Here is a 144,179-nt window from a genome sequence, read left to right on the forward strand (position 1 = left end):
GCATGCCTGTGTTGTTATTTTTGCACATCCAGAGTCTGTGTATGCTGCTTTGTGAACAATGAAAGGAGGAGCTGCAGAAGCCTTAATGTATATTTTTTTGCCTTGCCCACACGTGTTAGCGTTTATATCGTCTTGGCATGTGATGGTGCGTGTAAAGGGAAAGAGGGCGGGTGCGGTGGGTTAACCCCGTCTGCTCCAGTAGTTTGTGGCAATGAGGGACTCGGTGATCATTTTGGTGTTCTTCAAAGCCAAGCGACTGGTCTGTCTGCTGGCTCCTAGCTGGTTGCAGGTTATAGTGTTGTAAACATGAGACGAAATTATTGGGTTGCGCTCAGCTCTACCACTGGAGTGAGTGTCCCTCTCATTTCATGTTGCCAAGCTGGCTGTTCCACTAAACTGACACAAATGTGGAATAAATCCAACTCCTATAAGGTACTGCCTGCATTCTGGCTAGAATAATGTGTTCCCTTCTTGAGACATTTGCTTCTAAAATTCTTTGCATGTTTAAAGAAATGCTTCAGGGTTTTTCATCTGAGCTTCGTCAAAAGGTTAGCAGCAGTGAATATGCTACCTAAAGTAGATTACTGTCATGGCGTCCTTCAAGTTATTTTTGTTCAAACTCAAGTTAAATCCTTAATGACCGAAATTTCCATTTTGACATTGCAGATGTGCCATTTAGTCTACTTACAGCACAGAAGGTGTTAATTCAAGTCATTAACCTTAAGCCAAACTTAGCACATAAAAACTACACATATTAATTATTTTCTAAATATTGTGCACACAAAGAGTTTTAAAATTTAATCATTTATTTTAGAAGCCTAGTAGGTTACAATATTTGTCTTACTAAAAATGTAATACTAATTAATATTGAATCTCTGAATTAACAGGATGTATTTTTATTAGAATCAGAGGTGTCTTTGGTCTGCTGCCCTAATTCAACTGTATTAGAATAAAATGTCAGATTTAAGCTGTGCTTATTTTGCAATAACCTGGCCTGAAGTCATTTAATGCACATTTCAGTTTTTGAGGCATTCTAGTGGTCCTTATCATGATGCTAACAATTACAATTAGAACCAGTCATTTTCTTTTGCGAAAGGGACAATATTAGTCATTACCTCAAATTGTTAACAACTACTGGCTTACTTTGATTCCTCATAACTTGAGAGACAATTGTTCATGGGAAAATCCCAGACCTACGGAACGAGTCAAGGTCAAGCATTAAGCCTTTGTTTTTGCAACTTAAGAGTGACTCATGAAGACCCACCTCTGGCATTGTCATTTAGTAGAAATCTAGGTTTATGTGCAGTTCATATTGAGGGGTTAATAAAGAGAAGACAATGACTATTTTAATAAAAATAATAATAAAAAAAAACACCAGTTAAATTTTCACAAAAATTTATTTTGTTAAAACGCTTGAAGCAAACACAATAATAGTTTAAAAGTGTGTAAAATACCAATCACGTTAACTATTCTGGCATCTTTGAGTTTTAAGACAGACGTCTGCTTTGGTCTTGCTCAGAGTAGTTGTTTGTGTCAGGGACCAACTAATCCGGGTTTATGCTAAATAAAGATCTCAGGACCATTTTCAACTGCGGGGAAGATATTAGCTGCTAAAATCCTTTAACCAAAACTCCACTATGCCAAAGTATCCAAAAAATATGTATCCAGGTGAGCAGGAAACAGAAAGTTAGCTTCAAGGTGATCTTTGAATTATATTCAGAAACTGTAATTTTTCCTATCACCCCAACTAAGGAATTTTCTCTTGCTCACTTTTCTGGCAGGGAGTCATAGAGTTTTGCAGGTGTATGCTGTGTGCCTATGCCTGAGAATGCAACAGGAATTTTATCTACATTTAGCTGAAATGCTGGTAGCTGTTGTTGGAGCAGGTGATCAAGTTCAGTTCCTGCACTGGTGCCTGCGTCAAAGAGAGATTTGATCTCTCCTTTGCAGATAGAGTCCTTTACACCTCACGGATAGATTCCATTTCCCTCGAGCGTTTTCTGCAGAAACCACTGAGATATGAATGAGTTGAGGACAGAGGGATGAGCTGCTTATTTACTGACCCACTGGACTCAGTGAGAACAGTTATATAATTGCAGCACCTGTGACATAATCACACCACCTTTGAGTGGGGGGGTAAGGGGGGACACTAGTGCTTAGCAGAGGTGGTTTTTGCGTGCATGATGTAACTCACTTTATGGGTAACTGGGTCACTGTGTTCGTTTGAGAGAAGCTTCCCTCCTGTCTCCCTCCACCAGCCCCTCCTTTTGCCCTCGCCCTCTGCAACTGACACGTTCTGCGAAAGGCAAACCATGCATGTGGCAAGCTGCCAGGGATGGGATAACCAATCAGTGGGGCCTGACATCACAGTCACCACGCTGCCCCGCTGTGGGAGGACTCTAACTGGATGGGAAGAAAGGCAAGCTCTGGTCACATTCTTTTTTCAGCAGAGATGCTGAGTAATCGCTGCAGTCTACAAAAATAGCCTGGACAGTGACATCCCAACGGCGCACGCAGTGTTGTCATTTTCATTCAAAGCATCTAAACATGCACCAGTAGGGGTTTTTTTTGTAGTGTAACAAGTGAGTCCATGAAAAATCTTTTCAAAATTTCTTCCACTTTTTTTCATTTTTATGTAAAAATGTAAGTAAAAAAAAAAAAAAAACAGGTTGCAAAAAAGTGGCCACTCAGAATACTTTTTTGGAGGAACATCTTTTAATTAAATTTTAACAGTCTTTGATGCTGGGAGTGGATTAGCATCCCACTAATTTATCAATATTTGCTCTCTCTGCCCTGTAGTAACTTTCCAAAACTATCAGATTGTTAAAACAGCTCTAATCCATAGCTGAGTTGAATTTAGATCTGGACTTTGCCTAAGCAAATCCAAAACTCCAATCTTCATTTTACTAATTCAGTCTTATGTGATAGTATGCGTGGACCCACAGTCATGCAAAAAGATTAAATTCCTCTTCATCGATGCCTTCAGGTGTCTGCGTGATCACTTATGCAACCAGGTTACTGCACTTTTTAAAAATTTTTTAACACTTGTCCCCTCACCAGATTTGTTTCTTTTTATAATGATTTTATGTGGCCCCATTTCACATCACAAAACCTTGGAGCCTGCAGCATATTAGTATGTGAGACCCAACACATAGCAAAGAGTTGTTTGGGACTATGCCTGTTTTTCTTGTTTAAAAACTGTAGTCTTTAAAGTCAAAAGCTTTTTGAAGTTTATTCAAAATGCTTTAGGGATTCTTCTAATTTACTGAAGTTAGATATCTGATGCTTCCACGATACGTTACTGTATCAGGCCAACCAGACTGGGTAGCTCAGCTTTTCAGCTGTTCAAATATTAATGTTGGTTGGATCTGTTTCTCTGGTTATTGACCCCTAAGCAGGTTGCAGAACTTGGCTCTACTTTTAGGGCAGTAACTCATTTTGCAGTGGCAGGAGGGCAGCCCAAACTCCCTTCTGCTGCTAATATGATACTAAATCAGTCCAACATGACACACCTCAGTCAGATGAGTGTCTAGTAATTTAAACTCCTTTTTAACCAGCCACTATATGTGTTCCTTCTGTAGTTTGAAGCTGGAAAATCAATGTGTTTTTACTAGTTCTCATAAAAAAACACACACATTATGTCCATATGCAAATTTATATGCATCGGTTAGTGAGTTTCATGAAGTGATGCATGAACCTGCAGGAACTGCAGTAGGCAGGGCCGGCTGTGTTTGTCTGGAGCTGAGGTAAGGCGTCAGAGGCAGGAACACAAGCCATACTGTCTAGACTTGCTCTGTCTGTCTGCATGTTTTGTAAGCATGCAAAAAAGGGGGGTGGAGGGCTAGGAGGATTCTAGATTCATAGTGAACCGAGTTCATGTTTTTGAGACTCTCTGGCATATGCTAGCATATGAATGTTTGACGGTGAACAGTGCTTGTTTCCATTGTGGCCCACAGGGGAAACCAAAGAACAAAGAAAGCCTTTGGAGGCCATTTTTTTTCTTTTTGTGCCATCTATAAACATTTATGCATCTCATTTTCTCATTCATGCCTCAAACCATTGGCATAGGTTTGTATAATGATTGATGATTCTTATTCAAAGGAGAAATCCTAAATGTTTAAAGATTAAGTCTTGTGTTCGCTGGATGTGTTACTTTATTATTCAGAAACTCAATGAATATGTACTCAACAGCATGATCTATCAGGCAAACTTTGTGAGTTGGTTTCATGCGTAAAGTTTACAGAGTAGAATGACATAAAAACATAATGTGTGAGGTAGCATACAGGGGTTTTTAGTAGATTTGCTTAAATCCTCACTTTAATTGCATGATGTAAGGGAGAATGTGTAAATTTCCATGTTCCAAAGCACAAATAGCTACATGTTTGAAAATGGGTTGGGTAGTCATTGTGAGTGTGATTAGCATCTGGAGCTGTATAATTAAACTGTGTCTGCTAGTTCAGTGTCACGCCAGTTTGTTGGTAATTTATCACTACTAAAGCAGTTACAGCTTATTAGTTTTGTCATGTTTTCAGATAACTCTTTGATTTTTAATATCCTTCTTACAGAGTTATTAGACTGTAGGAATAACATTGTTTATTTATTCACAGCGAATGAGTCATCACTCATTCGTGTGATGAGGTGTTTATCAGATTAAGATAACCAGTGTTATTATCAGGTTCCATATGGCTCACTCACATACACTCAAACTATTAGTGCTGCCAAGCAAACCTGGTATACCAAGGTAATCAAACATCAAATGAAAGCAGAGGCCTGTTGTGGCCCATTTACCGCTAATCACATACCGTTTACATTCCTGCACGCTATTGTCCAAAAAATATTTTACCTTTTTAGAAGTCAAATCATGTTTTGATTGTGTTCTTTAAATCTCCAAACTAGTCATTTGTATCTCACCACAGTATTAAAAACACTCCCTTCTAGTTTTATAATAGGGAGCATATTTACATATTTAAACATTTAGCACACAAACAAGATGGCTGCAGTCAATACTTTATATTAAATACTAAAGGGGATGATTTAATTTCCACACTAAAAACAGCATGAACATAAGTATATGTATAGTATAGAATAATCCATAAGTTGTATTACACATGAAGTGATGTTTGGGTTAACTTAACTGATTTTTAGGTTTACATTAGTTCCACAGTAAAACATATGACTTTTAAAAAAAACAAACAATCTGATATTGGCTACGCAGAATTAATCAGTTACCAGCATGAATGTATACCAAAATTTTAGAATTTTAATATTTTAAACCAACCAAATATTTCCATGATTTTACCATTCCTTGTTTTCCTCCTGTGAAAGAGATCTGGAAGTCTGATTGAGTCATTAAGTAGTTCAAAATGGCAGCCTCTAAAGAATCACAAGAATCCTACTGCTTTGTCCTGTAATTGAACAAAATGGATCACAATTTTTTATTCAGCGATCCATTGACACTACCAAACTTATGTTGCAACAGCACGAAACCAGTATTTTGGCAAAAGAAATGACCCAGACGTGGCTTTGTGCGCATGTGTCTGTACGTGTATGTGTGTGTACACTTAGCATGGGAACTTGAAATTTCTCAGTTTGGAAGCAAAAGCCACAGAGAAAGTTTCTATTGTACTTTCATGTTATTAGAAGTTACACGGGCTTCTTGAGTTTAAAAACAGTGTGGCCTCACACAAAACTTACGTAATGTATTTAATCTTCTTGTAACATTGGAATCAATGGAACCCATCCATCTTTGGAGGTTATCACCCCATTAAATGGACATTATCTTGTCTTATCTCTCCCTTGTGGCCATGAGGGGTCAACCTCTGTCTCTAAGGACCCTATATCAGACATTTTCACTAATCCTGATAGAATACATAAAAATCTGCAGAGATTACTGATGACCAACTTGTTCATCAGACACATCTCATTTGGCATGCAGCATTCTGCTGCCTTCTTCTCCTCATCTCTCTTGCCAAAAGAAATTTCAATCATAATGAGACAATTTAGCCAGACACTAGAGGGATCTAATTGTTACGCCACATTTCTCTTGTCTGTGTTCTGCAGGTGAACGGCCCTTTCCATGCACCTGGCCCGACTGCAGTAAGAAGTTTGCCCGTTCTGATGAGCTGGCCCGCCACTACCGCACCCACACGGGAGAGAAGAAGTTTGGCTGTCCACTTTGCGACAAGCGCTTCATGCGCAGCGACCACCTGATGAAGCATGCCAGGCGCCACTCAGATTTCCAGCCCGGCATGTTGAAGAAGCCCCACGGTGGCAACGCCACGCGCCCCAGTTCTCTCAGCGACTACAGCCGCTCGGATGCATCCAGTCCCACCATCAGCCCCACCCTCAGTCCAGCCAGCTCGCCTTAAACTGAAACCTGGTCGCACTTTTCAGGCCCACAGATGTGAGGCCTGCAATTTCATCATAACACTTCTGTTGCACAGTTGTCAGCAACCCGCTACCCCCTCCTTTGCTATTCCTGCGCTTGCTGTGGTGTACCATACTGTACATAAGTGCTTATTGTAGTGCAATTACTTGTGTGATCCTAAAAGAAGATAATGCCTTTCCCAGATGGCGATATCTCCATTCTGTACCACATGTCTGTATTTTTTAAGCTTCTGACTATGGCTAGTTGTTTATTGTATATTCACAGTTTAGAAGAAGGAAAACAAAACAGACACCATCATATGTCTTCTCAAAATGTTTTGATTTTAACAGATTTTTTTATTGAATGGGTTAGGAGAAGGGGTTCACACACACACACACCTCAGGATTGAAGACAGTTGCTTTTTTCTGTAATACCACAGTACTCAAGAGTACTCACATTGACTGCACAATATACTCATCACTTTATTCGAAAATTCAACAGGGAGTTGAATTTTGCGCCCTGCTCAGGGATGGCCTTGTTAGCTTGAAAGAATGAACATGGTGAAGAGAAACATACAGTACATACTATACTTCAGCCTTACACTCAACACAATTTGCACTCTATGCTTTGTTTGTTGGCTTTCACATTTGAAGAAACCAGACATAAAGTTATGAGGTCATTTTGCTAAGCTACAGTTTGTGTTCTGTCCTACGTCTAAAGTGGAGGTCAAATGTAACTCTTCTTTTCTGAGAAAACAATCATTGAACCTGCCGTGGAAAACAAATACATCAGTGCTAATACTTTTTGATATTACACTGGGTATAAGATGTGCACTGCATTTAAAAGTTCTAGCAGTGCAAAGTGTTTGAATCTACATTTTCAGGCGGATTGGGATTATATTGGGTTAATATTTTTTTATAAATGTACATAGATTTAAAAAAAAAAGAAAAAACAACTGAACCTTTACACACTGAGAACGAAGTTTAAAAGCAGCTGTTGATGCCTAAAAGTAACAGGGTTCATGGAAGTTTCAGTAAGTTCAATGAAATGCTTTTGAAGACCTTTTTGGTTTACATTAAAGACCTGCGTGATTTATGACGAATAACTTAAAAACACATATACTTAAAAGGTTGTAATTAGCTTAATTATTAGCTTAAGCAATGTAAACACAGCGTTGGCAACTTTAATCGGTATTTCCCAGCTCCTGGATGTGTGTTGAGTTCCTTTACATTAAGGCTGCTCAACCTTTCAATGTATTTTAGGAGTTAATGAGGTACATTAAACTCTTTTAAAGCCAACAAATAACTCAGTCTCATGATCTGTAGTGTAATCTGTCAAAACATCTTCTTAAGGGAGATTTTTTCAACTTCTTAATTAAATAAAAAGTTGAATCTAAAAGACTTCTGTATAGAAAATCAACATAATTAATACCCTACTTAACATTTAGGGCACAAAAGTCGAAAAATAAATAAACTTCCAAGAATTAAGTCTACTATGAATGAAACATAATCTTAGTCGACATTGAATGCAAGGATTATTTGACTAAATGGCATCTAAGAGAGTTCTAAGCAAAACCTATAACTTCAGTTAGGGTCACTTTTGTATGAGCAAAATGTTACACAAGTTAGGAAAACAGTTAGAAGACAATGATTAATAAAAACCAGCTAATACTTTTGAAGAGAAAAAGAGGAACTTAACTACAGATTAAAATTGTCAAAACCATAAAATCTATACAAATGAGCAGGAGAACGAATAGTCACTGGAGGTGAAAGGTCAAAATCAGGAGGTCTGTGGACTTTCCTGCAGTATATTGTAAGCTTCAGAGAAATTACTGATGACGGGTTTTAGCCAAACTAAAATCCTTGTTTTCACACCAAACCTCTTTGAATAAATGCTTTCCTATGACGAAGGAGCTAGTTGTGGATAACAACAAGAATTCTTAGATTTTGATTATCTAAACATTCAATTTTAAGGCCAAATAATGCTTTATGGGGTTTGTAGTTTTATCACTGCATGAAAACAATAACATTCCTTAGCCACAGCTACAAATCACCAACGTAACATTGCCAGTGCGTTTTTAAAAAAATATATATATATATACGTATATTACAACACAGAAAGGTTAATCAAAGAAGCAATGAATGAATGAATGAGGTAAGCCATAGCTAAATGTATTTTAGGATTGAATCTGAAAAAAAATCAGGGAAGATTTAAGACACATGAGGCCTAAACTTGAGATAGCTGAAAGTAGGACTTTTGAAAACCTTGCAAAATCCCTGATTACTCTCTGATCAGCACACATTTAACTTAAAATGGAGACAAAACAACTTCAGTAGCAGCAAGATATTTCCACCTCATCAAGCACATAGGAGAATGTACCAAAGAAGCGCTTCTTATTCAGTGCTGTAGGGAATATTGAAGGTAGAGTCACACACTCAGTCACTTCCTCCTGGCTCAAGTTCCTTGGAGGAAACAGCTGCACCCAAAAGAAGACATTCCCACCCTGCTGGAGGTAGTGCTAGCAAGTCGTTCACCCAGCAAGGCTTTTCTCATCTGGCTCTACCTGTTCTTTCAGCGAGCCTGCTGAATTACATTAGTATTGCCTAATTAGGAGGTCAGACGTTGGCTAGCGCAATTGTCTGATCTGAGCTGAGGGAACAAAGCAGATATCAGCAACAAACAGGCAAGAGAGGGCAGGTCCTGATAAAAGAGGAGAGGTTTTATCACAAGCCGAACAGCACAAAGGAGGAGACACACAGAAGCAGACACCCCCCATTTCCTCCTCCCTCCAACTGTAGAAACAGCCAGCAGAAAAAATAGCTGTAATTGGTAGCTTGATCTGAACTGCAGGATAAGAGGAAATGTGTACGAACAAGAGCTGTTTGTAGACAGCACTAGCAGCGTGGGTGGGAAGTGCCTGACTCCATCCAAAGCACAAACAGAATTCCTTCTCATACAAGCCGGAGAATCAGATTTCACAATGCAGAGGAAACCGTCACTCTGGGCTTGCACTGATAAACCTGAGCTTCCAAACAGCTGCTTTCAAACTTCCTGTCTCTTTACAAGTTGGGGGATTTGGTGACTTTCAAAGAGTTGCAAAAACATCGAAACCAACATCAACATATCAGCAAATTGCAGCGCTCACCAGACTAATGTCAACCCAGCATTTGAAGCTCAAATGTCACTATGAGAAAGCTGACAGACATGCCTCAGTAAGTCAAGCAAAAGTGGAATAAAGCACCACTATCAAAACTGCTGCACCCCTGCCGGTATATATGTTATTCCCGCACTTTTTAAGTGCTTCACTGCTGCAGTTGGATCCACATCCATGCAGTTGAGACTCCTTCAGACTTACTGCCATCAGAGCTAACTCGAGCGTTATCTTGCGTTCGACGCTGCATGCATGTTAACTTTGCCCTGAAAGCGAGGAGTATTTCCTTTTTTTCCTTTGAGTCAGTCTGGCAGGTGTAAGTTCATGAATGTCAGGCCTTGTCCTTTTTCCTCAACTGCAGCCATCTTCTTTTGAAGTCAAAATGAATCCCCCTCTCATTCTCCCTTATTTAGCTTGAAAAGCAATGAATTTATCTCAAAACATAATCCTTTGTATGATATTAAAATAGTTTGCAGGCTGCAAGATGACACTTTGAATGCCACTGATCTGCAGCTCTCAAAGACAGAGGGGAGAGTTCACCATTTTTTCTTGAAGCAACAACTGCTGTTGATCAGCTTACCTTCTGTATATTCCTGTTTTGGTTATAATTTTTCGACCTGGTTTAAAGCGTTCACTTGCAAAAGAAAAAGAAAAAAGGAGAAAAAAATTACGCATTAATCAGTTTTTAATCTATAATCTGCACATTTTCCTCAGGGTCAACATCTGCCAAGCAGATATGGGACAGTTTGTGGATTTTGTTGTAAAACCAGTCGCCGCACGCATCAGGCTGCCTGTGGCTGCCCATTGGTGGTCCTCAGTGCCCAGTGTTCACTGCTGGTCAGTGTGTGACCATGCTGGTAACACAGGACTACCTCAGTGCAGCCCTTTTTGCCTATTACATGTCTTGATAACATTGCACAGTCCTGCTATCGATCCACTCTGAAGCTGTTTTAACTTATACAACCATTTGAACAGAAAAAACCTGTACCTTCAGCCAGACTGCAAAAGTGACATGTAGGCATCCACAGACAGAGCGTCTCAAAAACCTTTACTCTCACTGTAACTAATGTACTTGAATAATTCCAACACGCAAGGCCATTGAACACAATTTTGTACATGTCCGATTTTACTGTTCTTTGCTTTTGCTGTCCGAGCCTTTGAGAGAAAAAGGCATGTAATCGCCTGAGTTGGGTTTTTTTTCTTATTAATTTCCGATTTTTTGTCAGTTCATTTCAGTAACTGTTTTAGAGTTCATCGCAGCTCGAGGTTTGAGCTTGTTTATGTATAAATTAAAATTTTGTGCGCTATTAACAGGGTTTTTTTCCCCCTGAGTACTCTGTTGATGTCAGGGATGCGGGTAAATCCTGTTATCTGCAATTCCAAAAAGTTCCTTTAATTCATGAAATGAAAAAAAAAAAACAAAAAAAAACTAAAGAAACTTTGGGGTGGATGGGGATTTTCGTTTTGTTTTTACCTCTGTGTAAGTCAGTTTCAGAATCAGTGATTGATTTCTTTTTATTGCTTTAGATTATTTGAAATGTTTTCCATATTATTAGAGACCACAGAATTGTGAGTTAGCAATGTAGTCATTATTTGTATTATTATTATTATTGTTATTATTATTATTATTATTATTATTGTTGTTGTGTGAGGTTATGTTTTTTTTTGCAGAATTATACCTCTTGAGATAATTGAATTTTCATTTACCTTCATATCTTTTCAGAGCATCCATCATGTAGCTTATGTTTGCTTAATGAGTAGCAAAAAAAAAATGTTGGTTTCATTTATTCCTACTTGAATGAAGAAGTAGACAAAGAGAGTTTGTTTTTATTCCTGTAAAAAACTAAAACAGAAACACTGGGCTGCATTTTACATAACCGTTCCATATTGCCAGATCCTGCATGTAACTCAAAGTACTAGGAAAAGAAACATCTTTCCTGGACAATATTTGTATATTTTTTATTACTTTATGCTAAGAAGCTGTTTGAGTATCAAAGTGATCCTAAGCATTTACATTCTTTTGACTTCAGATCTATATTTCTGCTGAAGATCACATAATTCTACATGCAAGGATTCTAAAATACTGACAATACATGTACAAATTCAAGCAGCAAGCTAACAATTTAAAGTTCACAATATATATTTAATTAAAGACATCAGTGTGTTACTGATCAAACATCGTCAGCAGAAGTACAAGCATGATCCACGCAATCGTGTGCCAAAACTACAGCTGTAACTTCTTAAAGAGGATACAAATGTCGAGCGTAAATAATCTAGCTTTTATCAGACGTTATAAAAAATAGTACTCTTGTATAGTTTTATATAGAGTTTGACCTGTCAAATGTTATGTACAGGATTTGATCAAGCAGTTCTGCTCTAAGTTAAATGTTTCTGTTCTTTATGCTTTATGTGAGCATTTTGCTTTGTGTAACTTTGTTGTTATTGTTATTAATTTTGCTCCTTTTTGTTGTTGTTTCTGTTCAATGCTGAAGCAGTGTGTATTGCTTACTGCAGCTGTTTTTAACATCTTAACAACTTTGATGATAGTCGCTTGTCCATTCCAAAGGATTTAAGATTGCATTTGCTCTGAAAGTGCTGCTTCCCTTGACCTGATATTTTTTTTCTTTTTTTGTGGGTTTCTGAATACAAGTGTGTCCTGACAGTCTACAAGGTACTTTTTCTAATGCCCCACATGCATTAGACTATGTTTAACCCAATTTGAATGAATATCTACAAAATGTAAAAGTTACAGAGCATGTCTTCCCACACGACAAAGACCTAAAGCTTTTGCTTTTCACAGTCGGGGTTTTCATTTTATTTGTATTTTTTTTAAGAGGCAGCCATATAGAGTTATAGAAGGGTTGTTGATCTTTGTTACCAAAGGCTCTGAAAGGAAAAGAATGAATGTTGGAGTAGTTTTGAATCCAGCTCTGTTTGTACCAATGGAGTTCAAATTCAATGTGTTGTACTAGTTGATAGATGGATGTCATGCTTGACATGGACCTTTTTCTACATCTCAAGTAGGCAACTTTTCTTTACAAAGTAATTTGGATGAACTAATGTCATTCAGTCACCCAAGCCAACGTACTCAGATTGAGTCTAAAATGAACAAGGCAAAAAACAACAACAACAACAAACAAACAAAAAAAAACAAACAAGCAGATCCAAACTGTTGGTACTTTTAGTTTGAACTTGTCTGCTTGAAGAGATGCTGTGCAGCATCTGTTCCTCACTGCAGAGAAAGTCTGTTGAATAATGTTTGTCCTTTAAGGATTAGCTCGTTTCAGGTTATGCAGCATACAGTGGTGTCAATGACCTCTTTGACAAACAGAGAGCCTCTCACCAGCCTTTTCGGTTCTGTTTCCTGTACCTGTTTGTCTTCAGTGTACCTCCTCCGTGTAATGTTGCTCTCTTGATACCTCTGTGTGTTTTTTCCTCTGCATCCTCACCATCAGTTGCCTGTTGTAGTGACTTCATGGTGCTGCTTCCCCCTCTTATAGCACCATTATAATCTGTTCTGTAAATAACTCTCAGCTCAGCTATGGCCAGTACATTCCTCTCAATGACCTCACTTAAAACCTTCAGGTGACTCTGTTATTCTATTTTTATTATGTTTTTTTTTCCTCAGCAAACCAAAATCACTACATTCAAGTATTACAGCTGTACAGTTCAATGAATTCAACACACATGTAATGTGCTGGTCTTAGCTGCTCTATTGTATCTTTTTATGGCATTATTTTTTACATGTTAGACAATATATTGTGACCATGTCCTATGCAAATATGAGAAATAACAGATTGTTGAATAATGTATGTTGTCATAACTTGTATGCATGAAATAGTGAGTTTACATTTGGAAATAAATTCATAAAAAAGCCACAATTATTATCTTTGTCATATTTCCAAAAGGTGAGTGAGTAACTAAGCATCATTTAAAGTTTAATTAAGCCTCATCAAACCTTGTAGCTTTTTTTGTGAACTGCTACTCAGACAAATCTTTGTAACAAAGAAGTAGATCTACAATATGCAAACACAAACACAGTTAAGGTGAAAAAACATCCTTATCCTTTTGTACTGCCCAGCTAATGTAAAAAAGAATCTATTTTTACCCAAATATTGAAATTTCCAACTTTAATGGTTGGGGAAAAAAAGGTCTCTAAAAGTCACAATACTGAGCAGGAAACTCGATACTTCAAAATCCAACATGTCTGCCTTTAAAACTTTGCAACAGATGATTTGCATCTCACAAAATCTTTTGTACATGGCATAACGCACCCTTCTTTAGTGACAGCTAAAACTAAGAACAGTTAGTTTTCTCAATGATCAATTCTTCTAGTTCTCAGACATGAAATCTGTATGATGTTACAGTGAGTCTGGTATCAGTACAAGCTACAATAAATTTTAAATTAAAGTTGTCAGTAAAAACTGGTAACTTTTTAACCCATCTGATGTAGACCATTAAAGAAATTAGGTCTTGTTTATCTTTCTCTATGCAATATACTTTACACAAGGTACCTAACGTAACGTAGCGCAGCTAAAACGCAGCTAAAAAGGGAAGCAGGTCACCTGTTTCCAGAGGTAATGTAAACAACAACCAGTTTGGCATTCTGTAAGCAACATCAGGAAGTCACTAAAACACTGCTCATATCCAGGTATAAAGACAACTCTTACTTAAAAGGTGATATCTTAAAATACATTTGAATTTATAAGGATTGAATGAGAGAAAAATGACACCAAAACTGAGGCAAGCATTGACTGGTAAATTCTCTACAATATTAAGTAAAATATCTTAAATACTTATTCTTACACCTTCTTTTAGCAGAATAAACACTGAAGCATGTGTCATAAGGAAGAAAAAAATACTTAGACTTACAACTCACTGTGGTCAGATAAACGTGTTTAGAGTTTTGCTCTGCTTCATCTTATCTGATAATAAATAATTTGCTTGTGATCTATCATCAGGATCCTACTAAATTTGATGGGATGCTTAGGAAATCATTCAGCCATTTTAATAAAGTGTGTTGGAGCAGACATGCATGTAAACCATGTACAGTTCTAATGCAGAAGTCATTTTTATGAAATATAGTGTCTGGCATATCACTGTGAGCAGCCTCTGAAAAAACTGCTATGCAGCCTTTTCTAAAGTTTTCTGAATCACTGACAACTATACTGCGAATGTCATTATCTTGTTGTGATGTACAATAATTATCCTAATTATCCTCGAGAACATTAGAGAACAAACAACATCATGAAGACCAAGAAACACAGCAGAGAGGTCTGGGAAAAAATGTTAATCTGTTATGCTATAAAACATTATTCCAAGCTATTGACGTCCTACAGTTCAATCCATCATCTAAACACAGAGAGTATGGCACAACTGCAACTTGAACTACCAAGTCAACAGGAAAACTATTAATCCTGCACTACATGAAACTAAGAAAGTCATTGTTGAAAGAAAGCCTCAAGAAATCCAGTGTAAAGTTTGCAACAATGTAGGTCTCATTTAGCCAGAAGAATACTTTTCGAGGCTACATAAGAGAGGTCTGACGAGAAGGTGCAGCGCTGTGTATGAAAGTTCTTATTTCTTTATGCATTTAATGCAAATGAAGATAAAAATCCAGATTTCACAGGTTAGACATTTGGATGTGAAAGTAAGTGGAATTAGTGGTTTGTCACGTACATACAAAGTGTCTGTAAGTGTTGCAAAGTGGAACCAAAATGAAGAATGACACAAGAGGTGTCAGCTTGCTGGTGGGAGACCACAAAGGAACTCTAGGTTACATATATCTTAATCAGTGTTACAGCACACAAGTAAATGCTTTCTTCTGCATGGGTCATAACAATGCAAATGATTTTCGTGCATCACACATTTCATAGATTTAATCCTCTAAAAATCTCAATAAGCAAACACTAGCAAAAGCTTTGTTAGACTGACCAAGTCAAGAGGGTGTCGTAAAGATTTTTTTGCACCTTTAGTAGTGTTTGAAGGACTATTTTTTGCCAGTCCCCCTCCTGCTACATGAAGTCTGGTCTTTCTTTATTACTGTAAATATGTTCTTGGGAACAGAAGCACAAGTCACTGAACAGTTGTAGAGCAGTACTCCCCAGTTACACTTCTCACAAGCCTGTATTATTCTTGCAACAGGAAGTTCACTTTGTTCCTGCATTTCCCACTATACGATGCATGCAAATATTTACAGTAACTGCTGGGGTATCATAAGAGGGTGGAGCAACAACTGCTGGGGACTCCTTCCTTCCTTGTTGCACTTCAGGTCAAACTGAAAGATAATCTGTGTATGGTTCGGTGGAAGTTGCTACAGTTTACAAACGTGCTTCAGCTTCCGTTTGTGCAGAACACACAGTAGAGTCAATCTGATACAAGCCAACAGATTACCTCAATTCATCTAGAAATACTTCTAAAGCAAAATCACCAAATGCGGCCCCTTCCCTTTTTTATGTGAGTTTGGCTTCTGACACCAGTAAAGGCAACAGATGTGGCTGAAAGTGAATCATATGTGGTTTTAGATTGAAAGAAATACAATGCCTGCAGGCAGTATATTTTTCCAATGAAGAGCCCAATGTTCTCCTCCTCATTCTGCACTCCTTTTGATTCCAGGCAGGTTGGGGCTGCAGACACAGACAAGCTGTCACCCCTGGCACCACCACAGCACAACGGCTGGCCATGACAGGCGCCATTTTCCAAAAGCCTATTTTTTTGACGGCATTTTAGGGATTTTGATATATAATGCTTACAGGAACGCACATACAGATTCCTTACTCTTTTCACATTTTGGCTTATTCCAACCAGAAACTTCAATTTTTTATGACAGATATGGACAACACAAAACATGGCTATATAGTTCAAGTAAAATAAACAATTCTTAAATTTCCTTTTAAAAACAAAACAAATCAATCCTCTTTTACCCCTAAATACAATCCAGTACCACAATTTATGTTCCCCCCTATATGCATTTTCATCTCAATATAAATGTAGATGCTCTGTAAAGGTCTCATAGTTTTATTATGGAACACAAGAGAACAAACGGCATCAGAATGACCAACACACACAGAAGATAAGTCAGGTATAGTGTACTGGAGAACTTCCTAAGGCAAGTTTGGTTTTTAAGCTTTGAATGTCTCCCAGAAATATATCATTCAAGGTATGAGTTAAAAAAAAGGGTATGGCGGAACATAAAAACCTACTAAGAGTTACCAGGATTATAAATCAAAGAAACAACCAGTACAGTACCCAAATCTCAGGGCGCATCAGAGATATACATTTTAGGTGAGAAATCTGTGTGTTTCACAAATATGTTTTTTATGGAAGAGTGGTAAGATATATATATATATATATATATAAAAGGGAATATATAAAAAAAAATATATATATATATATATAATATATAAAAAAATTCCCTTCTCACCCACCGCGGGTGGTTCTTATCCTTCTGAGCTCGGGTCCTCTACCAGAGGGAGCTTGAGGGTCCTGCGCAGTATCTTGGCTGTGCCGAGGACTGCACATTTCTGGACTGAGATGTCTGATGTTGTTCCTGGGATCTGTTGTAGCCATTGGTCCAGTTTGGGGGTGACTGCCCCGAGGGCCCTGATGACCACAGGCACCACTGTGGTCTTCACCTTCCAGGCCCTCTCCAGTTCCTCCCTGAGGCCCTGGTATTTCTCTAGTTTCTCGTGCTCCTTTTTCCTGATGTTGCAGTCGCTTGGTATTGCTACATCTACCACAACGGCTTTCCTCTGTTGTTTATCCACTACGACAATGTCTGGTTGCTGCGCCATTACCGTTTTGTCTGTCTGGATCTGGAAGTCCCACAGGATCTTAGCTCTGGCGTTCTCCGCCACCTTTGGGGGTGTTTCCCACTTTGATCTCGGGGTTTCCAGTCCATATTCTGCACAGATGTTTCTGTACACTATGCCTGCAACTTGGTTATGTCGTTCCATGTACGCTTTCCCTGCCAGTATCTTGCACCCTGCTGTTATGTGCTGGACTGTCTCAGGGGCCTCCTTGCAAAACCTACACCTTGGGTCTTGTCTGGTGTGGTATATCTGGGCCTCTATTGCTCTGGTGTTTAGGGCCTGTTCCTGGGCGGCCAGGATGAGGGCCTCTGTGCTGTCCTTGAGTCCAGCTTTTTCCAGCCATTGGTAGGATTTACTGATATCAGCCACTTGGGTTATTTGCTGGTGGTACATCCCATGTAGGGGCTTGTCCTCCCATGATGGTATCTCTGGCACCTCAACCTCCGTTCCCTGTTGTCTGAGACATTCACTATATATATATATATATATATATATATATATATATATATATATATATATATATATATATATATATATATATATATATATATATATAAAATTTTAACATTTTAATAGTTTTCCACAAAAATATAATGCATGACACAAAACTTATACTGCACTGTTGAAAATTCCATCCACACCATGAAATATGGTAGCGGCAGCATCATCCTGTGGGACAAAGAAGACGTTGGAGTTGATGGGAAGGTGGATGGAGCTTAAATGAGATTGCAAACAGGGGAAAGTATCTCTCATTAGAACAGCAAAGCTGGCAGAGACATACACCAAAACACTTGCAGCTGGAATGGCTGTTCTATTGACACAGAGGGAGAAATTGATAATTCAGGCCACACTTTTCAGATTCTCCAGTTTCTTCCACATTGCAGTTATTTGAAACTTTGTTTTGGGCAAAAAAGACAAAAAATATCCCTATAACACATGTAACTGTAATGCAAAAACAATGAAAAATAGAATGAGTGTTATGACTTTTCTGTGGAAAGGTAGATTAAGTACAGTAGATTATCTTTGTTTTGATGTTGGCAGAGACTTAGCATCTAGCAAAATTAAACTGATCACATCAAAAATGTTTTGGTCCTACATCTTTCTTTAAGCTCTGGTCAGACAACAGTGGAGTGTATTGGAGTCCTTTCACAAAACACCCAGCTGATAATTAATACTTACATAACAGAACTACACAAAAGATGCAGGGCGTTGCAAATATTCTGTCTAAATCTGATGGATTTTAATGTCACGAGAAGCCAGGCTTCTTCTTTTAACTGAGGTATACTGCTGCAGACACAGGGCAAAGTACAGACATTTATACGAGCAGTGGGAACTCATCTCTGCTAGTATCACCCTGCAGACAGGATGTGGGGGTGGAGGAGGCGGTTTCACTTTGATTGATTTATCTCTATAGACACAGTTTTTCTTTGGATTGTCAGCGCAGTTCCCACGTGAGATTTTGCACCCAGCAGAAAGTTAGGCTCAGAAACTTAAAATATTCCCTAAAATATTCTTCTTTTCTGAATAGAGGACAGTGAGTACAAAAAAGCACAACACAAATGAGAGAGCGTTTGGGTGGTACTAGTTGTCCTCAAATCATCTGTGGCGTGGGAGGCTCCGCTGGCTGGAAAGGGTCTATGCTCCACTGAGGTGTGTGGGCAACTCTGATTTGAGAATCGGTGGAATTACTCCACAAGATGGGGTGGGGGGTAAGGAGCTGGTCAGAAGCCGCAGGAGTGGTGGTCTTAATCACACTGGGGCCTCTGTGTTTGCACGATCTTCCAAGCCAACTCCCAAAACGTAGGATGGCGGGCCATGTGATGCCACCCACTCTCCAGTGTAGAGTACGGCCGAGCTGGTGCTAAGATCTCACAGTGCGGATGGGATGAGTGCACATATTGGAGGCTGGCACTGGCTGAGAATAAGGCTTAGCTATGGGAGGTGGGTGGGAAGGGGCTTGGCATACCACTCAGAGCAGTGGAGGCATCAAATGCAGAAACCCTGTTGAAAACAGACCTGTAAATGCAGTCAGGTAGAGCAGGCTCCAGTTTACTGAAAGAGAATTGTTAGGAGAAGTGTGCAGATGAAACTCAAATATAAATTTATATAATTAAAGGACGAGTTTATTGATTCCACACTTGAATTTAATTGGTATTAATGAGATGCCTGATTACCATAAGAATCCAAATTTATGAGCTATGTGCTCAGGTAAAGGCTTCAAAGGAATCCTAATCACAGGAGGGAGGAAAAAGATGCAACAAATACAGTATTTATACAGTCTTTTGGCCCTAGTTAGAAATAGACTGAGTCCATTTTACAATATCCATCCAACCATCCATTTTCTGTTCACCCTTGTCCCTAATGGGGTCGGGAGGGTTGCTGGTGCCCATCTCCAGCTACGTTCCGGGCGAGAGGCGGGGTACACCCTGGACAGGTCGCCAGTCTGTCGCAGGGCCCATTTTACAATATGTCTGCCTTAAATTAGGCTTCTGCCAAACAAGCAAAGCAAGCAGTTGTTCTTTTGAAATTTAAAAGGAAGGCTCCTCATGCAAATTCAAAAGACAGAAAATCTGAGAAGGAGAACAATGCGCTCAGTCTAATTCAGGGCTTAATATAGAAGCTGCCTAACAGAGACGCTGAGGAAACACTACTGAGAATGTGGAGGCCCTGAGGTAGCTTTGTGGGACGAGCAACGGACATACAGATACAAATACAGCTCATGAAGTCATCAAGATGTAAAGGAATAGTTTTCAAGTTTGGTTACTTTCAAAGGTGGTAAATGTTTAGCCTGCCCACATTTGTTAGTTATTTACATGAAAAATACATGATTTTTTTTTTCTGTTTGTTTTGTCTGTATAACCAGCAGCGGCACTGAGTTTTTTGCATTTTGTAATATGTGTGTTGTGACTTTGCATAATCTTAAAGTTCATTTGCCTGATCACATTCTAAACACAAGCACTATACTATGCATGCAAATATTTTGCTTTATCCAGATCCATTTTATGATATTACCCTTGTAAATATATTTTCTAATGGTAGTATTTCGTTCTCCAGATTATATCCTTCTGAATTCAAAGGTCTTTCACAGATCTCTGTGCGGTGTACGTTATCGAGTCTCTATACTTTTAATCTGACTGTTTATATCATATCCTCACCGATATGAAGTTCAAAGGGTCTTCTTCGTTTTAATGCAGATATAATTTGATTTGCCAGAAAAGAGGATCTTTTTACTTTATGTACTTAATTTGCACACATTTATATATAGTGCTGGAAAAACAACTTAAGTTGTAAATAATATTAGCAAAGTAAGACTGGCCAAGGTAATTTTACAGAAACCAATTATTTCTTGACATGGATCTCCCCCATATTCCCACTGTCTAACTCAAATCTAATGTGCTTTTCTTACATTTTACTGTGAGATGTGTTAACTTCCCATTTTTCAGGGGTGGTAAAACAGTTTAGAGGTACTTCAGAAATCAGTTTTATACATATAGAAATTAAGACCTCACCTGCCTCAAATCAGTCAGACAAAGGTTTTGGTTATTTCAAAAATGCCCTGAACCTAAACCACCCAACTCTCGAAATCCTCAAATGACTCTACAGTTGCTGGGTGTGTTTGTGGTGCACAGGAAAATGCACACTAAGAACAAATGTGTGGTTCTTTGGTATGCCGTGCAACTGATTGGTGTATTAGTCAACATTCATAAAGAATGCAGCCATTATTTATTGTGGAGGAAGATGATTCTGGAGTATTTGGCATAGGGTGAACAGTAGGTTTGAAACTTACTTTCAGTTTTTAATTAAGAAGGCACTGAACAAACATGAGAAGTTGGTTCTGCATTTGCAATTGCTCTTCAGCTTGCAGAAATAAGGAAAATGTTGCGGGTTTGAAACAACCTTAAAACATTTTCATAATGAGGATCCACACTGTAATCAAATTTATATTTCATTTGGGAGCCTTAATTTACTTTGCCTTCTCTGTTAACGTAGTTTTTTTTCCCACCTGCATGTTGGCATTTAACTCTTCAATGGGAAGGAAAGCAAATGCAGTCCGACATAAAATGTTCACTTTTGATGTTCTTTTGGATATAACTGTGAATTTATACACCAAATTCCTCCACAAAATATGTAACCCTAAAGCAGAGCACACCTTCAGCTCGGAGATCAAGCTGTTATATTTATAAGTTATATTTAATTTTCAGGTTTTATCTTCATGGATGAACATCTTTGGATTGAAGAAAAGGCCTTTCAGTGATTTTTTTAAGCCATATATGAGCGAATTCTCAAATTAATTACAACATTTCCATAGAAATGGTTATTGCAGAATTACCAACCCCCTCTTCTTTGGTTACGCTCAAATTATGTGTTTGGTGTTTTGCAAGTTACTCACAGATTTTAGGCGAATACACCCATCAGTCACAAGATTTTGACCATTTATGGTCATTTCGTGTGTTCACATCGCAGGATCAGTTCAAATTCTGATTGGTTAAAGCTGTTTTCAAAGCATTTCTTAGTCTCAACAATTTACGTTTTGTTTTCAACACTGCTGGATAAACATAGATGGCAAATGATTTACTGATTTACATCACGACTCATCTTTTTGAAAGAGCTACAGCATGAAACATGTCTCACAGAACTGTTCCTAAACGGCAACCCTTCTTGCATTAAAAGATTAAATGAAGCCGTAATTAACTTCAGCCCCACACTGCTGTGATGATAAATAAATCTCTCAGAATATCCCGTGAGTCAGTTTGTGGGGTGTTTAAAGCCATTTTGTCCCAACATGCTCACATGCAGAAAAACCTCACTTTTATTTAATGATCTGAGAAACTAACACACCTCTCACCAAAGTGTTTGCAGACCTTTTCTGCTTTTTCTTTTCTTTAGCACCAGTTTATCAGCATGATGTCGATTCTTCTGGCAACAAAGTATCTCTGGAGTAAGAAGGCACAGTTACAGCTCTCAGCCTGGAAGGCTGTCCTACTTGGCAGCTCACTGAAGATTCTCATCTCAGTAACCTGAAAGCAATTTTGGTAGGAGTCATCCCCCCCCCCAGACTCTGGCTCAGGTCATTTAAAAAGAAGGAAAAACAGATCTTTTTTCTTCCAAGCAAAACTCCTGTGCTAAAAAAAAGAAGATTGAGTATGTTCTTTCCAAACTGGAGCTATAAACTCTTATTGTGAATAAAATTAAATATATCTATCCACAATTTTAAGATACAAGTGTCCTTTGTTTTATGCTTTTCTAAAGTTTTAAAACTTGAATCATTTTAACAGTTTTTTTTTAAATTATAGCTATCCGTAAATGCGTAAAACAAAGGTTGATGGGTAGCTGCACCTCCTCATGGTGGCAAAGAGATACAGAAACTCAACAGATCAAAAGCAGAGATGTTAGCAAAGCCATAGTTAGCGGTAGCACTGTTTAAAAGTAAACAGCAATAAAAACAGCAAGGCTAAAAATGACTGACGTGTTCACTTCTTTACACAAGCTAGCATTACAGCTGTAGCACAGCTAGATGCTGCAAGAAGTGAGAAAAGCATTTTGTGGTTTAAAACTTCAACTGTCCAGCATATTAAAAGTTATTTTTGCAGGAGTTTTGCAAGAATTTTGCCCCCTCCTCCTAATATTTAGCCAAAAAATAACACTTTGTTCAGTTGATTTCAGTGCTGGCTTTGCTGAAGATGTTGGTTTAATGCAGATGTTTAAACCAACATTCATTCTCTTGCCATTCTTGTTTTTTGTTCTAGTAAAAGGCTGTTGCAGAGTACAAGTTTCCGAGGAATTTTTTGAGTACCAATCATCTGTATTAAGCAGCTTACATTAGGTGTTTGTGCCCTCCATGTTTTAATATATCTTTGTCCTGTGATGCAATTTAGCATGATTCTAGATATGATCTCTATATTTTTTCAAATCTAACAGCCCAGCGGTGGACTTTTTTGAAACCAGCTTGATTAATTGCCCAGTGTGCTCAAGGGTGTGCATTTTGAAAAAAATCAACCTTTACCAAAACTGCCAGTTTCTCTAGTAAGATTACTTACAACACTACTGATAACCCAAGAAATCTTCCAGATTTTGCCATGTTGCAACCTCAAATGTCAATTTATGCTTTAAACTGACAGGCCAGGTATGAAGAGCATCAACCATAGCATATGATGAATCTTGTTGCGCTATAGAAATTCACATTACAGGTGGGAGAATGTATTACATAACCGCTAAAAGTTAGACACAAGCTATGCAGGGCATGCAGCAGTGGTCAATGGAGAGCAGTACTTCAATTTTTAGTACTTCAATTTTTATCCTAAATCTACCATATATGGTAGAAAGCAAACATTGCATATCAGTTTGAACACACCATCCCCATGGTGAAACCCAGTGATGGGGACATCATCCCAAAACCTGATGGATTGAGAGTGGCAAGGCTCACCTCAAAAGATAACAACCCAGAGCAGATTTGGGTTGTTATCCTTCATGGCCTACTATCTGAGAAGTGAAAACTGATGTTAACAGATCAATTTCAGTCTGTTTGAAATTGAGCCATGTTCTAAAGAAGAACATGCAAAATGTCTAGAGGTGCAAAGCTGACAAAGACATAGTCCAAAACATTTGTAGCTATTATTCCATGATATAAAGCATTACATCAGAGGGTTTAATTTGCACTATCCTGTGTGATAGTCGCATAAAATCTTCATTAAAAACATCAAAGTTTGTGGTGGTAATGTGACAAAATGTGAAAACATTTTAGAAATATCAGTGCTTCTGCAAGACACTATGTGAGATTATAGCGGTCTACCTGCTTGATGTTGGTTAACTTCAAGTACTGATAAAGCTGAGTTTGGATAAGAAACAACAGGAGAGCATCATCAACGTATAGGACACCCATCAAAGCAGCTCCAACCCATTTCAAAAATAAATACACAGACACGGCAGGTTTGTAACAATAGACTATTTTTTTCATATTTACATTTGTACCTAATGTGCAAATTAATAATTTAAAGTAGTGTAAAACTCTCAAAGGAATACAAAATCATATCTTACAGTCCTAACATGGTGGGAGTCCATTAACTGGTCACAGAGAAACAGAGGGGAGCAACACTGCAGTGTGTACAGGAGAGAGACAGAAGCAAACCCAGGGAGCAGTGGACATCCTTGGCCAGGACACACTTTGTTAAGGACAGCATGGCACATTATCCAAGCGTCACCAGGACAAACAGCAACACAAACACTGCATCTTTACAGTAGTCATGTCAAATGAGCAGAAAGCACTTAAGAGGCCCCGGGTTTTCTTTTTTTCTTTAATCTCTTAAAAATCCCACTGATTGGTTAAAGCACTGAAGATCACAAAGGCTTGAGGTGCTCGTAGCAGCAGGTGCTTATTTTGAACCGGCCTCTGGATGAGGAAGAACAATAACCTCACACTGACCCAGCGACTTGGTTTCCTTTTGTTTTCTGTTTTCCTGCAGGTCACCACATACCGTAGTGCTGTTAGCATGATTGCACGTCGTGTTGTGTGGGCGTGGGAAGGGGGGCTAGAGACACGTAATAACACTTCAGAAAAAAAAAACAAGAAGAACAAAACAAAAAAAAAAAACCCACATCAGCCTGCTGTCACGACTCAAGAGTTTGTCTCATCTACACACATTTACGGAGCTGATTGGTCGACAGGCAACTCAGAGAGACACACTACAATCACTGCATATTTGAGAAGCAGTTGTAAAGTGTTTGGCACAGAAAAATATTGAAAATTTTGATTGTAATTAGTTGTTTTTTGTTAAGAAGCCAGCGCGGCAGTGCTTGTGGATTTTAGGATACGTGCAAGAATGTGAAACATGATATCACACAATATTTCGAGTCCAATTCTGACATGGCAAACCCCTTCAACATGGCAAAAAACCTGAAACAAAAGGTACACAAAACAAATGAGAGTTCAACATTTCATTCTAATCCAACATTACAGTCTAAAACTCTTACACGTTTTTAATTTCTGTATCTCAAATTCGTTTACAAAAAGCACACTGTGACGTTCCTTTACGAGTCACAAGACACAGTTAACCTACAGTATCCATATTATTGGTGCATAGACAAAACCGGGAGAGAGTGTAGCAAAAAATCACCAATTTATTGCTTTAAAGTCTAATATTAACCCCCCATTAAACTTCTTTTGATTGCAAAACAACTACAAATATCCCATGGAGAACCAGGCAGAGGTATTGCATTCAACTGATTAAAAGAGCTAAAATGTCCCTTCCTGATGAGATGCAAATCTTTTTGCACTTTGAAAAATAAAGAGCTTTCTTGCACATAAATTTACATCACAGAGGTAAACTTTTACTCTAAAACAAGTAAAAGACTAAATTTGATGGGACAGAAGTAAAAAGAACTAAAAAAAAAGAAACTAAAATCTGGCCAAAGCTGCTCACTGTTTCAAGTTCTGCTTTCCTCATCGTGAGGTAACAAGGGATTGGGGACAGGAACGCACGAGCATTACTCAATAAACCCAGGAAAAGCTCGATATTGTGTTTTTTTTTCAAATGCGGAGAGCGGATGGTGTTGTTCCCTCAGGTGTCCTGCGGCCGCGTTGATGCTGAAAGTAGCGGTGATGGCTATACAGGCCTCTGGACCTTGCCCTCCCTCTCCCTGCGCTTCAGCTCCTCCCTGTAGCAATAGGAGCAGTAGTTGTCCGTCTCCGGCCTCCCGTAGAAGGAGCAGTTCTCCCTTTTGCAGCGGCGCTGCTGAAAGCAGTACAAAGGGCCCCCGGAGCTCCGCCCTTTGGTCTTGTCTGGACCGAGCCAGGTGTGAGGCATGCTGTCCTCGTCGGCGAACTCGAGGCAGTCCTGAATGTCTCCAGCATTGAATCCGTTGGTGTATGTGTGGGACTTGTGTTCGCCAGGCATGTTGTAGGACAGCGTGTCCATGGTGTTGACTGTGCGGACCCCTGATAGGCGCGCGGGGCTGTAGCTCTGGGAGGAGAGCGTACGGTTCTGCTGGGGGTAGGTGGCACATGTCTTGAGGGTGCCCACCACTGGCTTGTAGGAGTCATCTTGGAAGATGGAGGATTGCATGTTGACATCTTGTAAGTGAATGACGCTGTGCCTCTGGATGGGCGGCGTATGGCTGTAGTGGGCAGACACAGGGATGGGTCCGGGTCTCTTAGCACCGATGCTGGGAGAAGAGTAAGGCGCAGGGGCTGAGACAGGGGTTGGGTGGGAGATGTGATGCGAGCTCGGCGGAGGGGTGAGAGGAGGGACTTGGACAGTAGAGAGATTGGCTGCAGGAATGGGACTGTTTCTGCCCTGCATCTTGAGACTGAGCAACGGTTGTTGGTTGCTGTAGGTGTGGTGGGGCAAGACGGGAGAGCAGCTCTCCGGAGGAGAGCTGTCAGACCTCTCCCTCTGGAAGACGCTCTCGTGCTCCGGCTTCTTTGAGGACCCTTCAGTAGTGGCAGGAGGCTTCTTCTCTGCCTCCTTCCTCTTTTGCTCCTGCTCCTGGCTGAAGCGCTCCTGGGCGTTTGTCAGATAGTAGCTGATCATCTCCTCATGGAACTGGTGTCTATGGCTGGTCAGCAGCAGCCCTGCAAATATGAACTTGCGCTCCCCCTGCATGGCAGCCCGCAGGATGTTGAGGCTAAGCTTGACATCTGTGCTGTATTTCCAGTTTTCCAAGGACTTGTCCCCTGAGCCTCGCCCCGTGCTGTCCTGTCTCTCAGACGGGGAAGAACTTGATGGTCTGTCTCCATCTGTAGGGGAGGGACTTGTGGCTTTCTCGGAGGAAGTGGAGCTGGTTGAATGGCCTGAATCTTCCTTGCTCCCTTTGGTTGCCTTTGACTCCTTCTTCTTTGCCTTTTCCCCTCCATTTTCCCCATTACGACCCGAGCCAGAGTTCGACTTGTTCATTTTGCCGTGCACAAGTCCTCCCAAACCTCCCATGTTCTTCTTCAGTTTGATACCGAGCGTTTTGCTAAAGCTTCCTAATCTGTTAGCTACAGAGTCGGTTCGACTCTTATCCTTGCGCTGCTTGTCTTTGTCCTTTTCTTTGCTGGGCTTCCCGGTGTTAATGTTTGAGTTGCTGCCGACAGACTCGTGGTCAGAGTCCATGGACTCAGCAAGAGACTGGACATCCTCACCTGCAGAGGCTGTAGGAGACTCTGGCTGAGCCAGGGGAGCCTGCAAAAAAGCCAAACACACACAAAAATAAATACATTTTAAATTTGATCAGACCATCTTAAACGTTTTCTGATTTATTTATCATTATGTATTTATTTGGAATTGTAAGTGATAGGCTCACAAAAGTAGTGTACTATTGTAAAATGAAAAAACAGAATAAAAACAAAACATTTTCACAGAAAATAAGAAAAAAGTTTGTAGTGCCTATGTATTTAGTCTTCCAGGTATTCTTCTAAGATTATACTGTGTTTAGCTCCAAGCAATCTTCTTCTCATCAATGCTTTTCCAGCTTTGTATCCCTTCTGAAGAAAAGCATGCCCTCATTGTAATGCTGCCACCATCATTGTTCACCAATGGTGGAATGGTGTGCTCATGTAGATGTGCAGTGTTTGTTTTCTGTTATACGTAGTGTTTTTGTAGCCGTAAAGTTAAGTTCTGGTTTCACCCCACCAGAACTGTTTGCTGGGTCTCCTGTGTGGAAAATTTTTAAGTGAGACTTTTTATGACTTTCTCTCAATACTGACATTCTTTGTGCTAAAATCCAGATTTGTAACTTGTACAACCAATAACTGTCCTCTTGATAGATTACTGCACCCAAGTCATGAATCTCTGTAGCTTCCTCGGAGTTACCACTGGCCTCTTAGGGCAGCTTTTCTGACATTTTAGGTGGATAAATATTGGTAGATTTGAAGTTGAGATGTACACTTTCTTTGAGATGCTCTAAGCTTTGCTTATTATTTTATAACCTTACCGTGCTTTAAATGTCTCCATAACCTTATCTCGGCACTGTCGGCTCTGTCCCTTGGTGTTCATGATGCTTTTTGTTTTCTAATCTCTTAACAGCATAGTGGGGCTTTCACTGATCATCTGGATTTATATTGAGATTACACAAAGGTGGACAAGGTAACTTTTGAACGAAAATGTTGGTACTGGGTTTTATTTAGTGGATCAGAGTAAAAGAGACTAATGCATGCCACACTATTCAAACCATGTTTCCTGTTTTCAGTTTAAAGATATGCATGAACTTATGAAGGATTTTCACTCAAAAACCTAACATAACACATGCAAAATAATCCGAGCGGTATTGATCTCTTCGCAAGGTAATCTAAGCAAGAACTGGAAAGATCTAAAGCATAAATTTTCTAAAAACTGTTGGGAAATAAACAATTTTCTGGTTTTTCGTGACTCATAACCACAAATGTGAGAGATTATCGCATTCTGACACTAAATAGAACCAACTGATGGGAATCAAAGGGTTTCAGAAACATCTGGAACAAGGGAGTCTCTATCGAGCTAAATTAGCCATGACAAATACAACACACATGTAAAAAAAAATTACCCTTGTTTCAGAGGGAATTCGGATCCATGTTACATTCATGTAGTTGTGCAGCAGGTTGAGTTTGGCCTCCAGGGACAAGATCAGACTGTAGAACAATATGAATACACTTTTTTAAAAGAAGAAAACACAATTACATCTGACAAACATACCAGTAACATGTCTATTGGAAGCATGCAGAAAGATTACATAAGCTGAGCTGTATGAATGATATTTGCAGTCCTCTAAAGGAAATCCATGAAGGATACACTCAGAGATGGACAAAGCATTTTTTCTGTGTTATAGTGTAGTTTTTTGGCACAATAATCTTAAAGAATATAAAACCAAACCCCTTAAATAAACCTTTCAAAACTCAGGTGAAGGTGTTGCAGATTTCCAGAGGCCACTTCTGGAAAAATGCGACACCTGCCTGAAATCTTTCGATCTTTTTCTTTATGAAGTGACCCAAAGCCAGAGCCAGTAATCACAGTTAAATCCCAACATGTAACACGTGAGGAGGTGGATAGATGGACTGGCAGAACTGTTTACAGTCAGTAATTCTGTGCTTTGCTGATACATATCAGCTGGTGATGTTTCAGGCTTACCTGGCTAGCTTGGTGTTGTCATTGTCGTCCCTTCCCCACTCCCAGTCCACACCAGGATCCACAGCAAAATGAAGTGCCAGCAGCTTGTGCTCAGAGTCGGTCAGAGGGATGACAGCTGAAAGAGAGGAAATTGCCGTTACATTACTTTGGTCCAGCTTAATCTACAGTAGCAAGTCTAAATGACGCCAGTTCTCACATGCGAATGTGGCACCAAAGCATTTGGACAGTTTCAACTCATTGGAGCTCAGGGCTAGTTTGCTAAGAGCAATGTCAGAGGAAACTTAACTCAGTTATCCAAATCCTCTTTTCCCCACATTTTCATGTCAAATTCTGTATTTTTCCAGGGTCATTTTGGGGGTTCTCTGTCATTTTCAAGAACATTTTAAAATATAAATGCAAAGGCTAATTAAAAATTTTAACTAAGTATTCAATATGGAAGATTGGATGGAAAGATAAGTAATTTTCCTTAGTCTGTTTTCTTTTTCCAAAGAAAAAGAAAGAACAAATAAATACACAATATAACTAAATAACACTGCATAGATAAAATTCTATTTTTTTCCTTTGACTTCTCAAGATTTCACAGAAACTCTGTAAATCTGCCTACATTATTACCATATTTGTTAACTTTCGTTATCTGTGGGATTTTGGTTTCGTGTTCTCTAGTTATACACTTTCTTGTTCTTACCTTTTATTTTTTATATGTATTCATGAAAAAAAACCTAAAATGTTTAAGATGAATGCAAAATATAAAAAAAGAGTTTTATTTTATTTTTTTGCAATTGAACTAAAAACACAGCATAATTTTGATGATGTTTAACATGTTATATTTGCAGTTTTCTGAAATTTTGGGCTCTGTTTGGTGCCTGTGTTTAAAAATTTGCTTTTTGTATTTCAGTTTATGTGGCATTATATTCATTTTAAAATTTAGGAGCATTCTATGTTTTAATGTGTTTCATGGCATTTGTTCAGTTTTGTGTTTTTTATTGTAATCCTGTTTTTAATCTGCTCCGTAGATTTGAAGCTTAGTGCTACAGTAGACTGGGACAGCATGCCTTCATTTTGTTTAGTGACCGACTAAGATCAGAAGCAGTGTTAAAGTTTAAACAGTGAAGAAATGTCGCTTTTATCATGGGCATAATAAACGACAAAAGAAAACAGCGTTAATCTTTATCCAATATGATAAACTACTTACAAGCAGTAAAAGAGACTTCAGCACCAATCAGTGGGTAAAGAACATAAAACAGGCACCAGGCCGGACTTCCTCTTGTGGGAAATGCACATGCACAGGGCAGGAGTTTACAGTAGGCTACATGTTTCTTTCCTCTGAATGTGTGGGAGTCTTTTAAAACAACAGTGTAAGATGGAGTAGCTGGGCCTTGCTGCCCCACATAACGGCTCTCATCAGGCTACCTAGTGTGGGGGCTGTTGTCTGCATGACTGTAAAGAGAGGCAGGCTGTTCAGGCTGAGGACATTCCAGCCTTCCCTGTCAGACCCAGATGGAAGGCACAGTCTTCTCCTGGCCTCATCAATTCTTCCACTGCCAGCAGGCTGCTGTGCTCTGTAGGCTTCATGGAGACTGTGAGGAGCAGAAAGAACTACCTGTACAGAGTCCAAATGGATGATTCAGGGCCAGTCTCTGCTCTTAGTGCATTTCTTCTCCTCTGCATAAATACAGAGTCACTGTGCTATTGCATCATGCAATCTCTTAGGGCTTTGTAAACAAATATTTATTCTATTTTTCAACTTTTTCACACTTTACGTTACAACCACAAGTTTCAATGTATTTTATTGGAGTTTCATGCGATAGATCAAGGCTCTACAACTCCAGGAAAAATTCAACACACTGGACCAACAGCTGAAATGAGAGATGTAGTCAGGTTGAACCCTGACTAGAGCAACAATAGGTGAATGGATGACTAATTGTGTTTGTCTATGCGTCAAATCAGCTGTTACCTTAGCACGCAATACACTTTATAGTAAATCCCCAAAACAAAAAACGAATGACTAGCAGTAATAGGATGCTGGCATGCCAGCATTGTTGACAAAGAGGAAAAAAGGATTCCATTAAGTAGGGTCTTTCCAAGAACAGTTTTGCCCAGACAGTTCTGTCTCAATACAAATAAAAAACACAAACACGGCTAAGCTAAGAAGAAGACAATAAACTTGCTCCCTCCTTAGTTCCCACTCGGGTCATGCAGCAGCCAAGTGCAGGTCTGTGAGGTGGTGTCCCCGCTCCCACGATGCAGCTGGCCTCCCTTGTGTGTGGGTGTGTGCATGCACGGCTCTTCCAGCTTGAGCCCGGTCCAATTTCAGCTCTGCCAACTGAACTCTGGGGGACTCAAGTGTGCTGTAATATATTTACTATCCCCTGTCGGCAGCCGTGTTTTGTTGTCCTCCAATAACCGATTCCCACAGTCAGTCAGTGCAAGGATGACATCATAGCCTTCTTTGGAATACAAGCTGTGCAGTCAACGTCATAGCTGCTGCTAGTTTTGCATGCTTGATTCAAGAATGATACAGAGAAGCGGAGGACGAGCAAACATGGGTGTGACCTGTAAGGAAATAACTGCTGGAGATTAACTTCTCCCAGCTTACATTCGGGACACTATGCTGGAGATAAGCTTATTCTTTTCTGATTTGTTAAAGAATCTTAAAGATATAATGCATTGGGTTGTGAGAGCAGACTAACATCCCCTCCCTTATTTAACTCAGCTTTAGAGGACAATAACACCTTTCTTTTACATGATTTGACTTGCAACATTTAGTCGGTCTTTCAGCTGCAGTGAGATTCAAGAACAATTTGTGCAAACTGGAAAAGTAACAAATTCAAATTCCTGAGTTAGTGCTCTGCACAGCTGCAGATTTCCAGGCTCTAAATCACTAGAGTAAAAAACAGTGGTGCACATAAACAACACTGATATGTTCACCACCATTCCAACTGCAGAGTCAAGGTCAGCACATCTAATCAGTGACTTGCAAAATTATTGATAATTGAACTTTTTATTATGTGACAGAGCAATAAAAAGAAGAACCCAAATGAAAGGTTTTGCAAATTAAAAGTCTAAATCGTGTTGATAAATATTATCTTTAAGTAAATTCTATTAATAAAACACATTTTTCACATTATCATTATATCAGGACAGTATAAGACAGATAATCTGTGAAAAAAAAATTGAACCCCTTTGCTGTTTCCCTATGGTGCTGTTGTTATCGGAACAAATAGACTGCCCTGTCAGAAACAACCAATCAAAGCCAAGAGGAGGGTCTTAGCACTGTCAATCACCCTTGTGTATGAGCTCCTCACACCATCCTGATTGCTCTCTGCTGTGCTACAGACAGCCAGCAGGCAGATAAACGGTTTTCCTGGAATGGCAAGTTGTTTTTGTTTTTGCATTTATGCACTGCTTGTTGGTCTATCACATAAAATCCCCCAAAAATACAAGGACGTTTGTATTTTTAACTTGACAAACGTGAAAAGTTCAAGGAGTGTGAATTATTCTGCGAAGCACTCTCTAATTTCAATAAAGAGCTGTGTGTTGGTGTAATGCAAAGATGGAAAAGTTGAGTAAAACAGTGAATCCATTGAAAGATCAAGATCTAACCCCCACTGACCAGAAGTTAATGGTTACACCACGCTCTCATGTAGGTGGTCCTCTGGCCAGTTTATGTAACCAGATGGGTGCAAGAAGTTTATCAATAGGATGCCAAAGAAAACTTGGGAGTGTTTTGATTTATGGAAAAGAGCTTGAAATAGGCTCAAGAGTTTTCCAGAGGGTCAGTTCCCCTCACATGCTGCTGGACCACATGAGCACAAACAGGCAGATGAAAGACCTTTGCTAGCATCTACTGAGGGTTTACTCATTATCACACAGCAGGTGAGCACTGGTGGGTTGGGCAGGAAACACACATCCAGGTACACTTGGAGTAGAAAACCACTTCACCAGTTCTCCTGGGATGTAGACATGAAAAACTGAAAACAAACAGAAATCTTAGAACAACAACACTCGACCTCAGTCACCCCTCCTGTGTTCTTTCATCATTTATGTAGCTTCACATTCCTTACACATAAAAAGAAGGAGGACCATAACTTGTCAACCTCCTGGACTAGGCCTTGCAAAAGTATTTACACCCCTGGAACATTTTTTTTACATTTATCGTACTGCACATAAAATGTTATATGCATTTCATTGAGATTTTATTTGACAAGACCAACACAAGTACTGGAAAATTATGAAGTATCATAATAGGTAGTTTTCAAAGTTTTGTTTTTCCAACTTTACTACTTTGTCCTTTACTGAAGTTATAAGGTGTACACCGATTGCAGTTTTCTGGCCGATCACCTGTCTTTAAAAAGCCTGACCTGTTGGTTCTAATTTTGTCCGATACAGATTCTCTTGTTTGAGGTTACTAAATAAAATAACAAAATTGCCATGTTAACAACAGTGGGGTGACTATTGCTAACCGTGCACGAGCGGATGTGACCTGGTGAGCGGGTTTGTCTGTCTGTCAGTCCTCTCTCACAGCAGAGCAAAAGGGGACAATTGCTGACTTTCAAATGTTTGTCGAGGTAGATAAAATTGGTGATTAAATCATTTCTCATGCAAGTGTCGGCAGATCGCTAGAATCTAGAATTGAGGAAATCCGGGCATATTTATCGACGTAACTCTAGTTACAGCCATAAGTGTTTTTGGGTATGCTCATTCCTTACTGCAAAACAGTTTAAGTTGAGTCAGAATAGATAAAGCACATCTGTGAACATCAGTTTTGTGACCCTCAAAGCCAGTATCATATCTTTTGCAGCCTACAACAGGTTTTTCTTTCCCACAGTATGATGGTCCTTCCACCATGCTTCACTGCAGGGACAGTGTGGTCATAGCTCAGTGTAAAGTTACAACTAAGCATATGTGACATAGTAGATGTTAAGAGAGTTTGAATCTTTCAAGAGGTGATGCAGAATTTAATGGCATAACATGTAATTACTCTAGAAATAGAGGGTAAAAATGGCTTTTTGGGTTATAATTGTTCCTGAGGTCTTTTTTTAGGCAAGCCCCTTTTGTCCTGGTAGCATTGTACAATATTCTTCCCATTCCATAGATGGCATAAACAGTGTTCAGAACTTACTTGAAATAACTTTCAGCAAATGTTCCTGTTTGAATTTGTGTAGTACATAAAATTACAAATTAACATGCATTGATGTTTGTGGCTATAGCATGACAAATGTGGAAGAGTTTAAGGGTATGAATACTTTTGTACAGCAGAATGGGTTTCCAAGACTGTTTTCTTCCTGAAGAAACCTCCAGTCCTCTGACACCTGAACACACACCAGACCAGCAGCCCCTCTTAGATGCTCTTTGCTGAGTCAGGGGAAATTAACAGCAACCGTCCACCTGAAACGTCCACACAGTGGACTGACTGTTTAGGCCTGAGCCGGCCGGGATTTTACTGCTGAGAGGTGATTTGCTGAGGACAGACAGTGAAGTATCTTCTGGTCTGTCTGGCATTAGCTCAGACAAGAGAGCCATAACTTGCTTCTTTTGATTCAGATAAAACAGGGAAAAATGCAAAAGGCCACTTTTTATTTTATAGTTATACCGTACACCCTGCAGATTTGCATCGCTGCTACGTAACATGAGTTGCCACATGACTTACAACTGCACTATGTCAAGAGTTCAAATGTTTTCATAACATCCTGGAGAGAGTGCAGACTTTCTGATCTTATCAAATGAGGACACAGTGTACCAGGATGAAAAAAGTACAACCAGGCACGGTTTTGTGATTATGCTGTGCCATTTTATCTGGACACATGCACCATCTGGTGGATGAGCAGAGAACATCAACCTTTGGCTGTAAAACACCCACTAAAGTGCTGATTAGTCTAGAGTGGTGGGGTTAGCAGGAGGATCTTCTGGGGCTTTGTAGGAGTGACTAGTTAAGGAACAGTCAGAGGAGGAAGAAGGAATCCATTTGCATAAGTGTGTCTGTGTTCAAGGTGACGTCTCATTCTGCGTTAGAGTGAGATGTCAGCAGCCCACACGAAACAACGACCGGGTGACTCCCAAGTGCCGTGACTGCCGAGGCCGGTTGTCAGGGAGATCCACTGTTGTTGTCACTTACAGGAAGTCTGTGACCTCGAGGCTAAACTGTGAGCGGGAACACGGGGATTTGAATTGGCAAAAACAAGAGTGCCTCCATAAAGTGAGAGGGAAATTTAAATGTGTACTTTGATTGCCACAGCTTAACAAAATCAACATGTTCTGAAAAGCTCTGCATCACAACCTCTTCCCCACCATGACCGAGGAAAACGCATAAACAGAAACACCTACTGTGAAGACCCACAGCTGGAATGTCAAGACAAGAAAAAAGTGCAGCAGATTTTGCAAGCTTGAATAATTTTGTCAGCATTTAGGAGTCGAAGCTGGCCGGTTTCCTCAGCGATGACCACTCCCTGCTTGATGCTGCCAACTGGCCTCTTTTAATAATGGATCTCAGGTAATTAGGCTGCCGTCTCATACATTATTCACCTCCGACAGGACAGACAGAACCTTCCTTTTACCCTCCAATTCTGCTAGAGAATTCCACCATGCTGCAACGAGAAGCTTTTTATGGTGGAGGACGCGTGCTTACCTTGTTCTCGCTGCTGGTCTCTCTGCTCCATGGACACCAGCGCTGAGAAGTGAGCCTGATCGTAGGCCAGGACCAGGGGGGAGCAGTGACAGCGGCTCGGAGGCACTTCCAGAGGCAGGTAGAGCCCTCCAAACGGGATGGGAGCAAACGCTGCTCCCAAGGGAGGTTAGAACATGGCCGGGTCACTCCTTTGCTGTTTGCCCTGAGCCACATATGACTGACTGAATGAATACACAGTTTCCCCACCTTCTCCTCCGGAGTCTCTGAGCATCGTGTCGGCCACCACTACAATCGGCCTGCGTAACACATGGGCCAGCACAAACACATGGAACTCCTCCAAACTCTCGTAGACCGGATCCTCAGAGTTATCCACACTGGGGAAAGAAAAACACAAAACATGACAGCACACTGATCTACATGAGTCAGAAGAGATCCTCACCATGTTTGATTCAAATCTGTGTGTAAAAACCACAGATTTTTACAGTCTAAACTCCATACTTCAATTTCCAAAATTCACAATATTTTTTTTATCCCAGTGTTATACTATAAGATATTTTATTTTGAATTTACTGCTGATATTTAAAACTAGTGAGGCTCGTATCTGTAACATGCATAAAAAAGCTTCAAGGACGCATAGATTGAGCAGAGAATAAAGTTTGGAAATACAAATATTTTTCCAAGCTTTCCAGATTTTTCCAGAAGGAACATGGCCCCTCATTTTCTCAAAGCAGTGCTCAAACAGGTCAATAAAATCCATAATTTCGTAGTCATGCTAATTAAATAAAATAGGGGGAGATGGGAGGAAGAAAGGGATGCTGATGGAGAGATGGATAAAAAGCACAGGCAGCACTCTTGAGCGTGCAACCACCAGGGAAACGGGGGATAAGCAACAATTAAGCTGTCAGCCACACAGCCAAATTCGCTCTAATAAAGAGCCTCTTAATATGTGAATCCCATTCAGCCCATTCACAGGCTCATCTCACACTACGACCATCAAACATCCCTAACCTTATTACTCTGTTACAGTCAAGCTTAATGAGAGGTTCAAACATTCACAATAAATAAGTAAATTGCTCCCCTGAAAGGAACATTTTCAGCATTGGAGTCTTTTGTACTTAAGTCTGCTTCAGTAATCATGTAGTGAAAAAGTTACTTTTGTTGAAGCATTAAAGCCTTTAGTGAAAAATGTCACTTATCTAATCTAAACCAACTGCTGTTCCTGCTATAAAAGATTTTTTTTTCATTCCAATCAAATTTTCCCTAAACGTTAAATGTTTTTTTTTTTTTTTGGATGCACTTGAATGACATTTTAATCTCGGCTGAAACTTTCTGTTGTTCACACGTCTTCTCTTGTTCCACCGGATCGGCAGCCTACCTCAAAGAGCTGAAGTGTGTGACAACATATGTGTTTATTTCAGTGAATATGGAAACACGGTGAAAACCACAAGGTTTCTCTGCGTGGGAGGAGGAAACCAGAGCGAGTTTCCAATCCGCCTCTGTAGCTTGAGAAAAAGCCACTCTTACGTTTATTTGTGCAACCTGCTGTAGCTAAAAGTAACTCAAACCCAAGATGGGGAGGGTGGAGGGTTGAGCTCTCTGAGCAGAAAAGAGAACTTACGAAGAAGCCAGTAGGTGGCACCGTTTCACGTTGTGATTTTGCAGAGGAAGACGAGTTTGATTTGCATCTGCCTTTTTTAAAACTTTATTTTAAGATTTGTACATTCATGTGCGTTGGTTAACTTACCCTCCACTGGTGTTCCCGTTTTTGCTGAGATGAGTGCGAGGCTCACTGGAGGCCAACTTCAGCAGCTCGTTCCACTCTTTTTCCCATTCTTCTTCTGTGTAAACCAGCCCTGACTGCACAAAAAACACGGTAATGAAATTTTAATTATAGTTTGCCATAAAGTCACTGTTAATTCAAAGTCACTGTGTGCTTCTTTTCAATGAAATGCATTTTTTAAAATGAAAAGTCAAGAAATACAGCACTGTATTAAGCTGTCTCCCATTTGTTTACAATTTACCATCAAGAAGTAAAATGGTACTGATCAATAGTCCTCCAGGTTTTCTAAATTATTTTTAAAGCCATCAAAAAAAACGCATCAAGTATTGAATTGGTAATAAATATAAAAGCCAAAATATGATGGAATGGCAAATTTTCATCAATTCAAATAAAGAAAGAAAGAAAACACTCAATACTACTTTAAAAGGTAAAAAACATTCCAGCAACCTTGAGTAAGATATAAATATTATTTATGCAATTTCACATTTTAGAACAGAATATCAAAACAAATTTAAATGCTAACCATAACTTATTGTTGTGTAGTTATTAAACTTAATTTGAGGAGAGTTTCATTGATTTCTACCGAAACGTTTAGTGAGAAGATTTAACTGACCACCTAACACCAACTTGTTATACTGGCTTACTTTATAAAAAGAACTCCAAAAACAAAATCTGCGTATTGAGCAACTGAAAACCACAATTGTATTTTAGTAGGTGATTTTGCTGTGTACTGCATGTCAAAAACAAATTAAATGTTATAGTTAATAACATTTTAACTGTGATAGTATTTTTTAACAGCAGAGGAATGATTGGTTTCCAATTTTTCTGAACAGAAATAAGATCATGTTATGCACTTTACATGTGTTTGTCGTGTAATTATTGTGACTCTGAGGTTTTTTTAAACATGCTGTGAGAATCCAGCCGATGTCTGCTGCCATGCGACGGCGGTCCCTTCCAAAACTCAAACCAGAACACCTCCTTTTGTGGAATCCATCTTACATAACTGGGCCAACTGGAAGACTGGAAGACTGTAATTTTCAAACATAAACATCTGGACAACTTCTTTGCTTGGTCTATCTTTGGTGACACACTTTTTCTCATAGATTGAAAAAAAACTTTAATCCGACATCAGGGCAACAGGAGGAGGCAGAGGAAGTGCAGAGGATTTGGCAGCTTTACTTGAACTGCTACAGCACTAATGTACATTTAGAATCACAGAAAATCTGTTTCCAGATTGAGTGAGGCTCAGTTAAGAAGCAAAAATCAGCATTACTTTAACCAGAGGTCTTCAGTAGTTGATCTATTGCTCCACTCTTATTAAAGTATCATTTGCAGAGAAGGCATTGTGTTTGATTTGCATGGATGGGCGCTCGGCAAACCTCCTTGTTCTGCTGAGTTTGCTGCCACCTCCACCTCCTCTTCAGAGCGTCTCTCTCTGCTCCACTTTTCATCATGGTGTACAAAGATTTCCTTAGCATCAGGTCTCTGTCGTGGAAGCCCCACATCCCTGGAAGACAAAAACACAATGTTAGGAACAACTCTGACTGAGAAAAGAATGCACTGATCCCTGGCTGTCCTTATGCTGTCGTTCTTAGATGACCGCAGCTCCTTAACTGAAAATGTCCTCCTCAGACCGAGCTTGTCAGGACACATTACAATAACTCTGGTGCCTCTAGACCTCGGCTGCCCTTAGAGCCCTCGCACTGGGGAGGAAAAAATCTGAGGAGGGTGAACATGCCATGTCTCTAGAACACAAAGTACAGGTGAGCTATTCTTTCCTCTTGTTCCTGTCCTTTTAGCTTTCACTTGTCCTTATTCAGCAAGATTTTGGAATCATTAGCTGTGACACAGCACTAGATGTTTCCAATCCAGGAACTAGATTAGTCTTCTGGTGCCAGAGATTTAATTTGGTGTTGAATATTCACAACATTTTGCTTCAGTAATTTCCCAGTTAAACACTTCAACAATTTTTACTTTTGGTTAACTTTAAGTTACACATATGATACAGCAAGTACTGTAGTTTCAAAGCGCAAAATTCAGACCTTGTTACTCTTGTTGAATGTCCCACTGTGTATCTCACTGTGCTTACATTCAAATACAAAATGGGTTAGCATTAGTAAAAAATATTCATTTAAGTACACACCTATGGTTTTAGTGTGTCTGGAGATGGAGTAACACTCAACGTTTAAGGAGTCTGAACTGCAAAAATTAACATCTCAAGATTGTGGATTGTTAATTAATTAATTAATCCAACCTATGACATCTATTTTTGTTTAATTTCAGGGTGAATAATAAGTCTCACCGAAATCTCACATGAATTTTTAGTGATTTTATCACTAAAAATTCATAATACATAATAAAGACATAATAAAGTGAAATTATAGGTTTTAACAGTTTTAACACAGGAGCTTCTTTCCCCACTTTTCTTGCACACTCATCACAATTTATTTAAAATTCATCGCAATTACACATTTCCACCAAACTTTCAAGTGACTTTTCTGAACTAACAAACTGTAACCACTGTTAAATCATCTGAGATCAATGATGTGCTGAAATGATAGCTTTTTGCAGCATTCTGGTGTTCCTGTGGTAGTTAATCCATCTCCTCACTGAAGCTCCAGAAATGTGTTAAAAAGTTGCGCTTGCAAACAACAAATATTCCATGTGTAAAACTGGAATTTACCCAATTAACATGCTATAGAGGTTAATGCATTTTACATACATGCCAAGGTTTGCACTTTATAATAGAAAGGAAACCTAACTGAAGATCAGTATAAACCAGAAGGATCGGGGCAATAGAGGTCTAAGTAAAAAACCTTCAAAAAACAATTTTTGCACCAAATTGCACAGCAGAATTTTGGGTTTTTAGGGGTTACTCACCCAAAGAGGCGGCATGGAGGAGGCAGTTACCATCCCCTGTGGTGGCCAGAGGAAGAAGCTTCTTACAACTGGTGCACATGGTGGACCACCAGTTCAGACGTCCTGAAAACACAAGAACACTCAGAAAGTCGCCTTTGAGGACAACCACTGCAGCCAGCAGACAAGCTATGTAAAAATTCACGCTGCAGGTCACAGTATCATGAGTGTTGGTATTCAACACAGAGTGCCACTGAGCTTTGCAGAACCATGACGGCTCTTCTTCACAATCATACAATGTATACATGTTCTTCCTACAGGTTAAAGACAAACACTGCAAAACTGACATTCGAGGTGGTTTAGGAGACAGTGTAGTTTAGAATAAAGAATCTGAACTCTGGAAATCTTCAAATGATTACATTGAACTTAGTTGAGTACATGCATCTTAATACCAGTTGTCCAATTGTGAAATAAAGAAAAAAATAATAGAAAGTTGTTTCACACATTGCACAGTTGGTTATGTTCCTTTTAGCCTGTATATGTTTCAACTTTTTTCAGGCAACCACAGCAGTCCCCCAGAAACCACTCCCCTTAACTTTTCTAAAAAAAAAAAAAAAGCGAGAAGGAAGAAGAGCCCTGAGCGCGACACACAGGCTGACTGCAGGCGGACTGCACTGCTCTGAGCCTGGCTGATCTGGCTCCATCATTTATTTAACAACAGTAAACACAGTGGAGCCTCTGAATGATTTAGCCTTCACTGTAGTCACAATTAAACAGAAGACTTTCTTTTTTTCTGCAATTTGCAGTTCTTTATTTCTGAGCTACTGTGACCTCCTGTTGTTTTATGATGCTGGCCTCATGGCGTGCTCCACATGCAGCACATATGGACAATTCTACCTGCTAGGAAATACAGAAAGATGCATATCGGTGCATTTTACAGTAACTTCTGCATAATTTGCAAAAAAATAAATAAATAATTAAATTTTACTGACTGAAAAATTATTATTTTGTATTATTTTTCAGCAAGCAAAAGGATTTGGCATGCAGTTTTAAGACGTTTTGTTTATGCCTTATTGGTAAAATATTCAAATTTTCTGCTCGTTTATTATAACGAGTTTATTATAACATCAGAGTGAGAGATTCTCTGCAAGATTCAAAACTTTTGAGCAGGTTTCTCTCCTTCAGTTGAAAGTGTCAGATGGATCCCTCTGGGATCCGGGAGGCTTTGAATTAGCTGTTGTCATCCTCCCTCCCGGATGCTGCTGCTCTGATCTGTTCTGTCTCACTGGGTCAGTCTCATCTTGTGCATCTGTCTGTATTTCAGACTTAATGGAATTTTTTATTCCAACTACTCTGTTTGGTTTCAGTTTACTTTAAACAGGCGAAGAATTAAAGAGCCTAAAATTAATCCCTTTTTTTTTTTTTGCAAAATAGCTAAATATCAGTCAATGTCTTGTGGACATCTATTTTTTTAAATATTGGAACAGAGTCACAATTCTATCAAGACCTGGACTTTGACTGGACCACTCTAGCATAAGAGTATGTGTTAAACTAACCACTGCTAGAAAGTCAACCTCTGCCCTAGTTTCAAATCATCTCCAGCATCTAACAGACTTTCTTTGAGGTTGTTGTGTATTTATAGCCATTTACATGCAGCTGCGCAGAGATTCCTCCACCCATGCTGCAGGTCAACATGGGCCGCTTAGCAGCTTCTCTGATTAATCCTACGTAGATATGCAATTGTCATAGTCCTTCAATATTTAAATGATGGATTGAACATTTGTGGTAAAGTTTTGTGACCAGACCCTGATTTAAACTTCTTCACGCCTTTTTCCTTCACCTGTCTGCTGTGTTCTTTGTTCTTTGATGCTGTTTGCTCACTTCTGAAGGTAAGTAGTTGCACTGGATAGTAAACTTACAATTGAATTTCCTTCAACATCACAATGATGCACAACTTTGTGTTGGTCAATCACCTACAATTCTAACAAAATACACCAAGGTTTGTGGTTTTAACATGACAAAATGTTCTGCACTATATCCTCATCAGACTCACCCGCCTGTTCCAGAGCCATCATGGTGGACTGCTCTATTAGATCCCTCTCTATGAAACTCCTAAAGTCCTCGCTGTAGACGCTGAGATCGGGTAGCTGGAATGTGTAAATGGGCATCTCAAGAGGGAACTGCTCGCTGGTGCACTCATTTGCCACCTGCAGCCGTGCCAAGGAGACGATAGCAGAGCTGGCGTGGGAGATTCCACGGGACAGACGCTTCTCTAGAGGTGAAGACAAGCAAGGTTGTCCAGATAAAACATAAGACAAGGTTCATGAGAACAAAAACAACAACAACAAAAAACACCACTGCTGATGCTGAACTGGTTTTACTACCTTGTGCATTGTCCTCCTGCTTCTGTGCACATGGCCTGTCGATTTTGCTGACATGGCTGGGTGTTTCACGTGTCTCTGGCTGTTTGTAGTAGCGGCCCTCGTTGAAGACCTGCGGCAGGTTGGCAGTGTGGACCTGCCTGAGCTCCTCATAGTCGTTCAGAGCAGCACTGAGGTCCCAGTTTTTACCTGAAGGAAAAAAATGGAAGTCAGAGTTTGATTACAAACAGGAAAAATAAACCTCCATTAAGTAATCTGGTTCGATTTCATTACAGTCCCATGCATGTAAACAGATGTTAGTGTGCAAGACTACACCGCACACACACTAAAGTTTACAGTAAACAGTTACAGTTGCAGGTCCTGGAGATGAATTAAATAACACTATTTCACTGAAACATTTAAACAACTTAGTATGCTTTTTCCCCTTTTGACTTTTAAATAATTGAAGAACATACTTTAAATCTCTAACATAAAAAAAAAACACATCTGTCCACATAACTTCACAAATTCATAGCTTCTCCACAAGAGAAGATGTTGCAGTGCTTTTATCAGAGGAAAACATGCTGAATCATAAGGAGGCTGGGTGTTGACACAAAAATAAAGTCAGAGAGGGAGACAGAACCTTCAATATGGTGACAGCAATATCCTGACATGCACAAAGAGACACCCCTGGCTGTCTCCTCCGAGTTCTGTCTCTGAAACAGAAATCCCCTCAAGGTTTAAGACAAGCAGGTCGGTTTTTCATACACCACTCTCTGACTTATACCATTGTCGAAGGAATCATACAAAAAAATAATAAAAAAAGAAAAGCACACAAATGCCTACGTCTAAATTCACTGCAACCTGAGTGTATTTGTGAAACTCGATCTACTAATGACCTCGGCGTGGTGAAGACCCGAGGAGGAAGAACTCGGCCTTCCAGACAGGATGTCTGTCTGTGAGTCTGAATATGAATATGAAAGCATGTCCTGCTACACAGCAGCTTTTGCATTCGTCAATGCAAAACACATTTCATGGATTGAATTTCAGCAGCATGAGCTTCAGAAACACAGGCCTACAGCCTACAGTGCAGCCTCGAGCACCATTCAGCACCTTAATGCATCATCTTTAAATGCTTAAGTGGGAAGCTTTCTTTCAGGATCATGATTGATATTTAGCACAGACACTCTTCTGAAGCAAGAAAATACATAATCAATATCCATTAGAAACACTTCAGATGTATAAGTCCAGATTCTGATACAAGATGCAAAGCATGGACCAATTATGGGTGTCATGATTATACCAAGAGTTTAAAAACTTACAGCTTCAAAATTCTACGGTTCCTTCATTCAATTTAAAATCTGTCTTATAGAATGCCAGCATAAATGTAAAAAGCACAGCTATGCTCCTTCCCTGTTTGTTGCTGCACACTGCCATCAGCTAGCTGAAAGAAAAACGTAACAATTTTCCCAAACTTAAAAAAGTTCAGATATTTTGAAAGAATTTCCACAAAAGCACAAGCGGAAATGGTGGGGAGACTTAAATGCACCTCCTATTGTTCTAATTAAAGGAAACCACAGCATTAAATCTGCAGCTGACAAGCAGCAAGTCTGTTAGGAAGCAGATTGCAGACTGGCAACCGGAGCAAATAACAGCTTTATGTTTGACTCCTTGTTCTCTAGAAAAAGCAGACTACTACTGAAAAAATAAAAAAACTTTATCGTTCTAGAAAATAAGCACTTAAAAACTACTTAATTAAAAGGGGCTCTATTGTTTTAAACCATAATCCTACAGTATATTCTATAGCTTACTACATGTATTTTATTTTTTCTGTATTTTTTTCCAAAATTTGTAGTAGTAAAAAGAAACAATTAAATTAAATGCATAGCATTATTCTAGCCATAAAAAGCAATATATGTTAGTATTACATTACATGATTCTCATGTTAGACATTTTTAAAAAATGTTTACACAACATTTAATGCTTTACTTGTAAATAGTTAGCAAATTGAGATAAAACAAAAAGTATTCCTTGTACCACAGTCTCTAAAATGCGACAAAAGAAATAAAAGTCAGAGCAAATTAAAAGGCAGTTCAATACCCAATACAGCCTGTAGAGAGCACCACATGTAGCACAACTGCCTCGTTTTCCTCCTGGCTGGGACCAGAGTGCAACAGAGCAGCTGGTCTATCAACGCGGGTCTGTGTCAATGCATATCCTAAAGGCTAAGCTAACATCAGGGGGCAAAAAATAAACCGAGACGGGACAATCGGGGCTTGAGTCTGCGTCGTCTGAGTGCACTGTCTTGTTTGATGTCTGCTCGTGTCACACATATTCCACTGAGGCTTCGCACCAGAGCAGGTTTTGGGGCAAAGCAAGGAGAGAGAGATGCAAGAGGCTTGAGAACAGGGACACATTTTGTGAACACAGATGAAGATGTGTCCCTGGTGTATGTACATTTTGCTCAATGTGAATTTAAATGTAATTTAATATTGAACCTGACTTGACTGACATTCATCCACCTCTGTGTTGTTTCTTTTATCAGAACCACACATGTGCCAGCAGGCCTCTGCTACTCAGTGAGCGCCAGTGAATGGACACAAAGCTTCTCTTGGGGTGTTGCACTCGTAAACCCGTCAGTCCTGCCTCTAAGATCAGCGAACATGCCTCCTGTTTCAAGTACCTCTCCTCCTGTCCTTTGATTTTGTTATCTTCCTTCCTTCTCATTCCCATCTCATTTGTTTCTCTCCCCCTCCCTCTGTTCTCTTCAAACAGAAAATCTTACCTTCCAGCAGGTCTCTTGCCAGACCCGGTTCTGCCCCCGTGGACCGAACAAAGTCTGACAGGACCGCGTCCATGTCCAGAGTCATGTGATCATGTGTGTGTGCTGCCCACGGTGCAGCGGTGGCCTTGGTGGACGCCAGCCTTCACGTTCTCATCTGGGAGCAAACAAAGCAGAGAAGGAAACATTAGAAAAAACGAGGACGCTGTTTTACAGTAAACTGTTTAGCCACACCTTAAAGTTCTCATCCCTGGCAAGTCCCTGTGAGAAAATACGAGCGAGATTGCCTTGTCTCTTATTTCAGTCTTGGCTTGGGCCTGTTTGTACCGAGGCGTAATGCTTCATGGAGTGCTCCTGCCAGGAGTCATAACATAATACCCAGCATCAGAGATATCAGCAACAGCCAGTGCTTATTTTTCCAGGACACACCTGCCCACTTCCAAAGGCTTCCCTCCTCTGTCCGTAATCACAACACAGGGTTTGTACCATATATCAATTTCAAAATCCCAGTATTTTCAGACAATAGTTTCTAGAGTTTTTCTTTGTTTTTCTCCTGACATTATAAACATTAGTGGGCCCAACATTTAACTTGAGGGATTTTATAACGAAAGAAATCATTGAAATATGATATATCTGACAACACACACGCAGGTAAAAGATCAGCAAAGGTGGCACACCATTCCTGAATATAAAGAAATTCAAGAACAGATGAGAAACCAAGTTATTGTAATCAATATGTTGAATAATGTTGAAAGCCACTATCCACAGAAAACACAGAACAGAGCTGGACCATCCCAGGAGCTCCCAAAATTACTCCAAAAGCACATCGAAGACAGTCAAGATCCCACAAACGTACACTAGCCCCAGTTAGGGTCAGTGGTCATGATTTAACAATAGGAAACAGACTGGACAAAAATGGCAATAGATTTTGGACTGATAAGACAAAACTTTAACTTTATGAAATATTTTCTAAAATAGCATTTAAAAAAAAAAGAACAGCCCAATCTTAATGAAACACGGTAATAATGTAAGGGTCTAGAGCTGCTTTCCAGTTCATGACCTCTTCTAGTAGTTGAAAATAAAATCTTTTCTCTAAAATCATTATGGAGAATGTCAGTCAATCAGTTTGTAAACCTTAGGCTCAAGCATATGCTTGTTGTGCAGCAGGACAATGATACTAAGCACACAAAACAGTGAACTACTGACTGGATAAAGAAAAACATTGAAGGCTTTGAAGCGGCCAACTCAAAGTCCGGACTCAAATCTGGTTCAGTTGTTGTGGCATACCTGTAAACCTGGCTGTTCGTGCCAACCAGTCAATGTGGCTGAATTAATTCAACTCTGAAATAAAAGTGGGACAAAGCAGGACTTTGCCACAAAGAGGCGTATCGGTTATCAAGTTGAGGAGCACTTACTTTTTCATACATTTTTTATGCATCACTGTTAGACAAAAATTGAAATTATTATGTAGGAAACCAAGTATTGATTTTATCCCATAGATACAGATCAGAAGTTTTTTCCAAACTCATTTTATAATTTTGCATGGAACAAGGAAAATGATCCAATCAAATTCCATATTTTTTCACATTTTTCAAGACTGTGTAGGAACTTTAAAGATATTTAGCCTAGAACAAAGTATTAACCAGAAAGCTTTAGGTGTTAGTCAGTAACAAAACTTTATTTTGTTTCTGACAAACAAAATAAAGTTTTGTTTATCGAGTAACTGAAATGCCTGGCGCCCGATTCAGTTACTGTATGATTAAGCGCGATGCTATTTAGTTGCTAGCTGGAGAGCATATTTGAAACTAAATAGCACTGTGAATCTAATGATCAACAAGCGAGACACTATTGGGTCATAAATAACAGTTAACATGCAGATGCATTCACTCCCGTTGTTTGGGGAATAATTGAGTTCATGCATAACTTTCATTCCAGCAGAGGCTGGGTGGGTGACAAAGGAACTGATCTCAGAGCACCAGCAGAAAAAAAAACAAACGCCCACAGGCTGGAGACTGTGACACCAGGCCTTTGTGTGCAGACCGGCAGCCTGAAGGCTGAGGGGTTATTAGTGCACAACCATGTCAGCAGGACGGTGAACAACAGAAAAAAAAAACTGGACAATTGAGTTTAGTTCTGGAAAAAAATATATAATGTGAAGAAAATGTATGTTGATCCATTTGACCATAATTAAACAGATCATAATAAGATAGATCTGATTAACACTAATACAATACTTCTCTTTTCTTTTTTTTGTAAATAAAAAACAAAATGCATGATGTTCCTTTCACTTCCCCAGTATTTGTGTTGTCCCACCATAATAATCTTGTTGAAAGGCAATGTTTATTAACAAACTGTTATTCATATAACATGTCTGAGATTTGAATGTAATCAGTTTAATGTCAAAGGTCTTTGATGCAAAACAATTTAGTTATGGAAACGGATGTTTAAAATGTCAATTTTGTCAGTGTCCTTAAAGAGAAAACCATGTTAACAGGAACCTCCATCAGACCTAAGCACAACTAAGGAGGAGTTTTCTTTCTTTGGGGAACTAAAAGACTTCACTACTGCATAAAGAACTTAATGGGTGAACTTTAAGTTAACCTTTAAGAGAGAATATTGCTTTGTAGCATTAAACACCTCGTTCCTTGTAGTGTGGAGCAGAGACTAAAATAGTGGATTATTATAAACCATGACCTCACTTTCCCCCAACCTGTAAGCAGCGTTGTTCAAATTGCTTTTCCACGTGGGAGTTAATTATGACTCAGAAACACCGAAAAGCGTGGTCTCACACCTGACGTGGGCCACAGAAATGTGCTGTCCAGCTTCCTCTTAATCAAAATGACATTTTAGCAAATTTGTCAGCTATGATGAATCAAGCTTACAAATATGGAGTGGCATTACAGCAGCAACAAAAACAAAAATGAACAGAATTCAACTAAAAACTCCACTCTAAGAGAAAACACAAGACGATTAAACTATTTCCACATCACAGCTTTACAGACAGGAAGTACTGGATTTAACAGTTGCTGGTGTTAGTGAATGATTATGCATGATGATGTGAAAATGACACAATATCGAGTAACTAGTTAAAACATTCTGCTCAGTTTCAACAATAATATACTAGGATAAATTTAAAAATTAACAATTTGTTATTTAAGTTTTGGGGTAAACAGCAAAAAGTATTTTAAAACAACTTTTTTTATTTCATTTTATCTTATGGATTTCTTTTAACATTTTTCATGATAAATGATTATAAATTGTATTACATATGTGTGTATGCATATATGTGCTCAAATACAGTAGAATACCAAAAACACAACTGCTATACCTGGCAAAAGAAATCTAAAAGTTAAATGTTCAACAATAAAATAAATTATTCAGATTTATTCTGATAAATGATTATTATTTAGAATCCATAAAATGTTATATAGCAGAGATTTATAAAATACTATAAAACATATTTTTTCCAAGGGTCAAATAGGTTTTGTGGCTCTGAACAAACTGTATTATTATTTCAGTAACACAAAACTCTTTGCATTGAAAAAAGTTGCTAATTTCCAAAATAAAGAATTTCCCACAGGTATATTTTTTATGGCCATCATTAATTGGGAATCTTTTATCTGTCACAAATACAAAAAAAAAGTGAGTTCTTAGTTATCCCACTTACTCAAGAGACGCCAACACCCTCAGCACACAATCATGAACCCTGGTGGAAACAATCACTTTTCTTTGTTTAAAACCAGCCCATATAAAGTAAATGTGAAAGCCGAGGCAGTGGAAACTATGGAAATCAGTTTGAAGAAATGCCTGATGGGTTCCGCTGGAACAAACACAAACTCTCAGAAATGAAACTCAAAACTTAGCAATTAAAAGTAAAACATCCTTTTTGTTTTGCATAATTTCATAATAAAGAAATAACAATAACAGGATGTTGATTTAATGTGAGTCATAGAACAGTTAAATGTGATAGTGTATGGAGCGAATAAAAGCCCTCTAGTCTTAGTTCGTCTCTAAACTTACATCCAGAGTCTTTGCTGACAGTTGGTGAGAAGCCATTTGATGACCACAGGACCGCCAGGATCAAACGCTGATCTAGTCCATGGCTTCAGTGGCAGCAGAGCAGAGGAAGACCCTGGGGAAGCAGAGAATCCTGGAAGACACAGAAAAACAGAGATCTTCAAAATAAGTTACCAGTCTTACTCTGAATAAGAAAAAAAAATACACACTAGACTAAATATATATATAAAAAAAAAACATGTTGTGAACAGATTATAGAAACCAAATCCTGAAAATGGCCGAGTTGAAGCATTAAGTTAATCATTTCTGATATTAAAAGGTGGTACTGTAAAATACTTTTAGCATCTTAGTGTTGGTATTTCCGCTAGTCTGTTTCAGAAAATGTTGATCTCCTGGGTTTTTCACTCATTGCCATCTCTCAGGTTTGCTGAGAATTGTCCCAAAAAAAGAGAAAACATCTGGTGATTAGCAGCTTTGAGGATAACAATGTTGTTAGAAAGGCAACAGTAGCTCAAATAACCACTTGTTACATCTAAGGTATGTTGAGTACCATGTCTTAATGAACTACTCATTGGCATGCTGAGAGGCACTCCAGTCAGCTAAGAACAGGAAACGGGAGCCACAATTTGGACGCACTCAAGAGTTGGACTGACAAAACATTGTCTAGTGTAAGAAGCCTCTATTTCAGCGCCAATATTCAGATGGTTGGGTCAGAATTGGGGAGAAATAGCATAAAAGAATGGATCCATTCTGACTTGTAATCAACAGTGAGGCGACTGGTGGTTAAGAATTGATGTGAATGTTTTTCATTGTACACTTTTGGTTCTCTCGCTTCACTTGAGGCCTTCACACTAAATATCATTCCAATAGAACAACCTTTGAGATGTGATAATAGTAGCGGTTTGCAATATGGATGTGCAGGCTAAATAAAATTTCAGCATGATGCCATCATGTCAGTTTGGACCAAAATCTTCTAAGACAAAGCACAAAGCAAAAGAGGGTTGGACCCAATACTATCAAGGCGTGATGTATTGTCCCTGGTGAAAGATTATGGATTGGATTATGGATATGATTCAAGTAAGGTTGATACTCTGAGTATACTGCATCTTTAACAAGTTAATTTGGACAAGATATGTTGAAAATACAAATCATTCTTTACTTATACTTTCAGAAGTGAATGTATTTTCTTTTAGTTTTAAAATAAAATGTCTTTGTTTTGTTCAGTGTTTAAGTGGAACTAACAAGATGGAATTATATAAACACCACATCAGGGCAACTGTGTCTGATTGACAGTCATCATCTTTGTTTTAAGCGTAGAGATTTAGAGATGCATCAGTAACATCTTGAGTCATAATATTAACATAAATTGTAAAAAGTACAGGCACTAAAACAGAGTTGTGAGGGACACCTTTTGTGATATTTAGGAAACAGAAGGAAACACCGCTTATGCTTAGACACATTACTTAAAAAACATGCGATGACCTTTAAAAGGTCTATAAATTAATTAATATGAGTAGTTACTGTTAAGATTCAACAGCAGGGATTTCTGCTCCTTGTATCTCCACACAAGTCATCATTTATCTAACTTAAGAACATAGTTGTCAAAAAACTCACAAGTGAAAGTTGACAATCTGATTCATTAGTTCCCACAAAAGTTGTTTCAACACACTATTGCAAATACCTGCTGTAGCACTTTATACCTGGTCAAAAGATATAGCTTTGTTTGTCACTTCTATTTATGTTTGCGCCAGAGGAGCAACCGCAGTTATACCTTTCACCTTGTGTAGACAGTGTAGCTTCAGACAAAAAGCCACCATGTCATTGTCACTTACCGTCTCTGGTCTGTTTAAACCTTGAGTTTCAATGCTGCACTTAGTAGTGCAACACATAAAGCACACTGTGTTGTTTACTTCCTGAGATCAATTGGCCCAAGGGCACTTCGATGTAGTTCCTTCAGGTATATGGGGCAACTTTAAGGTTTAGATTATCTGAATCATCCATCCATTCATCCATCCACACAGTGCTTCACAGTCGTTAAAAAAAGACTAATCTGAGAAAACTAGAAAAATAAATCAAGTTTCAAATAAGGAGGAACTGAAAGGAGACAATAGTGCAGTTTACTGAAGAAGCTATACATATTTTAAAAGGTATTAATAAAAACAAATTATATATTAATATGAAATATAATAAATGCAAAAACATAGAAACCTCTGTCAAGGATGAACGGTCCCCCATAAATGAATTTTAAAATTGATTGATTGCTCAGTACTCTGTTGCAGATAAAGATGGGATAAAATATTTTTCCTGAGAAATATTTTTTGGCACTTCTCATTAAATGAAAGTGACAGAGTCATTTATTCTTGAAAGCTAAAGCATATTTTTCTTTAAACTTTAGTCTTTCTCTAACATATCACAATAAAAAAAATTAACTGTGACAAAATGAGGAATGTGCATAAGAATACAATCATTTTAACTTTAAGTGGAGGAGTGGAGCAAACATTTAAATCTAAAATAAAGACAAATAGCTGTGCAGTTAAACAGATGACATCTTCGCCAATATTGTTAATAACTGGGAACTACTTCATTTAAAAGCCAAACTGAATAGATGCGTCTTTAGTCTGCTTTTAAAAGCACACAAAAAACCCAACAAAAGCAACAGTTGGAAAATCTAAAATAAATTAAAAAGTGTCACATTTCTGTGGTAGTTGGCAACCTCTGACATAGTTTTAATTTTCTATAAATAAAGCAGATTGTCATTATGCTGAAACTCACACAATTTCCCATAATAGATATAGATTTAGGCAATGTTTGATCTATAAGCAATCATAAGGTTGTTGGGTCAACTGTACTGAGAAGTATATAATTCTGAAGGTTATTTACTATTTAATTTAATAATTCATGATGTCTTATATTAATACATTTAAACTTTACAGAACATAGCCATACCTGTGTCAGTCACTTCTTCAAAAAAATAAAAAATAAAGCGTATCTTCTGCAGTTCCAAATGACAGTAAAGAAAAAAGGTAAAGAAGCTGGCTAATTTAAAAAAAAAAAAAAAAAACTTACTGTACTGGGAAATGGCTCTGAAGGAACCTTATAAATAAAATGCCTCGCAGAACAACACTGGAAGCGACCAGAAACACGCTTCAACACGATCCCTACAGTCAGAAAATTATTTATCATTCAGAGCACTTTTATACACAAAAATGAAAAAAATTTAAATCTGCATATGAGCTGCTGGCAATTTTTCCATGATGCACATCTTAATGTGAATGTAGCCATCTTCCAGTAACAGGATGATTTATAGCTGAGATAATTGTCTTCATAGTGAGCAGTGATCGCCCACATGTGAGGCTGGTACACAGTAGGTGGGAGGTGAAAACACGCACTGAGACTCCAAGCTTTGCACTCCAGCTTTTCCATAATGGCAAAATATTAATTTTTAGGGTCAGCAAGGGTTTATGCCTTTTTTGTGTGAGTCTAAATAATATTTTAAAAAAGTTTTTTTTAAAGTTTATATTTATATTATTACTATTGTAAATGTTAGTGAAGAAAACATTTAGGAAGCACATGGGCTTTGACAGAAGTCATATTTTGTTCATTTATGTACATATAATATTTAGTTTAAACCTCCACATAGGTGCCTTGTCAATTTTTACTTTTTACTAGCTTCAGATTTGTTTCATTTTTAGGCTTTTAATATTTTTTCAAAAGCCAGCAAACAGGTGTACGGTTTGTAATACAAAGGAGAAAAAAATCAAACAGAAGCAGGCAATGCTCAAGGAGTCCAGACACAGGACATCCCTTTCTAATAAATATCCAGTAATGTTGCAGAAGTACACAAAAAATAATAAATGAAAAATCAAGCTGTAGCAACAAAAGCTGAATTTATGTTAAAGCTTTTTATACATCTGCTGCGATTCACTGCCACGACTTGCAAAGGGTGCTGGCCATAGCTGTCAGGTAGCCAGTGTGTAACTGAACATAAAACAAATACTATACCTAATGCATCTAACTTTGAAAAAAAGAAACAGTTCATATATAAGCAGCACTTATCTTTTGGCCACAGGAGTCCATGTATAGTAACATGAAATATTTACACAGATTTCTTTTATTTTAATGAAATACATATCGGTAGCATTTCGTAAATAATTTTCTGATCATTGAATGTAACATGACTGTTTAAAAAAAGGAAAAGTCATTGGTTGCTATTTTTAGCTTTTATTTTAGTCGTCTTCTTTAATGTTGGAATTAAACAGGCTCACACACATTTCCTAAATCTCTCTTTCGTTGTCGTTCTCAATGCCACTTTCATCTCAAGGCAAATTCACTGTACTTGTTATCAAGTAGCAGACTAGTGTAAAGGAAAATGATTATTTAAGTGCTAAAATACTTACAACATGTGTAAAGGTATAGCCAACACTTTTATTGGAACAGTTTTATGTTGAGCATGGGAGAGCTGACAATAGCAGACATTTAAACAAGCAGGGCTTTTTCCTCCCCCGCTGAAGACAGAGTAATAAATTTACATTCCGATAGGGGGCAAGAGACTTCTTGGCGCCTCTCCTCGTGCCAGACAGAGATGAGCACGAAGTGGTCCGCCCTCTTACTGAGATTAAGTGTTTTTCCCCTTCTGGCCGAAAACAGGTCTCTGATTGGTTGAACAACGGAACGCCTTCGTTGCATAGATTAAAATACGGAAACACCCCTTTTGTTTAAAACGGAGTGTAAAGAAAAAGAGGGAGAGAGTTTTTCCATCTTTTTTCCCTCTCCACGTGGGCGCCGTTGTCTGTCTATGTGTTCTGTGTTCGTTTGTCTTCCCCTGGTGTGTCTTTATTTTTTTTTATGAGTTAATGCATATCTCTGTATCTCTGCAGCTTTGTTGATGAATTAAACTCTGTGATCTGTGACGTCAACACGCTGTGTTAGTTTCGTTTTAGCAGGACGCCGCCACTCGCCAAGGACTCGGGAGAGAAAAGAGGAAAGAGCCAAAACTTTTTGTCCAAAGCTAGCATTAAATGATCTTCTTCCTCAATACTAGCCTTTCAAAACCCCTTGGTAAAAAGCCGTGTAATGTTCAAAGTGTGAGAAAAAAGTACTGGCTTCTAGTCTGGAAATTACGGTAATCCTCATGTCCAGTGGATCCCTGCAGCTCCACCAAAGTTACTATGGGCCTCTTCTCTTCACTACTTCACTAGTTAAAGCTCTGCCAGCCCAGGATGTTGTGTGTAGGTGGATGCCCATGTCTTGGTTTGCAGCTGTGCAATGGCTTTTCCTTTTCAGAAGATGGATTGAATGGTTCTCTTTGAAATAGGATATTGCTTAATAACCTACAACAATAGGTTATAAAACTAGGAGAACTTTCAGGAAGAAATTCTCTTCAGTTTTTTTTCCTGGCCTTTCTGCTGTGTTCATTGGTCTTTATGATTTTGTTTGTTCAATAATTTTCTTAGACCAACTTGTCAAGAAAATCCGAGCTCATCCCACTTCCCCATGCTGGAGATTTTAGTTTAACAGTAATAATAAATAAAGTTATCTTTAAAATGAATCACTCAAGTGACATCAAGGCCCAGCAGTAGACTTAAGTGTCAATAAAGTTAGTTTAACAGTAATAATAAATAAAGTTATCTTTAAAATGAATCACTCAAGTGACATCAAGGCCCAACATTAGACTTAAGTGTCAATAAAATAAATCTAGTTGTGTGTGTTGTTTTTGTCTCATGCAAACTTTGCTTTAATTCTACTTTTTTCTATCTAATCATAAGAAATCATAGTCAGTCAGAGAGAGTCATTAAACAGGAAAAGCAGGTTTCCTGGAAAAAGAGGAAGTTTCCAGCCTGCAGATTTATAAAAATAGCTGAGACTATTTTAAAGCATGAAAGTTTTAAAAAATTAAATCTAAACATTATTAGTAATTGGATAAGATTCAAAGTAAAATACTTATATGAATATTGGTTTACTTGTAATAATACACTTATATTTGTGGGAACTACAAGAAAAACAAGTAACTGTAACTTTAGTAGTAAATAATTAGAATCATGTATTATTCTTGGTTTCTTTTCAGAAAAACATCTGTAATAACTCACATTAAGATTATAATAAGAATAATTAATAAGTTATGGTTATAAAATCATAAATGAATGATAGATCAGAGAAGCTGAAGAAAATAAATGTGATATAAGTTATGGTTATAAAATTATAAATGAATGCTAAATCAGAGAAGCTAAAGAAAATAAATGTGATATAAATGTGATTTTGACATTAAACTTGAAATGGTGTAAAAAGGTGTAACTGCAATTAAACATCACTGATATGTTGGAGGTAGAGAGTAGGTGAAAGGTTGTGCAGGCAAGGGACACAGGAGGTTGAGCAACCCTGAGACATTGGCACAGACATCAGGAAATGTCTGTAAGACAGTGATGGATATGAGATCATCTGTCTAAGCAGACAGCAGGCGCACCAGGGGGGTGGATGAACCCTATATAAGGTGGGTGCAAAAGAGGAACCGTTCGTTGGATCCTCCGGGCAGCTTCGAGCCAAGATCGAGATGGACAAAAAACTCTGCAGCTGAAGAAGAGCCGGGGCCACGGAGCCGGAGACTGTCCTGCACATGGAGACCAACCCGTCTGGCCCACAATCTGTGGCTTCGAATCGCACTTCTCTCATCGGCTGGGTTCTGACCCCAAAGACAAAGATAAAGACAAAGACAAGGAAGAAGAACTGGTGCCTTTTTTCCTGCCAGCACCAAGTCCTGTGTGACCTCAGCATCCATGCGGAGAGGAGGCTCATCAGACCTGCGGAGATCCTGGCCTTCATCGATCAACATCTTCCTCCTGCTGCCACACCTTCTTCATCATCAAGCCAGGTCTGGGGTTCGAAACGCCAAACTCCGTCCGTCTCTCTCAAAGGTTCCCTTTTTTAGTTCTCAGTGTCAGCAGAAGGGAAAGATAGACTAGATGATTGATTTTACTTATTTGATTATTTCTGCTACTGAATTAAGCTGTACTGACCCTTGCAAAAATGCCTTACTAATAAAATATTTAGCATAAAGAAAATCTAAAGATGTTGTGGACATTCAGTTAATGAGTCACCTTAAAGTTCTTTGATGGTTGTAAAATAGCTGTGATGTTTGATTCTGGAGAGGAAGAAGTGGAAAATGTTTTTAGGTTGCTGGTAGCCCATATTTAAAACATCATCCTTGGGACTCGACCGAGTCACTAAAACCTACCTGGTTCAATAACAAATGCAAGTTGCAAAATAGAGAACGAGCGACCGTTAACAGGTGTGCTCTGTGAAACTAGTTGGCTGTAGGCTGCTCAGTCTGGCTAATTCACAGGGGGAAGAAGGGTGGGACACCTGGATGTAGGCCGTCAGATAACCAGGCGAATCGTTTCTCGAAACCAGCTTAAACAGAGTTTACTTCAGTTCTGGACAGGGTAAATCCCAGCAGATTTAGGAAACTCAACGTACCCGTTAGACGGAGAGCTGGTAGCACATCTCCCCTCTCAGAAGAGGAAGTACGAGAGTGAGAGAGTAGAGACAGAAAGGAGGGGGGGGGGGTGTTGCGCAACAACAAACTGCATTTCTCCTTTCTAGACATGTTGCAATGGATTTTATTAATGGACATCACATTTATACATTACAATGTATCCTGGCGTACCACAAAAATGTTGAATAAAATGCACTAAAAGTGTATGGCCGTACTATGACAAAATAATACAGTTCAAGGCTTATGATTACTTTTGTAAAACTCAGTAAATTAATAAAAAATCTGTGAGACAGATCCTTCCCTTGCTAGTCAGAATTTTTTTGGTTCTTCAGGCCAAACAGGGAGTAAGATCTACTTTGGCTTGGTTGAACCGCTTGGCCGGCGGGCCAAACTGTGGCTTCATCACAGAGAGAGTTAAGCTGCAGCTTCAAGGGCCAAGCAGCAACAAGCTGTAAACGCTGTGTTCACTTTTAGATAAACAGCCCATGATCCCCCCTCTCTGGAGAGCACAGGAACACATGCATGCGTGTGTATGTATGTGCGTGTGTGTGAATTTTACTGTGCTTTTAATATGTTAACCAATCTCAAAGCTAGCAGAGCAAGTGCTTCCACAAAGCATGGACAAAACACAGAAGATGAATAAAAGAAGGCATTCATTCCTACGCCGCACTTGTTCACATACTCGTGCGCAGCAAAAATGTCAAGCCACCCTCTCAGTTATGGTCAGGCCGAAAAAAAAACAAAAAAACAAAACAAAGCACAAGTCTTTTATTCCTACAACAATGGAAACAGCACAGATATTTCTGATATGCTACTAGACTGTGAAAGCAGAGAACAGTTTCAACACCGCGTTGCAGCAAAACTGCTAATGTGCAGAAGCTAGAGAGATATGTTGAGGAAATAAATGAACACGCTTGTGGAAAAACACAATTTCCACCCCACATCAATATTTAATAATCACCAGTCTATTAGAATGATTGAAACAAGCAACAATTTGCAAGCATAGGAAATTTGTGTAATGGGGTGTTATGACGTACCACGAAAAGAACTAGCAAAGAAATGAAGAAATGATTTTTTTGTTCTTTCTTTTTTACATTTAGAGCAGGGTTAATCTAAGACTTTCAGTTTTGTCTTCAAATTAATCAGTATACCTGAAAAAGTGGGCCTTCTTCCTGTACTGCCAAAATAGAAAGATTTTACTTGTGGTGTTTGAACATATTTAACCACAAGTATATGATGTATTAAAAACTGACGTGCATGGTTTGCACTTCTAAAAAGAAGGGCACAATATTCAGAAAATATTTAATTGCAATTATACTGCTGAAAATTGCGATAATGACACTGATCATGTTTAACCCACGTTACCTGGACGCTTTTTTTTGTTGTTGTTGGTAGACAATGTCTTCATCACTTTCCATTAGCTTCATCATCTCAACCACTAATTTGAGATGGAAATGTATTACTAATATGAAGATAATGAAACATAAAACCCATTTCCGATATTGTACACATCACCATTGTGAAGAAAATTACACTTCAATATATTGTACAATCCTACTTCTAAATAATTTTATTAGGATATGTTTCAAAACTGCAAAAGATATTCAATCCCACCAGGGACTCCGTAGGTCCCAGCCTATCATGATAAACCATTCGAATTGAATTATGTGTACTTTAAATTAAATTCTACAAAGACATCTTCCATCTTTCTTCTTCCTGAAATTAAAAAGATGAGCTGCTTTGTGCATTCTGAGGGAAAGATGCTGCTGGAAGCAGTGATGTCTCTTTGCATCTAAATGCTGCTCTGCACACTGCCTGCACTGTACATTTATGAACAGCTTGTGTTGTCAATTTGCTCTCAAGAATAATCACAATTTTCAATACACCACAAATAAAATGGAAGGGTTGTTTGATACAGAAAAACAAGATTTTGACAATTTCCAAATTTTCCTGACATACTATTAGATATATCCTATACAAATAAAATGAAAAACATTCAATATAATAGCAAGAGAATATATCAAAAATGAAAAACTGAAGTAACTTGACTGAAAATATCTACACATCCTGAACTTTTTCATTCAATTTCAGGATTCAGTCTTCTCAGGTTTATTCGTATCTATACTGAAATGTAGAATGCAATTCCATTTTCCCAACACATTCTTTATGTGAAGTCGTAACTTGCAGAGTTTACAAAAGATGTAAAAGAAAATTATTCCACTGTCAAAGGTATCAGCTAGGAGAAGAGTGTAAAATAAAAACTGCCACCGTATTTACACATAATATGTGTAAATACGGTGTGGGACAACATAAGATGTGGGACAACTTGGTGAAAATTTGCTGACAACTTTCCAACCACTCTAAACCTGGCCAATATTTTCCAAAACCTTGATGGAAAACTTTTTATGAATGAAACCAAGCTTTCATTTATAAAACCAAACCAAACTTGGACTTGGTATAAAAACAGTGACATGTCATGGAAAGACACTGTGGAAGGCAGAGACGATATCATTATCTGGACTTATATTTCTTCAGACGGAACTGAAGTGTTTGTCAAGTTATGCTAATTAAACTAACTCAACCAGAAAATTGAGAAGAATAGAGATTCCATTATTTGTAATTACAGTGAGTCACAGCATGCATTCAAATAAAAATATAGAATGACAAAATTAGGGGAAAATTAAAGATTTGAAATTTAATGAAACTTTAGAAAAAAATCTGACAGAAAACTTGTATGGTCACCAGAAGAGGACAATGGAATAAGAGAAGTATTCACAATCGGTTTGGTTAACTATTGCAAAGGAGAGGTGGCAAATATTACAAATAGATTGATATTATATAACTGTCAAAAATATATTTTTGTATTTATGCTTAAAAAATGATCGTTTTTCTCCCGTTGTGTTAACGATTGTGTTAGGCTCTTATCCTGATATTCACAATAAGTTTGAAGAACTGTAGCAAAGCACCAATCTGTTGTCCATGCCATTTATACCAACAATCTGAGCTTTTACCATTTATGGCACCTCTGAGTCAGAATCAGAATTAATTATCACAGCAATTATGCTGCGGTTACCCAAGTGACATTTACTTACAACAGGAAGACTCATTATTATCTAACATATCTGGGGGATTTCTGCCTGTAAAATCATTTCCTTTCATTAAATCTAATAAAATGGCCTTGGCTGGTCATGCTGGGAGTTTGCACAAATAACTATGTCTCTATGTAGACCCTGTTTTAAGGTGTAGCCAACTCTCTAGCCCTATGGCAGCTGGAAAAAATCCCTGCTCTCGTGACCTCGAACACAACAAAATGGTCTTAGTTATGAAAAAAAGTCCCATTTTCTTGTATGCTCTTTTTATGTACAAATTAATTAAAAGAAAGCATACAGAAAGTCAGAAACTACTTTTTGAAAACAGCTAATAATCGCTCTCCTGTCCTCAAAGGTAAATCAGCTCTTCCTTTCTGACAGAGCAGCAGTTCATCCAAACAAAGAGCCTGGTGCCAAGGCAGAAAACTAGATCATAACCCTTTAAAATATCAGTCTTCTCAAACATTCAATACCTTGACCCTAAGTGAAACTTTTAGAGAGATATACATAAACAGACACCTACAACTTTTTTTTTCTTCTTACTTTTTTGTACATGATGCATATTACAAAAAATAAAAATTTTAATTTGGCATCAAGAAAAGACATGGAAAGACTAAAACACTTAGCCACTCTCTCCATCTCCATCCACATTAGATGCTCAGGGCATCAATCTAATCATCATAATAATGCACATGTTACTTTTGGTCAACATCTGCATTGGCTTTTAGAACCTGATGTAAGACCAATAACATAACTGTAGCCGTCAACACGTCATGTTCAGAAGAAGGATATAGCTTAGTTTGTCCTGATCTCTGCTTTGATTCTTTGTTTTTATTTCAGAAATAAGAAACACCCACAGTCATGCAGCTAAGCTGCCTGGAAATAAAGTTCTTTATAATCTCCTGTCAACTCAATAAGTCAGAGCGAAGCACTGAACTATGTCAGGTTGGTCTGATCAGGTCATTCTATGTCAGAGCACAAAAAAACCCTCTCAGTTCAGGTCAGTGAATGGTACCAAGTACCTAAAGCTCTGCTCCAAATTCTTCTAAGTCAAGTATAATGAGACCTCACAAAATTGAGCTCATTCCAACAATCTCTTTGATGATTTTCAGCTTTGCCTTCATTAACATGTTTTGCAGGATTGGGTTGACTTTGTTTTTCATTTTAGCCAAAATAATAAAAATAAACTTACTGAACAGAATCATTTGGCTGCATTTGATCATTTTCACTACACATTAGAAATATATTTATAATCTATTTTATTTATTATTTTTTAAAGCAAAGAAAAGAAATGTGTGTTTATTGCCAATACTCTTAATGCAACAAAAATGTAATTGTAACTATTAAATATACAATAAATAAATAATATTTTATATTTATCATATCTAGCTACTTATCCAATATAAACCAGCTTCAGGACAGCTTATTGACATTGTAAAACTATGTATTTAGAATCCAAATCAGTTTTATTCACAACGTTTGTGCACATAACAAATAACTATTTTGTACTTTGGATCAGCTTCACTCTCAACATCTGCAACTTGTTGATTTTGAGGTTTCCGGGCTCTTTATGGGTTTACTAGATATATCTGAAGCTGTTTGATCTCAGAACTCTGACAGAACTCTTCTCATGCAAAAGCTTTAATGTGCTCATCTTTGAAGGATAGATTTATTTCATAAATATATGAAAAATATTTAGAAAGCAGAATTTTACTGACTTTCCTTTTCTTGCAACAAGTGCAGACCATGGTTGTCCTATTCTTGACAAAAGTACCTTCATTCTAAATGCCAGTCTAAAAACAAATGAAACTCTTTAGTTTTCTCATCAGAGTAGTTGGCACTCTTACCTCTCAGCAGTCTGGGTTGGGACTCTCCCTGTCACTGAATGGGTGTCTCCTAATTATACTAAATTAATTAGAAAGTGTGTGTTGTTCGATTCAATTTACTGTAATTCAGTTGTTTATATAGTTCCAAATCACAACAAATGTCATCTCAAGGCCCTTAAAATAACTCATTTCAGTTTAGTCATACATCCAATTTATGCTACTCTCAAACAGTGCTTTACGTTCAGTTCATTATTCAAATGACCTTAAATTTAATATTTAGTGTATTTAGAAGAAAGCAGAGGAGGCAGGGTCACAGAACCTCTGTTTGATGTAGCATCTGAGATTTAAAAAAGGAAAAATAGTCAAGAAACTGGACTTTCAGATTGAGGAAAGCTCCAGAACGAGTGAAGAGAGACGTCACAGAAAATTCACTGCTTTCTGTCAAGAAAGCAGTGAATCTGAAGCATGAAATCAAGATGGCTTTTCGGTAGTTATGTTCTTAGGGATAAATGATAAAAACCCACCCAACCCACTGCAATGTGAGATATAAGAGAATTTGAGTAAATACAACTTAAGTAAATACAACCACTTCCTGTTTTGACTGATCTGCAAGCTACTGTAACTTTGACAACTGACATTTTAAGCTTTGTCTTTGGAAAAGCAACAAATGCAGGGCAGAGGTAATCTTTTAGGTTTTCTAAGGCACTGCTTGGTACGGACAATGCCTTGATGTCCTTCATGTGCTAAATCAACTCTGAAACACAGTCAAGCAGGAACAACTAGGCGATCTGTCAATCTCAATATCAGTGAACCATGAACTGACAACTCATGTCGTATCTGAAAGTATGGAGATTTCTGGAAGATTTTGTTTGCATTTGGCCCAACCTTTTTCAATCTGGTTGCGCAGTAGGGACAGTTCTGGGCAGGTTTAACTGGCAGAAGTGAACTCTGGAAGAGAAATGGCACACAGTGACACTTTAAAAACAGCTGCAATCATGTCAGGTTCCTCTGTTGCCTCGTTTTCAGCAGTTTGTGGTAGTCTGGTCAGGCAGTCAGCAGTGACATTTTGGTGTCCTGGGCGGTAAGTGACATCATATATGAAGCAGAGCAGTTGAGCGGACCATCTGGCAATAATTGGTCCAGCACGGCCAGAACCTTTAGAGGTGAGTAAATTCGTAAGTGCTTGGTGATCTGTGCGAAGAACAAAGCGACAACCCCAGAGGTAGGTTCTCCAACTTTTCACAGCCCAAACGCAGGTGAGAGCTTCACGTTCGACCGTGGAGTACTTGCGCTCAGTAGAAGAAAGAGTTCTGGATGCAAAAGCAACAACTCTCTCACAGCAATAGCAGCAGCAAACGTGTCTCCGGTATTCAGCAGGGTGTGGAAAAGCCTTTGGCCCTCATGCCTGTACCCAAGGCATGAAGTAGAACCAAACGCTTTCTGGTATCAGGCCAGCCATCCTCCGATGCAGCTATCACCAACATGTAGTTGTCGTACATTTTTTTTGTCATGTTGGAAAGGGTATCGCTGGTTCCCCTGGGCATGGCATGAATGGAGCAGGTAAAGGCACAGAAATAGGCATCCTTGTCGCCAATGTCGTGGCATTGCTATATTGAAATAGTGGAAAATAAGCAGCATCAGACGTAATTCAGCTTCAGTTCTCTCTTGCATTCTCTTCTTCTCCACGTACAGCATATTTTGTCACATGCATATTCAGAGCTCCCCCTTCTGTCCTTTTCATGCAATAGCAGAACATAACAATATTCAATAACAGAAACTAAATTTGTACTTTTACAGATCATAATGTAACCCTAAGGTCACACTATTTTCTTCACTTAGTTGTGCCTATCAACTAAGATTTCTTAGACTAAACTTGATTTCTTCATTCCATTTTAAGGACACATTAGTCCTCATCTGATTATTGCAGTCTGAGTAATTGTTCCTCATTTTAACCTCCCCAGCTAATTTTGAGCATGTTTTATAGCAGACTTTCTGCTGCAGATGCGTTCTCACAGCTGCGTCCTGATCGAGCACAAAGCGAGGATGTGACGCAAAAAGCATGCCATGAAAATCGCAACGTTTTGTTTATAGTTCTTTGGGATCGGACAACAGGGCCCGTTATAATGGGAGCATCAGCAAAAAAAATACATTGAGGCAGCAACTTGCACCAGCAAGCTCACGTTTGTCATAAATTCATATTTATATCTTTATTTACTAACTACTTTTACACTTTCACGTAGTCTGCCACTTCATAAAGAACTTTATGAGAGGCTTATTTTAAAGATTTAACATGCTTTATAAGGAAAAGATAAGGACAAAAAATAGATAACCATGCATTATTTTTTTTTTAACTTTCAGTACAAAATGACAGATGTAATGAGTGGCCTAATATACGCAAACTAACTTGCCAAGCTACAACGTCTCAACAGCCATAAATGTGATAGAATGACAACACCCTGAAAAACCAATCCAGTGGGGGGGGGTTTCACAGAGGAAGAAGCGTGACCTATTTTTCCTGAGTGAATGAAAATGACCAATCTTGTGAATCTGAATTAAGTCACCAGGGGTATCCGGTGCAACTGTGTTCTGTTTGATTTATAAACGGCTCCCTTGCTGATTGGAAGGCAGAGCAGGGGACGGCTGTGCCCTGTAGGCTTTGTGATGGGGATGTTACAGTGGCAGACGTTTCCAGGAGGCACTTTCCTACCAGACTCGGCACCAGACAGGGGAGGCAGCAACGCAAATGAAATGAAGTGCAAGATGAGCAAAGGCCTAAAACAAAACACACTGTCTGACTTAGATGACTACATGCATCACATTTTAACTCAAAAATAAAAAGGTAGGTCATATACAACACTGATGAACAAGTTGTTATCCCTTTCTTTAAAGCTTAATCTGAAAGAAATCCAAAACAAGCAAAATACTATTATAGACCCATCTTTTATCTTAACAGCCATTTCAGGTACCGACCATACTGTGTTGTACATGTAAAATTCATATTACATAAACAGTGGAGTAAAATAAAATGCAAATACTGTCTGTAGTATATTTTGACTCAACATGATACTACAAAACTAGGTGTTGTTATGTAAACCTGAGAATTTCATAATGGTCTATTTAAATTGTCAATGAAAAGTTAAATCTAAGTGATACAAGCGTTTTCTTTTAAAGTAATTAGCCAAATTGCACAATCTGTGATTGAAGTACTGTTGTGTATAATAACATATAGTTTTGGTTCAAGAATTTGAATTGAAGATATATTGTTTAAAGCTAAAACACTAGCCTTTAAACTAATCTTTAGATTAGGAACTTCAGGGAAAGTAGCAGATATAATGTTCGGTTGGAAAAGATAAGGTAGTTAGCTAAGTCAGGCCAAATTATAATAATAATGCAATGTTATCTTTTTCCCTAATATTGTGTATTTACTAAACAAATGAATTAACAAACTATGCAAGTTTTCAGATTTGGAACAGGAACACCATTAGATAGGGAATGATGCCAGATCCAAGTCTGGATGTAGATCAACTCATTTAAATTAAAAACTGTTTAACATTATTCTGTAAAAGATTATCTGTGTGCTTGCAAATACATTACAGACATACTTATAAGTTCTGTTGTCTGCACCATTATGTCGTATCAAACTTTGACATTAAAATCTATGTATTTGGTTGGTTAAACGTAGCTCTTAATAGTACACAACACTGTTCTGCTATCAAGTGATATCTGAGCAAAGCAGCAACTCTAAGATGGCTACCACAGCCTCATCACCTTTCCCCATTATGATTATTTAGGACCCCTTCTGTGAGCTTCCATGAACTCTGGCTGACCTCTTTACCGAATGGTAAGTGTTGTGAATGGTAGACACAACACTTACCATTCGCTTCTTCACCTGCAGATATGTCTGAAGAACAGCTCCCACTTCAAAGCTGTGCACTGATTGAACCATGATTACAATAGGCCCTTGACTCGTTCATGTCCTCTAGAAACTAAACTTTCAAGGAATCAGGCATGAAGACTTGTGGTTCTTTTTAAAAGGAAACAGTGGATGGAGTGTTATTTGCAGGTTCTTTTAAAGTTATTTAGTTTCATTATATAAATTAATAAAAGGGAGCTGCTTATTTCCCAATTCCAACACTGCGTGTCAGACCCCATGTTTGTGGGGATGACACAGAGTTGTGTATGTTCTGTTCTGATCAAGCATTAATTTGTACCCACCAGGTAATGGTTTAGTAGCTGTTTCAACAATTTGGATTAATTTTCTATAACCTACCTCAAGTAGTAAAACAAATAAGTAGACACTAATAAACAATATCAGCTGGACTTATCTTGCTGAGGTTAGGGTACCTAATTTGTCATATTTTCTAAGAATTGTTTTCAGATGAAATAGGGTACAATGCAAAGTTTTTAGATTATATCATAATCTAATTTCAGTGGAAATAAAATGTCTACATGTATATTATGATGCCAGATTTCTGCAAATTAAAATAAAGTAGACCAATAGAAATCATTAAAGCTTAATAAATCATTTTATTTTACCATTAATGCAACCTAAAAAACTCATGGCCTATGTCCTTTTAAAAAAATAATAATAACTGTTTATACTTTTTTCAATCAGATATTTTATATTTTAAAATATAAATTAGTTATATAAATCAGTTATTTTATGTCTTAAAATAACAGATTGAAAAAAGTGGATAGATAACTGAGTACACCCTTTTTTTTAAAAGAAGTGGCTGTGCTCAGTATAACCCAACTCATTCAAACTCATGTTAAATAGGAGTCAGTACACACTTGCCATAATTTAAGGCCATCTGGTTAACACCAAATAAAGCTCATCTGTTGCAACCGGTGCCCTGCGATGGACTGGAGACCTGTCCAGGATGTACCCTGCCTCTCTCCTGAAATGTCTCACTGGAGATAGGCACCAGCAGCTCCTCCTGACCCAACTAGGGGCGAAGGTGTAAGAAAATGGAAGGATGGATGTTGCAACAGGAATCTCCTGTCTCTACTTAGTAGCACAGCCATGGTCCTGAGAGAGCTTCCAAACTATCAGAGGAATCTCATTGTCAAAAGGTAAGAAGAAAGAGTAAAAAAAGATTTCCAAGTGAAGAAAATGTACTTGTTTGTTTGACAGTTTTTATCTTGACTATTTCTACTATTCTTAATAGAATGTCAATTTATTTAATGCATTTGTTTTGCTTGGTCAGCCCTTTGATTGTCACTTGAAAAGTGCTATATAAATAAAGCTGAATTGGACAGTGCTATTAACATTTTCATCATGTTTCGGACGTTAACCGAAACATGATGAAAATGAGAATAAAACTTCTCAGGGAACCTGGTAAGAGGCTTACAGCAATACTAAAAGAGCTGGAGAAATTACTGACAGCTACTGGCTCTGTAGTACATGTGACAAAAATCTTTTACATTTTTACTAAAGTCTGGTCTACAGGGTCTTTGTAGGATCTTTGTAGGTCTCCTGAAAGCATGTTAAAAGGTCAAGTCTTATTACATCAAGGTTGTCCCAAACTTTTAGGAAACAATTCTAAAAGGTATCTTTGATGAAAAAACAACACTGCATAGCACCAAAGAACAATACACCCACAGTGAAGCAAGAGCGTGGCAGCATCATGCTTTGAGGCTGTTTTTTTTTTCCTCTGGAATTGAGTCAAGCAGGAGGAAATTATGAATCGTTCCAAATGCGAGTAAATGCGTAGGCCTGTTTTAAAAAGCTGAAAGACAAAGAGGAGCTGTATCTTTCAGCACAATAACAACAACCACAAGCACACATCCAGATTATTTTTTCTTAACTCGAAGTTTCAAGTTATGGAACAGACCAGTCATTGTTCAGAGCTGAATCTCACTGAACGTTTTTGCAGTGATTTGAAAATGGCTTTGGCTAGGAGATCAGTTTGGGGATTTTTGTGGGAATTTTTTGCAATGAAATGTTGATGAACAATACTAAGATGTGCTATGCAGATAGACTTCAATGCAAAAAGACTGAGTTCTGTAAATAATACTTCAAGAAAGTATTAACTGAAGTGTAAGAAAACATTTATGAAAGCATTTAGATTTAGGTTGTTTTGTTTTTCTTCTGAAAGATTTCAGGTTGTCTTTAGTTAAATTGTAGAGATTATAAGTCACAATAAAGAATAAAAATTCAAAGACAATGTATACTGGTCTCATATTTTACCCACACTAGAATAAATGACAAATTGGACATGAATATTTATGAATATTTAGCTCCATTATTCTTAATGCATACTAATCCTCTGGGACAGACAGATGCACACTGTTTTAAATATCTGGAGTCCATTTTTTTGTTTGTTTTTGATACAAAATGAGTTGAGAGAAACAAGCTGACAATACTTTGGTTGGAATTAAGTAATTCAATTGATGCACAGGTGGACTGAACCAGAGCAAATAATGAATAACGAGACCAGGGGGAAAAAATAACTTATTCACAGCTCAAACGTCAAACTTCAATTTCAAAGTCAATTCTTTTGAAATTATCTCATGGAGGTATCTCTTTGCTCGGGTATTTGATGTGCGTGGTGGACACAGATGTTACAAGGGCCTGTCATTTTGGATCAGTCCAGGAACGATTTGATAAAGCAGCACTGCCTCAGAGACATGAAAGCCCGACCAGGTTCAACAACAACAACAACGACGATAGTCGTCTCTGGCTCTGCTGAATGCCAGAGACTGAAAACAGAATTCACTGTGGCAACTGATCAGGTGCCAGGCGCCCTGTCCCCAGTGCCCTGCTGCACCCAAAGCCTCCACAGAGCTGACGTTGGCCTGGTTCGGCCCGGCAGCCACGGGGCCTGCTTTAGTAGCTCTACCTATCAACTATTTGAGCTACCTGCTGTCAGCTGCCTGTCTTACGAATCAGACCAAAGCAATCAGACATGACGGGAAGGAGTTGTATAGTTGAGATGACCTGATGTTAAAAAAATAAAAAATCATCATCATCCTTTAATTGAGGTAGGAGAAATGTGAAGCAGCTCAGTGTTATTATGTAGGTCTTTGTCAGGGAACATGAGTAGGGTTTAAAAATACCACAGCACTGAATCAGTGGCCTCACTATCTTCACAGGCAGACATCGGTAGATAACTACAGTAATGTAAAGACAGACAGAGGTGTTCTTCCTGTATTTCATAATGTGCATCTTAAAGTGGGACTTGATGCTTTTCTTCACCATCAACACGTAGAGCCATCTGGCCTAAATAAACACTGATTTTTAATAGCCAATATCTGCAAATATCAAATATGATAACAATAATATCTCTATGGGTGCACACCTTAAATTTAGACATTTTAATGATCTGCTACCATCACACAATCCACCCATTAGTCTCATAATTAGGATATAATACATCGCTACTATATGGTTCTACATGACAAAGGTCTGTGACTAAGCATGCAGATGCATGTTTGTACGGCGTTTTACTCCCATCAGCCCGGCTGAAGTCTCATCCCAAAGAGCCGATGAGGTTTTTAGAGCCCTCGATGTGTCTGCCTTCGAGCTAAAATAAAGCCAAGCGCACGGAACCTGAAGTTGATTTCATCGAAGCACGTACTCGCATAAAGACAGGTGCACCTGTCTGCAGTGTGCAGCCTTTTGTTTTTAACAGCAAATGAGCCACGGATCGTCCAGTCGTGTGCATAACGTGAGGATTTTGTGATAGAACAAATGAAATCGGCTCAAGCCGTCTTACCGTTGCCTTTTCAGTCATTGCTCCCCATCATTACGTTTTCGGCCCAGACCTCTGACGAGCCGTTTATTCCAATCAGGCTGTCTCACTCACTCTCTCACTCCCTCCCTGCCTGTCTGCCTCCCTGCCTCTTTCTCTCTCTCTCTCTCTCTCGCTCATCCCCATGTCATGTTTCTCCGCTGCAGCAGAACCAAGCCGCGCCTCCTCCGCAAGCGCCGTGACGTCCGCTAGTGACCCCGGCGGCACCTCCAAGGGGGCTCCGCAAGGTGTCGCTGTCTTTGAACAAAAAAAATATATAAACAAGTCAGTGCATTGAAGTTATTTTTGTTTGTTTTGTTTTAAATTCGGGTTTTTGGTCTTTTTAATGTAAAAAAAAATAATAATAATAATAATCAAGTACAAGAATTAATATTAATACTATAAAGAAAACCACAAAATAATTAAAGACGGCCACACATTTCATTCATGCATCTTATCTATAAAGTCCATTTTTAAAATAAAAAATACTGGTTAGTATAATAAAAAAATTTACCTTGTTCCTGATATAGTTTTACATGCTCATGTTTATCTTTGTCTCGGTTATTTAGGCCCAACATTTTGTATTATGACATCAAAACATTGCTCGTAGCAGTAAGCAAAAAGGCTTCAATGACTGAAGAGATTTAAGCTTATGAAAAAAATTTGTTTCTACAAGTAAGGGGCACAAATCCAGATTCACATGCTGCAGAAGTTTCTGTTTGATCCGGATTTTTTTGTCCTCAATTTCTGTCTTAATGGTGAAGCTTCATCAACATTTCCAGCTCCTTTGTCTTTTTTACTAATTGTGTAAAAAATCTGTAACTTCAACTTTGACTGAAATTTGCAGCCACTCACATGGACTATCAGTAGGTCGGCATCATAGTGTTGTGTAATGAAGAAACAGTCCTTACTTCAGTTACTTCAATTCACATCAACAGAGAGTTGAAACTTTGTCACAAGAGGGCGTTTCAACAGGACAATAAACACAAAAACACACCAAAACTGGTTTGGAAGAGGGCAAAATTGGTTATTAGTTTCCCTTGAAAACAATTTTTCCTGTTTTAATTTTTTTCTCATATACTCAAATGACTCATATCATCAAACAAAATAAAACAAACAAAAAATCTTTCTTATTGTTGAATCAGGAAATCTGATCTCAGCTGATGAGGTACATGAGTTTTACAGTACCTTTAATGTTATTCTGGTTTATTTTGTGACTCCTGGTTGAGTTACTGGGTAATTTTGGTAGGGTGGCCACCTGTGTGAAGGTTTATTCCCAATATAATCACATTTGTGGACAGTGGGCATCACTGTGCTTTACTCCCAAAGCCTTAGAAATGGCTCTATAACTCTTTTCAGAATGACACACATTATATAGATTAATTACACACGGTTTGAGGTTTGCAAGCTTTTACTTTAGTTATTTTTTATGATTTTCATTTTATAGCTAATGAAAACACATTTCTTGAAAGATTAGAATATGATATCAGACCAAATAAATAAAGGAATGTAGGCTGGATGAAAGTATTCTTACAAACTGATCAAAAGTTGTTATTTTCAAAAAGCACTTTTAGTCTGATTAAAATGCCTCATCATTCAATTTGTTGAATCTGTAAACTCTTCACTTAACTGACTAAAGCTATTCAAGAACACCTTCAGGTTATTTCAGAATAAACTAAATTATTTTTTGATTCTACCGCATCCACTTGAGATAGTCCAAATGAGTTTGAAGAAGGTCTGACAAACAGTTTGTAAAAGGTGAATTATTTTAATCTGCTGTGTGCCTAAAAATCTCAACAGAATGTAGCCTTGTCCTTTTCCCATAATAAGAATATTTCACATCCCTCTGAGTCCTTGACTTCTGCATACAAAAAGAAAGATATGCTTATCATTTATTTTGGAACACTCTTCCTCTGTGAGAAAGTAAACAAACGCTCTTCAGAAAAATGGTGGAATAAATTTTTCCTAGTGGTTAGATGTAGGAAAAAGTTTAAACAGTGCGTACTTCGACAGATGAGTCAGTAAATCAGTGTGAGAGATACCAGCTAACAACTGCGTCTACAACAAGTCTGATCCATTTATTTAAAACTTGGCTCTGATGTTTTTTGTTCACTCAAATGTTTTGAATCTTTCAGCAAGATAGATTTTCTGAGATGCTGACATTTCAAAATTTCAAGAGTGGAACAGCATTCCAGCATTAAAGTAAATCACCCGGAACGTCAGCACCAGTGTGAGTCACTGTTGACGATATTTTTTTCTTCAAACAAGGACAAGCGACCTAGAGCAGAAGCCTGAGCTGGTTTTGAGAAAGTAAACAACATTTGACCCAAAATGGAGGTACTCCCATGACCTGTAATTTAATAAAGATTTCTGGTTGTCCTCCACACCTTCCTATGTTGAGACCCCTTTCATGCATTCTTCCAAACTTTCCCTAAGACCAATAAGATGAGAGTTAAACTTGTGCATGCAACTGACTTTATTTTCATTTTTGCATAAATTAAGTTTGTGCTTATTTTACTGTTCCAGAAAGAAATTGTGAGAAATAAGATTAAATCTTTATCAGCAAACCTGAACATTTACTCTTCAACTCCTTAAGATAGATTTCATCTTTGTATCTGATTACTTATTAATAATTACTTTAGCTTGATTGCTCATAGTTCAAATGTTGATTCTCTTAGTTACTAGATGCAAAATATACAACTGAAAGACTGAATATCCAGTCTTTCAGCTGTATATTGAAAATATTTTAATATATCTTTCAATATTCTAAATATTTGCAGAAGAAGATATTTTAAAGTACAATCAACTAGTTTGTTTTGATACAATTTAGACTCCCATAGAAAGATAATTTCCTCTTCAGATCTATGATGAATTTGAGACTGCTAATATTTTCTTATGAAACAAGACTGATCTAAGCTTTAATACTGGGGCTTCCAGTAAATCATGTGCTAGCTTTAATATTCAGAAATATATCAAACCTACCTATCCACGTCACAACCCTTTATTAACGAGATCTTTTAGCCTACTTTGTGTCGGTAAGGGCTGGTGGTATATGGCAGGCGGAGCTGTAACTAATCACAGTCAATGCCTTATTTAACAAGTGGAGGTGTATGTGACAGGGTGGGGGAATGGTGTGTGTGTTATGTGTGTTTGATGTTTGGGTCTTTTTCACGCAGGGGAAGATAGTTTTGAATAGCTTTTCCTCCTCAACTGAAATAATTAAATGAACTATCTGCTTGCAAACTGATTTTTGTATTAACTCAGATGATCTGTTTCTGATGTAAAATATGACATTATTGATGTCACATTAAGTGCATGCTACTGAAACAGGTGCTTTGCTCTAAAATTGACGTTCTCTCGTGATCATTTATGAAATGCTCACCGCGGTCACTTCTCAATCTCCTGATGCGTCACTTATCAACTGGTCCAGCAAGTTATTTCTGTGTAGCCGCACACACATCCACACACATCCATCAGACAGCCAGCGCACCTGCAGCGCGGACATTGCGTCTCTCTCAGACCTCCCTCTTCGCCGCTTTCCCCCACTTTCACTCGTAGTACTAGAGCGCAGCCATGAGCTCCATCTCCGCGCTCATCTTCCTCTTCCTCTTCTTTTTGTGCACTGGATTTATTGGATGTAAACCCTCGTCGTCTTGTCCGAGCGGGCAGTTTCTGCTTAAAAACCAGTGCGTCCTGTGTCATCCCACCTGCTCCGAGTGCGACGGACATGAGCTGTTTGACTGCACTACCTGTGGAGTTTGTGAGTGAGCGATTTTTCTTAAATGACCTAAACTGGGAATCAGCGTTAAACTGATAGCTTTGTCAAATGAAAGATGAGGGTTAAACTTATTAATTTCCCCCAGAGCCACTTTTCTATGGTTCACCTTTACTCTATATAAAGGTCTCATTATTTAAAGTCGCAATATATCCAGAAATGTAGACTTTCCATTGCTTTCCCCCCCTAGTTTCTGTTCGTTGTTGTGTCTCTTGTCCTCTAAATGCCACCCAAGTTCAACAATCCTAGTTATTCTTTTTTTTCAAAGGGGCACTATTTAATGGTTAACAAAGCTGAGTGCTTTGTGTTGGAGAAGGGACATGGTCTATCCTTCCCTCTTGTTAAACATTCAAAGAAAAACCATAAAAGTTGCTGATGTTTCTACCTGAGGGGCAAAAAAATGTAGGTGCAAACATTTCACTGTCTACTTTTCAGAGTGTAATTTGATCATCTCATAATGGAGCCTTTGTTAATCAAACGGGAAATATACAAAGTTGTATTGACTAAAAGTAGGATTCTTGTGACAGGGTTGTGGCTGTCTATTAAAAATATGCATTTAATTAGGAAAACAGTGGGGATAAAAAAAAAAAAAAAACAGTTATGGCTGACACAGGTGCAGCTACAGGCCCAATGTAGTGTGAAAAATTAACATTAAACACATTAGGATTTCTCTTGATAAATATATTTCTGAAGAAGCTACTGATGTGAAATTCACTCCAGATGTCAGTCACAACCCAAGTTATTTTCACAAGATAACTACTGAACAAAAATTTTAATTGAAATTATTCAGTGCTTCACAAGAAAACCATTTTTTTGATACCTACTGCCTTTGCCATATAGTCTGTCGGATGCATTGTGCAGGTGTGATTTTCATCAGTTCCTGTTCAGAAACTGTCTTTAAACTGCCTTAAAGAAAATCTTTAAGGATGGGCTTTTCCATGCACATTGACGTTCAGTTCTTTCCATAGAATTTATGTTCAGTGGCTGAAAGGGTCAATGTTTGAAGTTTTATTTTATTTTCAGTTTTATTGGGTCTGTGTTTGGAATCATTGGCTTGTTAAAGAAATCGATATCAAGATAATAAACTGCAGTCAATCCCTTTATTCAATTACTTAAGTCTACCAGTACTACGTAGATAAATAGCTCAAAGCTGTGATGTTCCTGCTGGTTCGGGGGTTTAAGGCTGATGTGGGGTGCCATTGTTCCTGGTGTGCAGTGACATCTAATTACATACTGTGGTATACTTTGGCTCAGATACTATTGGATAAATAATAAATCAATTTCACTATTTATCCAAGTTGTCTGCAGCAAATTTCAAACAGGCTTTTAGATACTCTTTCTTTGCTTAATGGTCAGGGCAGTTGAATGTATTACTTATTGTTATCATGATCAAACAGTGCCAGCTAATTTCAGATCTTTCTGAAGCTCTTTGCATTGCCTTTGGGTGTTAGTTGATTCTGCAGCCTAACATCTTATAAGAAACACTTGGTCATGACTGTTTTAAAAGGAAACCGTTTTTTTTTCCCTTCACTGATTATGTTCTCAATAGAGCATCCAGAAATTTGGGAACACAACATGTTTATAACAATACACCTACTATATTTTGCAACAATGAGGTTGAGGAGGACTGAAAATGCTCTTTGGTTTTACCCATCATGACATGCACTTATGACATAGCTTTGTAAAGAGGAGACTTTTCATAGTCCATCATGATTAAAACAGCTAATGTGAATTTGCACTGACAAGAAGTTGGATTTAATTCCAATTACTGACAGATCTTAACTATTTTTAGTGTTCCATATCTTTTTGCAACTTCTTTTCATCACATGTTCAATACCTATTCCCTTTACCTGTCCATTCTGCTACACAAAACTTGATTCATGAAATTTTTTGTTTTGGTTCCTATCTCTGTGTTTATTTGGAGTACTGCCATCTGTTGCGAATTTTATGTCAATAGGACCGTAAAAAATATATTGACTGAAATAAAATTATTAGTGTGCAGAATACTTATTTTCCCCACTGTAACAATAATAAGCCTCTGAATGAGGCTCTGAGCCTGATTACTCTCATTTGAAGCATCACCAATCAGTCTCTCTGCAGCGATCTGTTAGTTGTGGTCAATATGTTTGAGATGCAGTCATTGCATGCTGCTGTTATCCCATTTTATTACTCATCTGATTGATTCCCGGAATGTCCTGGTCCTTAATCATTCGCACTGATTCGCTCGGTGAGCTTTTCCATCTGTTTTAGTGACAAATACTGAACATCTCTGCAGCAACTGTGCTGCGTCATCTTTCTTTTATACCTTGAATTGCATTTATGCCCTCATTTATTGTCAGAAACATAATGATTTATGCATCTTTATTAGCAATAATAATACAATATCGGCTTCAAGGCTGTAGGTTGAGCGTCTTCCTCTTCCTCCACAGATGAAGACGGACAGGAGCGTTTCCTGCACCAAGGTCGCTGTCGGACGCACTGCCCCAGGGGATTTTACCCTGACAGGGGTCACTATGTCTGCCTGCCCTGCATAGCCAATTGTGAACTCTGCACAGATGGCAATTTGTGTGCCAAATGCCGGGAACACTACAAACTTCAGAATGGGGTCTGCCAACCAGCGGTGTGTGGCATAGGTAAAAAGGTGAAGCAGAGTCAGTGTGTAGGCTGTACCTTGATAGAAAGACCTTTATTGTTGCTGGTCTTGTGTGTTTCAGGACGGATGCTGGACCCCGATACAGGAGAGTGCATCAACTGTGAAATGGCCTGCAAAACGTGTTCTACAGGTAAACAGACTTTTTTTTGTTTGATCCCCATTCTCTTACCCCTCATGTAAAAAAGTATTCTTACATAAGGGGTGATGATTTTGGTGGAAAGTGCCGTTTGCTTCTTCGTCTGAATTCTAATTAATCCCCTTTTCTCCTTTGTACTGAGAAGACCCTGAGATTTGCAGCAGCTGCGTTCAAGGTTACTTTCTGTGAGTCTTTTATCTTCCTTCAGCGTTTTCATTCAATAAGTAAAATTTCCATTACTTACATGTTTGCTGTTAGAAAAGTCAGACATTGGGGTGTGATTATAACCTGTAACAGAAATGCTGCACCAGTTTATACCCAAAGCTTTTTTTTTAACCATGAAGAAAGAATTATTGAGGTTCTCAAACTCTTTTGTCTTGCGCACTATGTCTTGTAAAAGTAATCACGCTCCTTCATCTTTTTCAATTTTTTTATGTAACAACTGCAGATGTTGCGGACCAACACAAAAGCTGGGCATGAAAGGAAAATTGTGTGCATTTTTTTTTTTTACAGCTTAATGTTTGAAAAAGTGTGAGCGGAACAATAGCTTTCTTCTTGTCACTCTCTCATGAAGGTCATATTTGTGAAGTCACCATGGTAAAAAATTGCCCCGTCTTTAGATGATGTTTGTTCAAAAATATTCTTTAATAAAACCTATGAGACCCCCACAGAAAAGTTGTATATATATTAAAAAGTAAAATACACACTGGTTAAATTACACAATGCAGAAGGAAGTATTTTAAATTTGTTATTGTAAAAAAAAAAAAGAAACATGAAAAGCAAGTGTCACATTAATGTGATATGCTACTTTGTGTTGGGTCCATATCTGTTTTTTCTTATTTCCATAAATATGGAAATGACTCTGGTGGCAAGTTCTTTTTTTCTCCTTTGTAGATGTTTTCTCTTTATTCTTAGATCTAAAAGTAGGAAAAACTAATAAAATAAATCACTCTTATCTTATAACTTAACATTTTAAACTCAATTTGTAAATGTTTCATGTTTGATAAACAAATTTTATTTTATTTCAAAGAATGCAAAAATGTTTAGACTACAAACGGCTGTCACATAATCCTAATAAAATACATTAAATTTGTTGAATTGAATGGGGCTTGAATACTTTTGCAATTCACTGTGTTTTGCTCTAAGATGTTTATCTTAGGGCTGCATGCTGTTTCAGTTGTTAATGACGTTGCTTTGGAACAAAAATGTCCTGGATTTGAATCCTTGTCTGAGGTATTTGAATGTTCTCCACATACATATGTTCTCTGTCAGTACTCTTCCTCCAACTGTCAAAAATTATGCATGGCAACTTAATTGTTCTCACTGAGTGAGTGAGTGTGTGCATCTGTGATTGTTTTTCCTGTGTGTCTCTGTGTTGCTTTGTGTTGGACTAGTGACATGTCTAGGGTTCACCTCAACAGTGACCACTGAAGACAGGCAGGATCACAAGGGGGCAGTCAGTGGGTGAGAGGCTGGGGACATTCTGGGCAGGTGGCCAGTCTTTCTCAGTGCAACCAGCGCTGGAAAACAATTATACATGCACACAAATACATCGAGCGGTAATTTACAGTGGGCAGTGGTCCTAATATGTGTGTTTTTCCCCAATTGAAGGAAGCTGAAGTAACCAGAGAGAACCTGTGCATGCATGAGAATGTGCAAACCCGTAAACTCCTCTGAGCAGCTAACTGAACAGACTGGATTCAAACCCAGAAACTTCTTCTTACTCTTAAATCTTACTGTTTTGTTTAAAAAAAAATATCTTAGCCTTTGTAAATAGTAACATTCCATACCATTTTCTGAACACTTCAGTTGAATTGCCTTCTTTATATCACAGGAACACTTTGCCTGGATTTCTGTTTACAGCAACTTATCACTTATACCCAATGAGAGAAACTGGTTTAAGAGCTTGAACAGAACACCAATTGTGTACTTCTCCCCCGAGTTTAGGCCTCCTGGTATGATGTGAGTCAGGTTACCTTCCACTTTCAGTCACAAGCTGTTACCTGAAACTCAGTTTGAGCTTAGAAGAGACCTAACAGAGCATGTTATGAAGAAGAGGAGTAGAACACAGAGAAACAAATACATGAATACCAGACTTTACCAACTTCCTGTGTGAATGACAGGAGATTATGTCTTAAATGAAATTCTCCACTTACCTCTTTTCACAGGTTTACAGAGATACTCAGTCTTTCTCAGTGCATGTAGCTGAGTCAGACTAATGACTTTAAAAATGTAAAATGACAGACCATCTCAGTAATTCCTGTAGCCACAGTTATTGTTGCATCTACCATGGGTAGCACAAACCAATAAAAGAAATCCAATAAACTATGAGTCAATCGTAAAGTGAAAGAGCCACCTCTCTGGGATAGATTGTGACAGTTCCCGGTGCTTTAAGAGCTGCCGATATTTGAGTTTCTGCTTTCAGCCGCAAAGTAAAAATGTTAAAGGTTTTGAAGATGGACATTTTTGGTGTAACTATGAATCCCTGGGGCCTGTGTCACTGTTGAATAAAACACTTGCTGTTGGACAAAATCTCAGCATGATGGATGCTTGGTATTTGTTGGCATTTATCTTTCTCCCTAAGACGCCAACGAAATGCAGCTAAACTGGAAAATTGCTGTGCTCAATTCGGAATATAGCTTAAACCACTCATTTTAGGAATTTTATTTAAAAAAATATGCACAAGCTAAAGTGTAGTTACACCAGTTAGCAACAAAATCATGTGGTAAAAGACCTAAATGAAAGTTGCAAGGGATTGCTAATGTGCTCTCCTGGAATGCATAGGCTAATATTTGCAGAGAGGGTTTCTTAAACATCCCACAGATTCTCAAGCAGAGCATCATCTCCTAGCTTTGAGACAGACCCTTGGTCTCCATCTGCAGCTATTGTGAGTGAGCTGATGGATGTGGTGTGGCGTCTCCAGCTGTTCTTCCTCAAACAGATACCACATCTTATCACCAAACCCACAGCAACGCAGTTGGAAGTGCAGCTTGGACTGTCAGTGGTCATATTCTGTCATAGAGGAACTTGTCAAAACAGGCAGCAAGAAGGGGTTCTATTACAAAAGCTGGGGAATAACTATTAGGCACAGGCTGCATATGAGCTACAGTAATTAGTTTTACTTAACATAGAAAAGCAACAGTTATTCTGATCCTTCCATGTACACAAAAAAAAAATCAAAAGGATTGTCTGAATTCAAAAAGTATGATACTTTCTTGCCTTTTGCATTTTTATAGATAAACACACTGCAAAATTTGTATTTTTCTGACATTTTGAATTTTATTACCTAACCCTAACCCTAACCCTATATCAATAAAACAGATGGATGTTGCTCCTTTAGTTTCCAAAACAAGACTACCAATGATTTTTGTGTCTGGAAATTATTCCCAAGCCATCACATTTGTAATTTTTTGTAAGCATGGCCAAAGTGTAACAGCTTTTGTTCTGCCAGACTGTGACTGTGTAGTGACAGATGGGGGAGGGGTGTTCTGACTTACTCTCTAGTTCATAGCTGAAGAAAACATAAGGCACTCCCCTAAGTTCAATGACATCCCAGTAAAAGGACTTCAAACTATTAGAATGTATTGATTTAAATTTTTTAACCAGCCCATGCTTAGCAGTAGCCAATTTTAAATTATTTGCTAATTTTTTTAAGTTTAATTTAAATTTGCTTAAAAATTGCAAATTTACGTTTTAATTTTTAAGCTTAAAATTGCAACTTAAACAAGAGATTCAAGCTCTCAGAGAACAGAATGAGAAACCATTTTTTACTTTCTGTTAAAAAAAAATGCTCCTCTTTCTAAGCTGTCATACTATTGTCTGAATGAATAAAGCTTTTGAAGGAGCAGTGCATTGAAGTCAACAATGCAGCTGCAGGTGTGCCATGGGCTGACACAGGGCATGTTAAGGTCCCTGGTTTCCAATTCATCTAGTCTCAAAGTTGAGTGTGCTGTAGCCGCTTGCAACAGCAGTCACCTTCATCACTGTGAAAACAGCAGCTGTTTTCCATGGCCTGTTTTTTTCCTGCACTTTCACCAACGCAAAAAAAGAAAGGAGAAAAAAAAGAAGAAACTTCATCTTGTTTAAAAAGCATGACAGTTAAAAGTCAAACGGTCATTAACCAATTACAAATACTTGGAGCGAGACAATTAACTTTCTAATTATTATGGATTTTTAATCTATTGGATGCAAATGAATATTTGGAATGGCATTTGGTGGTATTTGAATGAACCATTCCTTACAGTTTCAGACAGAAATGCCGCAGACACTGCCCTCAGAGCACCTACGAGGACCACGTCGGTGGAGTCTGTCTGTCCTGTCCAGCGCCATGTGAGGACTGTAGCACCAACACCCGCTGTCTCGCCTGCCAGCCGGGTTACTTCCTGAACGGTACTACTGCGAAAACATATATATTTCCTTTACTCCTTTATTTAAAAAAAATGAGAGTGAAGTGCAAGTGACAGATCCTGACAGTTCTTATTATTGAAAAGAGCTTCGTTTAGTTTGTGTCTCTGAGCATTTATCCTTATTATAAACAAATAATGGCACTCCTGAGTCTTCATTTGGTTTGCAAATCAGGTGAGTGTCAGCAAATCTGGGAGGAAAAGATATGCAAATGTATGGTTTATGCAAAGAATGAATTAGCAGTGCGCTGTTCTCTATCAGCAATAAGCTTAGAGACTTATTGTAGAAAAAAACGAGGAGAAAAAAGGTTTAATATTAATAAAGATGAGCAAGTGTTCTGTCACTTTGCTCAATTGGACAACTGGGTGTCCTTTGGAATATATAATTTGGAATATATAATTTTATTATGTGTAACCACAAGGTTCAGCCTTAAGATGGCTGTTGTGGTTGTATGTCCAGTAGAATTTGGAGAAAAAGCAACTCTGAAGAAGCAAATGAGAAATTTAAATTGTTGCTTTTTTTAAGAGGAACTACAATACTGTGAAAAACTAGTGACACTATTACAGATTTCTTTTGTTTTTCTTAGTATCACAGCTAAATGTTTTAGATCAGAGTTTTTCAAAGTAGGGTTCACAGCTCCCTCAGGGACCACCAGAGGGGCCTCAGAAAGCTGGAGCAAAGATGAGGGGAAAAAAAAGGAATCTTATATTATTTTAAATCATACATTTTAATCTGTATTTAAACCATAATATGTTATCTGTATTTCAATCATTATTAAATAAATAATTTATTGAAATGTTTTTTGTCATGCTCATCTGTCTGATTGGGTGCCAGTCAAATTTATCCGCAAGATAGCACAGCAAACGCAAAATGGAAAAAGTTTCTTACAAGAAAAAAACTGAAGGAACAGCCCTGCTGGGAAGGACACTGCTGATTTTATTGTTTAGGTTGATTTGGAATTTTTTTTTTATTTCCTAATTATTAAAAACTACTTTAATTATTTACTGTGTTCATTTTTGTCTGCAAAAAAAATAAATAAATAAAAAATTGCTTAGTGACATCTAAATAAGGGACAAAAAAGTCACAAACAGAACAACTCTAAAGGTAGTAAATACTTGCTCAAATTTCTACATGACTGATATTATTTATATTTAATCAGTTGAGTTTCAAAGTATTCATATATTGTATCATTAGTACTATTTATGTTCAGTGGAATAAAGCCACTTTATTTTTTGCTGTTTCAGGAGAGGAGTGTATAAAACAGTGTCCATCGCAAACCTTCAGTGACTCCAGTGGGTGGCGCTGTCAGCTTTGCCACAGCTCGTGCCAGACCTGTCATGGGCCTCATTCTACAGACTGTAATCTCTGTCTGAGTGGGAATCTACCTCTGCATGGACAGTGTCCCCAGGTTAACTGCCCACTTGGCCAGTATTTTGATGGTAAGTAGAAAAACCAATATAAAACTTAATTTAATTTGGCTAATGATGAAAGTAAGCTAGCTTGCTGAAGAAAAAAAAGGCTTGAGTCCAGATTTGATGATGAGAGTTGTTAAGTAGCATTAGAAGGATGCAGTAATCAAGGTGCTTCACCATCACATTCTGCTCATTGCTGCTAAACATAAATCAGGACCATAGATGCTGTAAATCAGAAGGGTTTGTGAAACAAAGAGAGAACACAAGGTCAATAGTTTATCAGTTTCAGCTCTGACCTTGTACCAACCAGTGTGTCCTATTAGTACGTTTCTTTGTGTTGACAATTCCAAAGAGTTTCATTAATTATCAATAAACTGCCTTTGACATAATTGATGACAAATATCTAACACAGCTAAATCTTGACTTTCAAAGGAAATCAATGTGTGTAGAATATGATTAACTAAATTACTGACTGGTGCAGATTTCTAATTGAAATGTCTGTTCATGTACAGTTCTTACACTAACTTTTATTTGTACTCCTTTCTATTTCCATTTAATGTGTTGGTCAACATTTCCTAATCTTTAACCATTTTAAATTAAGTGGTGCAAATGTCCAATTGAAGTTTTTAGTATTTTGACATGTTTTACCAGCATCCTATTTTATGAATAAAGTCAGAGAAGTGTCCCCAGCCCAGCCTAAGGCTGGAAAAGATGGCACAGCTGATGGAAGAGGGCACACATGGGCTGGGCAACACACAAGATATCTAAAGGTCTGCTCATGTTTCTCTGACATCCAGTCAGATTGGATGAAGAATGTCTATGAATAACAATTTTCAAGTCTTGCCACAAACTTTGAAGTGGTTTCCTGGAAGGTGAACACTACTGTAGTTTCCAGTGTTATGCAGCCTTTCCAGATTTTCATCCAGGCTAGGAAACAAGGGAAAGCCAAAACAGAAGATAACCCTTCATGCCAACAATAAAAATACAAGTGTCTATTGCATTCACAAACATCAACATATTATATATGTTACAGCCAGAACATTGCATCAGTTTAAAAATGTACTGCAAAGCTCTTTTATCTAACTGTCTAAATTCTTGCGCACTCATTGTAACCTGCATTTGTCATTTGTTGGATCGGAACCAACACCATAAATTACATTTTAATCTACAGCGGATCTTTATTTTTATTTATATTCAATAACAGCAAGTGTTTGACATTTTAGAATTGGGTAACTTTATATGCCAGTGAGCTGTATGGGATTCCCAGTTATAAAGTGAGGCAGAGCGAGCAAAGTAACAGAACAGCCAGTTAACGCATCAGCACAAAACTGAACGTAGATCACAAAGATAACATCTTACATTCTTGATTGATCTGTGAGTAAAAACAAATTTCTTTGTCCTTCAGTTGGTATTAAAGTTCATACTGACATTAAACTCTTACTCTTCCTAGTAAGAGGACTTCTGAAGCCACTTTATTATTGAAATGGTAGCCACTCTTTTCTGATTTTTATTTCTTACAATTTACTGCACGATTGCATACTACTTTTATGTTTGTTCATCATGTAAAATATCAGAAAACCACATCGAAGCTTGTGGTTATACTGTAGCTTAATATGAAAACTTTGTGAAGAATTTGTAATTTAACAAGAAGCTCTAAATGTGATGCTGCTTAAATATTGTTAGATTCGACTGTTGGCACGGACAGTTTAGTCTTTGTTCTATCAGTTCAGATGACTTTGCCTCTCCTCTCATGGTTTTGCAGCCCTTTTACTGCCAGTAGGATGTCATGTGCCTTTTCATGAGGAATGGCTTCTGTGCGCATTATAAAAGCCTGATTAGTCCCGAGCTACAGTGATAATTGCTTTTCTGCAAAGGTTCTTGTGAAACTCCGCTGGCTACCTGTCAGGTCGAGGCCCTTCATCACCAATTAGACACCTCCGGGAAGTCTGCTCCAGACCTTTCCACTGTGCTTTTATTACTCTGAATACTGTGTAAAATTTTCTCCTGTCTTTCCCAAAATCTTTGCTTCAACACAAACGGAAGACCTTTCAAAAGGTCTCCAAATGGTGTGTGCCATCATAAATATGTCCATTGATTCTGTCTGGGTGAAACTGGACACCAATTAAGTTGTAAAACCATCTCCAGTCAGGGTCTGTTTTGCAAGCAAAATACAGAATTTGACTTAACTTTAACAAATTGTTGTTCATGAATTATTGCATTTTTTTTCTCCTTATTTTATATCCTAGAAAATCTGTACATCATGAGATCATTTTTTCTTTTTTTTTTGATTGATATATCTACAGTGAAGAATACAGAGAACAAGGGGGGAAATGAACGCACAATAACACACAAGTATATCTATGCAAATGCCATACAAATGTTACAGGTAAAATAACAAATACAAACATACACAGAGAAACAAAAGCGTGTAAGAGCCAGAGGTACCACTGTTAGATGTCATGTGTTTCAGGAAAAGGTTTTCTGCAAATGTTCATAAATTTGATGCGTTTCTTATTTTTCAGTAGATCATTTGTTGCAGGTTTCATGTACTTTGTCATCAATTGTGCTCGGAAAACACCCTCCGTTTTAGCAGGCTATGCTGCCCTCTACTGGTCGTAAAAACTGAAACGTTTGGCACTTATTTTTTACATGTTCAATTTTCAGGGAAATTTGGTGGTTGCCACTCGTGCGACCCATCCTGTAAGACCTGCTTCGGCCCACAGGCGCTGGATTGTTCCTCCTGTTTCCAAGGTGCGAATATTAACTGTTCACTACCACTGCAGGTTGGAACATGATTGGAACACTGCAAACATGCACATTTTTACACTTCATGTTTACATTTGTGTAATTTCACAGGGTATTTCTTGGACCTGGAGAGTTCTTGTGTAGAACAATGTCCATCGGGCTCTTATGCGAACCCTGCCACCCGGCTGTGCGAAGACTGCTCACCAAACTGCGAGGACTGCGTAGACACCAGTGATAATTGCATCAGCTGCCCAAAAGGCAGCAACACATTTTTCCTGCACCAAGGCCGGTGTTGGTCAAATTGCCCAGAGTAAGCAGTATGGTGAATAATATAGATGAGCTGTTGTTTCCTCTACATGCGCTGTCAAATGTCTTCCTTGCTTTACATTCAGAGGTTTGTTTGAGACTCCAGACGGTTCATGTGAGGCCTGTGATAGTTCCTGCCTGACTTGCGATGAGAACAAGTCTCAGTGTCTCTCCTGTCCTGATGGCCACTACTTGGAGAGCGGCACATGTAGACTGAACTGTTCACTGCGGGCATACCCAGCGGAAGACGGTACCTGCAGACGCTGTCCTCCCCACTGTGATGTCTGCTCCGATGACAGAACCTGTTTCAGTGAGTTATTAGATCTGTTCTAGATTATTGCCAAAGCGTAATCTTGTGCAGTTCTGATTCTCACCTTGTCTCCATCTTACAGAATGTACGTTCCTCTACTTGATGCTAAATGGTGTGTGCAAAGCCAGCTGTCCCATGGGTTATTATGAGGACATGGAGGAGGGCCTGTGCACTCAGTGCCACCCTACCTGTGGCAGCTGTTCTGGACCGCTGCCGGATGACTGTGAGACCTGCTCAACCTTCAGTCCCAAGCTCTATAAAGGTTCATGTCTCAAAGACTGCCCTGTGGGTACCTACTATGAGACATCAGCTTTGGAGTGCCAGGGTAAGCTTCCAAACTCAATTTCATGATCTTTGCTGTCTGTGTTTTAAAGGGATTAATACCTTTTCAACATTTCCACAGTTTTTTACATGACAACCTGAAATTTCAGGGCATTTTATTCAAACTTTACTTGACAGACCAACATTAAGCATTCCATCATTCTAAATGAAAAAGGTTGCATGTTTTTTAAAACCTTTTTCACAAATAAAATTCTGAAAAGAACGCTGTGCATTTATAATCAATTTCCTTTGCTATCGCTAAATACAGTGAAGTGAAACCAGTTGCCTTGCAAGTTTATGAAACAAGAGTCCATTAATAAGTGTAGCATTTAATCTCAATACAAATCCAGCTGTGACTCTGTGGAGTCTCCAAAGCCGTCAGACATGAAAATTGATTTTCTCTTTCAGTCTCTGTCCCATCTGACCGACTAGAGCTCATTTGTAAAGAAGAACTGGCAACATTTGGTAGAGACAAACTTGAAAAACGGTCACTGCAGAGAAAGGTGGTTGATAAAATATTATCCAGGGGATAAAACAAATGCACTACTCATTTTTCAGAGTTAAATTTGTAAAAATTTAAACTATGTATAATTTTTCACTTTGTACATCATGTATAACTTTGGGTTGGTCTTTTAGAAAAACTACTATATTTGACAACATTCCTATATTATGTTGTATCATATATTACAAAATAAGAGGAGAAAGAAAAGACAGCATTACTCAGATGGAGTTTTTCTATAACTTGTTTAAGCAGAAAAAAAAAACTTTTTTATCCAGTCCACAATTCCTAGCATATTCTTTTTGATTAAACATTTTTTCCCTAATCAAAATCTAAATTGATTTGGAAGCTTGAAATACCAAAAGTAACTGTAATACCAATAAGAAATAGATTTGCTTGTAAAACTTTGTCTACTTGTCATTTAAGTGTTTGTGGCTTATAGAAGGTCATGTAACGATAAGCTCTTACCGTTAAGTCACTTCCTCTTTCTTATATAACAGCAGTGACGATATTTCACCAGTACACACTAACTTGGTTGCGTATCTTCAGAATGCCACCAGACTTGTATGAGCTGCAGTGGTCCAGACCCAAACCAGTGCACCCAGTGCGAGAGGGGACTGGTGCTGGATCCCAGCACCTTGCTGTGTGGCGTCACAGGAGACGAGACGTGCCCGACGAGAACGTACCTCCACGACGACCAGTTCACTTGCATGGGCTGCCACAAGCACTGTTACTCCTGCCAGGGCCCCGACAGTGATGAATGTCTGACCTGTGCTGTCCCCAAATACCTTCATAGTGAGTGTTTTCCACCAATGTTGAGATTCTCAAAGGAATGTGATATATATGCAATACAAATGACCAATAAGTAACTGATTACTTCAAGTCAGTTGAGGTTACTACATTTGGATACACTGAGATAAACATTGTTGCAAAAGTCATGATGGTTATGTAATGGTTTTGTAGGGTTCTGATTAATTTTGAATTATGGTATTTGGGGTAATGGTTGTAACGGTGGTAGGAGTTCGTCCTGCAATCAGCAGGTTGCTGGTTTTAACCCCGCTCTGCTGTTATGTCCTACTTCACCCACCTTGAACTGCTGGTAGTAGTCAGAGGGCCTGGTGGTGCCTACTGGCATGACAGCCTCACTTCTATCAGACTGCCCCAGGGCAGCTATTGGTACTATTTTGTTTAAGATCCTTCTCAGAGTTTGCATACTAACAATGATGTCATCCACAATATGCAGCAGTATCACATTGTGAGTATCTCTCCATGTTTTAGACCAAGAGTGTAGTAAAACTTGAGCAAGACTTGTAAATTACTCATTATACTACCCATTACTCTGCAATAAAAGCAGTGAAAAGACACCATCTGGATGACAATATTACATTTATACAATATTATTATCAAGTTTATTCAAGATAATTGTCACATTTGCACAATATATTATAACGTTTGTGCAATATAATTATCGTGTTACAATGTGATGGTCTTCAAAAATATAATTTCTTCCGTGACAGCACTACGCTTACATAAAAACCAGACACTACGCTTACATAAAAAATGCTTACATAAAAACCAGCTCTAACATTGCTGCCGTCCCAAGAGGATGTCCTTTATTTAATTTTCGGTTGACGTCCTGTGGTTTAGTTCAGGAACATCTTTGTAAGCTTAAGCTGAGCTACCACTTTGTTTGTAGAGAGTATTTTACTTCAGGTGGGTCATCCTCTGCTAAAGAGATTAAAAATATACACATTACGTTCCCTCCTTTCATCAGACACCAATAAATGACCCAAACTCAACTGTCCAAACTGAAACAGACCACTTAAACTGTCAAAACTTTCAGCTATCCTCAAACCAACTCAGCCTATTTGTACAGCAGTTGTCAAATGAACAAGTTCTTTACACAGCAAATAAAACTTAGAAACGGCATGCTTGCAATTTCCGATGAATTTAGCTTCTGTTTACATTTGATAGGTCTACAAAGCTGCAAGGCTATGTTTAATGTTTTCACACTCAAGTTCTGCATTTGGCTAAATAACAACATGTTGTTATACTGAAAGTTTTGCTCTACTTAACTTTGAAAGATGACTTGGTCTTGAAATGCTTTTTAACCATACACAATTCATTATAAATTCAGAACCCTCAGAAAAAAAAATCTAATTACATAAGACTGAAAATGAAGAATTTTTAATGCAGAAAGGTTGTTCTGGGTCTGGGACCATTATGGGGAAGACTGCTGACTTGGCAGTTGTCAAGTACAGTAATTACTAAAGAAGCCCTGTGGTCACAGTGTGCTGTATCCCACAATATAAATTCAAAATTGAGTGGAAGGACAAAGTGTGTAGATAGAAGATACACAAGCACCAGCCTTAAGAGGATTGTGCAGCAAAGTTGATTTAAGAGTTTGGAGAATATTCACGAGGTGTGGACTGGAGCTGGGGTTTCGTGCTTGTGATAACCACTCCAGAGACGATATAAGCATCTTACCTGGAGTGAGAAGAAAAAGGACGTGGGTGGAGCAGTGGAACAAAGAACTCTTTTCAGATGAAATTTAATTTGCATTTCATTTGGTCAGTGATGATTTGCGAAGCTGTCATCTGCTGGTGTTGTTTCTGTCAGCATCACAGCTATCTGTCTGGAAACTTTTGAACACTTCAGATCTCCCTTTACAGAAATATTAATTAACTTCAAACTTTTACTAGCTCGAAGCCAGAATTATCAAAATTGCCAGAAATAAATATTTGAAATATACCACTCTCTGTGTAATGTACCATGTTACTTATTGAATTACATTATAAAAACAAATTTCTTTTTTGCTGATATTCTATTTTGCTGAGATCTTAATGGATTCTTCCTGACTACTAACCAAAGGAAACATGCCCAAGAACATAATTTATAAAAAGAAAATAACTTCCAATGAGTTTATTGGAAACGAATTTGGCTAGACCATCATTAGACGTTTCCTCTAATGATGAGGTTGGAAGGAAATCAGGAGAGGGCGAGTTGATCCCAGATTAGTGGGAGAGCAGTGGTGTACAAATGTGATAACTTTGTCAACATAGTATCTACTGTACAATTTTATTTATTTTTATTGATGTTTTTTTTCCCTAAATTTCTGTTGCAGTCAAGGATAAGAATAATATATTTTTCAGTATTTTAAAGGGTTGGAAAGATGAGTAATGGATGCTGAATTCTGTTTTTAAATTACACAATGAAGATGAGAGCTGAGAACGGGTAAAGAGAACAGGAGCAGAGAACATATAGAAATGATTCAAATATGTGAACTGGCATCCAGTGTTCTTTATTTTCTCCTCCAGACAGCAGCTGTGTGGATGAATGTCCTGCTGCTACGTACTCCACAAGGCACGAAGCTGACGGACAGGAGCTGGGATTCTGTTCGCCCTGTGACCGTGTTTGCTCCAGCTGCACTGGGGCATCGCCTCGAGACTGCCTGACCTGCTCTGTGGGATACCTGCGGCTCTTCCAGCTCTGCGTCCTCCATTGCCCCACCGGGTACAAAACTGAAGCTCGACCTGATTGTTTTTAATCTGCACTGAAAGGCTATGATCCAAATATCACACCGTGTGTCTGATTTGGAAGTCACATTCTTAGAATGTAATTTTGACTGAGTGGCTCCCTGGGTGTTCGGTGGACTCCTACATATTGAGCCAAATCGATCCTAATTCATCTGATTCTCTGTTGCACATATAATCTGACACATATCTAATTACTTTTTGATGAATAATGTTTTTTGAATCAAATTATCCATTTGTCATTTATGTGTTTCTTCAGGTATTACAAACAGGGCTCTCGCTGCCAAAAATGTGACCCGTCCTGCGAGCTGTGCACAAGGCCGGGGCCAGAGTCCTGCCGGGCCTGTCTCCCTCCTCTCCTGGAGCTGAAAGGCACCAAGCTGTGTGTCGAACGCTGCCCGCACCGCTTCCATCAGGTCAATGACCTCTGCAAACAGTGCCATACCAGCTGTCAGACCTGCACAGGTACAGACATCTCAAGCTGTAGCATTTTTTTGTTCCTGTTCGAGTGAACAGTAGGCTGTATTGTTGAATCGAGTTTGTCTTTCTAGTATGTCAATGTTTGTAAGTAAATTTTCCCCATTTGCATAAGATTTTCAGATTAGTTATACAGTGTACATGTGATTTCAGACTCCTCGCCTCAAAGCTGCTTGACGTGTGACTGGGGTAGCACTTTGAAGGACAGTGTCTGTTACCCACGCTGTGAGGAGGGGCAGTACTTTTCAAAAATGGTGAGCTCACACTTAAAGTGGTCAGAAGTACTCTGTAAGACTACCTAATATTACATTTCTTCCTGAACAGGAAAAGCTGTCTTGTTCAAATTTTGTTTGGTGGGAGAGGCAAAAATACAAGCATGAATCTGTAGGATTAAAAAAAAGACATTACTGTAAAGTAAATCTACAGTTTTTTGCAAAAGTATTGTTATTTATCAGCTTACAACCACAGTCTTCATTTTATTTTATTAGCATTTAATGTGATAAACCAAGACAAAGTAGTGAATAATTATGAAAGGAAACAACACATTGTTTTACTTTTTTTTGTATGTAGTTAAATGTTAATATAAATACAGATATTCTGTGAAGGTTTGAAGCATCAAAATGAAGACCACGGAACTGCAGAGTTTGCTTATGAAAAAGAATCTTGAGTTCTGAAAATCACCAAAGGAGCAGTTGAGATCCGCAGCTCAAGCAGACTCTGCTGACAGCTCAACTTTTAGTTGTGCCTTCTATAAATCTGTTCTTTATGGAAAAGTATGAAGCACTAAGTTATCATTGAAGAAAAGAAGTTATAAGGTGTGTAAGCTTACATGTCATGTGGATGAAGGAGCTCTTATATGATAGACCAACAAGTATTTCTGGCCTACATGGGAGATGCTTTGTGTGTCCGAAACACATAAACACTGCGCTAAAATGTAGCGGTGGCAACATCATGCTGTGGGGATGCTTCTCTTTGTGGCTTTGTGGGGACAGGGAAGCTGGCCAGAGTTGACAAGAAGATGGATAGCGCTCTAATTTACACGGCATTCCTGGAGGAAATCATTGAAGAGACTGTAAATACTTACGACTGGGAAAGACTTTCATTTTCCAGCAGGATCAAAATCCAAAACATACAGAGTTAAACTGGAATGGGTTTGATCCAACCCCAAAAGGCTTTTGGCAGTTACATGACAAAAGATGGAAATGTTTAAGGGGCATAAAAGAAGTGACTAGTAGTTATTGAACCACTCTGCTCTCCTTTCAGTGTATTGCTCTGTGTATCATGTGCTGTGCAATGACGCGTGCTGCTGTTTGGTAGGAAACCTGTGAGCTTTGTGACAGCTCCTGCAGGCACTGCGTCGGCCCCAGACCTGATCAGTGTCTGACCTGTCACGCAGACTTCGCCCTCCATGCTGTAGAGAACCGTTGCTCCCGCTGCTGTCAGGCTGCAGGGAATCACACCAACTGCTGTGTTTGTGACACTCGCTCAGGTAAACATGCCAGCCACCCAAAGCATTTCAGGATTGTTTTGATAGGGGAAAAAAACTGTATTAGTGTTATCTTTTTTCTCTTCCCTAGCTCTTTGTGTGGAGGCTCCTCTGTCCAGGCCTGGAGATCACAAGGAGTTGGACACAAATATGTCCTCGCGGGCTTTAAAGCACACCTCAGCTGCTGTGCCCGTTGCCCTGCTGCTGGCAGCTGGTCTGGCGCTGGCGGTCTTTGCCTTGGTTAAGGCGCATTCCAGGAGGAGGCTTTGCTGGAGCCAAAGCTACGAGAGACTGAGTGGGAGTGGCGGCATCAACATGCCACACGGCGTGCCCGAGCCTGACAGCGGCGATGAGGTAGATGTGGTTTACACCAGCCGAGGCGGATCAGTTTATAGACGCTACAGCTTTATCCTTGAGCAGGACACAGACGCAGACCAAGATGTCATCGGAAATCAGTCTTAGACGCATCCATGCCAAGGTGTACTATCACTGAATGGTTATAACTGTAAAGTTTGGTTTAAAAAAGTAGTTTAGTTTATGTTTAGAAAGACATGGAGATGCATTTACAGATGTTTACATTTAATCATAGTGTTAATTTTGAGGCTTTTAATGATTATTTGAACATGATTTTGTTTAAAGTTAAAATAATTTTTAAAACAAGAGCTGCATGCACAAGTTTGAATTTGTGGTGGAATTTCTCTTCTCCGAGTATCAAATGTAATCTCTTACACTCCCACAAATATTTACATATACTGTCATGATGCATGTTGGAGTCTGTGCCAGAAGCTTGGTAATGGTGTAAAAAGGGTTTGGTAAAAGTTCAAACTGCTGAGGGTCATTTAAAGAAATTTTAGTGTGTGTGCATGTAAATGTTTCTGCACTGTGTACATGAGGCAAAAATCCCCAATAAATCCAAACTTGTACATCCAATTTTTTTTTCAAAAATCACTGAAATTTTATGTTGTAGAATAATTCCACCCTGGAAAAGCAATTATTAAATGCAACAATTAATAAAACATTTTGTCCTTGAAGATTGCATGTAAAAATCTGGCCAGAACTGTTGCGATGGTATTCTTTTTCTTTGTAATTTAGTTGTGAGATTATACAAAGTACCTGTATCTATACGATGCACACTGTTAGTAAAACATGTGAGCAGTGACTGAAAAACTACCTTCATATTTGTGCAAATGTATTTTCTTTTTATAATTATCATTAAAAAGGAGTATCTGGGAAACTGAACGTCCTTAGTTGTCTAAGGAGTGTTCTAGCACTCCTTAGACAACTACAAAAAATACACATAAACTTCCTTAAAAATTCTACATTCTCAGAAGCAATGCAGTACTGTTTAATCATGAACAAGGATGTTCATGATTAAACATGAACAGGGATGCTCATGTTGTCATGTTTATTTTGTCTAAGGTTTAATCATGAACAAGGATGTTCATAATTAAACATGAACATCCTTGTTCATGTTTAATCATGAACATGTACCTTTCACATCTTAACGGACACACCTCCACAAAGGGATGATTAAATACTGCAGCATCTCCTTCAAACTGGAAACTGCATTGATGAGAGCTTACCTGCCCTGTCGCCTCTGAGCAAAGAAATGACTAACACAAAACTCTGGACAAGGTGGACTTTTTTTTTTTCTCTCAGCCTGGCTTGTTTGTTCCTTTCCTTTGCTTTTTGGGAAACCGCCATTGATAGAAGTTCGTCCTCTCAATTTCATATCCCGGATCAGTTTTTCGCTGACCTGCCTGCCTGTTTAGCCATCATCGCTGGAGCTGTAGAGGGTACCAAGGCTGAAATAAAAGAGCTTCTAGCATCCAGGAGAAGGAAAACAACTCTTTCTGAGGATTTCTACATTAATGCAACAAAAGATTGTGCAGCTTACATTGAGAATAGAGGTTTCATTTCAGTGCCTTTAAGTGAGGAGGAACTAAATTTTCCCATTGCATACTCCATAGTGATACACGAGAAGATTGAGATGTTTGAACGACTCTTACAATCTATTTATGCTCCACAGAACATCTACTGTGTCCATATTGACCTGAAGTCTTCCCTGTCTTTTCACAAGGCTGTGAAGAAAATAGTTTCCTGCTTTCCCAATGTTTTTGTAGCCAGTAAATTAGAAAGTGTTGTGTATGCTTCATGGTCCAGAGTACAGGCAGATCTGAACTGCATGAAAGATCTGCTGCACTCTGAAGTTCAGTGGAGATACCTTTTGAATACCTGTGGGACAGACTTTCCCATTAAAACCAACAGGGAGATGGTGAAGGCTCTGAAAGTCCTTAATGGGAGGAACAGCTTGGAAACTGAAGCCACCAGTGCCTCCAAGAAAGCTCGCTGGCAGTACCAGCACAATGTCACCAACAGGATCATCAGAACAGACGTGAGAAAAAGCCCGCCACCCATCAGCAGCCCAATGTTCTCAGGAAACGCCTACTTTGTGGTCTCAAGGGCCTTTGTGAAATACCTGATGCAGAACGGGAACGGAGAGATTCAGAAATTCATGGAGTGGGAAAAAGACACATACAGTCCAGACGAGCACATGTGGGCCACCCTGCAGAGGATGTCCTCTGTTCCTGGATCAATGCCCTCAAACGGCAAATATGACACGTCGGACATGATGGCTCTCGCCCGAGTTGTCAAGTGGTCTTATTTAACAGGAGACGTGAACAAAGGAGCTCCGTACTATCCATGTACGGGGGCCTACAGGAGAGCGGTGTGTGTGTACGGCACCGGCGATCTCCTGTGGCTTCTGAGACAGCAGCACCTATTTGCAAATAAGTTCGACCCAGAAGTTGATGACATTTCCATCAGGTGTTTGGAGTCAGTTCTGCATTTCAAAGCTTTGGGTTATGACCCCCTGGGCTCTCTGCAAAATCCAAATCTCTTGTAGAAACTAAAATGTAGTTTTTTTCTTTCCAAATGGAGCAGGTAATGTTTGAGAAGCTTCTTACCTTATTGCAATAGAACATCTGACGGGTATAAGCTGGTTTAAGATTCTCACAAGGCAATGACCCCCCGAGTAAACATACAAGGTCGGTATTATCAGTGAAATGTCAAAAATAAAAAGTATGTTACTTTTCTTTTTTACTGTTAAAATAACACATTTTATTACAGTTGTAATATTATCTGTAATGTGTTTGACATGCAAATTTGTCTTTCGTGTAGGCAAATAAAATGCAATTGCTTCCTGCTGCTAGCTTACTAGCAGCGAACAGGTGTACTTTGTTTTTCTTTAATTATTGTGTCAGAATGGTATTTTGTTTCTTATACAATGTTCTAAATCTTTGATTTCAATAAAATCTGTACTTTCTGTGGATTTAATTTGTGGTAATAACTACAAGAATCTCCAAAGTGGTAAACATTTTTGGAATACCACAACTATGGATGAATAGTTTTTATGAACATTTTTTTCTTCTAATAGTTACATTTAAGTCCTACATGAATTATAAAAAACGCCTTTAATACAGTTTGCAAAGCTGATTTAATAAGCTAGCATGTGAGCTGGGCACAAGAAGGTAACCACACCATTGCCTTCTTACTTTATATATTAATCATAATTGGGGCTTGGACAGATTGTTAGCAAGTTAAAACCTGTTTTTAGGAAAAACCCTATTATAATCTTTATGAGCTAAATGTGGATAATGTATGATTAACACGGTCTCTGATTGCTTCTTGACCACTTCAAGAAACTGGTTGAATGTAATAAGTTGACAGAATAAGCATTAAACAAGTGTACATATGCAAGACATAACTGAATAAAATGTAACACCTTTTATGACAAATGTACTTCTCGATTTTCCACAAACCCGGTATACACGGATATTTAATCTAATTTGTTTCAGATTCTCTTTCCAACAACCAGAAGCACATCCCAGTGAGGGGCAACAAAATTAAACTTTATTTTCCCCAGGTGAAATTTTAACAGAACATCAGCAATGAACAGTGGAAAAGGTGCTGCCAACACTTTACATAAAATGCCACTCTGTGAGTTTGACACCTATAAATTGCAGTTTAAAAATCAGTTCATAAAAATATATTAAATTTCTCTCCTTTAACACCTTGTATATAAATATATATTTCAATGTAACAAAGCAGAACATGCAGCAACCACTTGTAACAAAGTGTTAAATAGTGAGGATTTAACTAAGAAACCAAAGACAGGCTTGACTTAACATACGGGACTAAATAAAAGCAAAATACAATATTTCGAACAGCAAATGTGGGCAAAGTTATAAGGGTTAGATTGTTTGATAAACAAGAAAAAAATACAGCAAAGTGTCTGAAAATGTAACAAACAGCATAGATTAAAAAAAGCACTTTAGGTGCAAAAAAAAAAAAAATCTCCTGTAACTTTGAGCAGAACATAAACATGAGGACAGGAGTTAGAGATTGAGACTCCTCCCCATGAGGCGCTGTGAAGTGGTCACTCAGGAACAGCAGCAGCAGCCATCTCCACTTTCCCGAATATTTCCTGGTCAACTCTGCAGAAACATTCAGAAGTCAGAAGACAGCTGTGAGACCGGGGAGGCATTGATGCAATCAATCAGGATCAGCTTACAACAATGACCTCTAAAAAATAGATCTTTTTTCAGAATCACACCCTGAAATGTGTTCAGACTGGGATGAATGTAAGAAAAATAAACATCCTGTCTAATTTCTTAACAAAATCAGTAAAAAAAAAAAAAGTTAATATTTTTTTACAAAATAAGTCAAAGAGTCCACTGAGATCTTTGTTTTAAAATTCAATATTTTGTGCCACTTGTTACAAAGTGGTGGATCAAACCAGTTTAGGCTTTCAAAAACACATTTTAGGCTGTTGCTAGTCAATTGATTTTTTTTTTTTTTTTGCTTGACCCAAATATTCACATTTAGAAAATGTTCAAATCATACATACCTTTTACTAAAAAATTGACATTTCAGTTCACCTAGAAAGTCAACATCAGGTAGTACATGACAATGTTTTTAATTTCCTTTGAGAACACAAGTGTCCTTTAAGGACCAATATGTGCAATTACTGGATATCCATCTTCCAGCTTATTGAAAAGTGCGGTAAATCAAATCAATGCACTTTATGCGTTTCTAATGAAGTTTAGCTGTTATTTTATCGATCAGGCCAATTTCGGTTGAGGTCTGACCTGCTGATTCAGATTTGGACTTGTTCTCACAATTTCACTCCAAATAAAAACAGAACAAAGCTGCAAGTTTTTTGATAGAGGTGGTCATTTTCAAAGTAACGGAAAATTAAGGAATTGGAGAAATGTGCACAAGTCCTTAATATTTCTAGGTTAAAAAGAATGAACTGACTGGAGCCTCTGTTAATCTTAATGTCAAGAAGTTTGGAATGTGCAACTCCTCACAAGAACTTTTGTTTTAACTGGTTATAAACTGAAAACTCCTCTGTCCTTCACAGTTAAATGTTATACTTTTCAATCAATTATAGTAATCACAGCAGCTGCTGAACATTAATCACTTATCAGGAAAAAGCAGTACATTTCCGAGTGCAAGAGGAAAGCTGACAAACGATCTATTTACCAAAACATCAGTGGGGAGCAGGAGTGCAGGGAGTGAGTCATGCAGAAAGCTGTGAGCGTGAACAAGCTGGTCGTTCAGTGAGGGCCACTTACTGACAACCATGTGAGGACACGGTTAATGTGCGACAGTGCAACCACACGTACCACAATGACGGGGACAAACTAGTTCCTTGTGGCACTAACTTGGACAAAAAAAAAAACTTACCAAATATAAACGGCAGCAACTCTAAACCTGTTTGGTTTTTGGGCGTTTTTTTTTTTAAAACAAGAAATAAGTGCCAGTAAGTGTGACATCAAGACAATCTGTGCACAGTTATTTTCGTATAAACTGGTTAAAGTTGTTACATTGCTATCTAAACTGGGTAAAAAAAAAAAAGCATAATCTGAAATACAAAAAGCCTTACGCAAAATGTAAAGACTGACAATATTTGTAAATTTAAAAAATGAAAAAACTATGCAGAATAAAATTATGCTGCTAACTTTACATTGCTGGCTCAGACAAGAATTTAGCTGGTTAAACATTCACCAAGCCACCTATTTTAATGAGCAGACAGTCATTCTGTTTATTTGGAATTTAAATCACATCAGTTGAGAATTGCAGAGGAAATTGTTTTTCCTTTAAGAGAATAGGTGTCTTGGTGTGCTTCTGCAAGCTACCTGATCAATTTATTGTTAGTTTCACAAAATACAAAAGGATGCAGAAACTGACCCTTGGTCAAAGAGCAAGTACCTTTTATTGCTTTTCCTATTTTTTTCAGCATCAAACCTTAAGAGGGGCAGGAAAACTGGTTTAAGGAGAGAAAATTTAGACAACCAACAACAGATCAAAACGCGCAGAATGTTTAGAGATTCTCTGAGGATTTGAGCAGTATCTTTTTAAAAGAGTGGAGACAAATAACATGAAGACGACGTGCTTTTCATCTATTCACAATATTTTACAAATATTTTTCCTATTGTATACATACACATAACATATTTCTATTATTATTATTATTATTATTTCCCTAGATCTAAAAAGCTTTAGGACGGATCTAACCTGTCAGAGCTTAGATTTAATCCCGGTGCTAAAAAATTCTGTGAAATAAATGCTTGCTCTAATTTGAAGCAAATATCTACATTTCTGCAGAACATGATTTTTCAATGATCTGCATCAGACAACAATCCTTCGAAGTGCCGGTTTTTAAACTGAAGTGGAACCAGCTAATTGTTGACATAAAAGAAAATATATTGATAACTGGCAACTGTGTACTGACAGTGCAGGCTAAAAGTGCTGTTAATCATAGCTTAGTTCCATCTTTTTTAATATCTTACAACATATTTAAAAAATGAACTAGACAGTCTTACTCAAAGTCTGAGGAGAGTGTAAAAGTGAGGGATGACTACAAACAAAGAATGTAACAGTGTAGCAAAAAGAAACAGAAATTCAACACTTTGGAAGCAGTAGATCGCCTTTGAGCAACTAGGACATGCTGATGTTGTGTCTGGTTGTGTAGTGAACAAACAAATTGCAATTCAACACTTTGTATTGGCGGTGCACATACAGCTGCCTTCTTCCACTTTTTTCATTCAATGATTACAAACTTCGTTGAGTTTGTTGCTCTATGTGACAGAGCAACACAAAGTTGTGATTTTTAAGTGAAAGGAAACAATTCATGATTTTCTTCTACAAATAAAAGTTGAAGGTTTGCTCTGCATGTCCATAATGCTAAATAAAATCCTTCCTGCCTTCACAAGAGGACTTACCAGAAACAAAATCTTATCTACTTTGATCTCAGTATAAATACAGCTGGATTATTTTATAGTGTTCATCAAACAGCATCATGAAGACCAATGAACACATCAGACAAGTCAGGGAGAAAGTTGTGGAGAAGGAGAGCAATATTGAGAGAAGCGGCCAAGAGGCCCATGGTAACGCTGGAGGAGCTGTAAAAACTCAGCTCAGGTGAGACAATCTGTTGTCAGGACAACCATTATTTGTGCAGAGGGTATCCCTATCCATCTTCAAGCAACTGTTGAAGATTTGGCAGCTCATACCCTCCCCTGTATTCAGTTATCCTGTATAACCTTCATATGGTTATAAATGTAACTGGGAAACCTAAACCAAACGGCGTTCATGTGTCGAAAACTCACTGTTTGATACATTCTGGAATGGTCACGTACTCCATAGGGACAAGTTCAGCAAGGGTTTTCAAGCTGTACACATACTTGACTTTCTGAGAAAACTTGGAGCTGCAGAAGGAAATAGAAATGGCACAATACAAATATTTTTGCCTTAATCATTTCAATTTTCCAAATATTTATACCCGCAACAAACCTTATGAAGGGTTTTGTGAGTGCCAGCAGGGTACGAATGAACCAAGAGGGGTGGACAATTATCAGCGATTTTAGGTTTTTCCGTAACCTATACAAAGAGACAAATCAGAGGTTAAGAAAGTTGAAATTAATCATGGCCTCCTAACTGGACTAAACGAAAATGGTGCCATATCTATTCTACTTATGACAACAGCGTCTTTTTCAGAGTTGTGCTGAATTACCTGCGATCAATCTGCTGGTAGCACTTTCTGAGCCAGCTAACAGCTGGCATCTTTTTCCGAGACGTTGCCCCATTCAAATACACAATCATGTAATTCTCAGCAACCAGCAGCTCCAGTGTGCCAATGACATACCTGGAGAAGAAATTACATGTTAAGTAATTGTTTCAAATGCTGGCAGTAAAATCCCAATTGATTCGCACAGACTCTTACTTGAATAAATTATCCATGATGTATCTGTAGTTTGGTTGACCGCTCTCAGGCATGAAGCAAACAGCAAACACAATGATGGCATTCAAACCATCTCCGTAATAACCTGCAGACAACATATCAAACATTTATAAATGTTTTTTTATTAAAGTGAGAAAATTTGGAATACTAAAACCATCAAACTCAAGTCATTGTGCTTTTGTGGATGGCAGTAAGATTACACTGACCCCCATGGCTGATGACTTTCTTGTACGGTTCAATGGCCTTCATGTCCACTCTGTGATCTTGATCTCCAAAACGGAAAATCCTCCATCGTCGTCCTTCTTCCCGCTCCTCTGAGGCCGAATATTCCTGGACTGAATCAACGGTTTTCTGTAGTATTTCTGTGGTTTTTGGTTTAGGAAGGTCATCTGAATGGAAAAAAAATAATAATCTAAATATATATATTTTAGCAAATAAATAAATTAAGCCATCCGATGATTTGTGTGATTAAAATCAGAGCATTTTTCATCAAATATACATTCAAATCTTTAGATTATTTTCCTCATGCTCCAATTACAACCAGTTGATCATCTGTATCTTAACATGCTTTGCTCTCAGATTAAAATCCAACAATCACAGCTGCAGTTCATTATCTCTTTCCAGGCCTTTCATTAGGAAGAAGAAAAAAAAAAGAGCATTTTTTTCATAATTCATACAAAACATCACATGACAACTAAAACTGACAAGCTCTAAATAAAGTAAGATATTTACATACTCTGTAGAAAAGCAAACTACAGATTTTCTTTCACTACCATCAAAATAGTTATAAAGTGATATTTGGAGGGCCCATAGCAAAGCCGTAATCTTAGTTTCATGGAAGATTTGTGGGAAGGACATAAGGAGTGTGGTAGCACAGCTGTCTGCAAACCTGACTCAGTTACAGCCGTTCTGTTGGGAGGAATGAGCCAAAATTACTACAAACTACTGAGAGGTCAGTTTCAGAAATATCAAACCTTTTTTTTTTTTTTTATTCAGACTTTGGTATCCCATTTTATGTGTTGTTTTGGTTGCTTTACTAAAACAACCAAAACCTTTACTAAAGTTTTGGTTGCGAAAATCTAAAAAAATTCCCTAACCAAGTTACAGGCTTAAATGTTCTTTAAAAATGAAAGTGTATCGATGTTTGAGAGGGTGTGCTTGCATTTTTATGCCATAAACATTATATTACTTGTAACTCAAAACATTATTGCAATAACTTGTGGGACAATTTATTGTCCAGCAAGTTATCGTGACAAACCTGTTCTGTCTGATTTAATTTCAGACAGTGCGAAAAAAATTATTCCAATATAAACGTATGTAAACACCTGGTTGCACTGAATTGTTCTCCCAAGAAATACCCTAGGAACTTCTGCGTGTATTTTGTACATCTATTGCTGCACAGTGTTCCAACATCAAAACAAGTATTTGGATGATCAAAGTCAAACAACACAAATAAATTCAACTGAAACACTTATATGGGAATGTTTATACTGTAAGCACAGCTGCAATATACACCAAATTTAAGATTTCAGTATTGGTTTGTATTCTCCTTATCTGGTCCATATTTTCCAGTAAGAGAGCTATTTCCATTGTACTATCTACAGGATTTATTTACAATCAAATGCAAGCTCTTAAAAAGAGAAAAACCGTAAAATAGTGAATATATTGAAAATAAACCATTTCTGAAGTGATAAACTGTCATTAGTACCTTAGAAAATGAACATTTTAAATAAAAAAAATAAAAAAAAGATCAAAACAAAAGAAAGAAATATAACATGTGGGAGAAAATATATTCAAACAAGTGAAGAGATGATTGGGATGAAGGATTTGATTGACTTGTGGTTTGTAAAAAATAAATGAAGTCTGTCCAAGAACTCTTACCACAAGAAGAGAAAAACCTGCTGTTGGACTGCAGCCTGTTTCCAGGCAGACATAGGAAACAACTCTTCCAAGTGAGAAAGAGGAATGCAGCAATGTGGGAACAAGAACAACAAACAGCATTTTAAACAAAGTTGAGGAGGTAAGCTACCAAAAAACCCCTAAAAAGGACAATGTTTATAGGCCACGTTTAGTAAAACAAGACCAGGCAGCTTCTCATTTCTAAACTGAAGTCTAGCTTCTTATAACAGGATCCCACATGCATGTAGGCGCTGGGTGATGAAGCTTGTACATAAAATCAGATTTTTTCAGAAGAAATTCAATTTTAGTTAATTATTTTCTTGCTTTTTCTTAAAGGAAAGATACAAAAGTATTTTAAAAACCTGGTTTTTATTTCTATTATTCCTTCTGTGAGATGACCTGAATTCAAAGTTCAAATAAATGAAAGCTGTGAAACACACTTGACAACCAAGCTGGTAGGCCCTGGCTGGGCTGACATCACTCTGAACTATGAAAATCAAAGAGGGGGAAAACTCAGTTTTCAAAAATGAAATCTTCAAAAAACTGAAAATTCAATCGATAAAATCGATTTACCGCCCAGCCCTACATGCATGTTCCCAAGAATTTATCATTTTTCCATCACTATGTTTACTGGATTTACTTTGCTATTCTGTTAGTAAGGCAAAGTAAAACAATCAGTGTTACAGGAATCAATAATAAGACCATCACAGTGGTTTTTACCTTCCCATTCAAATTCATTGCTGTTGTCTGAGGGCGTCTCCATGTCGTCCAGGTCCAGATCTGTAATTTCCTCCAACTCATCAGAGAGGAGAGATCCTTCGCTGCGGTCCAGAGTCAAACTCATGTCTGGAGCAGAGAGTTTTTTCTTGGCCTTCTTGCTTTGGTTCTCTCCATAACCTGGGATAGATAATAACTGTTAGTAGTTCTATTACATGTGCAGCCTCTTTAAAATAGACTAAATTATTCATTTTTAACGCAATGATAAGGAATTATATTGCTGAGAAAAAAAATACCAAAAAAAAGTCAAAGTAAGACTCAAGAGTCCTCAAGGATTTAACTTTAAGATTCAGAAAAAAATCTGAAATAACATTCTAAAGAGTTCAGATTTGTTTTTTTATTTGTACAGTAATATGAAGTGCATTACTGTGTTATGATTACCAGGGTCTCTCTCTTCAGAGGTTCCAGAAAAAAACTCATCAAGATCCTCTTCCTCTGGGAGGGGCCTGATGAAAAATAAGTTAATAATCTTAACTTCAGTACTTTATGATTTTCACATTTTTGCCCATAATGTGGGCAAAAGCGTCTCTGCATAAGACATGTTATACTGAGTTATATTGCATCTGGGCATCTCAGTACCGTGGGAAGTCTTCATCTTGCCACTCTTCCTTCAGCTCAACTCCTTCCATTCTCAGACGAGCTTCTGTAGTGGCGACTGACTCTTGCCGCTCCAAGCTGCTTGTGGAGCAGGAGGGGGGACACAAACAAGAATTCAACATTTCATAGTTAACTGAATCTAATTGCTAAAAACAGAACGTTTGTAGAATAAAATGGGCAAAGTTCAAGAGCAAGCCACCACAGATTATCTGTAAAATGTAAACACATAATTGGTTATTTCTTTTAAAGGTGATGCATACAGTCTTAATGGGATTAGCCAGGAAGCCTTAAAGTTGAACTCATTTGCCAAAACACCACAGCGCCATTCATTTTGGGGTTACTGAGTCAGACACTCAGAGCCTGTTTTTAAAGACACTGGTGCACTGAAGATAAAATCAATTCATCAAGTACACTGGGACTAATTTAGCCTTTACTGGAGTCTAAGGTAAATTAAACTTCCTTCCTTCCTCAAGTTCACCGACAGCCGTCTCTGCTGATAGTCTCAAAAAAATTAGCGAGTTTGAAGATCTACATTGTATAGCTTCCTTTTAAACTGAATTGATGTGTTAAACTGATTCCCTACTATGCATAATAAGCATAACACAGTTGAAAATCTAAATTTAAGTAATTATTGCTGGGCATAGGTAGGTTAATTATAAGACCTGTTTAATTCAGGAGGGTCCTAAAGCTTTGGGTATGTATTTGATATAAAGTAAGTAATACATGTATCAAATACATATTCACAGCATTAAATATTCACGAGAAAGCATCGTAATACTCGTATGTGACGCATTGTTAGGCTAATTACCATACAATACACTTTTAGTCCCTTGTTTAAGCATTAAGTCAAAAGCTTCAGCTTGTAACTGGTCTCCTAATCAGGTATTTTGCCGTTTGAAAGCTTACCAGCTTCCACTAAGAGCTTAGTTTATAAGCCATACGCCTAACTAATGATAAATGTGGAATCTGTATTGCTGTTACACAGAGCCCCCTTTAGTAGGCTATAACAATGCATTTGTGCTTATACAGAAATTCCACAGATTTTGAATTTAATGTCAGAATAAACCCATTTAGGCGTCTGATTCGAAATGGCAATAATCTCTACATAACCTAACAGCTGAAATAGGCAAAAAAAAAATTGCTTCCTTTAAAGGAAAACTGCAGACCAAGTGGAAAGACTAATAGTAAGCTACTTCAGCAAAATAAGGAAGCTAAACTGCAAAAAAGAAGAAAGTTAAAAAACCACCTTGAATCATAACACTGAGCTTACATAAAGCCACCACACAATGTCTATTTATATGGAAATGTAAAGGTGAAGTTAAACTGTGAAGATGTCTGTGTGAGATGTCAAACACACTAAAGTGCTGTTTTTGTGATTTTATTAGAAATCCAATACCTGTCTATTTCCCCACAAAGAACATCTGGCATTTTATTTTCTTAAATGTGTGCTGATTTCTTCCAAGGGTGATGTGAGTACAAAGCTGTGGTGAATTTTAAATATTGTAAACAATGATAACTGTAGACTAGGAATGACCTCAACCATTCTTACAGTTTTTATTGTTCCCACACATGTAAAATCTCATAATTTTCTGGTCAGCTCAATCCTTTAGGTTCATCTTAACATGTAAAATTCATACACGTAAAATGAATTGTTAACAGATGTATAATAGGAGTTTGCATATGGTACCAGCAGAAATCAGAAACTGGAAGGATAATTAAGGAAACAAAGAAGAAGCACTTAAAAAAAATTCTTTAAAACACACTTTAATATTTAGGAAACCTTTATTCTGTTGCAAGAATTTATAGAGAGCTTTTTCAGCATTAGAACGAAATGCATATAAAAACTAAACTATATGAACTGGTCAAAGTCTCACTGACTTGTTTTATGCTATTTAGATTCTTCAAAACACCAACTGTGATTTGTTATGAATAGTTGCCAGGGGAGATTAAAGAATTCCTCAAACAAAACAAACAAAAACTAGTTTTCCCAAAAATAAAGTCATTGTCAAATTTATTTTTATTGCATGCTTAAATATAACTAATGTGCTATAAAAACGCTGCTAAAAGCAGTCTGGTCTCAGGACCCCAGCAGGTGTAGGTTACCACCCTAATAAACATCAGCATAAACCCATCTAGACCTGATTACATTCGCTGTTGATTCATCTGGAATCGACAAGCTTTTTGAGACAGAATTTCAACCCCAACATATGAAAAGATACAGTTGGGAATCTCATCCAAACTGTATCTCATCGTTTGGAATAATTTCTGCTAAAGTATGGCATTCTTATGATTTAACTGTAGTAGAAGTTCAGTGAAAATGCATGTGTATATGGACGGGACTTGAAATTATATTTAAAGCAATAATTTTTAAATGGGAGCAAAATACGTGGGGAAATGTTTGGGGTGATTTCATACACTTTCACAGTATTGGGAGGTCTTACAAAAGAAGAAGCATTTGAAATTACTAAGAAAAACTGTAAAAACACATCATTTGCAAGCCTATATCACCAGATGGAGCTCCAATGCTTCTCATCAATTTATTTCTATTGACTTTTAGCTGTGAACATTGTTTATATTGAGTAAGCAAGTTTTTAAGTTTGCATGATTTTAAACTGCATAGAAATTACTTCTGTACTTTCTGCTCCTTCTGAGAAATAAACTTGATGAACTGAGAAGTACAATGGATTCCACTATAAATATTTTGCTGTAAATTGTAATTTGAGAAAGTGATTTGTTTCGTTAATTCCATTCAACTTTTGAGTAGTAATTTGAATACAGCTTGTTATAAATTGCATGAGCTGAACTTATGTCTTTGAGAATTTAAATCATGCTGAGAATTCTTTAGGCCTTTAGGAGTTTATGTTTTCTTACTTTCTAAATAATTTCTCTATTTTTGTTACATTTTCAATGGCGAGAATAAGGGGAAGTTCATGTAGGAACAAACATGCAGAATGATTAAAAATCGGTACGGTTAAAAGGGGATCTGAGCCCTGACGGAAATGTTTTCTTTCAAGACACCTGACAGATAAACTGGCACTTAAGAATTTCTAGCTTTTTTTTTTTTTTTTTAAAAGTAAAAACAAACACAAACTTCCCAAAACGTTTAAAAAGATGCATACTAGTTATTTTGATTTAAATTCTGGTGCGATGTGAAATTACACACTTGTTAACAGTTTAATCACCTAAATAAATCCCCAAAATACACACCTTCCTGATGCTCCTGGCGGTGAATACGCCTTGGGAAGGCTAACCGGGGCAGAGCTTCCTCCTCCAGACTGTTTTTGCACTTTTCCTGGCGTTGTTCTTCTTGTTTTGGTCACATTTTCTCGACGAGATTTTTCGCAATTTTCCAACGCTGAGGCTGAGCTACCCTGTAAATCCTGGCCACCCTCCTTTCTCGACACTCCGGAAGACGCGAGACTAGTTGTCTGCCTGTTTCCCAAATCCCCATCAGTCCTGCTGGGTGTGACACAATCCGGGTTGCTATTGTTCAAACTTGTATCACTTACACCCTTCAACATCGCTTCACTTTCTTTCACGTCCGATGCCATGAGTCCTGTTACTAGGTTCCCTTGGTGCTGACGCGATTCAGACGGGGTTTGTTCAGAAAAAATACTCCGATCTTCTTATATTTCCTATGATAGTCAAAAAGCCAAACTGAATTAGCAACTTTTTCAGAAGTTTGTTGCTAACGGACTAGCTCTAGGAAACCGCAAACTAGCCAAGCGACGCGTTGCTAACACGTTTGTAAATCAGCATACCTAATAAGCTAAGCAGTGTGAAATATCACACCGTGTACTTAGACTTGATCACCTTTTCTGAACGCGTCACAGTAAGACGCTAGTGGTCTGAAAGTGTGCTAGCTTTGCACAACCAGCAGTACGCGGTGATCCTGCTTATCAAGTTTCCTTCCTTCCTTCCTCCAAGTCACAATGCTCTCCCCTCTATTGCGGACGTTAACAAACGTTAGTCACGTTAGCTTTTTCGGCTACGTAGAGCTAACTTAGCCGGCAGCTGCGGCTAATAACAGTTAAGTTTTGGACCAAATGTCTATTCTAAGCGGAATATATGTTCAGCAGCTTACTGTACACAGATCTTCATTTGTTCAGGAAAATCAGTAAATAACGGTAGGTTGAACTTGCCAAAGTTCCGGGCTTCTCGACGTACGGTTGCAACCATGGACGGTTAAACGGATATTATGCGCGTGGGCATTTATTAAATAGGTGACGGGGTTACAGGGAGGGGGGGGGGGGGGGGGGGGGGTGGAGGGTCTGCTTTCACTTTCCACAAATACAATTTCTTACTTTTATTTTTACTCAGAGGTACATCTTTATTGACATGTTAGACTAACCTCTCCTGGATTTATTCTCCTTGATTCAATTACAATATTAGTATGAATTTTAAAATACTTGATCAAGCTGAAAGGGAAACTGAATGTAACTTATACACATTTTTTTCAAAGTAATGACAGATGACTCTGGGCAGGAGGGATCTCTTAATAGTAGCAGTTCATTGTACAGCAGGTCAGAAGAAGCCCCTGCCTGAGAACACACTACTGTCATATTATGAAGAGGATCCATGGTTGTCCTTAAAGTTCTTCATTTTGTGAATAACCCTTCTTCATAAAATAATGGATTATCGGTCTTTACAAAGATCAAATGTCATGTCAAATTACAGTACACAATGTAAAGATGAACAAAATAATAATAATAATAATAATAATAATAATAATAATAATAATAATAATAATAATACAAACAATACAATTATACAGTTTGGACAACATATACAGTTATACTGAATAAATTAAAATGTCATGGGGTTTGATTGTCAAATTAAAAATATCTTTTGAAAATAATAATCAAGCAGGTATTAAACATACTTGCATGTGGGCTTATTTCATTAAGCCCACATTTCTGTATTTTCTGTTTTTACTAGTTTAATGTAATAAACTAAATGTGTTTTCATTAGCTGTTGGTGGAAAACCATTAAACAAAGGCATGGAAACATCAGTTTGTGTGTAATAATGTGTATGTTGTGTTTCACTTGGTGAATTGAGTTACTGACATAAATAAAATTTTCAGTAATTGTATCTGTACTAAGTAAAGTACAGATACTTTTATCATACTTTTATTTATCTTTCTAAGGCCTTTACTCTTAGTGTCAAACTCTTAGCCCAGTTCTGCTGGAGGTTTCATCTTATTAGAGGGGAGTTTTTCCTCTCCACTGTCGTTACATGCATGATCGGTATAATGGATTGCTGTAAAGTCAATGACTTAGCACAAGCGATTTGCTGTCGCCCCCTGCTGGTCCAGGAGGAGTGAATGCTGTAAGTCAATGACTCCATGCAATCTGCTGTTTTTCCTTTGGTACAAACTTTTTAAACTACCTTCTTACTGTGAGAGGTCTTTATAAATATAGGAACTTCTCCAGATTATCAGACTGTGTCTAGAAGAAATTGACTTCTTTATAAGCTAATTTATAATTTTTTTTCACATGTTTACCAGATCTGCTAATAAATATGGCCAGTTCTGTATGTGTGTATCCCGTAGTGGAGTAGTATTCTAAAAAGGTTAAGCACACTAGGCTGCTAAATCACCCCAGAACATGCCAAAGGTCTTGGCCTAAAGATGAACCTGATCTTCCTAGAAAATAAATAATTAATAATAAAAATAAAGAAAATAAAAATACTAAATATTACAGGCCTGTAAAAAGTATGTTGGGTGCAAAAGCAAACATTTTATTTAATTAAATTGGTGGCAACACTACAGTAATGAAACAACTTCATTACTTATTAAACTGTTAAACTGTACACGCTGCATTTCAGCTGATTTTATATTTGTCTCATGAAGCCCATTGTGTTGCTGATAAATAAAAGTATTAATGCACGGTAATCTGAAACCAACCAGTTATTCAGATATGTTAAGTACAATTTCTTTAAGATGATTCAGCATGATACTTGATTTTTTTTAGAATAAATTACTTTGTGTTTGCAATATATTATTTGAATTCTGAACCCTTAAATATTATTCTCAGCTTACTTTCTTTATTCGTCTAGTTAGTAGAACGAATTTTCATGTCGCCACTAGGTGGAGTCAAAAGCTTGCTAAAATGATTTGGTCTTGAGGAAAATCCTTACTTTTAAAGCTGCCCTTTCATCATTGATCGTCATAATTACACTAATATTTTCCTATTCTCCTCATGATTCCCAGATGCACATACTTGCAGTCATCCAACAGACATTGTTTACACTATAAAGAAACAGCAACAAAATATCACCATAAAGAACAAATTCCAAAACAGTATGGCCTTAGAGGAACATTTTGTTTCATTTGATTTTTAGACATCAGTTAATAAAAAAAAAAAATCTGAGCAAAGATTATATTATAGATCTATGTTGTCTGGTTATTTCCAGCAATGTTTGCTGTGGATCATTCAGCATAATTTCTAATTAACACATTGCTATTTACTCTGCTGGATCATTAAACCTCATCAAAAGTAGATAATCCAGGGGAAAAAAATTAAGTTTATGCTTATCTTCGACATGCATGCTGTATTCTAATGCCTCATTTTTTCAAATTCTGAAAAAAAAAAAAAAAAAAAAAATACAGTTTAGAAGTTATTTTTTTCCACCCTGGTTAAAGCTACTAACCTGGCCAGACATATGCAACTACATTGCCCCTCTCAAACAGAAGGCAGTGGAATTGTAGAGAAAGAAACACATTAAAACATCATTTTATAGTGTTGCTCTGTTCATTATAATCCTCTGTGCTCAGTTATACAGCCAAGGGCCAACAAACAGCTATTGTTGCAAATCAGAAGTACCTTTTTTCACAATGAAAGCTAAAGTTTCATTGTCTAATTCAGAGTACGTAAAGAACGATCCTTGCTTTTAAAAGCAACACAGGAACTGCACATAACAAGCAGGCATCTCATTTTATCATGAAAGGAGGAATAGATGCTGGGTACAAAAACATAGGCTGCATCGTATTTGCAAAACAGAATCATTAAGAGAACTCTCCAACCAATTTCCATAAGTGGAATTACGGGAAGTATTTAGGCTACTCAAAGTATATCACTAATGAGAAAAGACAAAACGGATTTTTCTGCATGTTCTATGCAATCATTTTTTAGGTGCAGAGGAATCATTATTTATGATTGCAAAGCCTAAAAGGGAGGCATGAAGATAGCAACTGCAGAGAGACTGGTAAAAAATTTAAAGAGGAAGTTAAATGAATATTTAAGGGAAGATGAAATATTTAATGGAAACAAATGAGCAAAACATTTAAAACAGCATGATAAATACTAGGGAGTGCCATTAAATTGGCTCTCATAATTTATGCTGCTCGAGACATTAGCCGGGAGGTCTCGCTCATGTGGTGTGAACTGAGAACTCCAAAGATTGTTTTCAGATTGTTTTCACCGTGCCAGTCAAAGAAAAAATGAGGACACTGTGTCTGTAACCCAGAGCTAACCTTCTATCAGAGAAATATTCATGCTTTGATCCAGTGTAGTTTGAGTATATGCCACAAGGCAGAAATAAAATCATGTTTTATTGACCTTTTTCACATTGAGGTTAGGTTAGAGTTTTGAAGAGAAAACATAATGACACAAAACTGAATCTGATTAATTTCTCAGGAGACATGCAGCAAAATCAGGAATTGTCATAACATTAGTGTTTTCCACTGCATTTATTTTTTCATTTTCTTTTTTTTTTCTGATTTCATCAACTTGAGTCAAAACAAGGAAACATAGCATTGTGTACCAGCAAGCATTCATTTGTTTTCCAAATGTGAAAATAATTAAATAGGCAAACAAATAATTATTCAAGTCAATGAGAACAATTATCTTGAAGATGCCTCTGAGACTACGACGAGCATTGTGAATTGATTAATTATCTTGGTAAAGATAATTGAGTGGAGCTAGATCTTTTTGACTGAGTCAACTAAACATCTCCCAGTAAATCCAGAAAAATAGAATTATGATATAGACAATACCATTATGACCTTCTTTTGTGTGCTTCTTTTAAAATAAAATTAAATAAAACATTTAATTGTGTTTAGAGCTTGAGATAATGTGTTACAAGAAACTGATCAAGGTTCAGCTTTCCCGGAACAGTGCAAGATAATGTTCAAAAATTAATATTGTGTGTTTTCTAAGATAAAATAAAATAATTCTACAAATATAAAAGGAGATTAAATAATTTACTCTATTGCAAGTGAATCGCTGTTTTGACCAGTTCTCATCTGTCTCTCATCTGTCTTAGCTAAACCGTCTCTAAGGAATGCACAACACGGCACAAAATAAGATAATTTTTGCCCATGCTCTTTTAATTTTCAATTTATATCCTTTTATTTTAGTTGAAACAAAAATTATAAATTATAATTGACTCTTTAATCTGTTTATTAAAACTGCTGCAAGTGTAGGGGTGTTCTGACTAGTGCTTATCAGTGCAGTCTTAACTTCCCCTTAAATATGCAAAATATTGTACAAACTAACGTTATCTTAATGAGTGCCTTATTTAAAATAGAAACAAAATAAAAATAGCATAAATAAATAGAATTGAAAAGAAAAATGTATTTTCTAATCCTCATGAATCTATTTGTTAAATCTATTGTAAGTGTAGCACTGCTCTGACCAGTGCTCATTTGTCCTGGTTCAACTTTGCCTGTGAACTCGGCATGTCACGTTGCCTGTGGGCAGACTATTACTTACTCCTGAGCCAGACAGAGATCATTACCTCTGAGAATGATGGTAAGGCAGCTGCAGCCGGGCAGCTTTATTTCCCCGCTCAACTTGGCGAACGCAAGCCATCACATCCTGTTAACAATTCCATGGCTTCCCCCCCCCCTTTTATAAAGATAAGCTCTCTCAATCAGCCCTGTCTGTCTCAATCGCCACCGAGGGACCATAAGTCATCACTGCCCGCGAACGAAGCCCTGGTTTTTCCACGTGTGATTGACACCGTTTAGATGATTCAGCCAGAGTCGCTGGGCTGTTTGTTTCCTCTGTGGACCACTGCTTTTCCTGATCATAAGATTTCATTAAATATTTATCTTTGATATCAGCATATTCATGTTTGGCGTAATCAGTCTTCTTTCTCTGAGCAAATATTGGTCCGTTTGGTGTGGAATCTGAGATGAATGAAGTCAGGGGCGCTGACATTTTAATCAGAGCGGTCAGAAGATGCCACTGTCACTGTCAAACTGCTTAAAGGTCACAAGTTTCAGCTTGCTGTAATGTTTTAATCCGCACACATCCTGATATTTCATTTACATGTGAGATCAGGTAGATATTTTATGTATAAGCACACATTCCGCTCAAGGCCTTTTATTCTATTAACCTGTTTTGTCTTTATTGGATCCTTTCTTAGATAATTTCCATACGGCTTAGCCTTTGATAAATATGCTTTTAGGTCTACCTAATTAATGCATTCCACTGTGATTTTCTTCACTTGTCACCCACTCTTTAACCTCACAGTGAAGGAACAGGCTTTTCCAACTCAAATTAAAGGTCCTCTGGGAGAATGTTCATGTGAGCTAATGATATAGCCAGACCTGATTTCTTATCTTGAGGGGGCTTATTGAAATGTTTCCAGCAACAGTGAATTGCATGACCTCGCAATTGTGAAGTGTGGACATTTTCCAAGTAAATATGTTGTAGTTTATGAATTAGGTTATGATTCTGACTTATATTAGTTTTGTTTAATTATCCCAGAAGGGCTTCAGAAGATGTCTGTTATTGTTGTTACACAAGTATTTGATTTGCGAGTAGTCTCATTCTTGTTGACATATGGGATCTAGTGCTTGTTGGCAATCTGGAGTCCAAAAAACACACGATCTTCTCTTTGAACTGAGCATAATCATATGGGTACACACCAGCGAGTAATGGCGTGGTGTTGAAACAGCATTTTTAGGGAACACAGGAGAATTTATCTCCACTTACTGATTCTATTTCCTGATTAATTAAACCAATTCAGCATTTCTTAAAATGTGCTTTAAATCTCATTTTTCTGGCTACATTACCAGAGTTTCCATCCCTGTGACTAAGGGACCATTCATGGGTATAATGGATGAGATAAGATGATAATCAGCATATAGACACTTGGCCTTTTTGGTAAAACTGCTTAGCAAAGGGGCCAGCTGCACTCCTGAGCATACAACAAAACACTGCCCTTTATGTAAATGTTATAGGAAGGAGCATACTAGGCCAATATGATTTTTTCATTTTGAATTAGTCACTTGCTACTGAAAAATCTAATAATCTAACTAAACAGGTATACTGCTTTTTTACAATGTTGTGACAAAATTTGGTTTTTATAGTAACATAAAATATCAGTTTTTGTTGATGTTTAACTAGTTTTAAATACATTAAAATCTATATTTTTTATGTCCAATAATAATTTGTCAATGCACTTTTCACATAAAGAAACTAAAACTATCATGTAACCATGCATGCTTAAAAACACAGTTTAAATACGTCAAGAAATGAAGCACCTTTTTTGAAACATTAAGTCCTGTCACTTATTTAAAATGTATCATTTATGAATCACCACCATTACAAATTAGGCTTGTTTATTTGCATAAAAGGTGTATAATTGACACTGTGCTACTGTACAAGAACAAAGTAAGGTACTTTATATGACAGTCTTAGATTATTTGGCCATCTTAGACAAAATGTCAGGTGCTGTATACACAGCCTATCAGTGACCTCCAGTGTAATTATTGATTAAATTACTCAGAAATCACAAGTTAGCCAGTTTAAGGAAGCTGGAGTGAGTGGATCTTCATTGGTGCAAACAAAGCATCTGCATGGCGTATCATGACATTACGCTACTTAAATATCATGTAAGAATCACATTTATATACTATTTGCTTACATGTCTTAGAAAAAGTGCAATTTGTAGTGCAGATTAGTAGGAATCCTGTGGATAGAGTTCCTATGGGCTATGGCAGGAATATAATAATATCATCTTTCATATGTGGTGTTTTTCAATTACAATACTCATGTCACAGAATTTTTCATGAAAATATTGGTGTCAGTTTTTCTTGGCTGAAGATATTACTATTAATGCTACATTCTCAGATGTTCAACATGAGCAGGCTGGAAAACTATTTATATTTTCATATCATAGATATGCAAGGTAGATATGCAAGGGTCTGATCAGAGTATTCATACCACTAAATTGAGTTAGACTACGGTGTAGACATCAAGACAAATCTCTACTGATTTAATTGGAATTAATTTGTCATATAGTTAAATTCTCTGAAGAGACTCAAACAAGTACACTTCCTACACTAAAACAAAATGAGTTACTTTTTGTCAAGGCAAAACAGAAGTTTGACACTTGGCTATGGTATCAAACAATAATCAGTGTCAAAATGTCAAGAAACTTTTCAAATCAAAGATTGATCAACCCCTCAGCTAACACCAACCCTTTGAAGCAGATTTTCAAATGTGTCAGACAAGGCTACAGTCAGTGAGTTTGACATTCAGAGAGAGATGGAAAAAAGAAAACTTATAATGATTCTTTTTTTCCTCTGTTTTACAACAAATGTTTAAGCTACCTTATACACAAAACAATAAATATGATGCACAGAAGTCTCTGTTTCCCTTCCCTGGCTTCAAATCTTATAAAGAATTCATTTGCAATTATAGCCACACAGTGGAACCACAAAAATACTTTTCGTTGTCTATTTAAAAAACATGAAACATTTTCTCCACTGTGTAATTTTCCTCCCTGCATTTCGAGAGATACTGACCCAAAAAAGGTTGATCAAAGACTGTTGGAACTCCACAGCCTGAAGCAACCAATAAATTGGTCCATTCGATGTTTTGCACTGACAAATTATTCTCCTGAGTACTAACATTCTTGGTACCAACTCAATTAGCAAGAGACAGATGTAGCAAGTGCTCACATTTATGTTTCATAGACATTTCAATATTTCATTATTTCACTGCATGTTGGCACAGAGCCTTTTATGTCATAGAAATGATAACTGTTTGCTAATTCTGGCATAAGGCAGCAGTTGATTTGGTCACGATTTGCACATTTTCTGGGAGAATTACTGCACGGGACAGCTTTAGGGTTTTAAAGAGGGTTCTGACTTGATTGTTAAAATATTTATTTCTTATGGTGATTGAAGAGAAACTAAAGCAAATCACTGTCAATCTGAGAAAAGATTTGATCAGAAATAAGGAAAAAAAACAATGTTTCAATGCACGCTTTTTTAATGTTACAATAAAATAAGAGTGAAACCACGAGTTCAACATTTTTACTCTACCATGGGACGTGATGGTTTGTTTTAATGCCATAATTTCTGCCAGATAGTTGGATTCGACAAAGCTATTTCTTATTGTCTTTGAAGGAACCAAAAAAAAAACTGAACATGCACAGTTGTCCAAAGAAGAAAAATTATCTTGTCAGATCTTCTTTGCACAAGGGAATACATGCTGTCATTAATATGCATGGGTCTCTCTTGTCTATGTTTCGGCATTTAGTATTAACCCTCACAAACACTCTGACCTCTTGCACAAAACCATATGTTTAACAGTGAGCGATCTCCCTGATGTTCAAGCATCATTTACCTCTGTGCGGCATATAAAAAGAAAGCATTAAAGCATAGCTCAGTGAAGAAAGGTGAAAACATTAAGGCATTCTTTTTCCTTCATGGACTTTAAAAATTGAGATGAATTATTTTTGTGCAGATCTTTATAGCATCCTCTGGGTTGACAAATGAGTCTTCAGTTTATCTGCTATGTTTGTTTGTGCATTGATAATACAACATCAACCATATAAACATATGATTAGGCTGATGTTTTAAAGTCAAGCATTAACCATTGCTACCTTATATCACAGGAACTAAATCTAATGCTTTTCTACAGAAATACACAAAACATTCTTTGAATAACAGCCTTTGCATATGGTGAGCGCAGCAAAACAAATACATAATGGTACCAGAGCACAAAACAGCTTTACAGCCTTAATGTACATTTGCTGAGATCGTTTGAGAATAGCAGACTGCATAATTAACTTCCTCTGAAATGTTCCCCTGAGTCAGTCCTCAGCTTTATTAACAAATAATGAAGCAATTCCTAATTAGCTCTTGCATTGTAAAACCAAACTCAGAGAAATGACATGGGGCTCTTTGTATTTCTAATAAGGTTGAATCGTGACAAATAGCATTGGACAAATTTTATCCTTACTGAGAGTCCAAATCATGACATAGCAAAGAAATTCATAAGAAAAATTTATATAAACAAAATAATGCATAAAATATACTCGCTGTATATGAGTTTGTTGTAGATTTAATAGATTAGATTGCTTTTACTCATGCTCATTCTCATTAATGCAAATATTTTGCAGAATTTTTCTCAGATTTTGTGTGTCTTACACATCTGGATATAAAAATGAATTGAACCTTTACAGCAAATGAATAGATTATTTTTGAAAAGCTGTGGTTTGCACAGTTTTAAATAGTTAATATTTGTAACAGATTTAAAGTATAAAAAAGTAAAAGCACATTTTTGGTATAGCTGGAAGAGGGCAAACAAAGAGCAGATTAAGCTGATTAAGATTTCAAACAGTTAGGAAAAATTATTAGATAATAGTTTTAAAATGTGCACAAGAACACCCAAATTTAAATATGAGCATCTTGCCATTTCTAATTTTCCAGTAGCAATGTTTTAAAAATGTTTACAAAAAGAGTTGGAAACTTTTAATTGTATTGAGGTCTGAGATGCACAATGAGAAGAAAAAGTGCTTGATCAACTAGCACTTCACATGAAAAGCCTGCCGTAGGTAATTTATTGGAGTTCTTTCAAGTTTGTTTTACAATATGTCATATGTGGCAGAATAATGGCATCAAATAACTTGGCGTCTCTGAAATTAAATTATTTCCAATAAATCAAAAATTGTACAGATTAAATTTTATTGTTTTCACAAGCTGTTCCACCTATTTGAGACAAAGCTGTTAATAAATAATAATTACCAGGTATTTGAACTCTTATACTATTTCTATGTTTTTGTCTTGAATGACAAAACTTGAATTGCTGTTTGTATTTGCTTTTTACAGAATTATAAACATACATCTCTAGATATATTAAAATGTAAACCATACTCTGGATCCAGTTATTAACATTATACAAAACAGCTTCTTGAGCACTGTGTTTTTTGTCCTTTACATGAGAGAGCTGTGACATCTGCATACATCTGACAAGTTACATTTGTAGGCAACATTGTGAAAAGTCATTAATAAATAAACTAAAAGGCAATTGTCCCAAATATGCCTCTTTGCATACTTCTATTTTATTGTCAGTCATCATTGACTTCATGTTTTTTGCCTTCACATGCAGGAAAAAAAGAAAATTTGATCCTGTGTCAAGTCAGTCACTCTATTTACTGGTGGTTATTTTAGTATTTGTGCTTTGCATGAAGCACCAGTGTTCACCTTTTCTAACTGAATCATTAGAACTATGCCAAAGATGGATGGCAACTTTCTGCACGTCTTAGCTGGCCACCAGCTAACAGTGGGGCCAGGTTTTGCTGTGTTCCCTTGGCCTGCCTGCTGACCTACTCCTGGGTCTTAGTTAACATTCAGGGAGCCCTGACCTGAAAAGCAGACTTGGCATCAGAACCAAGGTCCCATCCTCCCCAAAGAAATTAGAGGCAGTAATCTTTCAGGAACAACTTGCTAACCTTCCCAGGCCATGTAAATGTAATGGATGCAGCAGATTGTCCCTCTTCTGTTTTGCAGCCCCTCTGTGTCCCACTGTCAAGCGACTGTGCCAGGCTGCGTCCAATTTGTGTGTCTCTGACGGCTCAGAGGTGACAAATGATAGCAGGGGCTAAAGGAAGGTTACATTTAAACACAGCACAGGTCAATGGGGTAGATGGCTGAATGCTAAATCATTGTCAGGAAAACTAATGATGTAACATTATAAGACAACAGAGCTGGGTAAAAGATAAAGTGCAGTATGTCATATTGATATTATAATGGACCAGTGTCTCGTTTAAGCGCACATTCATCTTTATTTTGCATAGACATTCATATATTCTGCTCCCTGCTGAATAGAAACACAGAAGAATCCCATCAAACATTTTATATGTGGCTTGATGCTGGTTTGCCATCTTAAAATATTGAAACATTATTGCTCATTTGTTTAACATTAGTGTTTGGCAGAAACGTTGTACTTATTTTGACTGTTTAAATAGTGCTTTGCAAAATTATTCACAGCTTTTGAGCTTTTCCCAGATTTGTCATGTTTCAGCCACAAACTTTAACTCACTTTATTCATTTTGTATGTGCTATGCAAACACAAAAAGCACACGATATCAAATCAAAAGTAAATGGGTGTAAATCTGGTTGTATGTCTCTACCAGCATTAAACATCTCTTCAGAAGTTTTGCCTACTTTTATTTACAAAATAAAAATGGGCAAAATAAGCATCTGCGAAAATTGTCAATTGAAAATTGACAATTGTCACGTTTTTCCAATTGGACTTAAGTTTAGACATTGACTAGACTCTTCTAATACATAAATATTATGTATAAACACACTTTATTAAGCAGCAGAAACACATATTTGATTAACTGGGTCTAATATGTGTTGCACCTGCTGCAGCAATTTCAAAAACACACAGGAAGTCTGAATAACCAACACAGACAGAGCCTGGGAGCTGAAGCACGAGTTGTGGCATCTTGACAAGTCTTTAAGTAATTCCTTGATGAACAAACACCCTTAGGCTCACTTGCTTCGTTGCTTAAGTGAAAACTGAGAGTATACACAGACACTGAGCAGTCACAGAAATAGAAAGTATTGTCCAGTATTTTAATCATTAATGCTAATATTTTTTTACAGATATAAGTTCGGTAGATATCTACGATTTTGAATATTTCAAGGTCTAAGAGAAATTAATCTACTCACATTTACAGCAAAAATAATATCAACATCAGGTTTTTTTTATTAAAGGAAAAATACATTATGGCAGCAAATAATAACCATTAATGCAACCTAACTCTATGTAGCTGGAGGTTATGTGAACACGGAGAGTCCAGGAAGCTCAAGGACAGCTTACACTCCCAGATCAAACAATATTCACTCTTTGTCAAATGACTGCCTCCCAAAACTGCCAAGCCAGAGGAAAATGAGCCTCCCTCCTCCAACACTCACACACACGACCCTGTGCTGTGGACGACAGGATAAAACAGAAGATAGCTGTGCCTGAAGGAGACACAGGGTAATGAAATAATCTTTAATCTCTGTCCCTCCCGGGTATGTTCAGCACCTGTTATTCTTGATGGCATTGTGAGGGAGGGCGGCTCGCAGATTTGTTTTAAGCCTGGTAATTATTACACTAATTATTCACTTTGGTTTGGGGGTGATTATCAGTCCTCGTTCAGGTGAGCGCGCGTTCATGTTTTACACCAGCTGTGACCAAAGCAGCTTGTTGGAACAGTTGTTCCCTTGCAGATATTTGACCTCTTGTTCTGTTTGCAATCTGTACTTGGGAAGGAACGGGAGGAAAAAACAGCCAGAAACTTTTAATTGCTCTAAAGAAACAGACATGAGAGGAACAGGCTTGTTCCATCTGTTCACCATCTCTTTAGCAACTAAACTTCCTGTTAAGATTGACTTGACATTTGTAACACAGCAGCAGAGTTGTTGCTGTGATGCTTGTTGTTCCAATGAGACTTTATTTCTCTTAAATGAATGGATAGTCACAGTATTTCCCCTTCTGCTTAACATTTAATGAATGGAGATATATTCTTTTCATTAAATGAGACGCATTTGTAATCAGGGCTTTGGGGCCATAAAGCCCCCAAGGCAAATATTTCTTCTCTTTGACTCAATTTAATTCAATTAGCAGAAGGGCGACATCAAATACTACACCTCCATTAACAAATCTTTCATGTTTAAAATGAGAATCATTAACAGTGTTGGAGTATACTGTAAAAATGCATAGATTCTATTTATTGTATAGTCAGTGTATTTTGTGTCAAAATATATAGTCTTCCCTTGTTGAAATGTCATTGATATGACCATTTGTTTCTTAATAACAGGAAAATTATCTTAATCAACTTCTCATCAAATCTCATTAAAAAAATTTTTTATTTATTAAAGTCAATCAAGAGACTTGCTCATTTTTATTTTTATTTCTTTTTAATGAGCCATCCTGATGTAACTTATTTTATCCGGGATATAATAATGGGGAAGAATGAAAGGGTAAGATTTAGATGAGAATATTTCAAACTTAAACATTACATCAATTTATATTTGGTGGTGTTATCTGAGTTTAAATAACAACATCAATTATAGACTGTGCAAATTATAATCTGCATTTCATTTATAATCTGAAATGCAGATTATAATATTTCATGTAACATGAAGTATCATGCACACTGAAACTGTCTCCGAATTTTATGATAAACTCATTCATGTTTTGTAAGCTGCATAGAGGGTAATAAACTGTCAATTTTGTGAAAAAAAGAACATTGTTAAATATTTATTTTAGTTGAAGTCCATTCTGCTGGTATGCATCCCACTTCTGTTTAGATAAATTACTATGTAAATATGTTTGACAGACATTAAAAATAACTTGTGCCTTTAATTATGTGCCAATAAAGGTTTTGTTAAGAATTTTATAGCAGGACTGCCAGTTAGTTTTAGTCTTTTCATAGGATATGCAGATATAAAATAGATAAATATGTAAATTTCAATAGGGATGACAGTGTGACTAAATGTTTGACTGTGAGAAATTTTCAGATTTTTCTATTTATTTACTACTTTAAATTGGCCCATCAGAAAAATGTTTAATTGCATCATGACAAAATGCTAATATGAAAACTGTTGCAATGCAAAGTTTGCACAGATAGCTTGCAGTGAACAGATGTATATTGTTAAAAGCTAATGTTACTGGATTTTGTTTCTTATTTGTTTAAAAATACAAAATATCAAACACAACCTTGCATGCGCCAAAGTACATTTGCTACTAACCTTTAAGAAACTAAAAGGTCAGAAAACTGTATTGAAGAGTAGGAAAAACCAATCAAAAAAGAACCGATTTCTCTTTTCTCAAAGGTCAGGCTTTACTGTGTCTGGAAACTCTACTGTGACAATATCAATGCTCTGTAACTCCACAAACGCTGATTGCTATCCTCTCTAGGCAATGTCGATTTTGCAGAAGCACTTGCCGATTAAGTCGGCAGGATGTCAAGAGCCCTCGTAGAAGCTGCCGTCTTGTCCTAGCGAAGGGCCCAAAAGCCCTTGTCTATTACAGGAGACACCCCAAGGACAGATGTTTTAGGCTTAGGAGGGTGATAGAGAATAATAGCGCATTAGATTCATAATGTGTTCTGGAAGCAGAACTCAGGGGAGACAGAACTCCTGGGTAATCGAAATTCATCTGTCTTCCTCTCCCCCTCTTCCTTTCTTTCTTGTCTTTCTTCGCCCATCCAGGGTTGCATCCCGTCAGCCTCTTGAGGTGCCGAATCTTTGCCCGGAGCTAGAGGCGGCGTGGTCCATTCATCAAAAGCATGACCCGCTACAGTCAGGGACAGGATGCCATGGTGTAATGAACGTACCTGTGTCATATCTCTGCACATGCGGAAAGGGAAGCTTTACTTATTACTGGATATTATGACACATTAACACATTGTTAATGCTCATTCTAAAAAGAATGGATATCAGCTAAAATATCACCTGAAATACTTTAATGCCTTTAATGTTGCGGGAGTGATTTTAAGGAAATAAGTTGTCATTCAACCCTTTTTTTACATCTCCTAAAACATATCTTTCTAATAAATATATTGTCTAAAAATAAGTTTGCGTAGTATTCCCCTATGGAGCATTTATATTGTCATACATCATTTAAAAATGGGATACAATATGCATGATTCTGAGGTGAATTAAACACATATTAATACTACAGTATCGCCATCTCCTCCCCCTACCCACCTTACCTCCAGTGCGGAGCTCCCAACTCATCTCCTACCCCAGGCCAAGGGTAGGAGATGATGAGTGAAGAGGGAGGTAATTCACTCCTCAGGCTTAATTAATCCTATGTCTTATTTGATGAATGGCTCCCAAATTGTGCTGCAATTGTATTTTTCCCCTTTTTGGTGCGGAGGGGGCTGCAGATCTGCAAAGGAGAAAGTCAAAGCCGGGACTCAGGGAGAAAGCTCGACTCGGGGCTTTGTTTACGAAGTTGTTGTCCTCTCTAGACACTTTGGGGGCCCCCTGTCCTCTGACGTCTGGCCAGCTGCAGAGAGTGATGGTGTGCTGTAGGGAATGTATGTTCATGGATTTGTTTTTTTCTATCACCATAGGAGTTCAATGCCTTTGTTGCATGCTGAGTTTGTCACTTTTGCCAAACATGATTCGTTGAGCATAAATACACAGAGTATCCTGTGATTTTTTTTGTACTACTTCACATGAATATATACCTCCAGGGGGCAACACATTACAATGATAAATCCTATGTTTGACTTTCAAATGGGAATGCTTGTATTACTCAAAACTAATATTTTTTTTCTTAAAAATGAAGCTTAACATAATAAAAATTTTTTAAAATATTTGGCTGAAATTGCCACAAAATTATAGTAGCTGAGATTATAGTGGATTATAATAAATCTATTCATTTACTGTATCACTTTAAATAAACAAACAAGACTCCATTGGTTTGATCATTTTGTTGTGCAATAATTACCACAAAATTTAGAATGCAAATAAAGATTACTAAGCCACATAAAAATAGTTACATTTCAGTCCAGGAATATAGATTTCACATATTTGTGTTTTAATGAGCAGATGGAATCCTGTAAGCAGTTTTATGTTAATTTATGCTATTTAAAGTTCAAAGTGTACCTAAACAAGGTCTTTATTTTAAAGGTTTGCCATACCGGCCCTATGAATAGAGGCATAGATCACTGTGCTGCCGCTTTAGCTGATCTCCTTGTAATCTCACCCTTATTAAATAGCTACCAGCTCCTAGCACTTCTAGTGTAAACATCAAGCTAAATTCACCAGTAGCTATTAGTAGAAAGTAGCAGTTGGAGAAGAAGACTTTGCTCTTGCCAAGTGAAGACAAAACATTTTCAAAAAGCCATCCTTGTGCATTTGTGAAGTCTTAAAGTAGAACTGCATTTAAAACACAGGGATCTTTGATTAACTAAATATATTTGGAAAGGTGTACTGCCTTCTGATTCCATCTGCTGCAACAGATCTGAGCAGATATGATTGATGTACTTTTTCAAGAAGTGTGGACAGCACATAAAATGGTAATTATATTTTCAGGTAACCATACTAACACTGTATTACACCCTGGTAATATCTAAAAGCGGTAAGCATTTCAACTTAGCTACGTAATGTTCTTTGTTCCTTTATGTTTGTAAGTTGAAGATAAAGGTGGAAAACAATAGTTATGCATCAGAGCAAGGGGATAGGTGTACCTTGAATGAGCTACTCATCAAGATTTTCTAAACATCCACAACCTAAGTTCATCATATTGCTTACCACTAATTAAAGATAATAGAAGGTTTAACTTTTGCCAAAGGTTTTCAAATATTTTAGAAGTTTAAAAGATACACAAAGAGAAATACTTTTAAGTTCCAAAACCAAATATTAAATTAAGGTTGAAAAATGGGGAGCATGAAAAAAGGAGGATGGAGACAATTTTGGTCCCTAATTGAGGCTCTCAAGTTTGAAAACACCCAACCCACATTGAGCTTCAACTCTGGCCCTCAACAATCCCTGTCCTGAATGTTTTAGATATGTTTCTGTTCCAGCACACCTAATTCAAATGATTGCATGACTTCTTCTAGTGCTGCTGAAGTCTGTTAATCACAATGTCATTTAAGTCAGGTGTGAGACAGAGGGGAAACACCTAAAACCTGCAGGACAGGGGAGCTTGAGGACCAGGGTTGGTCTAAATGACATCTATTTGTTATTTCTGCAATATTAACCAGTATTTGAAATACAGAAATGGATTGGACAGAAACCTATGATGCAGTTCACTTTCAAAACTTTGTTTCAGCAATATATGCTTTATTATGCATCCTTTTGTCACAAAGCCGTTTGTATGCATTGTTGTAACAGGGGTAGCAATTAAAACTAACAACGTCATAAATTTTTCACACTAATGTGGCAGCCGTAAAGCTTCGGTGGATGGAGGTGAGAGGGTCTGGTGATTTGAGAGGTGAGGGGATGAGATTTGGTGGCCTGGCCTGAGCAATGAACTTGATTAAACTAATCTCATTCCTATCAAAGCAATGCTTGCACCCTTTATCCCATTATTCACAGCAATGGGATAATTACGTAGAAACAAATGGGGCCCACACAGATCAGTCCTGAGACACAGACCCTCGGCTATACCTCTACTCCTGTGGACGGTGTTCCTTTTAAACACAGATTAATTATGGTCAACTGGATGGATCACATCTGTCACTCTCAGAGAGAAAAATGGAAATGATTGCCCCCAAGACGATAACGGGTGTGTGTTAAGTCATCTTCTGGTTTGGGGGTTCAGTAGTGATGAATACAATCAGCATTTTAGAACAGCATCATGACGACGTTGATAAAACAAATAAATAGCAGAATCTTTTCATTTGTAGACATTTACTCATATTACACTTACTCAAATACAAGTATTTCCATCCTGTTTAGATATTCATATTTATGCAGCTTTGTTTAATTAATAAGTGTAAAATAATGATTCAAAAATCTCCAACATAAATTCATTGGCTGTATATCCAAAGCTATAAGACAAATGTATTGATCACATAACCAAAACCTCAATTACAATTCTAATGAAAACTGTAATAATGTTCTTCATAAACTATATTAACTATACTGAGTTTGTCAAACATCTGGTTTTGATTGACTATTTAATGCTTGAAAAAAAGAATAACATGGTGAGTCAAGCTTAAAAGGACAAACTGTGCATTTTCAGTCTGCGAACAATTTGGTTTCTGAGTTAAGTGACTTTTAAATCAAAATGTGACCAAATTAAATTACAAGATAATCCAAGGGCTTTACTTTTAAAGTAGAACATAACATTCAAGTAAAAGTTTTTTTAAATGAAAAAAAAAATCAAATCATTAAAATGTATAATATTTTATTTCAAATTTTCACATATTTACCAAAGTCAATGAATATTGTGCTCTTTATCTTGTTTTTATGTATTTCCACTTATTTGCTTTCCTTTTGATTCATCTAAATTTAGGTGAATTATGACCATTTAAATACTGTAGTTATATTTATTTAAACAGGCTGTGTAAAACAAATAAAAAAAAATGGAGCTAAAGAGTAATCAAAATCTTCTGACGCACACTCCTTATGAACACCTCAAGGGACTTAAGAGGTCACAGCAGGGAGTGATGAACAGAGACAAGCAACAGACAGCAAGTCAGTGTAATTATCTCCTGGAGTGGTGTGTATGTAGACAGTGAGCTCTGGCCCAACACGGTCAGCACAGCAAGGCCCTCAGTGCTTGAATGCAGGTTGTTTTTTTTTAACCACTACCATCTCATATGCCCCAGGGATGTTTTTCTGCAATTCAGGCTTTTTACTGCATCCCTGGGGACTGAGGTTTAGTCACTGACAGCTGACCATACCACTTGAAACTAACAAGATTATTAGGCTGCAGAGTCTATCAGGTTTTGCTTTCTTTTTACTTTTGAAGTCACCCACAGACAACTGAGAGAACATTTTTGTCATTGGAGCACAACTCAAACTCAGATACGCAAGTATACCTAACCCTAAAATGTAGGTCCATTAGAGTAAACAGGCTCTGTCAATGTTTCAGCAGACATGTTTATTTTTTTGTCTTCCAGGCTTTTATATATTGAAGTAAAAGCGCATATTAATTAGCACTTCTCTCAATGCGCAGTAAATCTTTCTGTTTGGACATGTTCCAATTCAGTAAATAGGCTTTTAGATGCAAATGTTTATTGCTGTGTTGTTTGTAATGGTCACCTCTCATTGAACCAGAATTTTATATGCTCTGACACAACAGTTACAGATTGCAAATAAGGAATATTTTATCTTGGAAACCAAGCGGTAAAAGATTCCACAGTTTTCTAAAACATTTATTTAAGGATACTGAGTTGGGTTTGCCATATAACATTTTGTTTAATGTTGTACAATGAGAACATTTGGTCTATTTACATTCTTACCCTGCTGTTACAACAAAATATGTAAAAGTGGAACAAATTGCTAACAGCCACAAAATTTGGGGTAAAATCAATATTTCTTTCTATTTACAGTGCTGTTTAAAACAATCATTTTTAGAGTCAACGTTCCACATTTTACAATTTATAACCACATAATCAATGTGTTTTATTGGGATTTCATGTGATTTACCAACTAAAGTCATGGAGCATTTTGAAGTGGAAGTAAACCAAGTTAGGTGGATTTTAATCTTGGAATATTTTACAAAATAAAAACAGAATAATTATTTTTGAAATAAATGAACTTTTCACCAAAATAGAAAGTTATTGAACATTGACTGGACATGCCTCAATAGAATATTTAGGTGCAAAGTTTTGTTCTGCAGTGATTTACTTGATAAAATCATGTTATAACACTTAAAAAAAACTTGATTGTATTAATTTTCAGGATTGTATTAATTTTCAGTTAAGCAACTTTTATTTCCATATCATACATTGTGCGTGGGGTAATTGCACCCCACACACAATCTATGAAGGATTCAATCTATGAAGGAGGGTGAGACTAGAAATGTCTATACTAATTCTTAGATATATATTTTTTAATAGCAAGCGAGATAATCTTATTAGAGATATAGGGCGCTTAATCTGACTGCTGAAGTGATGAAAGTATTGCTGATAAAAAAGTTGGGAAGCTAAAACATAACTTTACTCCACCACTTTTAAAAATGGGGTAGTTGCTCCATTCGCTCTATTGTTTAGAAGCCTGTGTCTGTAAGTATATTAAAATTTAACATAGTTGTCTAGTCTGAGGGTACGCATACTTTTTCAGTTTATTTGAAGTATTCTTTAGGATTTGGATACTTAAAGACTGGTATTTTATGACAACTTCCTACCATATAATATAGTTTTTGATAATAATATGGAAATTCATTGTCAAGACTCTAAGTTGATGTTAAATCCTTTAATGTGGATGTATTTCTGATAAAAATCATTTGGTATTTTAATGTAATTCTTTGCTAACAAGCATAAAATAAAATATGGTAAGAAGATGTAACCCCAGGAAAGGGGTTATGCCAACTGAATGAGTCAACTGATAAGCATATGTTGTCTGTGCAGAAAAACCTACATTACTCTTTGAATAATAAATACCTTATGAAATGTTTCAAATAATCACTATGTGAAATTAAGTTCTCTCATTATATCTAATGTTTGGCTTTAGAACAAGGTAAAATAAAGATCATGTATTTTTTTATTTTGAGGGGTAAAGCATTTAGTTTGGGGCTTTGACAAAATAAAACTGTTGTATTTAACTTTTTTTTTTTTTTTTTTACCACTAGCCTTTATGTTGAGGAATTTGTGAGCATATAATTTAGCATGAAAACATAAAAATTGGCTAAGATAACTTTAATATTACCTTTAGGTTTAAAAACTCCTCAGTACTATCATTTATGTGACTAGCACCCAATGATGAGGGCCTAAAGAGCCACAAGTTGCAGAATTCTGATTTAGGTGATGAGATTCAACCTTGGTCTTAAATGTCATTGCAAAAAGACCCTGATAATTGTTCTTCTCCAGTATTCACTGCAAATATGCAAAATATGCATTTTCTCTTTATGCCTGTGCTGTTTATAAATGTATTGTACTCTACAATAACAATGTCTGCTTTTTACTGTAAGCATTTCCTCTGTTTCACCTTGATACAAAGTATGCAGAAACACCAGATGGGTTTTTGTGTGTCAGTCATTGCTTTTTTTCCTTTAACAGAACTGCAGTGAAATGTAATTTACCGCTACACCGTGTGCATTAAGTGGTCTGGGTTACAAAATAAATATCAGACTCATATCGCTGGAACATAACCAGCGATTAATTGTAAAACATAGTGCATTTACATACTTTAGCAAAACACTATATCATAAATATTTGCACGTCTCCTAATGCAAAGGTTCAGGGGTGTTTTTATTTCAATTTACAAAAAGAACAAGCTCGTCTTTGCTTTTCTTTCACTGGCTGAGAGTGCTCTACCTGGATCATCCCTTAAATAAATCAATATGTATTTCAAGCATGGCCATTAACAGAGGCGTCCTCTCATTCCCTTTTTCTCCATCAAACCACACTAATCCTGATTTACACAGTTTAAAACCTTGGCCACATCCCCTACCTTCCAAGGAGATAGGGTAATTAAATTGGTACTTTTTACAAGTCGTTCTCAATAAATCTGAATAAATTAACAAGGCATTACGGAGACTGCTACATTAAATTTGCATAGTGTGTTTAATGAATATGCAACTGCAAGTGAAAAGGTCTGCTACTGTGAACTCTTGAAATTAGCATAACTACTTCCAGCATGTTTCTTAAATAATGCTCTCATTTGCACATCACTGAGTTGGCTAATTCTAACTTCAGTCACTGTAGCCTCATAATTAAGAGTCTCGCTTTAATTTTTAATGAAGTTTACGTTACATCAATCCTGACAGTAATGAAAGGGACATGGAAACAAAAAGGCTGCTAATAATTAAATTCACTAACCAGTCTGAGGCATAGTAATTCCTGAGGAGAAATTACAGGACTAATTATTAATATGGTATTCGTCCCACTCCATGGATAGACTTGCATAAATGCCTGTCCTGGTGCCAGTTATGCTGAAATGCAAAATGCCTTTTTCACTGCCCTCATTGACTGTGAGGTCTCACATAGATTTTTTACTGCACAATTAATCATGTTGACACTCACGAATAAATGTTTTTTATTGGTTGTCATTTATTAGGCCTTATTACCTGAGTTGGTTTAAGGTCTCTTCAAGTGAGTTAGTGGGATGCAGACATAAACAGATGAATACCTGAGAGCAGTCATTTTGGAGACAACTTCACAACTGGAGAAGACTTTCAACACTTCGATTACACACATATTCCTCTCAATCTTGGGCAAAATGCCCATCTTGCAACGTTGTCACCCATATGACAGTCTGAACCATTCAACTTAGAGTTTTTTGGAAAAAAAATCACATTCAGGTTGCTTTCACAGGAAACTTACTTGATGTTTTCTGAAGTTACCTCAGTTTAAATAGTCATGCCATATTTCATCAGATTTCTTCATTACTGCAAGTGACAGATGGAAACTGTTGCACTGGAAGAGGCGAATCAGCAATGTCATAAATAACAATCAAAATGAACATGTTAGTAGTTGTGACTGCCCCTCTATTTCTTAATTGCTCACTTGGAGTGTTGTTCAGTGACAGGTTTTAACTACGGTCAATCTCTTCATTGAACGTCCATAACGAATGCTACCTACATCTGCATCAAGTCAATCCTGTTTATATGCTTTTTCCTGTTAGTACTGTCAGTTTCCAAAAATAATAAATGCAGCATACTCATAAAATAAGTTTAACTGTATTTGGGATGTTGTGTCTTCTCATAGATCACTTTCAGTGTGGTAGATTGGTCACATACTGTATGTGTCTGATGGTTATGTTTTGATACAGAAAATCTTTCTCCTCAAGATGGCAGAAATAATGGAAAGCAGACAAATGGTATTTCTAAAAAACAATCGTCGGGGACCAACAGATGAGAAAGTCTCTCAGTCAGTCCCTTTTTGTTGAAGTAAAGAAGTAGGAGGAAAAGATGCACTATCTCTTCATGGTCTCACTCTGAAAATGCAGATAAATAAAATTTGTTCCACTGTGTACTAAAGATGATGCAATACCTGAAAGGGTAATAAAGCCTTTCTCTATGCTACATGTATCCAAGAAGCTTGTTAATGTCTACAAAAAAACATGTGGTTACATGAGGTTGGTTAGGGTACAACCTCAATCTAACAAAATAGTGGAGGGGTATGTATATATATGAATCTCTTTGTAAAACTCTATTCTGTGTGGATTACAGGAAATACACAATAAATCAATATTTTTAGACATGGTGCCAGTTATCAGAAACCTAAGGTCTTCTGCAACCTACAAAACATATGAATAAAGTGAAGAAAACTTCCTGCATTCTTTTTTTGCAACTTGTCATGAATTAGCATATTTTTATCATTTAAGCTACATTTATTCATTTATTTATTTTCAATTTGAAAATCACAGATTTTTGACATAAAACATGATAACACTGGGATAATGTGAACTTATTGTCTTCTAGTTCTTCAATAGTTAGTGGGCAAAATATATTGAAAACCAGAACCGAACAATTCGGTTTTCCTCGCACTCTGAAACAGGCCGTCTTTGATCAAAATTATTCTACATGTTGCTCTTCTGATCCTAGTTGTCAACACAAGTGGCTGCTCTGCTGAAAGTTAATTATTTGGGATTGTAATAGCTTTGGTTTAGGCAGGGGAATGGGACATTTCCCTAGCTGATAAGCCTGTTAACACTCTGTCTCTGCCTACAGTAGGTGTGACGGGTAAAGAGTATTTCCTGATGCGCAGCAGCACTTGACATTTCATTGGATTCTTTCTGTGCTATTCCATTAGTGCATTCTAATAGCACAAACCCTGGCTCTGGACTGAATTTGTTTGATAGAAATGTAATTGCATTCTTCTCTGTGCATGTAGTCTGCGCAGATTCCCTGTCTATAATTTCAATGCCTTGTCACAACTGAAGTGCTGGCTCCTGAACAGGTCAGAGTCAACAACATTATTTTCAAGTGCAGACCCGCAAGGGTTTACTAATCAACATCACAGTTCATCATCTCTATTACTGCTACCCGTCAAAAATAAATCTTCCCATATATTAGCTACAGTGCTGCTTGAAGAACACTTAATCAACCGTATTTCAGACACATAAATATATATTTTCCTCTACATATTAGACACGCTTTGCAAAGTCCTTGGCTGCCAGCGACGCACTGTGTCGCTGGCAGCCACACAGTGCCTTATTACCGTGGACTGATTCATCGAACCAGTCCACGGTAATAAGGCACAGTGTGTACTAGGCATCTTCCACAGTGACACAAGTTTTCAAATTCAATTTAAATTAATGTCTTTCTTTAGGTTACTATAGTGCCTATATTTGTTAGTTCTTGCTCAGGAGAAACTTTACGGTATTTTTTTTTTTTCTTTGTTTTCATGTTTTCGATATAAAGTTGCTCCAATTTGACAAAGCAAATGAATTAGACTTAAAAATGTGTTGTTGTTATGCAGAACTCCCACAGATATTCCCATCACTTCAAAGGTTTTACAAAAAAAAATATTAGATGAAATTTTCATTGCAGTTGCATTATCTCAGATATTTTTAAAACTAACTTTTAAATGAGTAAGTTTATTGAGGGGGGAGGGGGATACCACATCAAGAAAGAATGTGTCTTCCCTTGTTGAAATCCTTGTTTTAATCATTTTTACAACTCTCTTTTAGATAGAACATCCCTTAGTCTTCTTTTTAAACATTTCAAAGGAAAGAGCATGCAGAGTGGGGAACATATAGCCATCATTCTATATTTAATATCTAAGTTATCCAGAAAAAACACCCCTTAGAATTCACCCCACAGGTCTTCTGTGGGACTTGTGTTTGTGAATTGAAGTGGCTGTGGGAAAACATTAGTTGTGTGTTTGCTGAACTGTTTCTGTATTGATTTGCCAACATATCTGTGATTATTATTGTGCTATAATTGAACTAGTGAGGCTTTTTTGAAGCAATTCCTTTAAGTTGCCAATTGGTTTATATTTACCATCTACTAGCTGTTTCTCACACTTCATAAGCTGTAATGAGTGACAAGTATTTTTTATCTATATAGCAATATCCACAAATAAACATCACAAACTGACAAAAGAGAATATAAAAATTAAGACATGGTTAAGGTGGCAAAAAACTGTTATTGATAGATAATTAAAAACAAACACAAAGCAATATTTTTTTTTAAAAGCCATTAAGGAAAGTCTTGTTTGATTAAGAAAATCTACAGTGGATTTTTAAATTAGTTAAGACCCTTAAGATAACACAACATTGCAATTGACGCTCATTCCATGGTAACTGAACGACAGTATGATAACATCAATCCTGTGAAGTTTTACATGTGATCCAAGATTGTGCTCTTTCCTGCAGTTCTGCAAGAGTGACCTTTGGATATTATTTTACCTCCATCATTCTGCTTGCTGTGTGTGGTGGCAAAACAAAGTTGTTTCCTCCTTCAACCTAGTTTGTCACTGTTCCAGTTCATATTTGGCCTGAGAAAATACATGTGCAAGGTGAGGGTAACGTAACTATTTGTTTATTTATTTTTGTAACTATTTACTCACTCATAATGCTGGATACACTTTTGCCTTTATACAAAAATGCATCTCCTGATTTTGAATAATCAAAATATAATTATCTCTAAGAGATAATTATATCTCTCAGATATAATTATTCTTCATATCTGAGAGAAGTAGTAAGTCAAGTATAACATACAATAAATATACTATTTATTTAATGTTCTACGATTTACTGCCGAGCTTGTTTCTGCTGGCCAGTCCAAACATTGAGCATTATCAGAGTGTTGGCACATGGTCAATAGTCTTTGTGTCCATACCTTATGAGGAGAGGAAAGATGGCTTTTAAAAAACCTTATGCAAATTAAAAAACACACACACACACACACACACACACACACACACACGCACCCCCACACACAGCCAAAGTATGTCTTTATGTCTTAATGTGGTTAGCAAAACTTTCAAGAATTGCAGGTGCAAATTGATTGTTTCCTAACTTTTCTTACGAAAGTGTGCTGTGGTCTATTTTTCATCTCTTACCTTCCCTTTGGGGATCGTCCATGTGTTTACTGTTTACATGTGTTGTAAACTCACCTCTACTGTTGTTGTGCATTGTGCTGCTCTGGTCTTTAGTTCTGCCAGCCCTCCGTGGAGACCAGGCATTTCCCTGTTGTATGAGATAAAAGACAGAGCAAAATGCCCCTCATTTGGTCCCAGTTGGTTAAGTGTGTTCTGATCACTGCCAAGGTCTCAGTGAACATGAGCCACACAAAAGACCGTGCCTTGCATCCACCAGAGCCGGCAATATAAGGGGATTTGCATCATTTAGCTGTCTCGCTCACTAACCGAAATTCTGCGGTGGTGTTGCAGAGGACATGTGAATGTACAAGGAGCTGGTCCAAAGTTCAGAACTTTTATTTCATCTTTTACTAAGCAGCTACAGAAATTAATTGGGGACACTCAACACATATGTTTTTATTTATATGCCATATTAATTTACATAAATAAAAATTATGTCTGAAGAATGAATTGTAACCCATTGAATGCAATCATTGCATTCCCACATTCAAAAGAGGTAAACATATTGAGAATATCTTAGATTTATTTGCCAGGAATCAAATGATTGACTCATAATCAGGAATTGTATTTATCAATAATCACATTTAAGGTCTATTTGAAAATTATTTAATTGAGTAAAATTAAATATGCAAAGAACAAAGGGAAATCAAATATATCTCTAAGTCTTATTTACTGTAGTGGTATGGGGTGGAATGCTTTCTGAACAATAAATTAAATGTAAGCTGATTAAAAGTCTACATAAGGACTAAGGCATGCTTGTCTATCTCAGAGGTTCAGAGAAATTGTTGGACACTGTGTAATTTTGGAGTTTCAAAAAGAAAATGTAAAATGCACCAAATATAGTTATTGAAACAAATGCTGTCAATATGATCAGGCTTAGAACTGACTCTGCTTGGTGATTCTTCCTGTTAACTCTGTGGTTCTGTTTATCTTTGATTGGTTGTTTTTGACCGGGAGCGATGCATTTATTGCTGTTAGCTTCTTCATGATTTGTTAGTTTAAGTAATGAATAAATAGTATTTTAAAATCTATCATCTAAAACAGTTTGAGCCTGGAGATAGATTGTCTGCTTTCTTGTCTCTTTGCATATAAATATGTATAAAAACATAGGTCACAAAAATATTTTTCTAGAAAGCATAAGCTGAAACTTCAACATTTCTTAAACAGATTTTCAATGTAATTTTTTTTTCTGTTGTTATATTGTGGTAATAACAATAATATGCATGAAAACCCACTATTCATGTTTAGTTGAGTTAAAACTTGAAATAATGAGGGTGATTATGACAACGTATTCTCGTAATTGTGCTGTACTGGCAGATGGCAACAACACATTTCATTTCATGTCTACATAAACATTTGAGCTGCCATTAATGAGGTGTTTTCTTGACTTCATCAGAGTTTACCTTAAAGTTGCAGTATAAAAATATGTTCCATATTTATTAAAACTGTCACCATGTAGTGACAGTACGGTATGAGACAGATAATCTGCAAAAATATCAAGCTCCTCCACCTCCTCCTAACTGCAATTAGTGGTTAATATAGTCATGGATTATTTAAAATACGTTTCTGATGTTTTAAATTAGTAAAAATAAAAAAGAAGAAAAAAACAGTAGATCATTGTTAATTACTTTACTACTTCAAGGTCATACACACAATAATATTTTAGTCTATTTTAGTTATATAGGAGTCCAGCGATTACATTTTAAAAGGTCTTGGAAGAGAGCAGTTAAAGTAGGTGAGAGGTCAGATCTGGGATATTATGATCCCTGATATTCAAGGTCAAACCAGTTTCTCTGTAGTATAAGGAAAATAAAAAAAAATAATTATGAAAAGAAAGGTTAAAGGTTAAGCTTACAGCTTTGACCTCATAAGGATGTGATTTCATTTAAAGTGACCCCATATATTGATCCTCTTCCCACTGCTCTCATAATGTCTCACCTGTCAACTGGGAGGGTTAGGCAGCGCTTAATGACACGGTTCAAGGGAGTAAGTTCTCACCCACGACCCCTTTAAACTTAGTGTATCCTTATTAATATTACTTCATTCTGTGATCTCTGACTCATTATGCATTTGCGCTGGTTTCTGTTCATCAAAAAGCCTTCCACCTCATTTTTATCCTCTGTGAATTAAAAGTCTGTATGTGACTGACCTATGATAATTCGTGCTTCTTTTTCTTTTGCATTAAAGTCCTTTAATCTTTTTTCTTCATGATGAAAGTTCACTCCTCTGTTGAGTTTGCTGTTAATATATTATGATCAGTCTTTGCTTAATATTGCATTATTCTCTCATTTTCAACAATATATACAGGAAATGAGAATTAGCATAATTACTGCTCAAGTGAAACTAACTCATTATAAGATAATGACATTTTCTGTAATTCCCCTAAATATTGATATGTAATCCGTGTCACTCTGTCTTTTATCTATTCTCCTTTTGAATTTTATTTTTTTTCCCCGCCTTCATCTCTCCTGTTCTCGCTCCTTTATCCCTCCCTCTTTTTATATCTGTCAGCTGGCTAAGTATGGTGTGTAGTCTAATAGGATGGTGTGTTTCAACGGAGTCATCTGTCACCAAAAGCCAAGCGATGAAAGGAAGAGTGAGATTTGTATCTTGTCTGTGATGAATTATGCGAGGAGGGGTCAGAGGGGTCTCTGCTTTGGTGACAGTCGAGAGCGCAAGCACGGACCTCAGGTAGTGCGCTCATCAGTCCTGCTGTTTCTCACCATATGGAGTCAATGAACTGACACACCCCTACACACACCCCAGTATACCTACACACACTTCTATATAAGCAGCAGATAAATGGACAGATGTTTCATACTGTCTACTAATATCATGGACAGACAGACAGATAGACAGACAGACAGACAGACAGACAGACAGACAGACAGACAGACAGACAGACAGACAGACAGATAGATAGATAGATAGATAGATAGATAGATAGATAGATAGATAGATAGATAGATAGATAGATAGATAGAAGGTTAAAGAGTGAGAAACTAATGATGTCAATGCTGCTTTGAAACAAATAATTAAACATTTAAGCAGTACTTAGACAAATATAAATATAAAATAAAAAAAATAATAAAATAAGAAAGCCTTTTCTGGTTATTTTCTCTTTTTATTTCCTATGTCTTTCAGTGACTAATTGGGTGAAACTATTCCCAGACAAATTGAATTACTTGTTCCCGCCTCCGTCCAATTGAGATATCTGTTACAGATGATGTGCCGTATAATGAATGCCTAATTTATGTAATTAGACCATTAAGCATAATCCGAGCATATGTTGGGAATGCCCCGAGGTGTTCTTCCAGGTAGGAGCCCCTCCTTCGGATTTGATCCAGAAACAGCTGATGGAAGCGACTGCCAAAATGAAACCCTCTCTTTGGTCAATAAAACAAAAAAAATTAAAATTAAAATAATATATTAACGTTTATGCACGCAAAAATCAGCTCTAATTTTGGTGAAATTTTAGATGGCCTTCAACTTTCTTATCATACAGGCTAAATTTGCTTTTGGAGGAGCTCTTGAGAGAAGGCTCTGGTTGCTAATTAATTGTCATTCTGCTGAATATTCATACCTTATGATCGGTGCGTCCTTAATTGCGCCGTAAAACATCTCTGGGGGGCTGAAGCCACCCCGGACTTAATTAGAGACGGGCCTGTTGGTTGCGTTTGCAGCAGACAACAAGCTCCACCGCTGCACGCTTTCTCTTGTACAGTGAACTCGATTTCCACACAAAAGGCCATCAGATCTCAACCTCTGCTGCGACGAGAATAAGTGCGAGCAGTCCAACACATTTACAGAAGTTTTGCTGCAGATTTCCGTGGAGTCCAAGTGGTTGTATTTAAATGTGAGTCTCTTGCATTATCCGTCATTAATGTGTTTGCTTATCGCCTGGAGTCTGGCGCGGAGTTTGACATATGTAGAAACCAGGAGCACCTTCCCAAATGGAACACACACGCAATATATATATATATATATATATATATATATATATATAGAACTATTATATATATATATATATATAGAACTATTATTCTATAAAATTGTATCTATTGTTATTATTATTATTATTATTATTATAAATGGTAGCAGTATTTAACCAGATATCTAATTTACAAATAAAGCATGCCCTACAACCTTCTGTATCATTCTGAACTTAAATTTGTCCTCCAATCATTTCCATGAATAGCAGTTCCTCTCCTCCTCGCTCTCCTTGGGTCTGGGTGGCAGCATATCTCAACTCGATTCAGTGTGACAATATTGTTTGGCTATCATTCGCTGCTTTAGGATGAATGGCATCGATCCTCTTTTAACAACATTTGTTTCCTATTGTGCTCTGCGGCGCAGCAGAGGAGGGCAGACGTGTGAAAGTGGCTGTTTGATTCTCTTTTTCATCCCCATGACCTCAGCTTTTGTGTCTCGTCACCCTGGGAATGTCACGCCTCACTACTCTACTTTAAGATGTTTCAGAAAGTGCCCTTTGTTTTCCTTCTTCTTCTTTTTTTTTTTAAAGCTCACACAAAATTGTTCTTGTGCACCCCCCGGCCACCCCCACCTTCTCCTGCTATAAAGGATACTTCAGACCGAGGCACGGTTCACAAGTGCAATGCAATTTGGCTTATCCCAACCTTTGTTCGGGTTTCTACAAATGACCAAACATAGTGCAGACTTGATCTACTGCTGCTTGAACTCGGGAGTTTGGAAGCTGCTAGGAAGAAAACCTATTCAGATTCAGAGTCATGGTGGTATTTTCAGTGTGTGCATTGGGCAGGGACAAAAGGCCCGACAATATCCCATAACCCTGGAGCTCAAAAAGCCACTGAGTTTGAGAGTGAGAGGAGTCAAAAAAAAAAAAAAAAAAATGCTCTTAAAGCCTGCGTGGCTCGGTTGGTTAAAACAAGCGCCGCAGGTTAACTCGCAACGCGCAGACACAATTTCTGAATATATAAAATTGTAAACAAATAAAATTAAAACAGCGTGGAGTGTAGCTCTTCAATTTCCTTACTAATATCACGATCTAAAATGAGGATTTTTCCACAGAACATGTGCACATGCTGATTCATTTGACTGGGCCTTCATCGTATCCAGCAAATTCTCTGCAATTAATGAGAGTGAATAAACTGCCCGCCCTGCGCACTGCATGTCAGAAGACGTTTGGCAGTCGGCAGAGTGTGGTCATTATCCGCAGTGTTTGAGTTGGGGGCGACAAGGCCACTTCCTTCTGGATAAAACCTTTTCAGCGGAACATTAACGTGAAATGACAGGTGTTAAAAGCCAGTCTGCTGAAGTAAAAGAAAAAAGAAAAGCATACATGGTTTTGGATCAAACTCAACAAACAAATATAATTGCCCTAACTTCATTTGGGAAACATACATTATTGCAGTATTGTCCGTAATTTTTATTTTTTATTTTTTCAAAATTTTTTTTAAAAGATGAATTGCTTTACATATTTGTCCTGACTGATGATTTCAGATCGTTAATCAGTCCGGAGGACGCTCCTCTGCAGGTTTCGAAGTAAACGTAGAGAGCTCGGTGCTCCCCCGCAATGCGATTCTTGTCGTAATCCATCAGACTGGTGATGGGGTGCGCTGTGGGTTTATAGAGACGGAGAAATTAGCATAAATTATGAGTAAATCTGGATGTGCGTGTGTGTGGTCCCCCGGCATTGCGAACCCTTCAAGCGTAAAAAGGTGGCCCTGCACGGCCAAAAAAGCTTGAATAGAACTTGGTTGAAAATAGGCTGCCCCATTTCGGGGCTTCGCATTCATATAATTGACTTATGGATATTTTATACAGTTTTCGCCACACCATCCTCGAGGGTTTTATTTGCATTCCTGAAGTACTTTTTGAATCTTCTTTTACATACGCACAATGGAGCTGATTGCCTCATGAAGTTTCAGTTTGAACAGCGCTGTTTTGCTTTGTGTCGATGTTTTCAAATTCTTCCTTCCCTCTGCTCTGGGTGAAATTAGCTGAGAAAAACTAATAGTTAACAAACTTACTCGTGGCAAATTATTTATTTTACAGTGCCTGCAACATAGACATTTTTATGGCAACTGAATGCATTTCCTAAATTCTACATGCAATTTATTAAAAATACACACTTTATTACGCGTTTATTACAGCAAAATTGCAAAATGTAGTTTTCAATTCGAGTCTTAACATTCATCAACACACGAAAAAACATGGGCTAATAAGCAGAAATTATAACATACCAAATATGCCTAGTTTTAATTTAAATTCGGAGCGTTAAGTCCACAGAAGAGCGCATACCTTCACACACTGAGTGCCATCCGGTAACCGAGCCTCTTTCGCCCTCTTTTTCTGTCTTCAAATGGAAAGGATTTCCATTGGCCCAAGGTGTCCGTGTAAATAGGTGTAAATGAAACCAGATTATGCCTTCCTTCCCCGCTCCCCTCCCTCCCCCTCTCCCCTCCCATGGCAATTGTCATGTGATGGCAAAGAGGTGGCACATTAATGGAGCGCCTCTACAGGGGTTCTTTTCTGCTCATGTCACTACATAAAACTATCAGATGGTTAGAGGAAGGCCATGGAGGCGCACGACAGCTAGTCTCTTCGAAGGGAAACCCCCAAATAAAGTCCGTTTCGCAACCTTGACGGGACAGACTGATACGCTTTTTCCGGAAAAGATCCTCCGTAAATGCGCACCGTCCTTCTCCAGTGCGGAGGCGCTCAGAGACTGGCTTCTTTACGCGCACCGCAACTCCAGCTTTGCCAAGACCGAAACTTTCCTCGGCCGTCGTTTGCGTGACAAGAATCGAGTTTTCATCGAGGAAGCGAGGGAAGCTAAACTTTCTATTTTAACATTTCCATTGTGCTAATTTATTTTGTTTTTACGAAACATCGAGGATGCCTCGTCCGGGGAGAAACACGTACAGCGACCAGAAGCCACCTTACTCCTACATCTCTCTTACCGCCATGGCAATCCAGAGCTGTCCGGAGAAGATGCTGCCCCTCAGTGAAATTTACAAGTTCATCATGGATAGGTTCCCTTATTACAGAGAAAACACGCAGCGATGGCAGAACTCTCTCCGACACAATCTGTCATTTAACGACTGTTTCATCAAAATCCCCCGGCGCCCTGACCAGCCGGGTAAGGGAAGCTTTTGGGCTCTGCACCCCAACTGCGGGGACATGTTCGAGAATGGAAGTTTTCTGAGGCGCCGCAAGAGATTCAAGGTGCTGGGAGCGTCAGACCACCTGGGCCCCACCAAGCAGTCAGATGCTGCGCATTACCTCCAGCAGCAAGCCAAGTTGAGACTGAGCGCCCTGGCTGCCACAGGCACGCACCTTCCCCAGATGTCATCGTACAACCTCGGAGTATCCCAGTCATCCACCTTCAAGCACCCGTTCGCCATAGAGAACATCATCGCCCGGGAGTACAAGGTCCCCGGCAGCTTGGCGTTCTCTACCATGCAGTCCATGTCCGCCGGGTACCCGTTGCACAACCAACTCACGACGGCCTGGCCCCACATGTACAACAGCAGCGTGATCGACACGGCGGCCCCGATCTCCATGGCGAGCAGCGACTACAGCGCGTACGGGGTGCCCTTAAAGTCGCTGTGTCACGGGGGACAGTCCTTACCGGCCATCCCCGTGCCGATCAAGCCCACCCCGACCTCCATGACGGGCTTTTCCGCGCTTCCGCCCCACATCCCCGCGTTCCTATCAAACTCTCCACAGTCTCTGAGCCCGACCTCCCCACAGACAGCGACGAGCCAAAGCAGCCCGGCGACCCCGAGCGAGACTCTGACAAGCCCCTCCACGCTGCAGTCCGTGGCCGTGCACTGATCGCCCGAACTTTTTCAGGCCCCACTTCCCTTATTACCAAAACCCAAAGTTTATATTTTCTGCAGTCGGACACTATCAAGGCGAGTTGAGGTTGCATATCGACTTATTTGTGTATATGTGTTGAATGTGTCGCTTTAAATCGTGTCTAGTCTAGCACAGAACTGCACACGAACTATTGCTCTTGAACATATAAATTATTTGATAGTTCTATTTTTCAGTTTGTTGTGATATGTAAGTGTTGATGATGGGGGCCACAGCAGAGGTGAACAGGGGCCAGGGTGCTTTTGTTTTTGACAAGAACTCTGATTTGAACGTTTGCACCGTTTTCGTGGGACCACCATAATGTCAATAATATTGCAAAGAAAAAACTCCTTTTTGTTTGCTTTTAACGCTGGAATGATGGTTAAAGGTAATACCAAATAGGAGTAGTATTTAAATCTGTTCATACACCATCCCTTAAAAAAAGATAAGACAGAAAGGTAAAAATGAGTTACGAAATGTTTCCAAAAAACTGAAAGGTATAGATATTGTCGTCCTCAAAATGCAAGATGTGAACATTTGTTGTAAAATGCACTTTTTTTTAGTTTTACGTTTTAAATATCTATTTTACAGGAGGAAAAAAAATGTTCTGTGAAGCATTTAATTTAAAAGCCGTGGTGACCATGTTTATCAGATGCTGTAAAATTTGTAATTTTTTTAAGGTGAAGCATGCGTTCCTGAATTTGTACTGTTCCTGTTGGTGTTGTTATTGTTGTTGTTTTTTTTTTTGTCTTTTTGTTTCACTCAAATTCTAGTTATTTTCCCAGATTTAATTTTTTTTTTATTATTATTATTTTATTTTGCAAGCATGCGTGCTTTGGAAAAGTGTGCAAACAGTCTCCGATTAATTGGGGGGGAAATGGCCATCAAATTATTTTCTCATTAAAAATGAAGTAAACAATCACAAATGTTTCTGAAGGTTTAATCCAAAAATGATAGAAATTATTATTATTATTGCTATTATTATTATTATTATACAATTCCAATTGTAATTTTATTAAATTAATAATAATAATAATAATAATAATAATAATAATAATAATAATAATAATAATGCTATTTGTGGAAAGCAGGAAAGCCTTTAGTTCGGTGAAGCTTGTGCAGTCGATTAGGATGCAGGGAGCTGAAACGCTCTGCTCACGGCGCAGACAACCAGCCTCATTCATCAAGCCGAGCCAAACGCTGTTGGGTCTCACAATAAACATTTAAAAGACTTGCACGCAGCATGCAAATAAACATTTTTTTTTTCTTTTGTAACTAATATTACCGAAGACGGCTTAATATTTAAATGAATGAATCTCCCCTCTTTTGAACTTTAAATTTTGCATTACTTTTTTTTTTTTTTCTTACTTCGGGTATTTAATTCAACAGGTTGACAGATATGACGACAAAAATATCAGCAACACCTCATCTGATATTATTTCAGTTTTAAGAGATTTAAAATCGATTTCTATATTTACTGAAAAAAGGGGAGGGTGTATAAATAAGCAACAGGCTCTTTCGGAGCATTAAACAAATACATTAGAATTCCGTCACTTTATGCAATCCAGATCAAATAAAGGGTCTCGGGCCACTTCATTCGCCCTCATTCACTTGTATTGAAAGTGCAAAGAATTGTAAACTTCGACTGGGCCACCAATGTAGATTTAGCCTTTTTTTCAGCAAGACAAAAAGACTGATTTTTTTTCTTCTTCCACAAAAACATTTCTGACCGGGGAACTAGGAAACGAGCTGCCGAGACCCTTTTGGAATTTAAATCCACCCCTCCCCCGTGGACTGTTTGTACAACAGTGTTCTTCTTTTTTTTTTTTTTTTTTTTACCCCCTCCGTTACTTTGTGCATTTGTGTTTGTACCATTAATTCTGACTCTGGATAAATAAATGCCCTCATGATCCTATTTTTTTTTTTTTTTTTTTTTTACAGCGTAGAAGTAAATCATTATGGAAATTTTTTCAGATCGTCGTTCGAATCGCAGCACAAAATATATTTTAAAGTGCATTATTAATTGGCCAGACGAAAAAGAATAATTACTAAAAAGAATTCTCAGAAAAACACAAAAAAACTCTAATTATTATTTTAAATTTAATTTAGTGTAATATATATATTTTATTTTATGTTCTTCTTTAGTGACTTTATTTTTTTTCTTTTAGGGAAAGAATGGTCTGTTGTGCAATAATAAACAAACATGTAAATAATAGCAGGTATCTATAAACTTTATTGTAAACTCATTCTTTAATATCAACTGTAAAAAAAATAACTCGCAGGTTTCATCTAATTAAAAAAAATGACATTAATTCAAAATTTGCATATTTCATCTTAAAACAGGTTTTGGTTTATGCTTTAGGGAAATAAACAACCCGAGGAAATAAACAGAGTGCTTGTTTGTGCTGGTTTCAATGTTATTACCAATAAAAGACAATGTTATTACCAATAAAAGAACAAACAGATTAAACGGAATAAAATTATGCTAAAAGTGTAAAACCAATCAAATTACAATACACAAATAAGTAAATTAATGATGAATGTTATTGAAATAAATAACACAATAATAAAAAAAAATGCTTAAAAATGCAAATCCAAAATTTGTCCACAATCTGTAATTTATTTCTCTTTTTTTCCCTCTCTTCCCTTGCTTTTTTTCTTTTACCATTTCACTCACTTCAGTCATCGGTATGAACGTAGCTGTACAATCTAAGACTGCACTGCCCTTGTTCTTTCCACTGTGTTCCACTTAGACAAAGAAGAAGGTCATCTCAGGCAGGGGATGAAATATAGACCACCTGCACAAAAAA

At 37.6% G+C, this 144,179-nt stretch overlaps 6 protein-coding genes and 2 long non-coding RNA genes across 12 annotated transcripts in view; 5 read left to right on the forward strand and 3 right to left on the reverse strand.

Moving 5' to 3' along the window:
* klf13 (Kruppel like factor 13) overlaps positions 1-13,392 on the forward strand; it is a 25,455-nt gene extending 12,063 nt beyond the window's left edge. Inside the window, exon 2 of the mRNA XM_028026038.1 lies at positions 6,061-13,392. Coding sequence (XP_027881839.1) covers positions 6,061-6,368 — 308 coding nt within the window. The 3' untranslated portion in view covers positions 6,369-13,392. The remainder of the gene's footprint in view (positions 1-6,060) is intronic.
* Positions 13,393-24,257: 10,865 nt separating this feature from the next.
* Positions 24,258-70,093, reverse strand: otud7a (OTU deubiquitinase 7A). Its single transcript, XM_028043940.1, has 13 exons — positions 69,952-70,093; positions 49,833-49,962; positions 45,816-45,969; positions 43,055-43,240; positions 42,724-42,942; positions 40,695-40,796; positions 39,194-39,321; positions 37,779-37,891; positions 36,281-36,408; positions 36,035-36,184; positions 29,410-29,524; positions 28,829-28,913; positions 24,258-27,489 (listed from the first exon to the last, which is right to left on the reverse strand). The coding sequence occupies exons 3-13, from the start codon at positions 45,898-45,900 to the stop codon at positions 25,930-25,932; spliced, it is 2,871 nt and encodes a 956-aa protein (XP_027899741.1). The 5' UTR covers positions 45,901-45,969; positions 49,833-49,962; positions 69,952-70,093; the 3' UTR covers positions 24,258-25,929.
* LOC114160972 (uncharacterized) lies at positions 45,131-45,927 on the forward strand. Its single transcript, XR_003598910.1, has 3 exons — positions 45,131-45,479; positions 45,576-45,709; positions 45,806-45,927. It is a non-coding gene; the product is annotated as an uncharacterized LOC114160972 (long non-coding RNA).
* A 3,354-nt stretch (positions 70,094-73,447) lies between the features above and the next one.
* LOC114157572 (proprotein convertase subtilisin/kexin type 5) lies at positions 73,448-92,953 on the forward strand. The gene is made up of 16 exons (XM_028038653.1): positions 73,448-73,726; positions 76,171-76,374; positions 76,456-76,524; positions 76,676-76,715; positions 80,774-80,919; positions 82,179-82,373; positions 85,011-85,097; positions 85,203-85,401; positions 85,484-85,707; positions 85,790-86,032; positions 87,077-87,322; positions 89,845-90,040; positions 90,320-90,525; positions 90,691-90,791; positions 91,855-92,026; positions 92,115-92,953. The coding sequence occupies exons 1-16, from the start codon at positions 73,540-73,542 to the stop codon at positions 92,483-92,485; spliced, it is 2,886 nt and encodes a 961-aa protein (XP_027894454.1). The 5' UTR covers positions 73,448-73,539; the 3' UTR covers positions 92,486-92,953.
* Positions 92,954-93,080: 127 nt separating this feature from the next.
* gcnt3 (glucosaminyl (N-acetyl) transferase 3, mucin type) lies at positions 93,081-96,295 on the forward strand. The gene has a single exon (XM_028038707.1). The coding sequence runs from the start codon at positions 93,633-93,635 to the stop codon at positions 94,926-94,928; it is 1,296 nt and encodes a 431-aa protein (XP_027894508.1). The 5' UTR covers positions 93,081-93,632; the 3' UTR covers positions 94,929-96,295.
* On the reverse strand, positions 95,914-107,806 carry bnip2 (BCL2 interacting protein 2). 5 transcript variants are annotated; one of them, XM_028038680.1, is made up of 12 exons: positions 106,812-107,806; positions 103,587-103,685; positions 103,389-103,453; positions 102,951-103,127; positions 100,538-100,720; positions 100,314-100,416; positions 100,104-100,235; positions 99,884-99,970; positions 99,700-99,798; positions 98,300-98,335; positions 97,775-97,801; positions 95,914-96,519 (listed from the first exon to the last, which is right to left on the reverse strand). In XM_028038680.1, coding segments are annotated over exons 1-12 (1,353 nt in total). In that variant the 5' UTR covers positions 107,156-107,806; the 3' UTR covers positions 95,914-96,518. The 5 variants fall into 5 exon arrangements, with proteins under 5 accessions (XP_027894481.1, XP_027894473.1, XP_027894464.1 ...); XM_028038672.1 differs by lacking the exon at positions 97,775-97,801 and having other exon boundaries at positions 103,587-103,682; XM_028038663.1 differs by lacking the exon at positions 97,775-97,801.
* A 32,178-nt stretch (positions 107,807-139,984) lies between these two features.
* foxb1a (forkhead box B1a) lies at positions 139,985-142,301 on the forward strand. The gene has a single exon (XM_028002858.1). The coding sequence runs from the start codon at positions 140,407-140,409 to the stop codon at positions 141,346-141,348; it is 942 nt and encodes a 313-aa protein (XP_027858659.1). The 5' UTR covers positions 139,985-140,406; the 3' UTR covers positions 141,349-142,301.
* A 385-nt stretch (positions 142,302-142,686) lies between these two features.
* The window catches only part of LOC114135516 (uncharacterized), a 3,264-nt gene continuing 1,771 nt past the window's right edge, over positions 142,687-144,179 (reverse strand). The window contains exons 1-2 of the long non-coding RNA XR_003593607.1: positions 143,221-144,179; positions 142,687-143,182 (exon numbers count right to left, since the gene is read on the reverse strand). The exon at positions 143,221-144,179 is cut by the window's right edge and continues 1,771 nt beyond it. This is a non-coding gene — a long non-coding RNA (uncharacterized LOC114135516). The remainder of the gene's footprint in view (positions 143,183-143,220) is intronic.

The sequence above is a fragment of the Xiphophorus couchianus genome, chromosome 2, assembly GCF_001444195.1.
Source record: "Xiphophorus couchianus chromosome 2, X_couchianus-1.0, whole genome shotgun sequence".
Classification (NCBI taxonomy): Eukaryota; Metazoa; Chordata; class Actinopteri; order Cyprinodontiformes; family Poeciliidae; genus Xiphophorus; species Xiphophorus couchianus.

Bases quoted from the DNA above. Each gene is read 5' to 3' on its own strand.
- bnip2 (XM_028038663.1), bottom strand. From the start codon at position 107,155: ATGGCATCGGACGTGAAAGAAAGTGAAGCGATGTTGAAGGGTGTAAGT. The intron at 103,454-103,586 runs GTACTGAGATGC...ATTTTTCATCAG, and splicing joins CAAGATGAAGACTTCCCACG to GCCCCTCCCAGAGGAAGAGG. The intron at 100,236-100,313 runs GTAAGAGTCTGT...TTTCTTCTCCAG, and splicing joins ATCATGGATAATTTATTCAA to GTATGTCATTGGCACACTGG.
- gcnt3 (XM_028038707.1), top strand. From the start codon at position 93,633: ATGACTAACACAAAACTCTGGACAAGGTGGACTTTTTTTTTTTCTCTC.
- otud7a (XM_028043940.1), bottom strand. From the start codon at position 45,900: ATGACTCTGGACATGGACGCGGTCCTGTCAGACTTTGTTCGGTCCACG. The intron at 29,525-36,034 runs GTAAGCACGCGT...CCTCTCTTTCAG, and splicing joins AGACCAGCAGCGAGAACAAG to CTGTCATCCCTCTGACCGAC. The intron at 28,914-29,409 runs GTAAGCCTGAAA...ATTGTTCTACAG, and splicing joins GACAACACCAAGCTAGCCAG to TCTGATCTTGTCCCTGGAGG.
- foxb1a (XM_028002858.1), top strand. From the start codon at position 140,407: ATGCCTCGTCCGGGGAGAAACACGTACAGCGACCAGAAGCCACCTTAC.
- LOC114157572 (XM_028038653.1), top strand. From the start codon at position 73,540: ATGAGCTCCATCTCCGCGCTCATCTTCCTCTTCCTCTTCTTTTTGTGC. The intron at 82,374-85,010 runs GTAAGTAGAAAA...TTCAATTTTCAG, and splicing joins ACTTGGCCAGTATTTTGATG to GGAAATTTGGTGGTTGCCAC. The intron at 90,041-90,319 runs GTACAAAACTGA...GTGTTTCTTCAG, and splicing joins GTCCTCCATTGCCCCACCGG to GTATTACAAACAGGGCTCTC.